Below are 144,179 nucleotides of genomic sequence, written 5' to 3' on the forward strand. Positions count from 1 at the left end.
CATGACAAAAGAATAACACAGAACCAAGCTAAAGCTCAGGCCCCACAGCCAGTTTTACCGGCGCCGCCTGATAACAGATAAGAACAGAGATACATTAGGATAATCGGGGGGTCATGTAAAAAAGGTCACGTAACTCTGGGCCACGGCACAGATGATGCTGTCCGAAGAAACAGAAAAAAAAAAACTCATAGACTTAAGCACAAACTCAGACAAAGACACACCTGTCACTGCTTGGTGCATTTCAGGCCATTTTTATCCATGTAGCCACCAAAGCTCAGTGGTTCTAGAAGGTTACTCCACCTCCCGGGTATTTACCCAGATGAGAAGAGTTTGCATCATCTAATTGATTACTGAAAGCATCTGGCGATTGATAGAAGAAAGAAAAAACTCGAAGCTGCAGAACCAGTAAACTGGTAGTTACATTTCTATTATTACTCTGAACAGCTACATACAGTCACATTAATGCTAACTGCACATAAAAATGAGCTTAACTAACTGTGAACACAAGGTAATGAAGCCGTTCCACATGACCGCGACTTAATGATGCGTGACCACACAGGTTTGTGCCGAAAGCTATAAAAGTTTTAAGAAGCCTGATGTCTCGTCACTGCAAAGCGCCTCTGAATCGGCCTGCTTGCCTTCCAGCTGCTGCGTTACTCACAGCGAGCTGATGGTAAAAGTCACAACATTAAACTGTGCAGTTTATGTTTCTACTGCTCTGTTCAGGCCACAAAGTCTCTAAAATTTAACACTTATTACATAAAAATAAATAGATGTTTTTACTGGGAATGACTCCAAATGGAGGAACAGATAAGTCTTGTTTTATTGTGCTGTTTATTCACCTCTCTATCCGTCCAACACGTCCCCGTCTCCATGCACTTCTGATGCCGTGCACAAGCTGAGGGACATGGTGGTGAATGTCTTCCATAATTACTCATGTAGTTTTCCTGGCTGTGTGGATCCGGTTTTGTTTCAGTGAACCCAGACACACACTGCTTTCTCTGAAGGAGCTGACATTTTAAAAGTTTTTTTTTTTACCAGAAACTTGTTCTTTAACAGGAAACCTGAAACACACAGAGGACACATTACCTCTCAGCACATGGAAGAAAGTAGATTTAACATCATTTGTCTTTGAGATAGTTTGTTTAAAGTGGAAAGAGACTTGATGAACGCTGAGCCTGCTAGCCCAGAACTTTCCTTCAGGCTGCTTGCTAACATTAGCGACCCCAACGCTACCTGAGGACTTTCCTTTGGGCTTCTTGCTAACGTTAGCGACCGCAATGCTACCTGAGGACTTTCCTTTGGGCTGCTTGCTAACATTAGCGACCCCAATGCTACCTGAGCACTTTCCTTCAGGCTTCTTGCAAACGTTAGCGACCCCAATGCTACCTGAGGACTTTCCTTTGGGCTTCTTGCTAACATTAGCGACCCCAACGTTACCTGAGGACTTTCCTGTGGGCTTCTTGCTAACATTAGCGACCCCAACGTTACCTGAGGCCTTTCCTTTGGGCTTCTTGCTAACATTAGCGACCCCAACATTACCTGAGGCCTTTCCTTTGGGCTTCTTGCTAACGTTAGCAACCCCAACGCTACCTGAGCACTTTCCTTCAGGCTTTTTGCAAACGTTAGCGACCCCATTGCTACCTGAGGACTTTCCTTTGGGCTGCTTGCTAACGTTAGCGACCCCAACGTTACCTGAGGACTTTCCTTTGGGCTTCTTGCTAACGTTAGCGACCCATTGCTACCTGAGGACTTTCCTTTGGGCTTCTTGCTAACGTTAGCGACCCCAATGCTACCTGAGGACTTTCCTTTGAGCTTCTTGCTAACGTTAGCGACCCCAACGTTACCTGAGGACTTTCCTGTGGGCTTCTTGCTAACGGTAGCGACCCCAACGTTACCTGAGGCCTTTCCTTTGGGCTGCTTGCTAACGTTAGCGACCCCAACGTTACCTGAGGACTTTCCCCTTTGGGCTTCTTGCTAACATTAGCAACCCAACACTACCTGAGGACTTTCCTTTGGGCTTCTTGCTAACGTTAGCGACCCAACGCTACCTGAGGACTTTCCTTTGGGCTTCTTGCTAACGTTAGCGACCCAACGCTACCTGAGGACTTTCCTTTAGGCAGCTTGCTAACGTTAGCGACCCGACGCTACCTGAGGACTTTCCTTTAGGCTGCTTGCTAATGTTAGTGACCCCAACGCTACCTGAGGACTTTCCTTTGGGCTTCTTGCTAACGTTAGCGACCCAACGCGACCTGAGTCATTACCGACACCACCGCTACTAGCACCGATCTTTTCTTCTGCCGTTTTCCCTTCAGATGATGTGAGATTTACATTTTAACCAGCAGCATGTGAATGGATTGTGTTTCTGGTGAGAACTGTGGCAGCAGCAGAGCTGAGAGAGAGAGGGACAGAGCGATAAATCTGTAGCAACAATATGAGCCTTCACCGCACATTTTCTAACACCACTGCAGTGGAACGCAGGAATTTCCTGCGATATAAAAGCCAGGTTTGCGGGAACAGATGTGTGATTCCCACAGCGGGTTTCAGGCCATGAAGGATGATGTGGTGACAACAAACCGAGCCTTTCATGTTAGAAACAAGAGCCTAATTAAAATGAAAGTGTATGTGGGATCAATAGATGTAACGATGAGCCACTTGGTGGCATGTAGAGGGGCGGAGCATGACTCAGCAGAGAGGTTGTGGTTCAGCTAACCTTCCAGTGTATCTTCTGCTCAGACGGATCTGAAGAAACTCATCCTTGGCCTGAATAAGGAGCAAAAGGAGGTCCAAAAGCTGGAGAAGCTTCAACTGAAGAATCCAGCAGACCGGCAGATCATCGTATCCTTTACTGTGAACCATGACTGTCTGCTTAACTGGCCACCAGTACGCTGATCTGTGGGACCAAAGTTAATGACACAGATAATATAATTACCTGTATGGAATCAGAAATGGGTGTTTCCAGTGTTTAAAAGTTAAAAATTCAAATGCAAGCCTGTTTTCCTGACCAGACTTTCAGTCTCAGGTAAAGTACTGTTTCAGGGACATCTTTCGCGGTAATCCAACAGCTACTGAAGTAAAACATGCTGCAGCTTGGACTGTTGTTTGACAGGCGGAGCTATTGGCTCAGAAAGCCTCCACCAATGCCCAACACAGCATCCGACAGCTAGAACAGATCACCATAGAGTTCCAGAGACAGAAACTGGAGGATGTCAAGGTCAGTATCGTACCTGGACTTTTATGCACACTAGTGCACAGATACACTAACTTACTTTACACTACATTAACTTATTTCTTTTTTTGCAGAGAATCTTCACAGACTTTATCACCGTGGAGATGCTCTTCCATGCTAAAGCGCTGGAGGTTTATTCACACACATATCACAGCCTGGAGGAGGTGGATACTCAGGCAGATCTAAAGGTAGGTTGTATCTACAAGCCCCTAAACAGTTGGTTCTCTGTGTGAAATCTAAGTAATAACAGAATCTCATAGAAACTGATTGTACTCCCAGTTGGACATAAACATCATATCAGATAATAGAACTGAGACATTTTATCATTTGATGGACAATATGAGCGGATTGGGACTCTGATGCAGCAACACGTCTGTAAGAAGTTCTTCCAGGATGATGTTTATCGTTAGCATACCTGGAGTTTTAGGAGAGGAATGTTGTCCATCACCCCCCCCCCCCCCCCTTACTGTTCCTAGTTTTGGAACAAACCAAATAATTTCAGGTATTTAAGACGTCCTTATTTAATGCCATGTTGGACATCTTGGCTACTTCTCCCATAACCTCCACTTTACGGTCATTACAAACAGCTAATTTAACGTCTGGAGACACTTTGAAATAATTCTAAATGAAAGACGTGGACGAGTCCGCTTCCAAGCGGGCGCGGTTTGATGATGCTATCAAGTCTGCACCGGTAGGCGTCTAACTTCATGTTAGAGGTTGACTCAGACATGCAGAAGCTGCAGGAGGTTGTGCCAAACAAACAAAAATATCTGGGCACCTTTACTTGACATATTTTGACATTTAGAGTGAGAGGAAACATAGCAGAAAAGGTCCATATGAGCACATTGTGTAAAAGTCATTAAAAAGTAAAAGCCCATACTGATAAAATTAGCTGATAATATCAGACGTTATATGACGTAAATATAGCTCAATTTCAACATCTAATATGTTGTTCAGATGAAATATGGGTCCATCAGAATTTACTTACATTTTGCATGTGTTGTGGAAAAAAGTCTGTGAAGGACGAGGAGTCTGGTTCTGAAGTGAAAAAGATTAGAAAGTTTAATGAACAGAAAATAAGAACAGAACAGAATAATACAAATTGCAATTTGGAGAGACAGCCCAGAGGTCTGACGGGGTGGAAGTCTGAAATGCTCTCAAGAGTTCTACACAAAACAACTTTTTAAGCCCTCGCTTACAGTACGTCAATTTCATGTGATAAATCTGTTATTCTAAACAAGAAATGTCTGCTGTTGCTTACAAAGTTCGGTCAGACTGACCCCTAAGTTATAATCTCCCTGATGGCACCATGGTATCCGACTCCTTAGCTGTAAAACTCGTTAAAGGTGGAGTATGTAAGATTTTCAATATTTTCTAAATTAATTAACTAATGAAATAACTACAATCATAATTGGATAGTTTTTTTTTTTTTTTTTTTAACATGTAGGTTCCAGTCTGTCCATATTTGATGTGTTATTAAATTACAAGTTTAATTAATGACAAATGACAAAAAGCACTTTTTTTTACTGGTAGGCAAACATCTAAGAAGGGTCTTTGTCTGTGTAACTCAGCTTAAGTTCTTAAGTTCATCATGACCTTTTCAGACAGCCCGCAAAGCCATAATCAGACATTAATATATGCTAAGAACTATGAAATATATGAAAATCTAAGTTAGAACATAAAATTTCCACAAGACATGGAAAACGTAATTTGTTCGTAATCTTTGCCAAATTTTTGTTTCCGGTTACGAGAACCAGGGAGGTTTAAGGATGTTTTCTAAAGAAAAGTCAGAGAATCTGTGTTTTTAGGCCCTGTATGTTCATCGTGGTGTGATGCGACCTAGTCTCCATGTTTCTTCCAGGTGTTCACTGCTCGAGTTACGATGTCTTCATCCGATGCTGTGGATGTGGACAGCCCTCTCAGCAGCCGCTCCTCTCCTCTCAGAAACCATTTCTCCAGCTCTCAGCTGGCCTCCTCAAAGAGCCAAAGCCTCAGTACAGTCCAGACCTCTCCCGCAGGTCAAAGCCACCGACAGCAACAGTTTAATGACGTCGCTAAGAGGGTGAGTTCGCTGAGATGATGTGCTTCGAATGACGATGCTAGCGCAGGAAAGCCTGAACTCTGCTCTGGTCCGTTACAAACTGCTGTCATTAGTTTAACTCAGCTTCATTTGCAGTTTCACAGCACATTAAAAAGTCAGAGAGACGTGAAGGAAGAGCTGAAACAGCAAGGAGACGATGAAGATGAAGAAGTGGATGATGATGAAGAAGAGGAGGAGGAGGAGTCTGAATTAGAGATGGAAAAGAGTGGACACACCAGCCGGCAGTCTTATGCCACTAAAAATGCCCTGATGCACAGATAGCATGAAGTCAGACTAGTCTGATCTAGTTCATCTGCGTCTATCTAGATCAGACTACACACAGACAGACATGGATGACTGGAGTATCACATTATAAGGAATAAATAAACAATGAACATTTAAATGTATGTCTAGTGTCTGCTTTTTTATTTTTTTTAATTCTGGGGTGTCCAGTTCCAGTCCTCGAGGACCAGAATCCTGCAGGTTTTCCATGTATCCCAACGGGCCCAACCCAAAGGAATCAGTCACTGTGCAGAACTTCATAGGCTGTTGGATCTGATTAATGTTGGCTACATGTGTTGGAAAAGGGTTTGTGCTGCCCTCATTATGTCAGGTATATGTCTTGGCAGACAGATAAACACCTCCCAGACGTCAAGTCTCTGAAGACACTCGCTCCTTGTCCACAGGTTTAATGATGTTTCAAGGAAGGGTGAAAGTGAAACAACTCTGTGCTAACACACAAATGTCAATTAACTTGCAGTAAGCAGTTAAGACTTTTTGTTTTTATTGTCATAGCAAGTTAAGTTATATACACTCACTTTAACTTCAGGTGTCCATTTAGACTCATATCCACACAGCATACAACTTCCTGTTACTGTCAACTGCAGTTCTTAAAGGGACCATGTGAAAATACAGGAAAGGAACTTAAATAGAATGAAAATGTTATGTAAACTACCGTAACAAGACAGGGAGACGTCTAAAACCTGCAGGACATTGGCCCTCGAGGACCAACCTTGGACAGCCCTGTTGTAACTCATCAATCCAATGAGATTAATACAGTAAAGTAACATTACTATGAATAAAATCAATAACTTCATTTGTTTATTCTTTGTTTTAGTCAGTGAAGTTAAAACTACAGGTCAGGAAGGCCTTTTTTTTATATTGTGATAACATTGTGAAGGATTAAGAGGCACTGCAGAACGTGGTGCATAAAGTGGAACTTATCAGCAACGTCACGTGGCATCCTGGAGGAAAAAGTTATTAAATGTGGTCTCTCAGCTGCTGGGCAGCCATCAGACCAGTCAGAATCAGAGTTTCCAAAGTTGGAAAGTTACGTTGTGCGTCTATAACACTGTAAAATGTAGATTTTTGTTTACCAAAATTAGTAACTTGTAAAGTTAACCCTTAACTTAGATTCACCTGGTGAACCTTCTTATTCCTGGTCCATATCTCATAAATTACTAACTATATTCCAAGTGTTGACCTTAATTTGTATCATGCAAAATTCCCGTTATGAAGTTAAAGTGAGGTTTAAACTCCTCGCAAAACCTGAAAATATGGCAAACTTTCTTTTGTTGTTAATAGCTGCCTTTATAGACCTGTAATGTTCTGATCTGTGTTTGCACCTTACACAGATAAAATCAGACTACTCCACTTGGATTACTTTGGTTTATTCTGAACATGACCTTATTCGGGTTAAAGTGATCAGAAAAGCTTGTTGGTACAACAGTATCTTTGTTCGCTGTTAACACGGAGTTATTAGCAGAATATTGCTAGCTTGGCAGCCACAGCCAGTGTCTGCTGCTGACAGTTACAGCTGGAAGTTGGGCTGATTTGTGGATTCATTGACTGGTCTCCTCGTCATTTATTTAAAGGCATCATCACCCGGGGATTGCACTTTTTCAGGCTAAAACGTGTGTATGGGCGTTGACATCCCTGGAAGCCTTTGAAGACGGTTGAGTTTTTCCATGTGGGCGCTCATTTTGCAGCAAAACTTTCCACAAGGCTGAAGTCTCAAAAATGCTTTTTTTTATTTGCCCCCGGGATTTTGTCATCTGGGGAGCTAATTGCATAAATCCACCCCTGTTGTAGGCCTAAACACACCTGCTGGGCCTGCCTCAGTCACTGTTATCAACAAGCTGTGAGAAGATGTGGAAACTGCGGTCCCATGTCCACTGCTTGGTTGTCTGTTGCCAAAACCAACACTGGGATGTTTTTGCTCTCCTTTCTCCCTTCATCAGCAGACCAAACTAGTAGGGACAGATGGATTCCGTTGTTTTTTGCCGATAATGCCGCTGCATCTCTGCCAGCTGCTGGTGCCAAACATTTAGCAAACATTTGGGGAAAAAGCAGGTGAAGCCGGAAGCATGAACCCTGCTGCGGCTTTAAGCGGATCACCATCAATGCAGTCGGTAAGTTTCGCTGCTGATAGAAAGTTATTTTTTGCAGTGACTGAGACGTTACCTAACCAGATTTAGATCATACTAATGCTAATGCTAACTGGACAAGCCTAAAGGTTCAACCTCCTGCTGTGTTTTCTTATATCTAGGGCAGGGCAGACAGAGCGCGGGCCCCAGGGCCCCAAGCCCCCGCCGGCAGAGGGTCCAGCCCACACCAATGGAGAGCCAGGATCCTCAGACAGCCGCGCTCCTGGGGCACAAGACCCCCCCAAACACACACACACACACACAACAGTTGGTCTTTTTAACATGGGAGTCTATGGGGATTTCCTCTGTTTTGCAGCCCCTAGTGGATGAAGGGGGAACTGCAGTTTTATACACTTCGATGTGGCTTCACTTTTAACCGCCGAAGGCTCCGTCCATCTTTCATACACGGTCTATGGGATAAACAAGTTCCCACATCTTTATAACAGGTTAAACAGTTATAATGGCTGACAAAAGGGGGACAGAGGGCACAGAAATGTGTGGGGGGCATGTCCTACGTGCATCCTATATACATTACAATCATACACACAAGTGTAAATGCTTAACAGAGTTAACCCAGCAAATAATTTGCATCTGATTGTCTCATGGCAGGTCATAACAACACATCACTACAGCAGAAACGGTGTTTGACGTATAATGTTACTATTTAAATGGGATTGATATGCTTGTCTTTACTTATATTTATATTAAGGCAAAAATAGTGTCATTAATTATTCACTAACATAGGAGTGTCCCCAAGTTATTTCATGTGATTTTTTTTACATACAACCATATTTAATAATTTCACAGTTTATTTAATGTCTGTGGAGCTTTCAGAAAGAATGGACCCCGTTAGGAGGACCCTGATAGTTACAGGTCCCCATCGTGCATCATAACAAGTATGTGTGTGCACATTGTGTGTGATTTGTTGTGTGGAGAAAAGATGCAAAGTGTGAGCAAATGAAGGAGGTGGAGGTATAACCAGTGGAAATGTCCTTCAGTTTCAACAGGTGAAACAATTCTGGGATTACTTAATATTGTTTCTTCCTCAGCGTTACATAATGGTGAGTAATATTTTCTACATTTATAGCTTTTTATAGCAGTATAAAAAGTCTTTTCTGTCTTTATTCAAAAGATCTGTCATAATAGAAAAACTAAATGCCTGAGTTTTATATTGAAAACAGTATAGTTTTTGAAATACCTGTATGGAGATTAACAAGGTCCCATGTTTTATAACCCTCAATTAGTCTGTATTAAAAACATCTCTTTCTTAAACATCCTGGAAAATATCTACACTCCAGTTCACACAGTTTTTTTTTTTTTTTGTTTTGTTTTTTCAACTTTAGATTTTTTCCAACTGATTGAAATATTTGGGAATTATCCATTCATTCATTCATTCATTGTCCGAACCACTTAGTCCAATTATGGGTCGCGGGGAAGCTGGAGCCTATCCCAGCAGTCTTTGGGCGAGATATTGGTGAATTAATGAGAATTAAATTCTGATAGTCGGACATTAAAAGGCATACTTTATTGAATTTACCCATGAGTGTTTTTCAAGTGTGTATTATGCAATTCACATGCTTCTCTCTGTACAAACATGGTGAAAGTCAATGCAAACAGCATGCAAATAGTGTGTCTGCCCACTTCTCTGCCTTTACTCTCTACTAAAGGCAAAACTGCTACTAAAACTGCCTTGATTACCTAAATACTTAAAGCATTCAATGTTTCCTATAAAATTAATATTACAGGGATTGAGTTTTAGAAGTGGAAAGAGTGTTGAATATGTCTAAGATTACGATCATGCAAGGGCTGCACTCCCTCTTTTATTGCCAGAAGGCTTTTCATTATCTTTTCTTTCGCTTCAGACATCACTGAAGTAAGTAGTTTCACTTAATACTGAAAAAAGCCTCCAACGGTGTAGAGTAACGTACTAATTTTATGTTTTAGGTCATTTTGACTTTGATTCCCCTTTCATTTCTTGGGTTATATGCCTTCATTCAAATCCATCTGCATCGGTACATAGCCCTTCCCCCTCAAACGTGGGACCCTCCATGTTGCCCTCAGGTGAACTTCTCAACCAGGCAAAGTGAAGAAAGTAGCTTGGATGCAAAGAAAATTCCCCAGACACCAACTTTATGAATAATAAAAAGATTTATGATAAAAAGTCAGGCATCAAAAACAGATCGGCAAAAATCTTTGAGGCCTCTTAAGTCAATCCCATGAACCCTCGACCACAGCCCCCGTATATAGAACATAGACAAAGACTAAGTTCACATCTGGACCAATCACAAGGCTTACATGTAAGAAACACATGGAGCCTAGAGGTCAATGACCCTTAACAGAAAACAGACCAGTAGTGCTGAAGTCAGTGGATACACCCACATTTAGTAAGCCTACCTATGGAGTGCTGATGATCAGACACTGCAGCATCCTCTCTCCCTTGTTTTTTAACATTGCTTCTGAACTGCTGGCTATTTGGCTGATAGGTCACAAAAAGCCTGAAGGCATTTCATGGTTCAGTTCACTTTACAAGCTATTCCTTTATGCTGATGATCTTTTTCTGTATATTATAAACTTTTTCACTTCAACCAATATCAGTAACTTTAGACCCATTTGATCATTTGTCAGGACAGAAACTAAATATTCAAAAGACTGGACTATTTTTACAAACAAATTACCAGAAAATTACCACATTCTAAAATAACTTTTAAGATAGCAGAGGAGGGCTTTCATTATCTGGGGGGTATATGTTTGGGTCTCTTCTTGTTCCTTAGAGACTTCAGCTGTCGTCATGTGATACTGATTATATGGAATCAACTTGCTGGCCAAATAAAAAGATTGGGACTATTTTCATGCATTAGAGGACTAAACCTCTGAAAATGTGTGTTGCAGAAAGGCAGCCATACTCTCGTGGTCTCTCATGATGCTGTGCTCTATTCCCTGCAGACTGTCTGTGGAGGAACCTCCATGGTAACAGTGAACTGGCTCTGGGTATAGAAGGTAAACAATATCCTCCTTCACACTTGTTAGTGGTGTGGGCATCTCTGAGGAAGAGACCACGCATCATTACCAAATAAAAATATTATTCTGATGTATTAAATACATAACATTGTGCCTGTTATGTTTCCAGCATACCAGGCACACTGTGAGAGCACTTCAGCATTCAGCAGAGTTCTCTTCAGGCTTCAGCATTTTATGGGTATCAAAGCTGAAAGCATGAAGGCACACATGTTACTATCTCTTTGTCATGAATTTTAGCGTCAAATTATATCCACAGTTGCTCAGTACTCACTCAGATACTTAACTGATTAAAAGACATTAAAGCAGGATCGGTGATGGCAATGGAGCATAGACGGTAAAACCACAATTATTATTATTAAAGGTTTGATTAATCTGGTCTCAAATGATACTGTTATTCGCCTTCATATTGATGCTATTGATATTTGGATCAATCTGCCCAGCCACACCTAAAAACATTATTTTATTTAACCCCATATAAATGAAGGATTCCTATGTTTTACAACCTGCACCTCTACTACCACGCTACTGTAATTGACTATATGGCAGGAAGTAGATAGTTTCAGTCTGCAGCATCAGTGTTGTCCAGTGCTAACTACCTCCGCCAAGGAGGTTTTGTTTTTATCTGTGTTTATCTGTTTGTTTGTTTGTTTGTGTTCAAGATCACTCAAAAAGTTATTGATGGATTTTCAGTAAAGTTTCAGGAGTTGTTGGAAATGTGAAAAAAAAACTGGTTCGGATCTCCATTTGGATACAGAAACTTTTTAAAGACCTTGGCAAAGGCTTCCGAGTGCTTTTTACTTACATTTATAATCGTGTACTTTCCATCAAAGTAAGCATGAAGAATATATTGGGTTTGTCAAACTATTTATCATCCAAATTCTTTTAACCAAACAATGATTCCATAAATCCATCGCTATTTCCTAAAGAAAGCTTTTATATGTGTTTGGAATTTTTCATGGGTAAAAGAATGAAACTGTTAGTGGTATTAGTACAAAATAAGATTACTGTAGATTTGTTTATGGTTTTGGCTGATATGTTTTTAATTTTGCAAACAAATTTGGGTGTTCACTGAATTAGGATTAGTCTTGATACTGATAATTGATGTTTGTCATAATTCATGCAAACGCTTCTCGTACATCCTTATAACTGCCCAGAAGGTGGGAAAGTTTGGATGTCCATGAAAATCTCCATAGAGAGTCGTCTTTATATGAAAGAGTAGAACAATGAGCATTGTTGCATATTTAACTGTTACAGTCGAAGAAGAGAAAAGTCACTTAAATAGGAAATATGTTTTCATTAGTATACCGTGAAGAAACCCAAGCAACCAGCCCGGATTTGTGCTGTTGGCTGTGCAAACTGGAAGCCCCTGTCCTGCCAGCAGTTTTGCAGCTCATTTCATCTATGGTTGGTCATCTGATGACTCCAAAGACATGGACTATTGCCCAACTGCAGACATGAGTGGAAAGATGAGAGACATTGGCCTGAGTGTGAGGATGGGTATTAGATGGAAAACCCAATCCGGCTTCTGCCAACGGCATGCTGTAGCCATACTTTACAGATATAATGATGAAAATGTGTTTGATGTCATCATCCTCAGATAGCAAGGCAGGGTCATTTAGAAATAGGACAGCAATTATCCAATTTATTCCTGTCACCTACCTTGTACGAGGAGGTCACCTTGGTTGACTTCCGCACAGAGGGAAATTCACCAGAGCAAATAGAAAGATTTAAAATATAGGTAAGTGGGTCAGCAATGAGTGGGGCTGCAAGTTTGATGAAAAATGGCTTTAAAATATCCTCCGCTGTCAGACAGCTATAGATAATTTAGAGTAACTGAGGAAGTACGTCTTGCTGGGGGACCAGACTGAAAAAAAAACACAAAGGAGCCCAACAGTCTGTGGGGTTAATTGATAATACCGCTGTAGACCTGAGTTGCTAATTCAACAGAAGGTGCACATCAACAAAATGTGTACTGAATTCGTGATAATTTTACCGGAGACATGACAAGTATTTACATTCAAATGATTTGGCAGAACACTGGAAACTACATTTGAACAGACTTACAGGCTTACAAAGTTTAATTGGTTCAGAAAAAAAAAAACTGGTGATGAAGCAGAGTACCCAGTTTTAGCTTTCCTCACAGCTCATTCAGCCGTTACCCTGGCAACGGGTTCGCGCAAATGTTTGATTCCCAAAAGCTAACACAGTTCCCATGTGAGGCTTTTTTTCAATCCTAAACGGTGGTTTACTGCGGCCCCTTCAAAATCCCGGGAGCAAGTTGACACAGTTGACATGAGGCCTCGGTTGGTGTAAACACGTAACTTTTATCTTACTGAATCCACATATCAAAACAATGCGACACTTCTGTTTCATCATGTCAACCAGACGAGCTTGAGCTTATCCACTAAAATACATAAATTACAAAAAGTGTTTATGGTTTGGAATTTTTAGAAAAAAAAGGCTTGTTTTCTAAATTAAATGTTGTAGCCTCAGAGAGGCCTTTTATGGTTTTATATGACAATATTATGTTTGTATATGCGATATATCATAAAGTATGATGATACTATATATAAATGTATCACATAATCAACCTCTCACAAAACTCTACTGACTTCTTTTGTAAGTGTGATGGATCTTCACAACCTGTGGAACGATGACCCAGAAGAGATCCTCCTGGATCTTGGCTTTGGCTGTGATGAACCTGACCTCTCTGGACGCATTCCAACTAGATTTCTCAATTTTCAATCTTACGCAAGAGGAATAACAATCCAGGTGTTTCTGGAGGCCCAGAAGGATCGTCTGAATCTGGAAAACCCAGATGTCAGCAGTAAGTTGATGTTAAAGCACTGTGATCTGTTGGACGACATTTCTGTGCCCTCGTCATCATCTTCCTTCTCGTGTAGTGTACTCTGACATTGATCAGGAACATCTGACTGCCTGTTTAGTTCATGTAGGAGAATAAATGTCAGGTTACTCTGAAACAAAATGAATGATTTAACTCTGGAATTGTTTGTAAAAGGAAACTGACCAGATACAGAAGCAGAGAGCTAATTCTGAGGCCAAACCAGAGTCCCTCAACCCCAGCTGAACCTACTAATTCTATCCAAAAACATTATAAAAAGATCGGTGACAAAGAGGAGCCTTGGCATATTCCAACACCTACCAGTAATGGATCTGATTTACTGCTAAAAATGTGAACCAAGTTATGACGTTGGTTGTAAAAGGACAAGATGATTCTTACCAGAGGGTCCATCACAACATAATCCGGAAGCACTCTCCACAGGGACACTCCAGTATCCTGCTAAATGTGCAAAACTGGTCCACTAATGCCCAACCAGGAGGAAAACCACGCTGCTTCTCTTGAATTCAAGGTATAACTATCAAAAGAACCACCTCATCCACCAAAGTCACCCTCTATGGCCTTACCAAACAGCCAAAGCTCTGTTGCATGTGTCCAACTTGTACTTGCCAGCTGCTTCTGAGTCCCACAGGCATCATGCCTCATCGCCAGTGTCTTCCCAGCAGGTTTGGGGTTTTTTTTAAACGCAACCACTTTACAGCAACATCTCCAGTCACCTGCATCAACAGTACATGGCCCATTTAGACTCGGCATTCCCAGTTTTCCTGGAGATGCAGTCAAATTTCTGCCTGTGATGGGTGTAGCAGCTCATTTGACAAGGACCTCGGTTTCCAGCAGACCCTCACAAATTTAGGCCTTCAACCGCCCAACCATTAGAACCAGCTCCATCCATCTCTTTATCTGGGTCTCCCAGGCATGCAGCCAGAAAGCCGACGACATAATTACAAAGTCGACTGTCGAAGCACAGCCCAGGATGACCTGGTGCCAGGTGCATATTCTTGTGCTTGAACATGGCATCATTATGGACAATCATTACAAGCAAAGAAGTCCAATAACAACACAACAATTCCACATCCCTAAAGGCAGCTCCTGAAGCCCAGGATCAAACCTCCAAGGCCCCGCCTTCAACAACCATCCAGGTCACACTGACCTCTATGGCCTCTCCTGCAGGGCAGAGTAGACTCCAAAGTTGTTGCTCCTTGTAGGTCTTTCTCACCCAATCTTGCATGTTCCCTGATTGAGGACCTATTTCTTTACGGTGATCCTACTGAGGACAAACTTCAGACAAAGGACCTCCTAGGACCACTGGGACCTGCAAACCCCTCCACCCTGATAAGGTCGCAGTTCAAGCAGTGACTTCAGTAAACTATGCTAAAATGCCTGAGTATATAAAATATCACTGCCAACTGATGAATTAATATTTTTTTCTTTACAATTAGTAGCTACCAAGCAGCAGTAATAATACAACACTAAAGTATGCAGAGTCAGTAATATTCTCCCTGAGGGATCAGTATTTATTATATTTGAATTGAAGTTATGTTGTGCATGATAGATATTACAGCTATGAGATAAAGTTATAGTCTCATCTCTGAAAATAGCCTGTTGTTGATCTCAGACGTTCTCCTGTTTTCTCAGATCGTTTTAGGCAGCTTGAGGTTCTCCAGCTGGTAACTAAGGGCTTTTCCAGTTTTATGGGGTCTTCCTCCTCCCTTCTTAAAGGAAAAGACCTGCCTTTGGACGTCCAGGAAAGGAGGAGCCGCATAAGTGCGTTGTTTAGACAAGCATCAAAGAAGACACTTCACAACCTTAAAAACCAACATGTGAGTATAACTGCTGCAAACTATTTGCAGTGGGTTTCAACTAATCCCTGAAACTGCTAAGAGGGAAAAGGTTCCTCTTAAAAATAATTCAAGCTTGGCCTCCGGAGAGTTTATGTGAACTCAGAGGTCATGTAGTGCAGGGATCCCCAACCCTGGTCCTCAAGAACTGCAGGTTTTCCAGGTGCTCCTGCTGGAACACACCTGACTCAGACTCAGACAAGCTCTGCACACATCTGCTGAATACACACTGATTTAAACCAGGTGTGGTGCAGAGGGGACACTTGGAAAACCTGCGGGACAATGGTCCTCCAGGACCAGGGTTGGGGATCCCTGGTGTAATGGATGACCATCACATCCCAGTCAAGCAAGCACCAAACGACAGACTGGTTGCTGGCCTTCAAACTACGCTTCCCAGAGACTTCATATCAGTGTCAGGCACAGCTGCTTAAAGTTACCTGTTACCCACACCACGAGAAGCGGTGACCAGAGACCGTGTCCCCCAAACGATGTAGACTTTCCCAGCAATGAACTGGGGCTGGTGTGAATGGTATCTTTGAAAGCTGTTGTTAGTTTTATAACCTAACCATCTGCATTTATCTCTAGTTTCCGAGATTTATCCCTGATCACTGTATTTAGTAACTGATGTGTTCGTGTGACAGTCCCAAAACCATTGATTCATTGTCTTATGTCACACACTTACATACGTCTGCACACACACACCTAAAGAGTCCTGCAGAGGAGAGGTAGAACCCAGTACATACAATACATGTTTAGTATGTATGTATCTTTATCATTCTTTATCATAACATTGTTTTAAAGTGTGTAAAAAGTCATGATTGCTGCTGTTGTTATTCCTCTTTTTTGTATTTTATATCTGTTTTTTCTTGAACTGTTTGTTTCCTACTGGCCTTTTAGTGGTTCCTAAAGTCAGAACTAAGACATACGGTGAGACCTCTTTCCATTGTTATGGTCCTGGACTGTGGAACAGCCTGCCAGAGAGCCTCAGGGCCGCGGAGACTGTTGATGTTTCTAAGAAGAGGCTCAAGACACACCTTTTTAGCTTAGCATTTAACTGAATTTTATTTTACTTTATTTACTTATCTTAATTTACTTCATTTATTAATTTATTTATTTTTAAAATATTTTATTAGATTTCTTATTTTTAATACATTATTGTGAAGTCCTTCTATGTATATATGTATATTTTCTTTTATTGTTGCTCTTATTTCTTACTGCTTCTTAAGGTTATTCATCTTCTGGTTTTAACTCCAGTGTTTTCCTTATGGGGATCCTGCACGCTGGGGGCCCTGCCTGTTTGGTCTGGGGGCTGTTGTCATGGCGACCGCTGCTGTTTGGGTGGCGCGGGGTCCACCACTGCAGCTTCACGGCTGCGGGGTGGCCCCGTTGCTGCCTGGGAGTTGTGCGGTTGCTGTGGCAGCGGCCCCTATGAGCATGCGGGGGACTGGCTCCTGGTGTGGATGGATCCCGAGGTATTGTTTCCTCAAATCAGCACCAAGTCAGAATTTTTTATCACTTACTTAATGTTTTTAGTTGTTTTATTAACCAGAATTCAGTTAAAGAGACAGTATTCAGGGAATGATGTTTTTCGGGGAATGTGGGTGGGTTCTTTGCTCTGTGTCCTTGTGTGTGTGTGTGAGTGTGTGGAAAGAGCTTGTGTCTATTATTTTTAAATGCCTTTTTATCTACTGTTTGTTTTAATCCTTATGACTTGATTTTATCCTGTAAAGCACTTTGTGTTGCCTGTGGCATGAAAGTGCTCAAGAAATAAAGTTTGATTTGATTTGATTTGATACTGTGGTACCTCACCGCCTGACCATATATTCCACTCAGATCTTCCTCCTGTCCTCACCTTACGGTCCCCACCCACCTCGTAACCATCCAGCCACAGTGAAACGCTGTACCAACAGGATCTCTAAATTCACCTTTACCATCTGACTCAGCTTTATTTCTGTCACTATGCACTAGTGCACTGACTTTATGTCCGACTCTTATTTGTCCAGAATGACACCTGGATCTAAAGTCACTCAATACGAACCCAAAGCCGTTTAATAAATGTACATCTATCATCTACATAACTTGTACCATCCATATACTATTTCATTATTTCTGGGCGTTTGCATTGGACTGCATTACTGTATGAAATAGATCAAGTTAATAACCAATCAGTCTCTACTGTGTTCACAGCTTTTACAAGTTATTAACATGATACCATGTCACGTATCATTCTAGACCCAAAGGATTGAAGGATATGGTGTTATTGGAGGTTCCACTGGAGAAACAGAAGATCCAGGTTGGTCTTAAAACAAATTGTTTCATTTTTCATCATTAAAATATATATTTTATTTTAATTCTGCTAATTGGCAGCAATGTAACAACAGCTTTACAGCTGATACCGGGTTCATGGTGTGTTTTCAGCCTCATCTGTTGTTTCTTCCAGTTTCTCTTCTTTTTCTTGGTTTGTTCCTCTCACTGATGTTTACTCTCATGTCCGCTATCCTGCTCGACACCGCGCCTCTGGTTTTCTGTGGTACTTCTGGATCTGCACGGTCCCTGAAAACGTACCAAATTATGCGTGTAAAAGATGTAGGAGACAAACGAACGTGTCCATCCATCTGTCTTCTGGGTCAGGCATAGATGGGTCTATAGGGAGGACCAGGGCATTGACATATGACATGAACAGAGACAGACGTCAACTCTGGGAGCTTAAATGAGTTATTAACAAGTAAATCTCATCTGGTCAACCATTTTCTGAATTTAGTTAACATAAACATGCAAAGCAGGTTTATTTGTTGGGCACATGACAATTCAAAGCACTTTACATTAAAACACTGAAAGAATTACAGCAGGATGTAGGAAGCAAAAATAAAAGTAGATAAAATGCATGAACGAGCTGCACGGTGGCATAGTGGTTAGCACTGTGGCCTCACAGCAGGAAGGTCGCTGGTTTGATCCTTGGCTGGGGCAAGGTTTGGTCAGTGGTCTTTCTGTGTGGAGTTTGCATGTTCTCTCCGTGTATGTGTGGGTTCTCTCCGGGTACTTCCTCCCACTGTCCAACAACATCATGTTAGGCTAAGTAGTTACTCTAAATTGCCCCTAGTGAGTGGTTGTGTGACCCTGTGATGGACTGGCGAGCTGTCCAGGGTGTACCCTGCCTTTAGCCCAAAGACTGCTGGGATAGGCTCCAGCTTCCCCGCAACTCTTCATTGGACCAAGCAGTTAGGATAATGAATGAATGAAAATACATAAAATAAAAGTTCCAGCGTGAGGAGTGAAATTGCTTTGATAAAAGACATGTAAAGAGTTTTAATTTTGATTTAAAGCAGCAGAGTTTCAGCAGACCTGCAGGTTTCTGGGAGTTTGTCCCTCATCTGCAGAAAAGCTGAACTCTGCCTCCATGTTTGGTTCTGACTCAGAACAGAAAGTAGACCTAAGGGATCTGTTGGTTCATAACAAACCAGAAAATCCTGAACTTATTCAACACGCTCTTCCTCTGTTTTTTCTGTCTTGTGTGTTTCAGCAGCGCAGAGTTTGACACCGAATGAGAGCTACCAGTCGGGTAGCGGTGGTTCTCTAGAGGAGCCCTTTACCACCACCATCCCTCAGCTGGCTCGCCCAGGGCCAGACCATGTCAAGGTCTCCTCTCTTTACGCTCGTTAGCGTCTCTTACAACTCACACAATTAAATAGATGTTGAACTGTGATTCTCACAAAGGACCAGGTTTACATGCAGGTCCATATTAACGTTGAGAATTAGCAGAGAAATCTGTGCTGGAAAGGTCGGATAAAGTCCTCTACTGTTCGAGACAGAACATGGACGGTGGTCTCACACTATCTGCTTCATAAATCTGGTCCAGAACAAGCCGAGTGGTTAAACTGGTTGCATGTTAAAGGTTTTATCGTGTTGTAGTTTGACTGTCTGTGTTGTCTGCTTGCAGGTTGTCTCCGGCTTGTCGGTATGGACCACTGACAACCAGAGCAGTGGGAATCCAGGAACCTCTCCGTCGACTCTGTTCCGATCCCTCTCTCTTACCTCCTCTGTTGTGGAACATCTCCCATCTTCATCCAGTTCCTCACCAGAATCCTCTCCGTCTTATACTTTAAAGTCTGACCTACAAACTTTAAACAACAAGACACCAACCATTCGGATTCAGCCTCCACCCATTTCCCCATCTGAACCCGAGTCTCACGTCCAGTTTACGGCTCTGCCATCGGTTGTCTCAGACAACAAACCTGCCTGGTGGATCTCAGAGGAGTTCCAGAAAGCCCAGGCTGTTTCTCATGACTCTGAAGACAGAACCGGCTTGACGTTTTCTCTCTTCTCTTTGCCGGACTCGTCTCCGTCACCAAACTTCCACCAGTGTCAGCTTGACTTGACTGGGACATCGTGGAGCAAACAGTGTGCTGAGACCTTCATCTCTGCCTCTGCTTGGTTGTCATCTCCGTGTCTGTCGTCTCCATATTTACATCCCTCTTCTCACGGCTGTCTTTGTCCGCCCTCTTTGGTCCCCCAGACACTGATCAAGTCTCTGTCAGACAGTCCTGGAGACGGTCAGGAGGATGTCTGTTCCCTTCCTCCGGACGGCCTCTCGGATGATTCCTGTCAGCTGAACGTCAACAATCCCTTTGCTCCATCCTCAGTCTTTCCAGACGTCTCTACGTTAGAGGACGGGAACCCCACGATGATCTCCGCTGCCTCTACACCTCCTGCTCATCCAGAAAGCCTGAAACGTCCAGCGGATGGACGTCTTTCAGATCTGACAGACCACCTCCAACAGGCTGGGAGACCTTTGCCCCAACAGGAAATAATATCTTGTGATAATTCAGGCTCTCCTCCAGCGTCCTCTGTCGATAATATTCATTTAAAAATGGCTCCCATGTCGCTGAACGAGGATGGCACTTTGCAGAAGAGCTGGAATAAACATGAGGGACAAGCTGATGTTCAGACTTCTACACATGCAGACATAAGAGCAGCTGCTCAGACCAGTAGTTTGCTTGATGAGCATTCAGTTAAAACAAAGCAGAGAGAGTTCAGAGGAAACTCTGACATGGAAGTGAACAGCACACAGATCGATTCGCTCCTCAGCTCCTCAGTTTCACAGTTTCATGGCAGGAGGACAGGAGAAGCCAGCCCTGGGACGCCGGAGGGCCTAGTTGTGGTGTTAGAAACGTCAGTGGACGACTCAGACGGTGAACACGGAGATGTGGACGCCTTTCGTCAGCAGCTGGATACCGACGAACAGGTCTACTGGGCAGAACCGGTTCGTGTAAGCTCCATGTCCCAAGAGTTGAGCAGCCCTGAAGGTTCAGACGGATTTCAGTTTCCTTGTATTCCTGCTTCAGATTCCCTCCCCTCCCCAGCCGAAGCTCTGACTTCTCCCAGATCCTCCTCAGCAGCCTCCGCCCCTGATCAGACCACTGGAGAAAGAACTCCTCCCTTCCCATCACCTAACCCCAAACAACCCATTCCTTCTGTCTCCGTCTCCATGTCTTCAGTTCTGTCCTCCCATATCGTCAGTAGGAAGGACGTCCCCTATCGGACTAAGTCACATCTTAATAATCTCCAGAGAAATCTCCATCTGGACACTTCCACGCCGCTCCGCGCCGTCCAGTCGTGGGCAGACCTTCGGATGCAGCACATAAATCTCACCAAGAAGTCGTTGCATCGTTCTGTTCAGACTATCCCCAGCAGCTGGACACGTTCAGGGTCCTTCCTCGTACCCCCACCAGGCCCTCTGTGGTCTCAGCAGCGCTGGTCTCACGAGTACATCTCCAGGACCGGCGGGAACAGCGAGACAGTGTCAGGACTCTGGACTGATGTCCAGGAGGATGCGGACACAAATGACAATGCAGACCAGGACAGGCTGTGGGAAGCGAACCAGACGGTGAACATGGCCTGCTGCTGCCACTGTGGACATCAGTGTCCACAGAAGTCCCACAGCAGGCAGCGCTCAGGACACGTTCCTGTGAGTAACTTCATTTCACTGTTTCTACCACGAAACATTCATCCAGCTTTATTTGTATAGCGCCGCTTCACGACAACGTTGTCTCCGGACACTTTACATACACATCATTTCAAGCCAATTCATACATATCCTATAATAGAAACCAACTGATTGCATCGAGTCATGACTTGGATCCAATCCCCCATCCTGAGCTGCACGTGGCGACAGTGGGAAGGAAAAAACTCCCTTTTAACAGGAAGAAAACCTCCGGCAGAACCCGGCTCAGGGAGGGCAGCCATCTGCCTCGACTGGTTGGGGTGGAGACGACAGGAAAGACAGATCAACATGTACAACTGCACTTATTCAGGAAGACCTGCGGAAAAAAGGAGGAATAAGTTAAAGACGGCAATATTGGCATATATTTATACATTAATACATTAGAGAGACATCCCCATTGCTACATAAGTAATGGATGGCATCTGGACTTAGCTCCAACCCCCCATCCTGCACGCGGCGACAGCGACTTCCTTCATGCCGAAAACATCTGGAAGCTTTTGTAAATACTGGTCATGTTTATTTATACAGAACATGTAAAAACAAAACCAAGATGGTCTGTAAACAACTTCTAGGTCAGGGGTGCTGAAAGTCAGTCCTCGAGGGCCGCTGTCCTGCAGGTTTTCAGTGTATTCCTGTTCCAACACACCTGGCTCCCAATAAATTGATCCAACAGCCTATGAAGTTCTGCACACTGACTAATTAGTTTGAGTCTTGTGCTAAGGAACAGGGATACACGGAAAAGCTGCAGGATTGTGGCCCTGACTAGAGCTGGACACCCCTGATCTAGGTGATGATATAATGAGATGATTGATACTGCCGATGTTTTCAGATACAGCAGTGCCAGATGTGTAATGCCGGGCGGACACTGTGCAATTTTAAGGGGATTTCACCACGATTTTGCTGTCGCAGACCACGCTGCATCATCGTGGAAACATCGTAGCATCGGGATGTCCAGTCGGGAGGCGTACAGTGTGAGAACACTCACGAGGAAGGATAAATTGCTGCTACGTTCTAACGATGATGCTGCGACGTCGCGATCGAACTTCTGGCATGTCAGAAATGTTCGACGTCGCTCGTACAGTGTGAGCGGTGTTACGTCACGATTCTACGTTCGCACCTGCGCAGAAGACACCGGTGGAGCTTTAAACAACGGTGGGCAACCCCAACTTCAGACGTGTGCGGTGGACACAGCTGCTAGAAGAGAGATTAGTAGAGCTACGGAGAGAACACGAGGTTTTCTTTTTTTATTTTGTCTCAGCGCACACAACTGCAACAACTTGCTGCCTGCTCGCCATCTTGTTGTCAGGCACGCTGTGGTTGTCATAGGAACTAGGAACCTTTGTTTTACGTTGTTCACACTCGAGCACGTCGTGCCGTCACACGCCGACTGACTCCGACAACTAGTCGTGGTTGTCAATAATGGTGGCTGACAGCAGTTGTTCAGTATGAGTACACATGTCGTCGGGTCAGATAGAGTACGAGGGACAAACCGGTCATGCAGTGGGAGCATTTCCCCGACAGTCAGATTTCTAGAATCACACAGTGTCCACTTAGCATAAGGCCTGTTCCATCCTCCACGAGAAGCAAGAGCTGAGTTCTTGTTCTCGAGGCTGCAAGAACAAGAAAAAACGTCTTGTTCGGCAGGTCCATACATACTCCATGAGAAGCAGGTCTGCAGCGGGGAGGGATCACTGCGGGGGGGGGGCGATGTCTGCTTTATGTGCAATGAACCCGGTTTTTACCTCCGCCGAGGAGGCTGTTTCCCCGGCGTCTTTTTGCTTAAGATAACTTAAAAGGTTACGGAGGGATTTTATAAATATTTCAAGAGTTGTTGCAAATGTAAAAATGAAGAAATGATTAAATTCTGGTGGTGATGCGGATCACCGTTTGGATCCAGGAATGTTTTAAAAGGATTCTTTAACATTGTGCTTGGTGGAGGTTTCCGCTCTCCCGAGTTTCTAGTTTCATATTTAACGAGCAGCTACGTCCATGGCAGGGCGGGTCGTGCACGCGGCGGGGTCCGAGTGTTTTAATGCCACATGTAAAAATGTTGGTACTTTCTCACCACCTCGATCAGCTGTTTTATCAAAACAATCCGTTTTGCCAGCAACAGCAAACACACGGAAGCAGCAACTCCACTTCCTGCTTTCTCTGTGTTAACCACGCCCACCTCACATGTCCGACCAATCACACGATACTTCTCGCAGCCCCGCAAGAAAAAAGTTCTGCAGCCCGGTGTGTCAAGAACTGTCCTCAAACACGTCCACGAGAACAAAATGACATCATTCTCTTCTCGGAGCCTCGAGAACAAGAAAAAAGGTCTCGCTTCTCGTGGAGTATGTAACAGGTTTTAGGCGTGAGGTCTGAACTGCGGTTAGCTGCACAGGTTAAGTTTTTCTCCTCTGACACTGCTGAAGCAGAACAAACAGCGGGTCCATGTGGGACACGCAGCTGAGTGGAAAAAACATGAGGAACGCAGCAAAAATATCTGTAAAAACCCCCTAACCTGGAAATAATTGATGAAAAGGACGAGAAGGAGCAGCTTGTGTTTATTTATTCGTATTTGTGGTGTTGCTGTTGTCATGGTTATAAGGCGTGTTTGTTTTCCACAGTACTCTCTGGACGAACTGGAGGAGATGATGTTGTGTCTGCAGCAGTTTTGTTTGGTCTTCAGTGACATTGAGGAGCGGTCCTGTGAAGAGCAGGCAGCAGTTTACGGCATCCTCTCCGCTACTGAAAGGTATCGCAGCTCATCATGCACAACTCTCATCAGAAACTCACAACATTCGCTCTGATCCACGGACCTCCACCTTACACTGACCTGTTTAACATCATGTCTGGATAAAGAAGCTATTAAACACATGGAGGTTATCTAATCTCCTCTGATACGGTCGATATAACAGATGAGTTTCATCACGCATGTTCGTAAGAATCCAACAAGGTCAGGAAGCCTGGTGTCTGTGTAAATCCCCACAAAGAGTCGTCTTTAGCAGGAAAATGAGAACAATGACAGGGATATGTTCTGTGTTTGACAGCTCCAGTCAAACAGGGACGTTTTCAGTGCTTTCCTCTGAAGAAACAGATGATTTGCGAAAATACTCAGTAGTTATTACCTGTTGGATGAAGTGGGACCAAATAAGAAGAGATTTGTTCAATATTTAACGATTAACGATGAGAAAATTCACCAGGACTCCTGAAACTTATCCGCCTGAGGGAGCGGGTTAGGACCCAGCGGAGAGGAAAAGCCTGTTTTTGCTTTGTGTGTGTGAAACATGGTGTGTTTGTTCAATGCCTCGGGGTTAGAGGAGCTATTTGCTTCGTTATCACTGGGAACGCTGGGATGAACCTGCTAAACCATGAACACAGGAGTTACTGGGTAACAAACTGGAAAGAAAACAAAGCATTTATGATCCTCTAACATCAGTTCCTGCAGTTTTTGGTATTTATACAATCAAAATGAAAAGAGTCAAACTTTTCTCATTTTGAACACATTTAAGCATCATCTGACTTTTGGATGCGAGTTATTTTGGTTTCATTTTATGTTTTCTCTGGAATCAAAGATGAAGTTTTGTTCATGTTTGTTGGAGCAGATAAATAGAATATTTCTGGAAGCCCTGGCGTTGCGTGTGAAGCTTCCTGCTGCCCTCAGCCTTCATCAGCGCGACACTTAAATGGTTTAATTCCCACTCATGTTTGCTTTTTATTGGGTGTGATGGTAATTTAATTTGTGTTTAATCTGACAGAATGGCGACGAATGAATCTGCTTGGAGCACATTCTCATTTTACAAAATATGCAATAAACTTTGTTTAAACGTGTCATTTATACACGTTTCCATGTCAGCAAGTAAACATAGAGTTATGCTAGTTTGCATGTCCCTTTTCCCAGCTGTTAACTCCTGTTGTCATGGAACCAGTTCATATGCACTGGGGAAAGGAGGTCTTCCAACATCTGCATCTGCTGTGTGTGTGTGTGTGTGTGTGTGTGTGTGTAGGGAGGATGTTGAGACTTTAAAGAAGCTGCGAAGTGCAGTGAAGCTGGAGGCGGGAGAGCTGGAGATGCAGCTGAGAGAGCTGGTCCATCACGACGATGAAAGCCTGAAGACGGTAAGTCCTCCGCCATCGACACTGTGTCCCGACTGAATCTGGATCCTCATCATGGCGGAGCGGCACTCCACCTCGCTGGCGTGGCCTCAGTCAGCCGCTCGATCTGGTGGAGACGAGGCAGCCGTCTCTGCCAGCTGAGCACACGCTTAGCACACATTTAGCACATGTTTAGCACATGTTTAGCGCACGTTTAGCACACACTTAGCACATGTTTAGCACATGCTTAGCACACATTTAGCACATGTTTAGCACATGTTCAGCCCAAATTTAGCACATGCTTAGCACATGTTTAGCACACATTTAGCACATGCTTAGCACACTGTTAGCGCATGTTTAGCCTATGTTTAGCACACGTTTAGCACATATTTAGCAAAGGTTTAGCACATGTTTAGCGCATGTCTAACAAACCTTAGCACACATTTAGCACACAATTAGCACACGTTTAGCACACATTTAGCATACGCTTAGCACACGCTTAGCACACTTTTAGCACATATTTAGCACATGTTTACTACATGTTGTGTGATTACTGCACGCTGTGGGTTGAGGAGCTGCGTGTTTGTTTAGAAAATCATTTGCAGAAAATATTCTGCATATGACGTGAAGAAGTGCGCTAACGGACAGCAACAACAGAGGAAAGCCAAGTTCAGACTGGCTCAGTGAGGAGCAGGGAGGTGGAGTTGAGCTTGTAACTGGTTAAACTGGACAGAGAAGCTGGATAAAACATTCTGCTGCTGCTTTACTTTACCCAACGCTGTAATCACATCTCTGATAATCATGTTTCCGACAGAAGATGCACACCCTGCTGGATGAGCAGCATCTACTTCGTTCTCAAGTTTTACTGCCATGGACTGTCCCCACATCAAGTCTGTTCCCCAACGGGACAGTTTCCAGTTCAAACCGCCTGCTGCAGGATGGGCATGTTTCCACCGGGATTATGCACAGCAGGACTTCAGCCACACAGGCACCTCCTGCATCTATGTCAGAGGGTCAGGGTCCTTCTTCCCCTGCAACAGACAAGCTGGACTTCCTCAGCCTCCTGCAGAGAGTAGGAAAATCCTGCATTCATTAATGCTAAATACATGAGTACAGGAGTTACCACAGGCTGAGGCCAAAGCACAACCATACCCATTTCATTATTTAGTAGAAAACAACCTGGAGATCTGTGTAAATCACTAATAAAAACACAAAGAAGGACTGCAGGATTCTGTGAATTACTATTCCTGACAGAGGCTGAAAACCACGTGGAGGACGTGATGACGCAGATGTGCTGTACGAGACAGGTACGGTTGCATAAGACAGACAGCTGGAGGACTGAATAAGCAGTTTAACAGAACTGGTTTTACAAAGAGCATCGGAAAGAGTCCGAAGCCGTTTTAAAGTCCGAAACTTTCCTGTTTTCAGGCGCGTTGACTGTGTGGCTGCCCAAGTCTGGCAGCTTTTCTCCCCCAAAGACGGCAAGCCACTTTGGAGAAAAGCATCTGCTAAATGACTGATCGATAGAATAGAATAGAATAGAATAGTGTGAAGTGGCTTCTCAGCTTCATGATGCTGCAGGACAACAGCCGTCGCAGAAAGTGCACCATATGCATCACTGTGGCATCAAAACGAGTCAGAAACAGCTTTAAGGTTGGAAACGTATTTATTGTATATTTAAAATTAAATATTTTCTCCTTTTAAATGAGACCAAAGTCCAAAATACAGACGCTGTGGTTTATAAACGTCATGCAAAAGGAACTTAAACTTTCCCACGTGTTGGTGAGAGATGTGGCCGTGTTATCCACACGGTAGGGGTGGATGTGACAGGAAGATGGTCTCCACTACACCCTGATTTAATGTCTGCAGACTCCACCGCATCCCAGCATGAGGTACGTTTACTCTCAGATTAACCAGCATCTACATATGGACTGGTGATGTATGAGGGTGGGGGTCTGTGCACGCTGTTAGTAGGTTGGTCTAGAGTCAGAAGACCGTGTGCACATACATGAGTTACTCTGACAGATAAACTCCTATGTTTCAGCTTAAAGTTACATTTAAATCTGCTAAAGTTAAAGGTTTTTTTTGGAGTAAACTGGTCGACAATCTTCTCTTTGGTTATATCTGTATTCAAGACGAGGTGTTTGTTTCTGCAGCGTCTGACAAACCGACTGACCAGCTCTCTGTACTGATACTCCCACAGCTGCAGAGTAATCAGAGTATTTCAGCAGATGACAGGACTTAGACTTGTACAGGAAGTCTGAGGGGACCAGTGTGAAGAGAAGTGGTGAGAGGACAATTCCTTGTGGTGCTCCAGTTCTGCTGACACACAACCTTTCAGTCTGTTTGTTAGCTAGCCATAAATCCAGGTGTGTGTGGAGGTTCCACCTGGAAGTTATGGATCTTCTCACATAACAGAACACGATGAGAAATGAACAGGATGCTCAAAGTGCTTCCTGATTGGTCCAGATGAAGCAGGTGCATGATGATGTCATCCCGATAAGCAAACAGGATCCAGAGCCGGGAGCAAAGACGTTCACAGAATCACTGTTTTTGCATCCACATAATTCCACCTCCTCCTGGCAGCTCTGAGTCATGGTGAAGAAAAGCAGTAAAAACAGCCCCAAACTGGGAGTGCTGGGACTGCTGGGACATTTTCTGTTGTAGTGTTTCAGCTACACGCATCGAGGACGGCGTCTGAATGGCAACTCCCAGCCCAACCACAGGCACTGGTTCTGAGGACATTCTCTAAGAGGGCTAGAGTGGAAGAAGCCAGAGGACAAAGCCAAAGAGGACAAAGTCTGGGAGGACAAACCAGAGAGGAACGGGACTGTGCCTGAGGCCTTAGGACAGGTGAAGACATTAACTGCAGCTGTAAGACATGATTTGTCCCTGTAAAGTTGACATTGATGAGTCTTCAGTTCGTTCCTCGTCCAGAACTTGTACGCTCTGGATTTGCTCGTGTAACTTACAGTAAAACAAGCTGACAGCTCACAACTCATCTTTTATTTGTCCTTTCAAAGTTCATGACAAAGTTCTCAGGCTACTTATATTTACACTGGAATCAACACATGATTATCGTTTTATTCATTCAATAAATACACATAAAAATCATCAAGATAACTTCATTCATTCTTCTATTCAGTAGAAATAAAAGTGCATTAAATACGTTTTAACATTCAAACCAAACATCAGGATGAACTTTAGGTTCTTTTAGCAGATTTTCTAACTCATCGTCATGTTGTTGGGTTGTCGTCTCACAGAACAGCTGAATGTGGTGGATTTAGAAATCTGTAACCAGTTCTGTGTTTGTGCAAAGCTGGTGGTGTTTCAGCTGCTCCAGGTGAGTCTGAACCCTGACGGTACGGTGGGCTGCTGGGCCTGGAAGACGATGTAGACGAGGTGGGACGAGGCTGTGAATGGGGCGATGTTGGTTTCCTGCAGGACAGACAGGAGAACCCAGCAGGACAGCGTGTTAGTAACATCCATTATTGTTGAAAGACAGATGGGATAACACACTGGTATGTTAACTAGGTAGTCTGGTTGTTTAGTCAGTCAGCACGACACCGTCTCCATGCTGAAATAAGGAGGTTTTCTGACTGTCCGGCATTAGCTTTGGTTTCCCCTGAGGTAGTTTCATTAAATCAAAGTTGATATTGGCTTATTTTAGCGGTTACAGATACCAGACAGCTGTCCCATCTGTCTCAACTGTCTGAGTCTGAAGGACGGAGGATTAGTTGGGTCAGGTTTAAAGTTTAGGCAGATTTTCAAGACAAAATGACAGCACTATAAAAACAACAAAAAAAAAGACAATACCCAGACACTAATCAACACTAAAAACTACATTGTGGTGACATGCTAACTTAATCTCCTCCAGCTGGGGGAGGAACTCGCTGCCCCCCTGCAGACTAACGAACATCACCGCTTCCTTCAGTAGCATCAAACACCACTGAGTTTACAGCAATACAGCCGTACACGTCTTTTTTTGCCAATGTTTATTCCAGATTGAAAGTCAGGAGTGTTGTATTTGCATGTGTGTGTGTGCTGTTTCATTCACTGTTAAAATGGTGGATGTACTGCGGGTTTCAGCATTTGTGTGTCCCATTTATTTTTTATTCACGCTCGACGCAGAAGACAGAAACGCAGCAGGACGCAGAGTTTTGTCCGTCTGTTTGGTCGGTTATGAGCGTAATTTAGTCAGTTTTCTTCGTCACTTCATGCAGAAAACAGAGCAATACCAGCGGAAACCACGGGGGGCAGCGTTGGGTTGTACAGCTGACGGACAACCGGAGAAAGGAACAAACCAAAGAAGAAGAAGAGGAAGAATATTAAGCACCAGCAGAATATGCAGAAGTTGAAAATAGAAAAAACTTCACGGCTTTATTCTTCTTGTGTTTTCTGATGGTTGGAAACAGTTTTATAGCGGTGCAGAACTGCAACCAACTGATGTCTAAATGTGGAGGTGAACTCTGGGCTCAGCACTGCCCACTAGTGGATGAACTGACGTAATCACTATGGTAACATAAAAGACGGGTGGAAGCATGAGGACAAGGATGACGACGTCCCTTTTTTACGGATGTAAAGGAGCAGAAATGGGTCTTTGGGCTGTCTTCACCAGGATGCACCAGACTTGGTCGTATTGGGTAATCAGTTCAGTTGGGGGCGGGTCTTTCTTCCAGACTGAGTATGTGTTCAAGCTGCACTTCATGAACTAATCCGATTTTTTTAAATGACATGTTTTACTCTTCGCCAGATGAGTCACTGCATCAAGAATTATTGAAGACTAGACAACCAGTGAAGAAGAAAACTGGTTTATCTATTGGTTAATGCTGAACAGCTTTGGTTTCTAGTAAGTAACAGTTAAACATGGAGCTGCATCAGATCCTAGTCATTATGCTTCAATCAGATTTCTACCTGAACTGAACCTGAGTTCTTTCATGTCTGACCGTGAGATATTTTCTCCTTTCAAAGCCGCTTATTGCCCCACATTCATGTATAATTTGATCTGCATTAGAATTTGTTTCTGCATAAAGAAAACCCCAAATGAAACGACTTTCCCAGCAAACTGGAATTCGAAAAAGGCTGGTGTGAACATGTCCTAAGAAAGCCGCCAAATAAGGTTTTGCATTTGAAAGCAGGTCTCTTCAGCGGTTGCAGGGAGTAACATTTAGCTATAAACACAGAAGCTTCAGTGAAATTCTACAAAGTTTTATTCCTTATGACCTACTAGTTGTTGGTTCATTGGTTGTAAAACCCGTCAGACATGTAATGACTTGAGATACTTACCAATCCGCAATAAGGTCCAACAGGTGGGGAGGAAGTGTCTGGGCCGTCATACAACTTCAGGAAGTTGTTCTGACAATCTCCTGGGTCGTCAATACTGATCTGGGCAAAAGTGACGGTCACCACCCGACCTCTGGGTGCTTTGATGCTCCATTCACAATGACTCATGTTGGGATAGCTTCCTGGGTAGTTGGGGCTTGCTAGTGAGCCATGGCCACCGAACAGAGTCCCACCACAACCTGAGGAACACAGCGAGAAGCATCCAGTCGTCTCAGTAAACAGCAGCACAGACATGAGAGCATCCTTACTTTCCATCTTGATGTCACATGTTTTGTTTGAAGGAAATTGCTGGAGACAAGTTTGAGTTTGAATAAAACTGGATGATTGATGGAAACTTGGTTTAAAACTACATTATAGAAGCAGTTTCATTCTCACCATGAAGAGAAGACGTCCAGGTGGCATCGAAACCATCGCGGGCCTGGGAAAAGTCACTCTTGAAGCGTATGTACAGCTGGTTGGATTGCGGGAAGATGGGGTTGGGAAGAACACCGCCACAGAAGCGACCAATCAGAGGAGAGTCTGCTGTACTTCCATTTCGGATCTAAGTAACAACACACACTGTTAGTGTTTAGTAATGCCACGACAGATCACACACAGATCAGAGCAAGCACATACATACTGTAGAATAATAATAAGAATAGATCTATACTGGATAAATAAAAGCTTCAGTGAACCCCTGAAATTACTTCTAATTTTCTTAAAAATATTCATGAATTTATTTTCTAAACCACTAATTCCAGTTTAGGGATGGGGGAAGCTGGAGACTTTCCAGCAGTTATCTGCATACTTTGGTTTTAAGGACATGGTTCGGTCCTTTTTCGGTACTTTAAAGAAACAAATGTAAAACATAAAACTGTTTGACTTTGGTGTAAGCAGGAACATGCTGAATGACATTAAATTAAAAACAAAACCATAAAAGTAAACTGCTTCCAGTAAGTTCTTCAATGAAAGATTCTTAAATAAATAAATATATAATATAGAGATATATCTGCTCTATTTTAATGGACAGTATACGCATTTACATATTATAAAGGAAAGAGGGATGTTTGAATAAAATACAAATAATTCATTCTAAGTTGTAATATATGATTAGTTGCAGGACTATGACAGCTTTTGTTGATAAAACATGGCATGAATTGGACATTTTCAGGTAAAGTCTGTATTAAAGTAAAAACTCATCAACTAGCTTTGCAGTATTTGTATAAAGACTAAACTTATCAGAACATTTCACATATAAGGAAGTTCTTTTTTACTGTTCCTTAAACTAGAAACACACTAACCTCTGCTAGAAAAAAAGGCTTCATGCCCTCCCCAGTGATTTCCTTCTTCGAATACAATTCTTCCAGAACCTTCTTTTCATACGTCCAGGGGGCGTGGCTATAGAGGGACCGACTCTTCAACATAGACTGCTTTTATGTGATGCACTTGTCTTTGAACATTTACATACTTCATTGGGAAGCTGAAGTGCCACCAAAAAGGAGATTTTAATGACGGAAGAGAGTCTTCAAGTTCTGGTTTTTCCTTTATTCTGTTGCTAGCCATTGTGTCCACTAGCGGTAACATTCGCTAGCCATAACGTCCGCTAGTCATACCGTCCGCTAGCAGACGGTATGACTAGCGGATGTAATGTCTGCTGGTCATACGGTCCACTAGCCATAACTCAGTGTCATTGTTTACAGAGGATGTATGTGCAAGGCAGTTTCTCTTCCATGTGGGAATTTGGCATACCTCCAGTCCGAAAAATTTGAATACAAAAATACATAATGTATTGTAGTTTCTGAATAGCTGTCCATAAACTATAGTCAGTGTTTTACTCTTGTTGTTGTCATAACCAGTAATTAAAGAGGATATAGGTAAATAAGGAAGTTAGTGTTTGTTGGATTATTTTTTTTTAATAATCTCAGCAGTACGTATTATACAACCTTTATCTTTCTAACCAGGCAGACTGTGTGAGGATGGTGCACTAGACCCACGTTTACCTGTATTGTTCAGCTCCATCTTATCAGTTTTACCTGGCTGAAAAGGAAACTAATCCGGCTTTCCATCTATGTTTAATACAACATTAACTAGTTTTATTAAAGGAGAGAAAAAAATCCACAAAACATGAAGCTTAATTTTTGTGCAAGTTACTGATGAATCTATCCTGTTACTATGTTTTTCCTGCTTACCTCCAGATAGTCAAAGTTACAGCTGCTGTGGCTCTCCAGGTCAAACTGGTTAAAGAAGAAGGAGATGTAGCTGTTCTGTGGAGCCTTCAGGATGATAGTGCAGTCCATGTTGTGTGGGTAGATATCAGGCCAACCTGGACTCTTCAGGTAGCCATACTCCTGTTCATAAGTTCGGCTACAGCCTGGAGAACACCAAGACCTTTGTTATGTTGCTGATCAGAGACCAGGTGTAACAACTTTCACCATTCTGACATTTTACAGCTTACTATGCAATTTTTAAAGGGATGAGAAGGGGACACGATTTGTTGAGGGAGACTATAATAATCTGCACTTTATGGCTAGAAGTATAGCACAGAGACTTACTGGTGACCTGAAAGCTCAAACTGAGTCCATTTCCTGTCATGAAGACATCAGATTTGAAGTGCAGAAGCATTGTTCTGCCATAGCTATAAAAGTCTGGTGGATGACCGTCTGATGCGCAGAACTTATATGACTGCCCGTAGTCTCCCTGAAAACACAAGAAGCTTGTTGTAACAATCAGCTGTTCAACAAACTGGTGTAGAAGTCTGGTTTGGACTGAGGCCAAAGCTGTCCCAATTTCACTAAATTTCGTGTTTCAGGGAAGCATAGGTCACTCAAAGGTTCAGATCTGAAACTCTTAAAGGTTTTGTTCTGATACTGGCAGACAAGGGAAAACCAGAAACATGATGATTGAGACATAAAAGTGGAACATGAGACATTCCCCAACTGTGCTTTGGTATGGTTTACTGTTCCTGAGCCACATATAAATGGTTCTTCTGCCGTGTTAAATCATTCAGTAAAACTTAAGCCTCCCATCTTTAAAATGTGTAATTTTGCACAATTTGCACCAGTTTACTAAGACAGGGTGCTGCATGACCAAACCAAAGCACCTGGAGCACCCAGTATTTTGATCCTTTGTACAAAACCTCATCATTTTGGTCCAGCAGATATGTGAACTCACCAATGGCCAGTCCTTCATCTCCAGGTAGTTTGTGGAGCAACTCTGGTTGGGCTGTAGTACAAAGGTCTGGACTGAAATGTAGATAGTTTCCTGGGGAGGAGCATCCAGGATCCAGCGACAGTTGGTGTACGGAGGATAGACACTGGGGAAGGAGGGTGAAGTCAGGGTCTGTATGGCTGTTGTGGCGTTGACGGTCCCACCGCAAACCACTGAGGAAGAACAGACACAGTTATGATTTATAAATGTACAAGTATAACACAGAGGGCAGTTTTCTGGAACTTTGGGCCTTCAACCTCTAGACATAAGTACAGTCCTGTGTTTCAAATTATATCCTCACACCTTCTCTATAAAGTGTATTTCTGAGAGATGAAACTCACTTGGCAATGATCTGTAGGTGGCGTTGAAGCCAGATCTCTGAACTGAGCTATCAGTGACGAACTGCACCGTCAGGAAGTTTCCACTCGACACAAAGTACCCCGGGGTGGACACCCCACAAAATGTTCCAGTCAAGGGGAAGTTCATGTTGTCACCATCATAGATCTGACAGGAAATACACATATTTCATACATTAACAGAAAACCACAAAGATACAATTTTTACACTTCCTGTTGATGTTTTATAGTTATGACCCCACAGAGAGTATACCAACATGTTTGATCTTTTTGTATAAAATAAGCAGAATGTGTACATTTTCATTCATATTTAAGTGACTTCACCTTGACATAATCATAGCGGCAGGTGGAGGAACTCTCAAGGTCAAAAGAGCTGAAGGTCAGATTTATCACTTTGTTCACTGGCATCTCTATGGTCCATACACAGTTCATGCTGGGCTCATAGCGTCCATCCAGGTTTGGATCTGGTGACCCAAACATGCCCATAGGTGTGGACAGGTAGCCACCACATCCCTGTGCTGGACCTGCAGGCAGTTCAGAGAAAAATAACTCTTCTTCAATCAGAAATCTGAGTCAAGTGTTGTTGTACCAGAGATACAGAATACAGGCTTGTATCGTCCATAAAAAACAAAGCATGTGTGAACAGAGTAAAACATCAAAGCAGGTTCTTCATTCTAATCCGAGACCATACTTGACTTACCCAGTGTTTGATGGTAAGTAGCCCTCCAGCCAATCCCGTTCACAGAGGAATCTGTCCTGAATACGATGAATAACTGGTTGGTGGTGGAGCGCAGGTGTGGTGGTAGCACTGTACCACAGAACTTCCCCAGTAAGGGTGCCAAGGTGTCTGGTCCATCATAAACAGCAACATAGTCAAAGACACATGAAGAGGATGCCTCCAGATGGAAGGTGTTGAACCTGTGCACAGAAAGAAGGTCCTTACCTCTGTGTTACTGGGTGATACTGACAGAGTCAGTTACACAGTTTTAAATTACTGGAGGGGAGCTGATTACAACATAAATCTGGTTCAGGAACAGGGCCACACTTCATCCACTCCTTAAATTAATTTATGCCTGGTTGACCCACTCAGAACTAATCTTCTCTGCACGCTCCTTGGTCTAAGCACCCAACGAGGTTTCTCCAATCCAAGCCAGATATTAGGGCGTCTCTCTTCCCAGACTCATGATCATTCACCAAGCCACAGGCTTTCCTGACCTCCCTTCCAGAGCAGCCCTCTACAACACTGTGGCAGCACAGTTGGATTGGTAGCCTCCAGTTTGAGGTAGGCATCAAACCATCAGATACTAGACCAGCGTGGTCTGAAGCAAAACCGCCTTCCCTTCAACTACTCTGATCAAAATGTAGGATGTTTCAGCCCATCACATGTTTACTTCCCACATCCTCATCTCAGCCATCTTCCTCTAAGACCATTACCAGGAACATTATGGCGTCACCTTCTCTGGACCCTCGGTCACCACCAATAACTCCCCTTAACCTGTCTCTTCCTTCCTATCGCCTTTCATCCAATCCCTCTACCCACCCATTATTCTACTGACTAAACCCATTCAGCCTTCCCTCCATCCATCCAATGACTACACCCACTTATTCCAGTTCAGGGTTGTGGGGGGACTGGAATCCATCCCACCTGGAATCTGGGATAAGACAGAGTGGGGTGTATATCTATCACAATACACATTCTTAAACTCTTCTTTCTCCATTTAATACTACTACAACTTCCCCGCAAGCCCCCCAAATCTATCTTCCATTTGTGCTAACCATTACATCTTAACCTCAGTAGTTCCACCATCCAGCCACCTTCACTACTACAATGCTGCATCACTTTTCTTCCATCTCTTCTGCCTTACATCAACAGATTCTATCTGATTATTAATCAGTTTGTCACAATTACTTTAGTCACTTATCAGTTTCAAACAACAAAAGACTAGGCAAGACTAGTGGTCCAATTCCATGGATAGTACAGTTTGTTTGGAGTCGGTTTGTGAACACTCATTTGGTTTGTATCAAAGAAGTAAAAACTGGTCTGCTTGAAAACTGGGGACTCCTGGTTTTGTTCTCTCTCAGTGTGTAATCTAATGGGGAATTTAAAGAAGAAAACGAGGATGTGATGTAGATCAACATGGGGATCTCTGGTTGCTTCTCCTGCTGGATACATTCTGGTGGAAACTGGATCACGCAAACATAAAACCAGACACTGGACTGCAAAAGTTTATCGTTACTTCAGTGTTTACTTGTGTTAAACAAGATGTTTTCTGTTCTGGCTAATCAATGAGACTGATTTTTTTCTTCTTTTTTCTTGATCAGCGGTTGTTTCAGAGAATATCACCCCTAGTGGGCAGTTGTTGAATGACATTGTCCAGGTGGTTTGAGTAAAAGCGAATCAAAGCAAAGGTAAGCTGGGAATATTTTTTCATCAACCTGACAGCAGGTCCCGGGTTAAACCAAGAAATAAAACCAAGAGACTTACTGGCCAATCTTAGACTCTCAACTCTTTCACACCCATTACTTGTAATCTCTGCATGGATTCTTCTTGTCCAGATACCATCCCAACAGCCATTAGCAAGAGATTTCTGTTCTTACATGTGGAATATACTATACATTTAACTCGTCCAACAAGTGAAGTAATACAGGTAGACTTACTTGAGATCAATCACTTTGTTTGCCTGGACCATAATATGGTAGGTACAGTTGATGTTGTGGTGGTAATTGGTCATGGAAAGTCCTGGACTGCTTACTGTTCCTGAAGTACTGTTGAAGAAACCTCCACATGCTGTACATACACATACACACACATAAACACACATACATATTGTATAAATATGTGCTTTGTACAGCATTATGGCTCCATTATAAATCTAACAGATATATTGTATAGTTTCTAAATACAATGTTTTTATTCACTGTCTGAACAAATATGAAATGAGGTTTTTTTTAAAGCCTGAAAAAACAAATGTCAATTAGCTAATAACTGTAATCTAATTTAACTTAGATTGCAAAAAAGATAGCTTTATCCTTCAGTCTTTGTTGTTCCCCTTTCGGCTTGTCCCTTTCAAGAGGTTGCCACAGCAAATCAGTGCTCGGGTGAATTGGCACATGTCGCATACGCCAGATGCCCTTCCTGATGCAACTCTCTGCATTTATCTGGGCTTGGAACTGGCCCTCAGAAAACCATCCTCCTCTGGGCTGCAGCAGCAGCATAGGGGAGCAGGACTCAAACTGCCAACCATCAGGTCACAAGACAAGCAGCTCTACCACCTGAGCCCCAGCCACCCCCTGCTATGCACATTTCAGTCTAATTTATTTTAATATGCAAGTCCAGGAGGGTAAGAAATAATCAATCATTTTTCACAAATCCCTTCATTCATCTTGAATTGATCCTCTCGGATCAGCCTCTGCCAGAAACAAGCCAACAGAGAAAGCTCCGCCCTAAGCCCTGCCTGCGGCTGCGTCTGATTGGTCAACTGCTAGGAGTAATTATACTGAGCAGTGAAGGTGGGCGTGGCCTTCTTCTAGCAAACGTGCACAACCTAGAGAAGATGACCAATCACTGAGTTCCTCCCCCGGGATGTCACTAGAATTTCTAAGTAGAAAAAACTCTCTGAAACCAATTGCTTCCATTGCCATGGAAACCAAACGTAGAGAGTGCTGGAAAACTCAAACATGCATTAAGGTGATAAATGCTTGATGAGAATTCAACACTATAACACTGTGGAAAGCTCAGAAAACTAGAAATAACATCATAAAGACACTTTAACCAAGTGCATGTTTAAGGGGTCGGTAGAAGATTCAGATGAAGAGGACTCACTAGCACTCATGACATGCCTCTAAATTCATTCCTTCATTACTTACGGATGGCTCTGTATTCCGCCATGAAGCCACGGTGTGTGATGACAGAGTCTGAGTAGAAATTAAGTAACATGGGGCCGAAGGTGAAAAAGGGCCCAGGGATGTTGGTACCGCATACAGTGGCAATAGGAGATCCACCCGTAGCCAGGTTGTAGATCTTCAGACCATCATAACTACAGGTGGAGTGTGCTGAGAAAGAAGTTTTTCTTTAAACAAATCATTCATTACAGAAAAGGAGAGACATCTTCTGTTGTTATTCTTTATCGACACTGCTGATACAAGATTTACCTTCTATTTGGAAGACACTAAAGGTGAGGATGATCACAGTCTGCAGTCCAGCATCTATAGTGTAGTTACAGTTGGAGCGGTCGGGGTAGTTATCTGGATAGTTTGGAGAAACCACACGACCAGTAGGCGCTGTGAAGTTGGCCCCACACCCTGGTGAACAGAGGAGAAACGGTATTGGTGGGACTCTGGCACGGCTAGAGGAGGTGTGGATGGTCAAACACGACAAGAATCCCCTCTGAGGTATGTAGGTTGTGTTTGAGAGACTTGTAGGAACTTGAATCAGTGAAAATTCAGCTGACTGATGCCTTTTTAGTGAAAATGACACCTTGTTGGCACAACAAAAACCATTCATGTCTAGCTTTGAACATCAGGAACCAGACATTTCAATCTATTAACTTACAGATTATTGGTGTCAGTGATTTGGAGGTCAATCATTCTGATTCTTACTTGTAGTGAAGGACAGGGAGAAACCCTTGCCAGTAGTTTCAGTAGACTGGAATCGACTTGTAATGATGTTATATGGAGCGATGACCGGTCCCGGGGCTACTGAACCACAGCCGGTTGCCAGTAGATCATCAGTATTCTGAGCCTGACCCGCCCACACCTGCAGACATTACCAGTGCACACTGACTTGCAAACTGTTGCTACCTGGACAATAGATTTAACATGACAAAAACCATTTCACGTGTTCACAAACTCAAGTCCTTCACCAGAAGCCTGGGAGCTTGATGGTTTGCCACAGTTTCCCATCTGGGAGTGGAGCCACTTTCCCAGTTTGGAGGCCTCGACCCCAGTGCTGTGATTCTGTCACATCATTCACCTCTTCTTCTCAACTTCCCCCTTCAGCTCTTGGTGTGTTTCCAAATTTCTTATCTTCCATCTTCTGTCTTTCAGGATTTCTATGTCTGTCACCTCCTCTGTGGTTTGTCAACCATCACAGGTTGGTTCACCATCCCCAGTTTGTCATCATCTGAGGGATCCTGAAGAGCTGCAGAATCTCAGCTCTTATCACTCACCTTCACCTTTGATGGTGTCTCCTATCTTCATCCTGGAACTTCCAGCCTGAACTCAGTACAGATGTTCCTGAACATTGTTCCAGCTTGTGGTGTGTCCATGACCTTGCCATGTCCTGGACTGTCTCAGAAATCTCTTTGGGATATCTCAAATCCAGACTCCATTGCTGCCATGCTCAGTTCTTGTTCCTGTCCAGCCGTGACCAGAGTCTTGGTACAGTCTCCACTAGACACAGAGTTGTCTTCTTCAGTCTGTCAGTAAAACACCAAGTAGGGTTTATACCTCCTTGATGGTTCCTTCTCTTCCTCCTCCTGTCTGGCCTGGTCTTGATATTAGTTCCATTGTTCCATGTCCTCATCTGGTCAGTCTGTTATTCCAGCTGGTGTCTGATGACTGTCAGATCATTTATGTTGACGATTAGTCTTTATTCTTCCCGATATGCTGGCTCTTCAGGATTTGTTATACTCCATGCAGCTATTGGGTTTTAACTGACATCCTTTTGGTCACCTCATGGTTATCATTAGCCTGTAGTATCCCAGGACGTTTGTCTTCTGGTAGTTCATCCCTTTCAGATGGGATCATAGTGCCTTTCTTTGATACCATTCAGCTGCATTTATCCAGCGTGAAAGATATTCTGATGTCATGATAAGTTGCATCGGTTAATCCATGTCTTGCTCAGTTCTTACATACAGTTTGGGCTTGTACATGTAGAGGAGGTGGCTATTGGTTGCATCACTACTGATACCGATATAGCTAAGCTTCTTGAAAACAGACTAAATTACGAGCATAACCAATGCAGAAGACAGATCAAACTGTCTGTCCAACTGTGTGTCTTCTGCGTCCAGTATAAATGGGCCTTAATGCAGTTATGTGTCTACATTAAGAGAACTCTTTGATTCTTTCTTTCTTCACCAGTTATTATCTGGTGAAGTTCCCAGTTGTGTAGATGAGCCAGTTTACCTTTACATAGCTGTTTTGGCAGGTCCCAGGAATCTCAAACTCATTGTTGAAGCTCATCTCCAAGTGGTTTCCTTCATGGGCAATAATCCTCCAGGAACACTCCACATTAGCTGGAAAGTTCTGTGGATAGTTTGGTGACTTGATTGTACCTGCATCAGCATGGATCACCCCTCCACAGCCTGGTGGAACATGTTCATGTGTGAATGATGAGTAAACATAGAAAAACTTCTTTAAAAGACCATCATTTTTTATTTGTTAACCCACCTGAAGAATCAGTAGTCCAGGAGGCTAAAAATCCACCTTTAGACACAACATGGTCTGCCAGGAAAACTACAGTAAGTTTATTTGTGCCAGACTGGATGGTTCCTGGGGAGCTGGTGCCACAGTACTGGCCAATAACAGGAGAACCAGGGGAACCTCCATTAAAGATTGTGACAGAATCCCAGCCACATGTGGAGTGGGACTCTACATTGAAGTAGCTGAAGGTCAACTGTAAAGACACAAACCATTAATATTTCATCGATGGACCACAGAAATCTCAGCCTCAGCACCTACAGACATGTTGTAAGTCAGAAGTTTTCATCTTTTCAGAGAAGTCTGAAAAGTTTTTATTTTTCATCATTTCACAAAATTCAGTCTCGCACCTGCTCTATTTTTTTCTATTTCTGTTTTAGAGCTTTCCGAATGGCTTCCACCATTTGGTGAATCTGTATTAATTCTCATAGGTTCTCTTCAAAGCAGATTTGGTAATGACCAAGGATGGATGAAGTAATTATCAATAGTTACTTCAATATCTGTAAGTCAAAATATTAGATTTGACAATTTGCGGTACTGCAGAGGTATGTCAACTAAGACAGCCCACCCGGCATCCAGAGTGGGCAGATCTAATCCACCCCCAGGGCCACAAGGAGCTTTCCAACCAGCTCCAGTGATAAAAGAGCCCACTCCTGAGTCCCTCTTCATTGGAATTGAAGATGTTTTCGAAGTATTCCTTCCATCGACCCACAATGTCTAGAGTTGAGTAGCTCCCCATTCCCACTGTACGCAGTGTTGACAGAGCTTTCATTCCCCCTTCTGAACTGCAAAATGGTGGACTAGAATCTCCTCAAAGCTATCTGGAAGTTGTTGTCCATGGCCTGTCCAAACTCCTCCCATGCCTGAGTTTTTGGTGATCAACGAAGCCTCATTCCACTTGACCTGCCGATACCCATTAGCTGCTTCGAGAGTCCCAGAGGGGCACGCATGACTTCTTCAGCTTGACAGCACTGCTGGTGTTCATCAACGAGTTCTGGGATTACCACCACAACAGACACCAACTTTTTTATGGCCGCAGCTCCGGCTGGCTGTTTAAACAATAGAGGCACAGAACATAGTCCACTTGGACTTAATGTTTCCCGCCTCACTCGGGACATGGTTGAGGTTCTGCCAGATGTGGGAGATGTAGCTCTCTCTGACAAGGACCCCGTCAGATGTTCAGCAGATCCTCACAACACGCTTGGACCTGCCAGGCCTTACCAGCATCCTTCCCCACCATCTGAGCCAACTGAACATCAGGGGGTGATCAGTAGACAGCACTGCCCCTTTAGTCACCCGAGTGTGCAAGACATGCAACCACAAATCTGATGATATGACTACAAAGTTGATCATTGAGTTGTGGCTTAGAATGTCTTGGTACCAAGTGTACATATGGAAACTCTTATGTCCAAACCTAGTGTTCTTTATGGAAAATCTGTGATGAGCATGAAGTTAAATCACAAAACTCCACTCAGATTCAGATAAGGGGGACTGTTCCTTCCAGTCACATCCCTCCAGATCAGTGCCTATGTGAGCACTGAGGTTCCCCAGTCGAACAAAGGATGGATAAAGTGCTCACCAACAGTCTGTTAAAGGACTACAAAAAAAAGGTTGGGTGCCACTATCTGCTGTTTGGTGCATAAACAAAAAGGCTACCCTCATATCTACTGGGGTGGACCCCTATGTACAGGCATCAAGTTGGGGAACTGTGAGTACGTCCATGCCTGCTTGGCATCTCTCACTGGGAGAAATTCCAGTAGGAACTCTAACCTTTCTTGAGGATACTGTTTGCAGAGTCCAAGCAATGTGACAGGATGAGTCCAATTATATCTAGGGGAACCTCACACATGAACTCAGGCTCCTTTCCTGCCAGCGTCCCATGCCTCTTGAGCTAGTTTCTGCAATCAAGGATCGGATCATCAGAGTCCCTTCATTTGGCCACTGCCCAGCTCACACAGCACTTGAGCCCTATGGCCCCTCCCATAGGTGGTGAGCCCACAGGAGGGAAGGCCCATGTCATCCCTTTAGGACTGATGCCAACTAGGCTTCATGGACAAAGGCCTGGCCATCAGGCACTCACCCCTGTACCCCACCTTCCGGCCTGGTTTCATAAGGGGGCCCCAGTAACCTGTGTTTAGGCCAGAGAAACCAACATCTATTGTTGCTATTCCTTATAGGGGTTATCTGAGTCATTATTTGTCTGGGCTCTCCCCTAGAAACCTGTTTGCCATGGGGGACCCACCCAGGGACATAAAGCCCCCAACAACATAGCTCCTAAGATCTTGAAGATGCATAAACCCGTCCAGCATAGTAAGGTGGCAGCCGAGGGAAATAATGGCTGTTGCCACAGAATTAGCTAAATGAGAAAAGTTTTGTTGGTAGGAATGTACTGGTGGCTCAGAGGTGTAAAAGGAGGAGTGAAATCTTCACTTGCTGGTCCTCACAAGACACGAATACATATCAAGACATGTCAGCCCTGCCTTAAAATGGGTGTTAAGGTGCTCTTATGTAGTTAAAGGAAACCCTAATCAACTAATTAAAAGTTTTTTAATGAACTATTCAATCATTTTTGGACCCCTGAAAAATACATTAAACTTATATTTATACTCGAACTAAAACCTGAATATTTTTGGGACTTGCACATCTAACAAATGTTAGCGTGAAAATATTTCAAGACCTCCCTGTCTGTTTCTATTCTGTGCAGAGTTTTTTTGTCATATGTATAAATAAATACACAAATATGCTAAATACAGCATATTTCTTGCCTATTGGATTGCATGTCAGACCAGAAAGCTGTGTTAAAGACTTACGGTGATGGTGTGTCCTACTGGAGCTTCAAGCAGCCAAGTACACCTGCTTGGGCTGGGGTAGAGGCTGGGGTAGTTAGGACTGGAAATCAGACCTCCTTCACCTGATTGCCACCCTCCACATTCTGCACAGAGAGAGTTATGTCTGTTAGAAAGGTTTTGGTAAGATTATCACATCTACGTGAGACAAGGGTTGTCCAGTGGTTTTCAGAATCATCAAAAGAACACAGAAAGAGCTTGGTCCTGCTCCACAACCAGGTGGAAAATGAAACACACAAAATTTCCACAGACTGATCTTGTCCTGGTTTACTCCCAAATAGTGATGCCTATAAATGAAGCATTTGGACGAAAACTTGCAAAAAGTTACAAGTGCTGTAACATGTTGCAGACCTTATAATTATAGAACAGCTGGAACTGTTAGTTAAAGAACTTAAAATCACTCTTCAACCTAGGGTCTCTTCAGTTTTTGCCAGGGATGTTTTTACATCTGCCAAGGAGATTATTATAGAAACTTTAAGCAAAAACTACTTGTTGTATTTGTCTGATTTCTTATTCTTCACACAAATTAACTGCTTGGCAGGTCTACACTCACCAAGTGCTTTTCTAGTCTATTTCATTTTACCCTGTTTTGAATAAAAATGCAATAAAAGTAATTTTCCAGACATTAAATAGGTTTTGGGTTTATAATATTGATGTCTGTGAACTTCCATAATTTGATTCAGTCATCCACTAAAATAAATTTCAATTAAAAAAATGTTGCTTTTGTTATGCGGTTAAAATGTGATTAATTAATTACATGACTAAATAATTACAAAGCCTGTAATAACTTAATCAGTCTTTCTAATAAAATCCCACCCTCTATTTATTACAAAAGTGGTGCATGGTAAAAAAAAAAAAAAAAAAAATCACTGAGTTAGTGTAATATTTTATTATATATTGTATTTTATGTTCTCAGGACCCACTGTGAAGTTTTTATAAATAAATTAATCACTTTATTTAAGACTGCTTTTTTCTCTTTTTTTCTTATTTAAGAGAGCTTTTTTTTCTCTCGTTTACCTTTATAGCATTCATTGATTGATGATATTATAAAGGTAATAAAGTTATTTTACCAGAAAACATGTATTTGGCCTTGAAGCCCAAATCGCCCTGCTGAGTATCAGTCTGGAAATGGACCCACAGGCTCGCGGTGGACACCACAATGGGAACTGGAGGGATGGTTTGTCCACAAAACGTGGCCAACAGCTCCCCATCTGAGTCACCTGAGGGAAAATGTAGATCATTTTAAAAACTGGACAGAGAAAACAGAAGCTGATGATAATTATCTACATATTTACTTTCATTTCCCCCAACATCTTAGCCTGACACGCCAGACTGGAGTGCTCTATTTATTCAATAAAGAGCGACTCAGTCCCTCCCCTTCACAGAGATTTCCTTCAGTCTAAAACAAACCAGCCACTCTGATTGGTTGATCTGAGGAGACTCTAAAAGCAATATTCCTAAAATTTTGACAAACTACCATTGCAATATGCAGGAGTCTCCACTGAATGATGTTTAGCATAAAAGCCACAATTCTCTTAAAATCTTGTGAGATTTAATTAAAATTGTGGCATATGCCAGGATTCCAGATTGTTTCGGGGCTTTGCACTCTCTGTGGAGGACTCTTCACATGTGCATGGAGGTTTTGGAAGACTTCACCCCTCATTTCGCTTTCTGACTCCTTCTAAAACTCCACATTTTACTGTTGTTTGCTATCAAAGATGTAAGTTATATTTTTCTCTTTAATTATTTGTTAAACAATTTCCGCCTCCTCCATCCATCCACACCATCTTTACTTGAAATAAACTGGTCATGTGACCTGCTACATCCAGTCTGGGGACATGTGAATGTGAAATGCAGGATACTTGAGAGTATAAAAACCTTTTAGCAATATTTGAGAGTTGTGGTTTTTTTGTTTTTTTTTAAATTCAGGTGCTTCCACACATATTGCGATATTTCGATTTTGCGTAGTCCTCGGGGTGATGGAAACACAGATTGCACCATGCTTGTGAAGGATTAAGAGGTTGTGGCACACTGGGTATGGTGGTTACCTCCAAATCGAAGACTGCTTCAGCCAGTCTCTCCAGAGGTCTGATTCAGAGCTCTGGAGAAACTGGTTGTGGTGGTGCTATAAAGCTACATGGTTCCTGGTTTGAACCTTGGTGGAGCTTTTCTTTTTGGAGCTTGTTCTTCGCATTCATTTGGGTATGGTCACTGAGTTCCTTGCACAGTCAGGAAACATGTATGTTTAGTTAACTGGTGATTCTAATCTGAACCTCAGTGACTACTAGTATTAGCGGTTGACTTGTAGTCTAAACCTGAACATGTGTAAAGTAGCCCAAAAGCAGCGCACCGTACCAGACTTACCTAAGCGGAACTGGAGGTAATCTAAGTCACAGGTCTGATGGTTCTCCAAGTGCAGATCTTCTATGAGCACCACAATGGAGGAGTTGACTTGACGTGGGTTCTGGATCAACCACTCGCAGTTGAGGTTGTTGCTGTAATTAGAGACTAGGTAGCCGGGGGAGGTAAAGTTCCCGCCTTCTGGGTTGTTCAGGACTCCCCCACAAACTAAATGGAGACATGAAAAAACCAAACTGAGGTGATACTAGTGTGTGTGCCTAAATCCTCTTAGCATTGGTATCCATAAATATACATCTTTCGACTTTGGGGCATTTCCAGACACAGCAAGTTTGAACCCCAACATCTGGACTTTGTTCTGTCATATCAGACCACAATTTGGAAAGTAAACCTTACCTGCAGGCTCATCAGAGGAATAAGTAGCCATGAAGCCACCATTGGACACAGAAGCATCAGTCCTGAAGACGATGGCCATGGTGTTGCCTGAAGAATGCACCTGAGTACCTGCTGGTACCGTCCCGCAGAATCTCTGCAGGTGGGGGGCATCAGCTGCCAGCCCATTCAGCACCTGAAAAAAATAAATGGTTTTTATTCATAACAATAAATAAATAATTATTCATTCCCTTCTCATTTAAACTCCTTCATCTCGTACACCAACGATGCCGACACTTTAGACTAGGAAGGCGAGTGTGTTACCCAGGAACCCAATGACTGGTGGGGGCAGGATTCTGAACCCTCCAGTCGCTGGACGACCTGCTCCACCTCCTGAGCCACTGCCATTTCTATCATTGTTGTTATTGTTCAAAACTTAGGCAATGTCCACACAAGGAATATTAAGTCATTTCATTCAGTTTCCAGATATTTCAGCATCCGTTAGTCACATAAAATTACTGTCTTTTTCCAAGCTTTATTTTTTGGAGCTGTGGGAAGCGGCAGCGGCGCAGTACTCTAACACCAAACCAATGTGAAGAATCCCCCTTATGGACTGGACTCTGGACTTTTAGTGTTTTTGTCCAACACCACTGCCTCCGCAAAGATTTTTCTGCTTTCATTCCCACCATTTACTGAGTATTTGCATGACAGATTTGAATTGTTGGCTCTACAGAGGGTGTGACTGGAACACAGCCCTCTGTATTTACATGACTCCAGGGTAACTGGGCCTAGTCCTTCTGTATCTACTGCGTATTATATTTCTTGCTCTATGTATCACATATTTCTCAACATCTGCCCAACAATTTGCAGAAAGAACTGCAAATATCTTGTAGCTGCAGATATCTTGTAGCTACCACTGTCCACAGCTGAAGAACCCACACATTAACCAGCAACCTTCCTGCTGTGAGGCCACTCTGCTGACCACGCTTGTTAAATGTGACAATATAGTATACCTCCATTCTGCCACACTTCCCCCTCAAACCCAAAACAAATGAAGAGTCAGGGTGTGCATGGAAATATCCGAGTGTATGAGTTTGTGTGTGGAAGGTAAAGGTGAACATGGAGGCCAAACCATTGTGGAAACCATCACAGAGTTTGGTTCTACAGCGTAGATAAACAACCTCTAACCTCTGGTGTAACCAGAGAAAACAGAAGGGTTAAATCTTGGTTAAATCTGAATATTTATGTATTTTAATGTGCATGAAAACATAACGTGATGAAATAGAAGAAATCTGAAAGGAACTCACATCAACGTAGTCAAAAACACAGGAGGTGCCAGAACCTTCCAGCCTCAGGTCATTGATGGTGAGCGTCACCCTGCGTCCCGGCGTCACCACCACCTCCCAGCGACACACTCGGCTGTGTGGGTACAGATTGGGATAATTGGGAGAGGAGATCGTTCCAGATGGTGCGTTCAGTTCACCTCCACAAGCTGCAGGAGACAAGAAAACAAAGACATTTTCACAAACTCCCTGCATCGCGGCAGTTAGATGATTTTTATCCTGCAAGAAATATTTCAGCTTTGAAAACCAAGGGATTGAGATTTAATTCCAGTCCTGCTGAGCATTATGGACTGCAGCAGACCAGTTCTCCTGTTCCACTATCAGGATGTGGTTCAGCGTGGTCCTGCTGGACCAGTTCTCCTGTTCCACCATCAGGATGTGGTTCAGCATGGTCCTGCTGGACCAGTTCTCCTGTTCCACCATCAGGATGTGGTTCAGCGTGGTCCTGCTGGACCAGTTCTCCTGTTCCACCATCAGGATGTGGTTCAGCGTGGTCCTGCTGGACCGGTTCTCCTGTTCCTCCATCAGGATGTGGTCCAGCGTGGTCCTGCTGGACCGGTTCTCCTGTTCCACTATCAGGATGTGGTTCAGCGTGGTCCTGCTGGACCGGTTCTCCTGTTCCTCCATCAGGATGTGGTTCAGCGTGGTCCTGCTGGACCAGTTCTCCTGTTCCACCATCAGGATGTGGTCCTGCTGGACCGGTTCTCCTGTTCCACCATCAGGATGTGGTTCAGCGTGGTCCTGCTGGACCGGTTCTCCTGTTCCACTATCAAGATGTGGTTCAGCGTGGTCCTGCTGGACCGGTTCTCCTGTTCCACCATCAGGATGTGGTTCAGCGTGGTCCTGCTGGACCGGTTTTCCTGTTCCACCATCAGGATGTGGTCCAGCGTGGTCCTGCTGGACCGGTTCTCCTGTTCCACCATCAGGATGTGGTCCAGCGTGGTCCTGCTGGACCGGTTCTCCTGTTCCTCCATCAGGATGTGGTTCAGCGTGGTCCTGCTGGACCCGTTCTCCTGTTCCTCCATCAGGATGTGGTTCAGCGTGGTCCTGCTGGACCCGTTCTCCTGTTCCACCATCAGGATGTGGTTCAGCGTGGTCCTGCTGGACCCGTTCTCCTGTTCCACTATCAAGATGTGGTTCAGCGTGGTCCTGCTGGACCAGTTCTCCTGTTCCACCATCAGGATGTGGTTCAGCGTGGTCCTGCTGGACCAGTTCTCCTGTTCCACCATCAGGATGTGGTTCAGCGTGGTCCTGCTGGACCCGTTCTCCTGTTCCACTATCAAGATGTGGTTCAGCGTGGTCCTGCTGGACCGGTTCTCCTGTTCCACCATCAGGATGTGGTTCAGCGTGGTCCTGCTGGACCGGTTTTCCTGTTCCACCATCAGGATGTGGTCCAGCGTGGTCCTGCTGGACCGGTTCTCCTGTTCCACCATCAGGATGTGGTCCAGCGTGGTCCTGCTGGACCGGTTCTCCTGTTCCACCATCAGGATGTGGTCCAGCGTGGTCCTGCTGGACCGGTTCTCCTGTTCCACCATCAGGATGTGGTCCAGCGTGGTCCTGCTGGACCGGTTCTCCTGTTCCACCATCAGGATGTGGTCCAGCGTGGTCCTGCTGGACCGGTTCTCCTGTTCCACCATCAGGATGTGGTCCAGCGTGGTCCTGCTGGACCGGTTCTCCTGTTCCACCATCAGGATGTGGTCCAGCGTGGTCCTGCTGGACCGGTTCTCCTGTTCCACCATCAGGATGTGGTCCAGCGTGGTCCTGCTGGACCGGTTCTCCTGTTCCACCATCAGGATGTGGTCCTGCTGGACCAGTTCTCCTGTTCCACCATCAGGATGTGGTCCAGCATGGTGGAAGGTCTTCCCTGAAAGAGACGTTGCCTGGATGGGAGCAGATGTTTCAGCATTGATGGAGCTTCCCAGATGTGGAAGCTGCCCACGCCATCGGCACTAATGCAACCCCATCCCATCAGAGATGCAGGCTGATAACAAGCTGGATGCTCCCTCTCCTCTTTAGTCTGCAGGACACGCCGTCCATGCTGTCCACAAACTATTCCACATCTTCATCCAGGTTTCCACTCAGAACATTTTAAATGAGCTTTGGTCCAGAGAAGACGGCGTGTTTCTGGATCCTCTTCACATATGATGGAGCTTTAACCTGCATGTGTGGATTTCAGTCTGAACTGGGTTCACACTGGTTTCTGGAAGCTTCCTGAGTCCATGCACTGGTTTCCAGTAGAGAATCATATTATAATGCAGAGGATCACCAGCATACAGCCTTGTCCCAAGAATACAGAGATTCCTTCTGGTTCTCTGGATGTTCTGATGATGTGATAAACTTCCTCGTTGGGCTCTTCAAAGTCTGAGGAACATTTTTCTGAAATCCTGTCCCTACTTTCAGACCAAGATTGTCTCAGATTGTTGAAATGTTCTTTCCATCTGTGAGATTCTGCCTCTCTAAATGCTCCTTTTCAGCCCAGTCATGTTACTGACCTGTTGCCAGTTAACCTGATTAGTTGTCAAATGCTTCCAGTTGTTTGTCATTTGTTCCAGTTACACCTCCAGCTCTTTGAAATGAAATGAAAAATACTTTATTAATCCCCAAAGGGAAATTCAATATTGTAGTATATAATTAACTAGAGGCGGTCTTGTTCCGGAGGCTGATGGCTGCTGGCAGGAATGATCTTCTGTATCTTTCAGTCTTACATCGGACCTGAAGAAGCCTCTCACTGAACACACTCAGTTGTTTCATCACTGTGTTGTGGAGAGGGTGTGAAGAATCCTCCATCATCTTCATCAGCTTGTGCAGCATTCTTCTTTGGACAATCAGCTCCAGCGGCTCCAGAGTTACTCCAAGCACAGAAGCAGCTTTCTGGATCAGTTTGTTGATTCTCTTCAAGTCTCTGGTTCTGATGCTACTACCCCAGCAGATGCTGCAAAGCTGACTGCACTCTCCACAACAGACTTATAGAAGATATGCAACATCTTGGTGCAGACGTTAAACCATCTCAGCTTCTGTAGATGTATTCAGTGTTGCATCAGATGTGTTGCTGCATCAGACTCAGATGATTAAATGTCTCTGTTTCATCTTTTGATACGTTGTTTATCTTCTACTGGGAATAAAATCTGACTGGCTGAGATTTGGAAATCATTGTTTCCTGCTTTTATGTATAATTATTGCAGAATAAACATGAAATGTGTGTGTGGAAAGAATGACAACATTGTGAAGAAAATCCGGTGAAATCTGAAACAGTCAAGCCTTCAGATCTCAGTGATGTCATCACATCTGACATGATTCACTTTTAACCAGATTAACGTTTAGAGGACATCCTGGTGTGACTGTACCTTCAACGCTGGCTTCAAAAGTCAGTCTGAACCCAGCGGCGCTTCCACTCGTGTCAGAAACAAACTTGACGTAAGCGAAACTGTCCGACGTGTCCAGAGGAGCAGGGAGGCCAGGGCCGCAGTGTCGGCCCAGCAGTCGTCCTGGACGGGGAAAAGACACGTCTCGTCTCAGTGTCCCAGAAAGACACACATCACTGCCTTTCATCGCGTTGTTCCTTACCAGACGCATTGTAATCTCTGATCTCCACGTAGTCCGCCGTGCATCCTGAGGAGCTCTGCAGGCTGAAGTTCTGGTAGCTGAGGGTCAGGTAGTGTCCAGTGGGCCCCTCCAGGTACCACTCACAGCTGGAGCCATCCGGATAGTTAGAGCCTGGGAAACCCGGACTGTGGACGGATCCGGTCTGACCGATGTAGGTTCCTCCACACGTCGCTGGGAGGACAGAAGCGTTTGACAGTAGAAGTACTACACATGTATTTATTACCAGTAAATAAACGTAACTTTGACAAGGAGGTGATTTTTATTTATTTGCTAATTTCATCGGTTTGGATCAATACTTCTGGCCGATTAGATTTTCTGATCAGACCCTTAGAGACTCATTCCCACCAGCTGTTTGCTGAGAAACTCTTCCTTTGGGGTTCTGTGTGAACAAACAAACATTCTGATGTGGATTAAAGAAGCGGACTCAGCTCGTCTACACACACAGGTCTCAGTCCGGTTCAAGTGGACCGAATATAGGAAGCAGGTTTAGGGTTGTGTCTGCAGCGCACGGCATCGTGGGTAAACAGAATCCCCAAACACGTGTGGGGTGGTAGGCGGCTCAGGACGGGAAATGTCTCACCGGGAAGATGTGGAAGAATTCTGTATACCAGACCACTAGGACCTGATCCACCTGGGCCACTAGGACCTGATCCACCTGGGCCACTAGGACCTGATCCACCTGGGTCACTAGGACCTGATCCACCTGGGCTTTTAGGACCTGATCCACCTGGGCCACTAGGACCTGATCCACCTGGGTCACTAGGACCTGATCCACCTGGGCCACTAGGACCTGATCCACCTGGGCCACTAGGACCTGATCCACCTGGGTCACTAGGACCTGATCCACCTTGGTCACTAGGACCTGATCCACCTGGGCCACTAGGACCTGATCCACCTGGGCCACTAGGACCTGATCCACCTGGGTCACTAGGACCTGATCCACCTGGGCCACTAGGACCTGATCCACCTGGGCCACTAGGACCTGATCCACCTGGGTCACTAGGACCTGATCCACCTGGGCCACTAGGACCTGATCCACCTGGGTCACTAGGACCTGATCCACCTGGGCCACTAGGATCTGATCCACCTGGGTCACTAGGACCTGATCCACCTGGGTCACTAGGACCTGATCCACCTGGGTCACTAGGACCTGATCCACCTTGGTCACTAGGACCTGATCCACCTGGGTCACTAGGACCTGATCCACCTGGGCCACTAGGATCTGATCCACCTGGGTCACTAGGACCTGATCCACCTTGGTCACTAGGACCTGATCCACCTGGGCCACTAGGACCTGATCCACCTGGGTCACTAGGACCTGATCCACCTGGGCCACTAGGACCTGATCCACCTGGGTCACTAGGACCTGATCCACCTGGGCCACTAGGACCTGATCCACCTGGGTCACTAGGACCTGATCCACCTGGGCCACTAGGACCTGATCCACCTGGGCCACTAGGACCTGATCCACCTGGGCCACTAGGACCTGATCGTCCTGGGTCACTAGGACCTGATCCACCTGGGCCACTAGGACCTGATCCACCTGGGCCACTAGGACCTGATCCACCTGGGTCACTAGGACCTGATCCACCTGGGCCACTAGGACCTGATCCACCTGGGCCACTAGGACCTGATCCACCTGGGTCACTAGGACCTGATCCACCTGGGCCACTAGGACCTGATCCACCTAGGCCACTAGGACCTGATCCACCTGGGCCACTAGGACCTGATCCACCTGGGTCACTAGGACCTGATCCACCTAGGCCACTAGGACCTGATCCACCTAGGCCACTAGGACCTGATCCACCTAGGCCACTAGGACCTGATCCACCTAGGCCACTAGGACCTGATCCACCTGGGCCACTAGGACCTGATCCACCTGGGCTTTTAGGACCTGATCCACCTGGGCCACTAGGACCTGATCCACCTGGGCCACTAGGACCTGATCCACCTGGGCTTTTAGGACCTGATCCACCTGGGCCACTAGGACCTGATCCACCTGGGTCACTAGGACCTGATCCACCTGGGCCACTAGGACCTGATCCACCTGGGCCACTACGACCTGATCCACCTGGGCCACTAGGACCTGATCCACCTGGGTCACTAGGACCTGATCCACCTGGGCCACTAGGACCTGATCCACCTGGGCCACTAGGACCTGATCCACCTGGGTCACTAGGACCTGATCCACCTGGGCCACTAGGACCTGATCCACCTGGGCTTTTAGGACCTGATCCACCTGGGCCACTAGGACCTGATCCACCTAGGCCACTAGGACCTGATCCACCTGGGCCACTAGGACCTGATCCACCTGGGCTTTTAGGACCTGATCCACCTGGGCCACTAGGACCTGATCCACCTGGGCCACTAGGACCTGATCCACCTGGGCCACTAGGACCTGATCCACCTGGGCTTTTAGGACCTGATCCACCTGGGCCACTAGGACCTGATCCACCTGGGTCACTAGGACCTGATCCACCTGGGCCACTAGGACCTGATCCACCTGGGCCACTAGGACCTGATCCACCTGGGCTTTTAGGACCTGATCCACCTGGGCCCAGGTGGATCAGGTCCACCTGGGCCACTAGGACCTGATCCACCTGGGCCACTAGGACCTGATCCACCTGGGCCACTAGGACCTGATAGGACCACGATGACCTGATTGACCCAGACCACCAGACCTAATCGACCCGGACCGCTAGGATCTGATCGACTCAGACCATGAGGATCTGATTGACCTGGAAAACTGGGATCTGATCAAACAAGACCACTAGGACCTGATCCACCCAGACCGCTAGGACCTGATTGACTCGGACCATTAGGATCAGCTCAAACCAGACCTTTAACGTTCTTTAAAAGGTCTGATTTGTTTAAGAAGTGAATCTTTAATGGAGTCTCAGTCCAGAATAATGTGGCCACCGCCTGTCGCTCGGTCGCCGCCACCGGGTCGTCGCTGCCGGGTCGTCGCCGCCGGGTCGTCGCTGCCGGGTCGTCGCTCACCAAATATCCCAGACCTCCATCTCAGACAGCCTGACCTGCAGTTTCCACTCAGATCCACAGATAGAACCGTAGTAGTTCTGCTCTGCGCATCTTCAGAGTGACTGGTAGCATGTTGGTTATCCTTACTGGTTAGCTGTCAATGCTAACTTGGTTTCTTGGCCGCCTGGTAAACCCAGCAGTCAGTCAGTTCTAGTGTGTGATTGGCTAACAGGAAACTCTTCTTCTCTCTTTGTTAATTGCAGCTCGTGACACAGTTCAGTAGCTGATCTGGGACAGACTGAAGCTGGACATTTCAGCTGAACGGAGAGCAAATGGATGCTGTTGGTGCATGAGTGGGTTGGATGAACCCTCACTGACTTCCTCGTTGGCTGATTCCAACCTCTGACTTTTGAAATCAGACTCCAGGCTGTGTGGTTAACGTTGTCTGCTCACCTATGGAGTACTTCGCCTTGAAGCCTTGGTGTGTCACACTGTGGTCAGTGCGAAACCTGAGCAGCATGGCGGGGCCTGTTGAATGCTGGGTGGACGGTCTGGTGTTGCCACAAAGCCGGGAAAGCAAGTCGGAGTTTAACGCCGAGCCATCTCGGAGCTCCAAGTAGTCATAGGAACAGCTGTGGAAGGACAAGTCCAAACAGAGACAACGTGAGAAAACTCCAGTCCTCTGGTGGAAAAATCCCCAACCTGGCAACAAACCGACCTAGATGTGGGCTCAATGTAGAAATCCTCAAAGTCGATCTGAACGGCTTCTCCGTTGGGCGCCGTGATGATCCAGATGCAGTCGATGTTCTGAGGGTAGTTTTGAGGATAGTTGGGTGAAGTGATGTAGCCGGGTGGATCGTTGTCACCGAGCTCGATGAGGCCTCCACACGCTGTAGAAACGCAGAAGGAACAACGTCATTCTTACCCATTACACCAGTACGTTTATCCAGTCAGCTCATAAAACCTTAACTAAGTTTAACTTTATGAATCTTCCTTTTAGTGGAAGTGAGTCCAGCAGGTCAGAAAAGACAGAAAACACTTCCCGTACCCTGACTCTGAGCCTGAAACGTCAGCTTGAAGCCGGTGGCCTCGTTGTTGGAGTCAGACACAAATTTAATAAACATGTGGTTGTCGGTGGTCTGGAGGAGAGCCGGGGGGGTTGTTCCACAGATACGTCCTCCGAGGAGAGGAGCTGAAGCATCGGGACCGTTTCTGACCTGTGAAAACCCAGACACCGAATTAAACCCGACAACAGAGACGCCGCCTGGAAGAAGACTTGGAGCGCATCCTGCAGTGGGCGGGTGGGGGCAGGGGGAGCGCTCATGCTCACCTCCAGGTAATCTCCTGTGCTGCACACAGTTCCAAAGCCCTGGATCTGGAAGGGACTTTCAAAGGTCGCAGACACCTTAAAACCAGGCGTGACCATGACGTGCCAGCTGCAGTCTAGGCCAGGGAGGTAGTTCTGGGGGTAGTGGGGACTGCTCACCACACCTCTGTCTACATGCAGGAGACCACCGCAGCCTGGAACAGCAGAGAACAAGACCATTACTACTTGTCAGGCCCGGTTTTAGAAAGGTTTTCAGCTTTATATGATGTTTTTAACCAGATATTAAGTATTACTACTCATACTGAATGTTATAATCGAAAAAACATATGGAGAAAGGAAAAAAAATAAGCTATTTTTTAAATATGTGCATTTGTCTTACACAATATAGAAATATCAGACACGTTACCTGGCTGTACCTGTGCCACAGGTACAGAATGAGCATTTAGGAGACAGGAAGTAGGGTTTACAGGAAGGGAATAGGGGTTTGGGTTGGGCAAAAGAAATAATCTGAACTTGGAATTTCACATGATTATTTGGATCATTTGTCTTTCTAAGAAGACCACTTGAGGGAAATATTGTCTTATAAACCTGATATAATGGTGTAAAGTTGAAGCAAAGTTGCAAAATAAGTAGAAATTTGGTCAAATTAAGTCAGATACATGTGTTTTAGGACTATTAAGTTACAATTGTCCATCTGTGTGCATATAGAGCACTTTATTATTTTATAATTCTTATTAAAATGAACATGATTTTTAGTGGAACGATCCAGACTGTGGTCGATGTCAAGCATATCCATCCTCGACCTCTCCCAGAGTCACTTGTGGTCTTTTGACCCCTGCAGTTTAAACCAGTAATAACTCAGGATCGCTGATGTGTACGAGACTGGGGACTGTATTCCTGAAACGTCCTACCATACCACATATGTCAGAATGATGTCTGGAACGCCTGTTTCATGTCCATTGTCCAACCAGGACAAAGTAGACAAGCAACTTATTGAGAAATGAAGTTTCTGGGTTAAACTCAGCCAAACTTACTCAGTTTAGCCTCATTTATGCTCCCTTTACGTTTGTAGGTACATCCGTGTCAAACAACAGCAAACAACACTGCCCACACACTACCTGGGTGTGTTTTACACAGGTATCCACACTGCTGGCACTGCATAACTTTAATATTCTGTTTGACACATTTTCATGTCACACTGATATTCATCAAGGCAATTATTTTTTTCTCTGCAGAAGATGGCAAAGCACACTTCAGTTTTTTGTCCATTTTGGTGCACCACTTCACAGCAGCGTTTCGCTTTGTGGCGCCACATCACATGCCAGAAACTGGCTGTTGTGAACGTGCACGATGTCTGATTCCTCAGTGTCCAAAAACGACATTATCAGAAGAAGAGAGGGAAAGAAAGAGAGAGAGAGAGAGAGCGTAAGAGATAAGACTCAACATCAGGCTGACTTTTACCGTCTGAACAGATCTCAGAGAAGAGATGGGATGCAAGACACGATACCGGTCTAGCCGTCGTTGGTTTGGGAGGTGGGCTTCACTGGGAAAACCTGAGTTTTGTCATGAAAAGCCAGAAGCTAGCGGGTGAGCGGCATGGTTCACATCACAAGGTAAAATGCCAGGTTGCATTGTTTCAGTCTACATATGCTCTGTTTCTGTTTTTACATTTTTACTTTTGTATGATTTTTATACAACATACTATCTAGAAGTTTCTTCTTTATTAAGTTTAATGGGACCATATCTAAGGAAATAAAAACTGCTCATCAACACCTCCGATGTTCATCAAAGAAAAGATTTTTTGTTTTCTTTTATCTGAATTTTTAAACCTTACAAAAGTCACTCTGCTAACAAATCAGTGTGATATAAAAAGGGTAAACAGAACACAGTAGTGGGGGAGTACGCTACCTTTGGAAAAGGAGGCATTAAAGCCTCGTCCATTCACAATGCTGTCTGAAGAGAAGTGGAGGTACATGGAGTCTCCTGTGGAGTGCAGAGGACCTGGAGGATCTCGACCACAGACGCTGGCCAGGACAGGTGACAGACTGGTCGCACCTGGAAACACCCAGCCACAAGAGAACAAGCAGATCAGCTAAGATATCGTCTGTGCTTCAGTAAAGACAGTCTACAATCCGACACAGCTTCACCGGGATGTTTTTGACCTGTTCATCCATATTTTTATGACAGACTTGTTCTGTCAGGGCTCACCATCTCTGATAACGATGCTGTCGTAGTAGCACGGCGGGTTGCCCTCCACGTCAAGAGACAAGAAGTTAAACTCCACGATGGAGTCTGGAGAGCGGATCAGCCAGGTGCACTCCTGGTCATGAGGGTAGTTTTCAGGCCATCCAGGAGAATACAGGAACCCAGGAGTCTCCCCTGTCATCACCACTCCACCACATGCACCTGAAACACACCCTCAAGGGTTAATACATAGAAGTGTATCGTATTCCCAGAAGCCACCAGAGAATTGCTTCACCACCTTTTTATTTATAGGCGATTAAACAATGTTGCGTAATGTGGCTGGAATTTATTATTTCATTAGTCCTTATTTAATAATATTTCATTCATTCACCAGTTTCTAAGAAACCATTTACAAAGCTGAACATGTCATGTGTGGAGCAGTAGTTTCATTTTCTGTTTCTATCACAGCTTTCCAGCTACTAAAACCTCATTCATTCATTCGTCCATCCATTCATTCTAACAGCCCACATAAAGTTGAGGTATAATTTATGTTGCTGTTCTTCCAAATGGCCACTGGAGGGTGCTATATGATAGTGAGTTCTGTGAGACTGTTAGCAGCATGAATACATGAGTGTTTGATGGATCATTTCTCCTCCTTTATAAAAACCACTTAGTGTCGTATTTTACATGGATGGAAAGCCTGATTATCCGCCTTAACAACCAGGTCAAGCTGGTATGGATGATGCCTCTGTGTAATGAACAACATAGCTAAATGTTTGGGTAGCACTCCCCAAATTCCCCATGTCTCTGACCTGGTGGTATAGTGGGAGGGGGTCCAGAGTCCTGCACAGCAGTCCATTGTACCAGGAAGCCTCGTCCTCCCACCACTGAGTCTGACTGGAACTGTAAGGTGACTGTGCTTCCTGAACTCCTTACAGGAGGAGGTAGGTCCAAACCACAGTATGTACCAATAGGGTAATGATTAACATCTGGGCCATCAAACACCTGCAGAGAAATGGATTTAAGCACCAAGGTACAGCACACTTACTTTAAATACTGTTTATTTCTAAATGTGCACCTTGTAGTAGACATTTGATCTAATCCAACTTTTTTTATAGAGCACTTTTAAAACAATTACCAAAGTGCTTTTCACCATCCCAGGCTCAACAACCAATACAGACATCATAATAAAGAGTAAATCAAAGACACCATTGTAAAGCGATTTATGGCACCGGGCTCCTCTCTGCGCTCTTTACCCTCCATGTAGAAACATCTGACATTGTTGTTCATTTCTGTTTCTCCTCTTCTTATTCAGCAGCAGCTTCTTTCCCTCTTTCCTGTCCTCTCCACCTTAACTAGTCCAGAAAGATAGACCTCCTTCGTGGTTATGGTCCTGATGAAGGTTTTCATTCCTGGTTCTGGTCCTGATGGTGGTTTTCCTTCCTGTTTCTGATCCTGATGGAGGTTTTTGTTCCTGATTCTGGTCCTGATGGTGGTTTTCCTTCCTGTTTCTGGTCCTGATGGAGATTTTCATTCCTGGTTCTGATCCTGATGGTGGTTTTCCTTCCTGTTTCTGATCCTGATGGAGGTTTTTGTTACTGATTCTGGTCCTGATGGAGGTTTTCCTTCCTGTTTCTGATCCTGATGGAGGTTTTTGTTCCTGGTTCTGGTCCTGATGGAGATTTTCATTCCTGGTTCTGGTCCTGATGGTGGTTTTCCTTCCTGTTTCTGATCCTGATGGAGGTTTTTGTTCCTGATTCTGGTCCTGATGGAGGTTTTCCTTCCTGTTTCTGATCCTGATGGAGGTTTTTGTTCCTGGTTCTGGTCCTGATGGTGGTTTTCCTTCCTGTTTCTGGTCCTGATGGAGATTTTCATTCCTGGTTCTGGTCCTGATGAAGGTTTTCCTTCCTGTTTCTAGTCCTGATGGAGATTTTCATTCCTGGTTCTGGTCCTGATGAAGGTTTTCCTTCCTGTTTCTAGTCCTGATGGAGGTTTTTGTTCCTGGTTTTGATCCTGATGGAGGTTTTTGTTCCTGGTTTTGATCCTGATGGAGGTTTTCCTTCCTGTTTCTGGTCCTGATGAAGGTTTTTGTTCCTGGTTTTGATCCTGATGGAGGTTTTTGTTCCTGGTTTTGATCCTGATGGAGGTTTTCCTTCCTGTTTCTGGTCCTGATGAAGGTTTTCGTTCCTGGTTTTGTTCCTGATGGAGGTTTTCCTTACCGGTTCTGGCCCTGATGGAAGTTTTTCTCCACTGCCTCCTGGTGCAGCTCAGGATGAAGGATTAAATCAAAGAGAAGATTTGATGCAATCGGCTGGTTTCTTTAGTTCGGTTAGTATTCATACGAACACAGTTATCATAAACAGAAATAAAGTGAATCATCAGATTGAACTGGACTGTATTTGTAAACGTGCCTTCAGATGACTTTGTTGTAAATTTCCGCTGTACAAATGTACAAACAAAATAAATTTAAATTGATTTTATTACGAACAGTACATTATCTTACTTTCAGATGGTCATAGTAGCAGTCATACAGGTCCTCTATGTCCATGTCCACAAATCGGATTTGGATGAAGCTGTCTCCGTCCACAGTTATGGTCCAGCGGTAGTGGGCATTGTTTGGATAAGTCCTGGGATATAGTGGGGATGCAATCTCACCAGACTCCCCAACCACGTCAATGCCATACACTGATTAACAGGACAGATGTTCAGTTCAGTCACATGTTCACACATGATGCTCAACTCAACAGACTTATGAAAACATGTAAACACCACTTAGTAAGAAAAGTAATAATATGCAACCAGTAGTATATACCTGAAGAAGCTGTTGGTTCATAAACAACATTAGTTTAATTAAAGTGCCATAAATAAACCAAAGACAGAAACTTACAATGAGAGAATGTGGCTCTGAATCCGGCTCCACTGACTGAAGCGTCGGAGACAAACTTAACCCAGAGGATGTGACCAGTCACAGAGGTGTAGTTGGAGGGAAGTGAGCTTCCACAGAAGCGACCAACCAGGGAACCGGTGGAGTTCCCTTCTCTGATTTCCACATAGTCATTTACACAACCTGAGTCTCCTTGAAGGTGAAACATGCTGAAGAAAACAGAAAAAAAAACATCTCAAACAAAAATAAATCCCACAAAGTTTGGCCAGAAATGAAGGAATGCATAGAAAATATGAACCATTTTATTTTAATGTCTGGAGAGGGAATGTGTGCCAGGAGAAAATAGAAATCCGAGATAACAACCTTAATTCTGATCAATGGACTCATAAATTACAGCTCTTCTATTTCTAGATCCTGTAAGATATAATCTTCAGTGTTACATAGACATTATAACCAAACAGATGTACTAACCAAGTTCCCTCATGTAAAAGTCTGGCTGTAAATGTGAACTGTGGAATATCTTTGTCTGCATTTCTATATTGTGGCTTGAAACAGGACAGGATTTCCACATCTGACCTCACAGATACCGCCGATTAGTTTTAGATGCCAGACTTTTTGTGATGCGCCTTTTTATTATTTGATGTCTAGTGTCTCTTTTTACTTCCAAACCATCATCCCACATCACTGCCTCAAGCAAGAAACATTAGCCTGCTAACCTGTAGGCTAGCAAAAAGTTATAAAGAATTATTTGAAACAAACATGATCCCATACCCTCCTTAAAGGCAAAAATATTGCACAAGAACAACTCAATTCATAAGTCTGCTTTTGTAACAAGGCAGAGGTTTGTATGGGGTGTTAGCTAACGCTAGCTAACATTAGCTAACACTGTTCTGAAACTTCAACACTAAAGATGCATCTAGAAACCAAACATCATGAGAAAACATGGGATTTTTACCAAAGGAAAAGATTAAAAAAAAAAAAAAAAAAAAAAAAAAAAAAAAAACCATCATGTCTGGCAACTCCTAAAATAAGTTTATTCACATCTAAATGAAATATAAATTTTATTTAGGCTACAGTTTAGTTTGAATATTTCATCATTGTATAGACATTTTATAAGCCCCATTTTTACTCATCAAATTTTCATCTTTGTCCATCAGTTTTTTTTAAATCCCTTCTTTATTGCTGTAGTAAAATGTCATATTCAGTAGATTTTTGTTCATAAAACTAACTGGGGCTATTAAGGTGTTCTTGTAGGAGATTGATTTTGTTCCATGAAGAATCAGCCCCCTGGCTAACACATGATAAATACTTTTTTTTATCATGTGAATTAATTTTTTTTTTATTTTTTATTATTATGTCATAAACTCTTTGCCAATCTTTTAATGTGTCAAACTGCCAGTGAATTCCGTTTAGTTATAGAATACAGATTAAAATGAATGTTGGAATATTTGAGTAGACCGCAGACTTTGTACTAGAAAAGTTGGGGTCTGGTGTCAAAACAGGTTCAGAAGCCCTGACCCATGAGGCACCAAGTCCCTGTCCCAGAGGCTGCTAAACACTAGTTGGGCCACTACTCCTATAAGGACGACATGTAGCCTACAGGCTTCTCCGTACTGAGTTGTGTTGATGCAGGAAAAGACTGGATGATGCTTCATCTTGAAACATTTCGAGTCTAGAAACTCATGCTGGATACAACACTCAAACAAGTGGAACCCTCTTCTAGAAAATGGCCCTACATGAACCTTAAATGTTTTACTACAGATGTGTTTACTAACATGAAGGAGAGCTGGACACGGTTTCCTGGTGAGCTTGTGATGGTCCAGACACATTCCATGTTAGGTGGGTAGGCGTCCGGGTAGTTGGGACTGTTGAATGCACCATTCTCCATCAACAGATCTCCTCCACAACCTGATCATAGACGGGGGAGAAGAAGATCCTGTCAGTACCAAGCTGTCTGAACCACATCAGACTGATCTGTCAGTGGGGGGGTGGCGTACTGGAGGTGGAGGCGGTGTAGGTTGCTCTGAACCCTTTTTTAGACACAGAGTGGTCGGAGGTGAAGTTGACCACCAAAGAGTTGCTGAATGACGTAACCGGATGAGGCAATTCTGTTCCACAGTAGCGCCCTAACAAAACATTAGGCCATATATTTATTTGGTTTTTTCAAGATCTATTTGTTTTCCCAGTTTATTTACCCAGCTTAACCTGTGCTCATACAACCACACAGCACTATACAAACCTATAGATGGCGCCTGGTAGTTGTCTCCATCCAGGATCTCCACGGCGTCATGTGAACAGTTACTGTTGATCATCTCCAGGTCAAAGTCAGTGAATGACAGAGTCACATGGTTGACTAGTCAGAAAACACAAGTCAGGTGTTTTTAGGTGAATCTGTTAATGCGTAACATGAAACATAAAGGTTAAGGCTCAGCTTACATGGTTCTTGTGCTTTGATGATCCAGCTGCAGTCCTGGTTTGGTGGGTATGGTTTTGGGTACCGTGGTGATGCAATGGCTCCACCAATATTGTCTGTTATGATGGTTGCACCACAAGCTGTTGAAACCAGATGACTTGTTTAGAAAAGTCTGAACATCCAGGCTGAGCTGGAGAACACACCTCCTGTGCTAAATGATTCATATGATCCACTTTACATTCAATAAACTCTTTTCTACACATTTTTGTTCCTGACTTCATTGTTAATACGTGTGTAACTAGACCAGATCTGGTTTTAAAGAAGTGTTGACTGAAACCAGCAGACCAACCCTCTGAGAAGCGAGCGCTGAAGCCCCGGTGGTTGCGACTGGAGTCAGACCTGAAGCGAACATAGATGGTGTTCTGGGTGGAGGTGATGGGGGGTGTACTGGTACCGCACACTTGAGCGAGCAGAGGAGATGACATGGTTGGACCATCGTGGATCTACAGATGGAGAGACACTTTTAGCTCATTTTCAAAGCAGTGAAATAAGAATTAAAGGTTGGTGGACCGAAATGAAATGAATTCTTTGTGCCAATGGGACAACCATCGTATCACTAAACTCTGGTTACTAAAAGCTAGTTAGTTTATCTTTTTGCTCAGTTGTCAGACCTCCTCTGGATGTTTGTGAACACAGAAGGGATGAAAAATCATCAAACAAATAAAGACTGGTGCTATTTTTCCCATTTACACAAGTATTCAACCTCTGGACCCCCAGAAAGATGTTTCTGATTGTAGGGACAGTTTGAACAATCTGATGCAGGAGTTAATAAAAACAGTGCTGCATTATTCTAACATACAACATTAAACTTCTACAGACAGATTTTGATTTTAATGAGTCACCAGATAAAATGATGTTTTCTAATTAAACATACAAGTCAAGATGTACAACTTTCCAATTGGACCAAATTAAAGTGAATGCACTACAAAGTCACACAATAAGTCCTGCTGGGTTTTTTTTAAACCTTCTGCTGTGACATCTTAAGGTCCATTTATGCTGAACAAGCCCAGAAGAACCCAACGTCGGTCCTCGAAGACCGCTGTCCTGCAGGCTTTTCCATGTATCCCTGCTCCAACACACCTGTCTTCCATTAAATGGATGCAACAGTCAATGACGTTCTGCACAATGACTGATTAGTTTGAGTCAGGTGTGTTTGAGCTGAGACACATGGAAAACCTGCAGGATTGTGGTCCTCCAGGACCAAAGCTGCACAAGACAGATACACAGGTGGATGTGGATGGGAGCAGTGTTGAGCTGTATAGCTAACAGACTACCAGCAGAAGAAACAAACCAGAGAAGAAGAGGAGGAACAAGAAGAAGAAGACGCAGAAAAAGCCAAATAAAAATCACCCAATAAGACTCAGAAGCTGAGAAGAGCAAAAACCTTGTTGTTGTTTTTTTTATCTGCTTCTTCTGGTGTTTTTGGACTGTTGTAAACAACTATACAATGGTGCATTACCACTACCAAGCAGTGTCAAAACGCAGAAGTGAACTCTGAACTCAGCACTGCCCCCTAGTGGATAATATGACTAAGCCATGGCAACATAAAGGATGCATGGAAGTATGAGGGCTGCATCTTATGACAAAGTTTGGAACAAACGTCCCCATTTACGTAAGTAAGAGAGCAGGAATGGGCTTTTACAGGAAACCAACAGTGCTTTCAGAGTTCTACTAGTTCTGGATGATGAAGTCTTGAGTTGTCCTGCAATCCTGTTGGAACAACTTCCATCTTGCAGGTCTGTGGTCAGCGTTCTCAACCACACAGTTCTGGCTTCTGACACATCCACCTGTAGGATGCTTTATGGACTAGAGTGTGGATTCTTATGAACACTAAGCTGAACTGAATCATTCACTGCACTTTACACAGCACCACACTAATGTTTAAAAGGTGCAGAAGCAGTAACAGAAACAGGATACAGCAAACTTTAATTTAAATTATAATAAAGGTTTTAAATTCTTCTGTAAACTTCAAATGTAACATAGTCTGTGTCAGACTATCATTTCTACTGTATTACTAGTTTTATAGACAGCATTTATATATTTCTCTCACCGCGACGTAATCCCACAGACAGCTGCCGTGGTATTCTATGTCCAGGTCGGTGAAGTTGAGGAAGACGCGGTGGTTAGCGTCCACGCTAATAATCCAGGAGCAGTCCACATTGTTAGGATAGCTGTTGGGATACAGAGGAGAATGGATCTCCCCTGATGGAGCTGTGACTGGACCTCCACAGCCTGAAGAAAAGTGACAGGTTACCTAAAGCTACACTGTAAAACTACTGGGAAAAGATTTTGTAAAATTACCACATAATTCTGTTATAAAAAATGCTATTTATACATTTAATTTTACATTTAATCTTTTGTTTCATTTAGTCTCTTTTTTAGAGTTTTATGAAAGATGTTTAGCCTGTGTTAAAACAGCTACACTGTAAAAATGACTGGGCATAATATCATAAGATTTCAGCATAATTCTGAGTTTCAGGACAATGTTTCAAGTGTTTCATACTTTATGGCATTTTATTGTATTGTTTGATTATACCGTATAGTTGTGTTGTACGGACATCGTTAATAATCAGTAAAAAAACAAACTCCTCATCAAGCAGATGCATGCTCTCAGTGCCTCCTCACCTCCTTGGACTTCCGTCCAGTTGGCGTTGAACCCTCGACCACTAACGTAGGCGTCAGACTTGAAGCGAACTGTGAGGATGTTTCCAGTGCTGGAGACCTGCATCGGGCTTGTTGTGGTGGTGCAGAGTTTGGCCAGCCGGGGGGCGGATAGGTCTGGGCCTCCATACACCTGAAAAGAAGTAAAAGATTCAGCTTAAAAAAACTTAAATATGTGTAATGTGTGTCCATGTGCACATTGTGTCGAAATGTATTTACTTTCTGGTGCTAGGACCAGTGTGGGATACCAAGCCACAAATTTGTCACTAACCAGGTAATTATTCGGTTTTCTAACCTTAACCAGCTGTTTTATTTCCTGGCTTAACCAAAAGAATAAAAACATTTTTATGCATTTAAAGAAGCACAAAATATGTTTATTTCTTACTTCCAGCACATCATAGTTGCAGTCTTGGTGGAACTCCACATCAAACTCGTGGATGGTGAGAGTAATACTGCTGCCAGCTGACGTGGTGATGTACCAGATACACTCTGTGTTTTCAGGGTACCTGCTGGGGTAGCCTGGGCTGTTCAAGGAACCAGTGGGACCAGTGAGTTCCCCCCCACAACCTGAACCAGACACACACAGTCGTTATATAAACACCCTGTTCACAACTATAATTCTTAAACCGGATCATAGATACTATAAATCAGAGAGGCATTTAGATCTGTAAACAGTCTCTGAGGTCTCTCATGAAAAAGACAGGATTATAACGTCGTTCATCATTTTATCACCTCCACCATGGAGGTCATGTCATTGCCTGTGTTTATCCATCTGTTTTTCAGCCACTTTACACAGAGACTGTTGGGCACCCCTTTCTGAGAATGGGTAAATAACATGGATTTCATCAACCTTTGGGAATGATCTGGAAGGAACTGTGCACACAGGAATCCTGTTGGTACTGACCACAAACTTCAGTTATTTTACCAAAACATATCCAAGTATTAAAGTCTCCTAATATACTCTAATAATATAACAATAATCTTAATATAATAATAACAATTTAAATTTCCAAGTATTTTAAGGAGTACCCCTACAAAGGGTCATTCACAATAGTCCACATGAGTTACCTGGTTGGCAGGATAAACCTGGGTTACCTGGCCCATCGGGATCTCCTAGGTCACCTGAGTTACCTTTGCTACCTGGATCACCTTGATCACCCAGGTTACTGGGTTAGCATGGTAACCTGAGTCACCAGGTTAGCAGGGTAATCTGGCTCACCTGGGGTACTTAGCCCATCTGGATCTCCTAGGTCACCTGGGTTACCTTCGTTACCTGGATTGCCAGGGTCATCTGGTTAGCAGGGTAACCTGGGTAAACTAGGTTACCTGTATCACCTGGTTTGCAGGGTAACCTGGATGCTCAGGTGATGAAGCTGCTGAAGCTGCTGAAGTTTAGACACATGACCACTTGCATTTCCTTGTGTGGCCCCCAAGGAAATACCATACTAGGACCACACCTGGCTCCCAAGATATTCACCGTTATCTACAACCAACATCTGAATCACATGTGGCCCACAGGAGACATGCCATTATCCAAGGCAGGCCATCTATGTCCATTACTGCCCTACTCAACACCTACTGGTACGTAATTACCAAAAGTAGTCTGGATTTGGCCTAAATATGCCTGCTGTCTGGGTCTTAGATAGTTTATACTGGCATGATAACAATGTTTAAGTTTCTTACCGTTCTGGTACCACATCATCTGAAATCCAGTCCTGGTTAGAGAGTAGTCTGATCTGAACACCACGGTGAGGGCGGAGTTCGTGGTGGTGTTGGCTGGGGGCGGAGTGGAGCCACAGAATGTACCAATCAGAGGAGATTGCTCATTTGGCCCATCATAGAGCTGAAAGGATCCCATTCCAGAGAAGTTTTTATCAGTAGAAAGAACAACAAGTGGAAACAGAAACAGTAAAAAATACACCTGAGACATGCAGAGAGTTTAGTTACTGGAAGAAATGACAAACATCCCAACAGAAGCTGTTTATCTAAATCAACTAATGATTAGTCCTGCAGTTTTATAGAGAAGGTGATAATTATCCTTAAACAGGAACTTTCTCTGCTGCTCTAAAAAATTTAATATGAAGTTCTCCAAAATGTGATGATTTTTTTTTAACCAAAACCACAAATAGAACAAATTTCATAATAAGACAATAATGTGTATTACATCGCATCATGCGCTGTCATATCGTGGCATGTTGTATCATATTGTGTTGTACCGTGTTGTATCATGTGGTGTCATGCTGTATTATATCTTGTTATGTTGTATCGTATCATGATGTATTCTATCATATCAGGTATCATATGGTGCAGTAGCTCATGGTGCCATTTTGTATTGCATTGTGTCATGTCATATTGAATAATAATGTATAGTATCGTATCATGTTATATTGCATCGTGTTGTATCATTTTGTGTCGTATTGTATCGTATCATATCGTATCGTCCCGTGTTGTAAAGTATTGTATGATGACGTATCTCGGTGTGTGGTATTGTATCTTGTCTTGTAGTGTCGTATTTTATCGTATCATATTACATTGTGCTGTGCGCTATCATGACGTCACATCACATTGTGTATTATGAGAACTGGAAATCAGCCTTGGCTAGATTATTATATGTTTCCATGTATACATTTATCAGTATGCATTGTCACTTTATAAATACATAAATATAGCTGTTTATCATATTTGTTAAATAATATACATAGTATGCATTGAATTGTATACACACTGTTGCATCCTTTTTCATATTAGGTATATATCATCGCTTATCAATCTCATCTCTATTGTATCACATCTTATCATAATCATCAAGCATAAATGTGAGGATGATCTTTGCAACATCAAACCATTATTAAATTAATAAGCTTTGGTTCTTTTCTCTGTAGATATCATTGACTTTCACGTGTCTTCTCACATTGACGTAGTCATGGTAACAGACGCTTGAAGTGCCCTCTAACTGGAAGGAGGTGAAGGTGTAGTTGACGGTGTTTCCACTGGTTGCATGGATGGTCCAGCTGCACATGGAGTTGTCTGGGTAGTTGTTCGGGAAGTTCAATGACTCAATCACGCCACGGTGTCGGCCTGAGATGATTATGTCATGACATTCTGAAAACAGACACAAACAAACCTGAGAAAACCATAAGGTTCCAGGACAAAGCTGAAGAAAAACGTCTCGAATCGGATTCATTCTGAGGGAGAAGTTCAAAAGAAGCTCAAAAGAACTGGGCGACTCCTGGACTCTTATCCAGGCAGAGAAACCAAGTAGATCAGGGGTGTCCAAAGTCAGTCGTCGAGGGCCGCTGTCCTGCAAACTTTCTATTTCTGCTTCAACACACCAAACTGTAATGGATCTAACAGCCTATCAAGGTCAACACTTGAGTCAGCTGTGTTGGACCAGAGATGTATGGAAACCTGCAGGACCGGAGCTGCGCTGTAGTAGATTATTATGGTAGCTAACACGCCGAGGGAGGGAGGTGTGGTTAAAGGGTGGAAACGTAGAACGGGGAAGTATTAACACTGCAGACAGACCGGCCGTGTGGCGTTCCGGGCATTTTCCTGGTGGGTCGGCGTGTGTTTTGGGCAACAGCTTATTTATTGCTCCTATTAAATCTACTAAATCCCTTTTCATTTCTCAGTGACGTCACATTGTTGTGGTCTCTGTGCTTCAATAACTGATTAACTCAAACAGAACAGACGTTTCCTTCTGGCATGATGATTGCAGCCCAATGCAGGGTTTAGTGCTTGGAAGGCGTTGCAGAAACATGTTGGCAGTGAAAGTGCCGGGTTTAATGATGCTTTTCAACAAACATACTTAAAAGCAGCTTTTTAAAAAAAGAGGAGAAACATGTCTTTTAGTTTTGATGCTTTTAGTTTACTGTGAAAGTAGGAGAAGGTGTGAGAATGTTTTCCTACTGGAAGTGTATGATGCGATGAAGCCGCCGGCGTTGACGCTGCCGTCTGTCCGCAGCTTGACGTACAGCTGATTGCTGGAGGAGTTGATGGTGCTGGGTAGCTGACTGCCACACAACTTGGCCAGCTCCGGAGCATTGCTGTTGTTCCCATCGTATACCTGAAAGCACACACACACACACACACACACACACACACACACACACACACACACACACACACACACATCAGGTCAGGACAATGACTGAAGCTCCAACGCAAACTGGACCGAAGTTGTCTTAACTTCCATTGACCCACTGATTACGTCTCCTTCTCGTTAATCAGTGAGTGAATTTGTCAAAGCTGCAGCTCAGACAGGAGGAGATGCTGAAGAAGGAGGAGAAGAAGGTCTCTTCTCCACCTGTCTCTCCTCCTCCTCCTCCTCCTCTACGAGGAGAGGAAAGAGGAGGAGAGGCAGAGGAACAACACAATGCTTTTGATTTACGATCTACTCTCTCAGACCAGCGGCTCGTCGCTGTAGAGCTATAAATATTAAGAACATTGTGCCTCTTATGCCTTCATGACTCAGTGAAAGATACCGATACATGATCAATATTCAACTCTCCATGACAACCAGTGGCTTTGTTTGTCTTTTTCTCTGACAACTGTGTCCATCTTCATCCTGACCATGCCCAACATCCTCTCCTATCCCTGCATGTGCTGTACTTACTGCCACGTAGTCATACGTGCAGGAGGTGCTGGACTCCAGGTGGAAGTCTGAGAAAGAGAGCTGGACTTGGCTGCCGTAACTGGTCATAATGGTCCAGTAGCACTCAGCATTAGGATGATACGGCAGGGGGTAGTTAGGGGAGGAAAACGCTCCAACTGCTGTCGTTAATGTTCCTCCACAGCCTTGATGACAAGAATGAAAGTATTTATGAAGAATACTTTGATGTATTTGTGCTTAGCTATGCTGATGAGGCACAACACACACCAGTACCACACATACACACACACACACACACACACACACACACACACACACACACACCATCCAGAAAGTGATCAACAACACTCACCAGTCTGTGTTCCATCCCAGTGGGCAACGAATCCAGGATACGAGACGGAAGAATCGGAGCGGAATCTGACCCATAAACGGTTGCTATGGGACACCAAAATCGGAGGCCCCTGATTGGAGCAGAACTTCCCAATCAAGGGCGACGTCTCGTAGCCGCCATCTCTACACAAGTCAGTGAAAGTTGGAAAAGATAGTTATCTCCCATGGATCCCTCTCAGCTTCGTCCCTGATCATGTCGGCGACAGGCTAGCTGCCGCCGGCTCGGCTCTTGCAGCTAGCTTCTCGTATCATGTTCGTTAGCAACGTTAGCTCTTGTAACACGGAAACGTCCTTCATTTTTACATCACATTAACTGTTTATTTCATCCGTCTTTGACATGAAGAGGAAACTTTTTGTTTGGGGAACTTTTAACAGTGGGAGGTTCAATTCCCATCCTGACACGATAAAATAAATAAAGTAACAACTTGTAAGGTTTTAATTCTGCGCCTGTGAAACTGACCATGACATTGTAAATATGGCGGGAATCTGGAAGGAAAATCTCCATCAGCTGGGAGTTTGGAGGTTTGTAAAGCAGGATTTTAATAAACTATGCAGGTCTATAGCAGAAAAACAACATCTGTCTGACATGAACAGGAGTGCTGAAAAGGTTTGGAAAGAATGAAGTTTGCTCACACGAACTTTGATGAGAAACAGTTAAAAGCAAAAGAAGTCACTCGGCTAGCTTCCTGCCAGCCAGCATGGCGGCGTACAGACAGCCGATGCAACGCCACTGGGAACGGTCTATACGCAGCTGTTTGATGTAAAGCTACTGGTTGTGTCGGCACCTCGTCCACATGAGAGCTCTCACATCATCTCTTTCTTCCAAAGACAGACAAGCGTTTCCTTTACCTGATCTCCACAAAGTCAAAGTTGCAGGAAGGAGGTGAGCCCTCGAGATTAAAGCTGCTGAAGTTCAGCATGATCTGCATGTTGAGCTGCACGGTGATCTTAAAGACGCAGTCTCTGCTGTTGGGGTAGTTGGCAGGGTGGTTGGGGGAGGTGAAGGAGCCCGTAGGGGAAGTAAAGGACGCCCCACAGTCTGATGAGGAGAAAAGGTTTAAAAGTCAAAGTTAAAAACTAAAGTCTCATTCTGTCCAAAACACACTTTTTTTTCCAAAAAGCATCTAATTTTATTTGGATTTGACTTTTTTATTTCACTAAACTAAACGGATATGATCCATACAGTCATCCTGAACTGGACTGGCTGGACCAGGATGAAATGGGTTGAATGGGACGTCGTTCTCTCAGGGAATCTTCTTGTAAAAGTTAATGTATATTGTTACGTTATCACCAGCAGCCTGTTGCTACCTGTGGAGGCATCGAAGGAGACGTAGCTGGCAGAGAAGCCTTCGGTGGAGAGACTGGAGTCGGCCACAAACAGCAGAGTCAGCTGGTTGTCTGAGCTGGTGATGGATGGAGGCACGGACCGGCCACAGTACCTGCACATCCAAAACAGACTTCTTTACAGCTGGGTCACAAAGCTTTTATCTCCTCGTTGCTGTCTCTGTTTCTGTCCACTTCACCATCCCAGAGACAGTCCAGTCCAGTCGGGACTCCAGAGACGGGCTGGACAGCAGAGCTGGTCAGCTCCAAGCTGCATCACCTTACTGAACATTAACTGGCTAAATACCAGCAAAGACCAAGGTTTGGAACTGATAAGTCATTCATGTGTGTGTGGGTGTGTGTGTGTTGTACCGGCCAATCAGTTGTCCAGTCTGCACCGTCCCATTGTCATAGACTTCCAGGTAATCATAGTTACAGTTAGCGTGATACTCCAGGTTGAATGAGGAGAAGGAGAGGCGTATCAGGTTGCCAGGGGCAACGTTGATGTACCAGGTGCAGTTTGCACCATGGGGGTAGTTGGTGGGGTGGCCGGGGCTGGTAATGGTGCCTGAAGGACTGGTCAGGGTGTCTCCACAGCCTGGCACAGGAAACAAATGCTTAAAAAATACAGTCTCTGAGGAGTAATGGAGGTTAAAATCAGCCGTTCTGTGAATATTTGATTGATCCAGATAGAGACCAGTTTAATCAGCATTAAAGTGAAAGGACACAGCAGACCTTCTGAGAACACACCGAGAAGGAGAAGGCAAAGGGGAAAAGAATGGAGCCCTGAGAAATCCAGCCAGCAAAGGAGCAGAAGAAGACTCTGCTGCTCCAATATTCCCATTAATATCCAATATCCAATGCAACTGGACACTAAGGAGGCCTTCCCAGGAAGACAGTCCGGGGGACTCGGTCCGAATCAGCAAATTTCCGAGAGATTTCACTCCTTCATCTGGTTTGGTTTGTGTTCAGACTGCGTTTAACTGAAGCGACCAAACAGTCTTGACGACGTCACATTGTTCAAACAGCTGCTACTACGGGGCAATACTGCCAGGTAAAGATTACACATGGAATACCATACCAGGGGGTCGAAGGGTTTATCTCTCTCCTTCTGATTTTTGTAGACATGACAAGTGTTTTGATTGGTGGCCTTTCTGTGTGAAGTTCATCCCGTGATTGGGTTCTCTCCGGGTTCTCCAGCTTCCTCCCACCCACAGGACATGCCTGTTCGGTTTATTTATAGTTTATTGGTCCCTTTTCGCCCTGCGATGGACTGGCGAGCTGTCCAGGGTGTACCCTGCCTTTCGCCCAAAGACAGCTGGGATAGGCTCCAGCTTCCCCACCACCCTTCATGGGACTCAGCGGTTAGGATAATGACTGAATGAATGAATGGTCCCTCATCACATGTAAAAAACTTTGGAAAAAACCGTCTGTAGAATAGAATAATTAAATCTGTCTATATTTTGCTGAATAACGTACAAATGGTTAAACCCCAGAGGTCGACTGACCGAAGCTAAAATCTTCCTCATGTCCTGTTCAACAAATCCAGAATTGTTCAAACATCCTCATCTGTGAAGATAAGTCTCCTACTGCAGACTGCTCTTTAGAAAGTTTGTATTCCACACAGTTTCTCTTCTCTGCCATCATCATGAAGTATATACTCATTCCACCAGAAAAACATCTTCTCTTACTCCAACAAAGTGAAGCTCAAATGTTGGACCCGTCTCAAACAGGGCCGAAGAGAACGACATCACATAAAAACTACAATCAGACGTATTTTCTACGGCTTTTTCTGCCTCCAGCAGACGTGTGATTGTCTCACCCTCCAAGGCAGAGTCGTAGATGGCTTCAAAGCCATGGTTGCTGATAGAGGAGTCCGTCCGGAATTGGATGTACATGGATCTCTGCGTGGACTGCAGGGTCGAAGGGATTTCACTACCACAAAACTTCCCCAGCAAAGGAGAGCTGGACGTGGACCCGTCCCGGACCTCGACGAGAAAACACACACCACTTCACATGACACAACAGATAAGTAGATAAAACAAGCCTTTCTAGGCCAGAACATTATGGAAAGCTCAGGTCATTACATCTACTGTTGGCAGAATAACTCCTGGTTTAGATAAACCATCCGACAAACTGATGTTCATTTACCTCCACAAAGTCAAAGCTGCAGGAGCCTCCCTCAATGTCAAAAGACATGAAGTTCAGGGTGACCACGTAGCCGGGCTGCTGGTTGATGACCCACTCACAGACCTTGTTGTGAGGATAGGAATTAGGATGGTAGGGAGACTGTATTGTCCCAGAACCGGTGAAAGTACCGCCACAAGCTAGGAAGGAGGAGGACGTGGCGGTTTATGATGAATCTGGATCAAATCTGATTATTCACAATGAACTTTTTACCAAAAATAAATATCCTGGCTGAGAAGTTTCATCTGGAAAACATTTCATTTAGCTCTACTCAGGTTTTACTTTTCATCCAGCAGCTTCATGACTGCACATCCCAGTAAACTCAGTTATCTCAGCACTTTTCATTCATATCAGCGTCTCTGACTGACAGCGTTTTAGATGTGCATGGATGCACAAGCAGATGATGCTGAATATTCAGATTGTTTTTATTTACTGTTGACAATAAACAGAGGCATCTAAGCTGCATAGAGGCTTTAGGTATTAAACCAGTACACAGTTCAGTAACAGGCAAACCTGACGTTGTGTGTGAACTCACCAACAGTGTAAACGGCCCTGAAACCAGCTCGACTCACTGAACTGTCAGACTTGAAGCGAATCCACATGAAGTTGGAGGAAGACTGAATGGGAGCTGGCAGAGTACTCCCACAGTACCTCCCAATCAGAGGATCGTCCTCCATGTTCCCATCACGGACCTGAGAGGAACGGAGGCAGAACAAACTTATTCATCCAACATGAAGGTTCGGCTTTGGACCCTGATGGACATCCAGCTGTTGAACAGATCTGATGCTTTTATGTCTGATGGGAAGTCCTAGCATGATGAAGAACACCTGAACCAGACTCCTACCAAAAATCTAGACCTTGATACAGGAAAACAGTCGGTTGCCATAGAATCAACGCTACAAAATAGCCAAAAGTGGTCCATCAATGAGCAAAAACAATACAGAATCATGGCTCTGCAGGGTTAGGCTTCTAGGTACCAAGAACCGCTCCAGGAACCAGTCCAGAAACTGGTCCCAAGCAGTAGATAGTTCCTGGTACAAGGGACCAGTCCAGAAACTGGTCCGAAGCAGTAGATAGTTCCATTTAATGGCAACTGGACTCTTTCCTGGATCATGTAGAAGGATCTATGACATCACATGGATCCACTTTCTAAGGTTTGAAGACCTGAACTTGGATCTGGGGAAATACTTGAACCCCATCTCGGATTTCCTTGATCATCATCGGTTGTTCTGGTCCAGTCGGCCGATTCTGGAGGTGGACCTGAGCGAGGCTGGAAAAGTCACGTGATTTAATGAAGCAGTTAGCAGGAACCTAACCCTTTAAAACCAGGGGTCCCCCAAAGCAGACCACCAAACTGGACCAAAATGTCCATTTCAGAGACGTCTGCTGAACTAAGATTTCTGCTTCGGAGCTGCAGCTGCATCATCCAGAGGTATTCAGTCAGGAAACCTCAAGCTTCTTCTTTGTGCTCTGTGCCGTCGTCATTTCTTCTTCACCAGCAACACGAATGCTGAAATGCACACACCTCAACAGGTCTTCCTGTACTGGGACGCCAGAAGTCTTCTCACCAATTACCACATCATTTCATCTGCTTTGATTTATTCCAAGATGATCATTTTAAACCTGTAATTTGGACTAAATTTGCAATAAACGAATCTTTTGGGTTGTTCCCCTTCCAGAAACGGTCTTCTGCATAAATCATCTTATCAAGCTCATCCAATCAAAAGGACATTTTATAACAAAGCAGTTTAATCCAGACCCACCAGGATGCATCCCCATGTCCTACCTCCACGTAGTCAAAGGAGCAGCCGCTGTGACTCTCCAGATCCATGTGGGTGAAGTTGAGGGAGACCTTCTCGCCTGCTGGTAACCTGATCACATAGATGCACTGGCGGTTGTGGGCGTAGTTATTTGGCCAGTTGGGGGAAATTATGATGCCCTCGCTGTCTGTGAACGTACCACCACAACCAGGGTCACCTGAAAAAAACATGTAACGTTAGAAGTCATCGGTCATCTGCATTTGTTTCATGTAATACTTTCCATGTGTTTATCATCACCCTGCTGGTGCACAGATACTATTTTTTAATGAGCAGGAGGGATTAGTCCCTGGGAAAGACCACCTGGGGTCCGGCTCCTCGGCATCGTCAGCCACTTACTCGGTGATGTTGTGTATGTGATGTGGAAGCCTCGGTCAGAAACACTGAAGTCAGAGTGGAAGTGGATCCACGCATTCGGCCCAGTGGTCTGCAGAGGTGGTGGCGATGCAGTACTGCAGTACTTTCCCAGAACCGGGTCTTCAGGTAGAAGACCGTCTCTGATCTGCAGACACACAAGACCGTTAAAAACCACCTGAAGGCCCAAGCCACCAAGCCAGGATCAGATCCTGCAGACAGAAACTAGTCCCCACCTCCAGGAAGTCATAGTTGCAGTTTGGATGAGTTTCCAGACTGAGGGTCCCAAATGCAAAGGTAATGAGAAGGCCAGGTGCCACCGTCACCATCCAATAGCAGTCCCGGTTAGGGGGGTAGTTACCGGGATAACCTGGTGAGTTAATGCTGCCGTAGGGGGCAGTCAGCTCACCTCCACACACTGACATACACAAGACAATTAAAGGGAAATGGACCTTAATCAAACTGAGGAAGATTTCAGGTTTTTAACTAATCTGGGTTAGTATGTAACACGCCCCCCCCACCTGGATCCTGAGACTGCCAGACCACCGTGAAGCCTCCGCCATTGATGGAATGGTCCGAGCGAAACCAGAAGTATAGCGAGTTGTGTGAGCTGTGGAGTTCTGGGGGGTTATTTTCTCCACAGTATTTTCCAATCATGAAAGCCGAGGCGCTGTCCCCGTCGTGGACCTGAAGGAAGTCGAAGTTGCAGTTGGCGCTGTTTTCCAGATGAAAGAAAGGAAAGGTGATGCTCAGGACCTGCAGGGGTCAACAAAGCAGATGCTGCGTTACAAATATAATCACATCAGTAGTGATGCATGTTAACAGGGTCCATCTGGAGAAGAGATAGACCCCTCCTGGACCAGAACCAGGGGGACTGACCTTTTCTGGATCAGTGCGAATCACCCACGCACAGCTGACCTGGTGGTCGTACTCATCATGACCCGGGGTGTTGGGGTAGCTGAAAGAACCGGCGGGGCCAGTCAGGGTGCCTCCACACTCTGCAACACACATTCAGACATTTAACTCTTCACTAGCTCTCTGGAGAAGACACACACATCTGCCTCCTCCCCTACAGGTGTGTGACATGTTAAACAACAGACAAAACCAGTAAAGTGTCTGAATCTTCACCCTTAGATGTCAGATTAGTTTAATACCATCTTCTGAGTCGCATTTCATCATTTTATGATGAAAACTTTCCTGCAATTTGCTGATTCTGCAATCTGATGTTTGTCTTCTGGTGGACGCTGTTGGTACTACGATCATTCTAACATTCACGAAGGTACATAAAGGCATACAAAACCATTGTTTCAAGTCTTTGTGGGTTTTTAACTGTTAGTTAAAGAGACAAATAAAGAGTTTGGATTCAGTATTTAAAATTTCCTGGGTAAGAGGGTTAAGGAAGTAAACCTTTAGTTGTAAAAAGCTGCTTTCCAGAAGGATCTTCTGGGTCTCCGTGTCCTAAACAGCGCTCATGTAAGACTGCATGACGATACAGCAAACCAATGAAATGATGAACAACAGTAAAATAAATAATTTATTAATAAAAGCAACTCAATACATGAGTGGAATTTGTAATAGCAATGAGATCTGGTTTAAATGGGACTGATCGGGACATTTTTGTCCCAAATCACTTTAGAAGGTAAAAGATTTTTCATTTGATGCTAAACTAAAAATAAAAATGAACTATCCATCCATCCATCCATCTTCTGCCGCTTATCCGGAGTCGGGTCACGGGGGCAGCAGCCTAAGCAGGGAAGCCCAGACTTCCCTCTCCCCAGCCACATTTGCCAACTCTGCGGGGGGGGTCCCGAGGCATTCCCAGGCCAGCCGAGAGATATAATCCCTCCAGCGTGTCCTGGGTCTTCCCCGGGGTCTCCTCCCAGAGGGACGTGCCTGGAACACCTCACCAGGGAGGCGTCCAGGAGGCATCCTGACCAGATGCCCGAGCCACCTCAACTGGTTCCTCTCGATGCGGAGGAGCAGCTGCTCTACTCTGTTCTCCTCCCGGATGACCGAGCTCCTCACCCTATCTCTAAGGGAGAGCCCGGCCACCCTGCGGAGGAAACCCATTTCAGCCGCCTGTATACGAGATCTCATTCTTTCGGTCACGACCCACAGCTCATGACCATAGGTGAGGGTAGGAACGTAGATCGACTGGTAAATCGAGAGCTTCGCCTTCTGGCTCAGCTCCTTCTTCACCACGACAGACCGGCGCAGAGTCCGCATTACTGCAGACGCCGCACCGATCCGTCTGTTGATCTCACGCTCCATCCTTCCCTCACTCGTGAACAAGACCCCGAGATATTTAAACTCCTCCACTTGAGGCAGGACCTCACTCCCGACCCGGACAGGGCAATCCACCCTATTCCGGCTTAGGACCATGGTCTCAGATTTGGAGGTGCTGATTCTCATCCCAGCCGCTTCACACTCGGCCGCGAATCGCTCAAGCGAGAGCTGGAGATCACGACCAGATGAAGCCAACAGGACCACGTCATCCGCAAAAAGCAGGGACCTAATCCTGAGGCCAGCAAGTCGGATCCCCTCAACACCTCGGCTGCGCCTAGAAATTCTGTCCATATAAGCCATGAACAGAATCGGTGATAAAGGGCAGCCTTGGCGTGAGTCCAACCCTCACCGGAAACGAATCCGACTTACTACCGGCAATGCGGACCAAGCTCTGACACCTGTCGTACAGGGACCGGACAGCCCTTACAAGGGGGTCCGGTACCCCATACTCCCGGAGTACCCCCCACAGGAGCCCCCGGGGGACACGGTCGAATGCCTTCTCCAGGTCCACAAAACACATGTAGACTGGTTGGGCAAACTCCCATGCCCCCTCCAGGACCCCAAAGAGGGTATAGAGCTGGTCCACTGTTCCGCGACCAGGACGAAAACCACACTGCTCCTCCTCAATCCGGGATTCAACTATCCGGCGGACCCTCCTCTCCAGGACCCCTGAATAGACCTTACCAGGGAGGCTGAGGAGTGTGATTCCCCTGTAATTGGAACACACCCTCCGGTCCCCCTTCTTAAAAAAGGGGACCACCACCCCAGTCTGCCAATCCAGCGGTACTGCCCCTGATGTCCACGCAATGCTGCAGAGGCGTGTCAGCCAGGACAGCCCCACAGCATCCAGAGCCTTAAGGAACTCCGGGCGGATCTCATCCACCCCCGGGGCCTTGCCGCCAAGGAGCTTTTTGACCACCTCAGCGACTTCAGCCGGAGAGGTAGGAGAGTCCACCCCTGAGTCCGCCAGCTCTGCTTCCTCATCGGAAGACGTGTTGGTAGGATTGAGGAGGTCTTCGAAGTATTCCTTCCACCGACCCACAACGTCCTGAGTTGAGGTCAGCAGCTCCCCATCTCCACTGTACACAGTATTGATGGAGCACTGCTTCCCCCCCCTGAGCCGCCGGATGGTGGACCAGAATCTCCTCGAAGCCGTCCGGAAGTCTTTCTCCATGGCCTCGCCGAATTCCTCCCATGCCCGAGTTTTTGCCTTGGCAACAGCCGAAGCCGCATGCCGCTTAGCCTGCCGGTACCCATCAGCTGCCTCCAGAGTCCCACAGGCCAAGAAGGCCCGATAGGATTCCTTCTTCAGCTTGACGGCATCCCTCACTGCTGGTGTCCACCAACGAGTCCTGGGATTACCGCCACGACAGGCACCAACGACCTTACAGCCACAGCTCCGGCCGGCCGCCTCAGCAATAGAGGCACGGAACACAGCCCATTCGGACTCAATGTCCCCCCCCTCACTCGGGACATGGTTGAAGCTCTGCTGAAGGTGGGAGTTGAAGCTCGCTCTGACGGGGGACTCAGCCAGGCGTTCCCAGCAGACCCTCACAACACATTTGGGTCTGCCAGATCTGACCGGCCTCCTCCTCCACCACCTGAGCCAACTCACCACCAGGTGGTGATCAATTGACAGCTCCGCCCCCCTCTTCACCCGAGTGTCCAAGGCATGTGGCCGTAGGTCCGACGATACGACTACAAAATCGATCATCGAACTGCAGCCCAGGGAATCCTGATGCCAGGTGTACATATGGACACTCTTATGTTGGAACATGGTGTTCGTTATGGACAATCCATGACGAGCACAGAAGTCCAATAACAAAACATCATTTGGGTTCAGAGGAGGGGGACCATGCCTCCCAATCACTCCCCTCCAGGTCTCACTGTCATTGCCCACGTGAGCATTGAAGTCCCCCAGCAGAACAATGGAGTCCCCAGAAGGAGCCCCCTCCAGCACTCCCTCCAAGGACTCCAGAAAGGGTGGGTACTCTGAACTGCTGTTCGGTGCATAAGCACAGACAACAGTCAGGACCCGTCCCCCCACCCGGAGGCGGAGGGAAACTACCCTTTCATCCACCGGGGTAAACCCCAACGTGCAGGCACCAAGCTGGGGGCTGATGAGAATGCCCACACCTGCTCGGCGCCTCCCACCATGAGCAACTCCAGAGTGGAAGAAAGTCCAGCCCCTTTCGAGGGTACTGGTTCCAGAGCCCAAGCCATGCGTCGAGGTGAGTCCAACTATATCTAGTTGGAACCGCTCAACCTCGCGCACAAGCTCAGGCTCCTTCCCCACCAGAGAGGTGACATTCCACGTCCCTAGAGCCAGCTTCTGCAGCCGGGGATCGGACCGCCAGGGTCCCCGCCCCACCCCCCTGAACTAAATTCAGTATTTTTCTAAATGTTTGACTCATCCAACACTGGTTAAACAGCAACTCCCCCAGCCATTCAACATGTCCTGAATGGGAAACATCTCACTTTATTTAGTTTTTTTATTGGAATATTTCCATCCAGTACTCAAACTGATTTTTAAGGGCTTAAAAATCCTGATAATCAGTTAATATTCAATTGTTTTCATGGGGAAGTTAAAAGTTGATCAAAAGATTTAACCCAATACAGCAGAAAAAATTGAATCATGTTTTATGCTTAAATATTAAATCTGGTACTAAAGAGAAACTAAAAGTCTGGCTGATGTTTCCAAGACTGAAGTAATAATAATAATAGTAGTAGTAGTACTAGTCGTATAATAACTTCTTATTGCTCTGTGCTAAGTCAGATGTATTATAAGTTATTAGTAAGCATTTGTAATTTATTATTTGAAGATCCTTTTATTATTTTCAGTCCTGAATTCTACAAATTGAGCATGTCTGAAAACATAAAATACAACTAATACTCTCCATATTTCCTCACGCCTTCCATCCTCTCTGCTGTATGAAGTCCTTGAAGCTTGCCCCCGCCCTCCCCACATCTTGCTCCAGGTTACCTTGCTGCTGGGTCTGGCAGAAGGGGCCGGTCCACTGGGACGTGCAGTTGCACGTGAAGCCGTTAATGCCGTCAATGCAGGTTCCTCCATTTTGACAAGGGTTGCTGGAGCATTCATTGATATTCTGGTCACAGTTGGGTCCCTGCCAGCCTGAGTTACAGGTGCAGATGTAGCCAGGAGGCGAGGAGGTACTCTGGTGGGAAAACAATCACATGACACATCCAGGAACGTGTTGTCACAGACCATCACACCTGGCTGATAACAGCTGCATCCCTGACATCATGGACGTGTCAGATGGGTCCTGATGACAGCTGGAAGCTGTTTGTGATGTCACACAGCAGATTATTAAACCTCAGATCATTCACATCTGGTTAAGTAGGTTTCTACTTCAGACTTTATTCGTTAACCTGGTGTTATTCTACATCATCAAAACTTTGGTAAATGAATAGAAAAGAGTCCTGAGTCTTTCTTGAAGAGACAAACTTCATGGCAATAAGACAGTATATAAGATACAAACTGAAAGTGTGAAAGGGTAGATTTCCCCTTGAGATAAGCATGAAACAGGGTTTATCAGCAGCTACTCTTATAGACGTATCATGTTTTCCATTATTTTTCATTGGTAGAAAGTACCTGGGAACATGTCTAGCATCTAAAAATGAAGGGAGGGAATGTTTGTCTTTGCTGAGGCTTAAATGTCTAAAAACATCCAGCTGAGAGCTGCAATGCTATGAGTAACACGCTCCTACCACACACTGTCCGTTGACACAGGGGTTGTTGGTCTGACAGATGTTGCTGGACTGGGTGCAGCCAGTTGGACCGTACCCATTACCAACGTACCCTGGTGGGCAGGTACACACTGGCAAACTGGAACCTGGTGGAGAATTAATATGTTAACTTTTTACACCTACTTCTTGGACTGAACTCAGAAAATGTAAAGTTTCTTTTTCCAGAGACTGATCCAATTTTTCTTTCTGGAATCTGATGCGTTTGCGTTTACCTGGAGTAGAGGAGCAGGTGGCTAACGGGTAACAGCCTCCATTGTTGGAGGAGCAGATATCACTCTGTGTGCACGTTTTTCCATCTCCTTCATAACCTGCACAGATACAAGAAATGTGTGTTACATGAGGCTGGTTACGGTTTAAAGTCTGTTGTTCTGTCCCCAAAAACACTCAATGTATACTTCCACAGCGTCTAGGTAGGGCCAGAGTCTTGATACGGTAGGGCCAGAGTCTGGATACGGTAGGGTCAGAGTCTGGATATGGTAGGCACAGAGTCTGGATACGGTAGGGCCAGAGTCTGGATACGGTAGGGCCAGAGTCTGGATACGGTAGGCACAGAGTCTGGATACGGTAGGGCCAGAGTCTAGATACAGTAGGGCCAGAGTCTGGATATGGTAGGGCCAGAGTCTGGATACGGTAGGACCAGAGTCTGGATACAGTAGGGCCAGAGTCTAGATACAGTAGGGCCAGAGTCTGGATACGGTAGGGCCAGAGTCTGGATACGGTAGGGCCAGAGTCTTGATACGGTAGGGCCAGAGTCTGGATACGGTAGGGCCAGAGTCTGGATATGGTAGGCACAGAGTCTGGATACGGTATGGCCAGAGTCTGGATACGGTAGGGCCAGAGTCTGGATACGGTAGGGCCAGAGTCTGGATATGGTAGGCACAGAGTCTGGATACGGTAGGGCCAGAGTCTGGATACGGTAGGGCCAGAGTCTGAATACGGTAGGGCCAGAGTCTAGATACGGTAGGGCCAGAGTCTGAATACGGTAGGGCCAGAGTCTGGATACGGTAGGCACAGAGTCTGGATACGGTAGGGCCAGAGTCTAGATACAGTAGGGCCAGAGTCTGGATACGGTAGGGTCAGAGTCTGGATACGGTAGGCACAGAGTCTGGATACGGTAGGGTCAGAGTCTGGATACGGTAGGGCCAGAGTCTGGATACGGTAGGCACAGAGTCTGGAAACGGTAGGGCCAGAGTCTGGATACGGTAGGGCCAGAGTCTGAATACGGTAGGGCCAGAGTCTGGATACGGTAGGGCCAGAGTCTGGATACGGTAGGGCCAGAGTCTGAATACGGTAGGGCCAGAGTCTAGATACCGTAGGGCGAGAGTCTGGATACGGTAGGGCCAGAGTCTGAATACGGTAGGGCCAGTGTCTGAATACGGTAGGGCCAGAGTCTAGATACGGTAGGGCCAGAGTCTGAATACGGTAGAGCCAGAGTCTGAATACGGTAGGGCCAGAGTCTGGATACAGTAGGGCCAGAGTCTGCGTACCGTAGGGCCAGAGTCTGAATACGTTAGGGCCAGAGTGTGGATACGGTAGGACCAGAGTCTGGATACGGTAGGACCAGAGTCTGGATACAGTAGGGCCAGAGTCTGCGTACCGTAGGGCCAGAGTCTGAATACGATAGGGCCAGAGTCTGGATACGGTAGGGCCAGAGTCTGAATACGGTAGGGCCAGAGTCTGCGTACCGTAGGGCCAGAGTTTGCGTACCGTAGGGCCAGAGTCTGAATACGTTAGGGCCAGAGTGTGGATACGGTAGGGCCAGAGTCTGGATACGGTAGGACCAGAGTCTGGATACGGTAGGACCAGAGTCTGGATACAGTAGGGCCAGAGTCTGCGTACCGTAGGGCCAGAGTCTGGATACGGTAGGGCCAGAGTCTGCATACCGTAGGGCCAGAGTCTGAATACGATAGGGCCAGAGTCTGGATACGGTAGGGCCAGAGTCTGAATACGGTAGGGCCAGAGTCTGCGTACCGTAGGGCCAGAGTCTGCGTACCGTAGGGCCAGAGTCTGAATACAATAGGGCCAGAGTCTGGATACGGTAGGCACAGAGTCTGGATACGGTAGGACCAGAGTCTGGATACAGTAGGGCCAGAGTCTGCATACCGTAGGGCCAGAGTCTGCGTACCGTAGGGCCAGAGTCTGCATACCGTAGGGCCAGAGTCTGAATACGGTAGGGCCAGAGTCTGGATACGGTAGGGCCAGAGTCTGAATACGGTAGGGCCAGAGTCTGCGTACCGTAGGGCCAGAGTCTGAATACAATAGGGCCAGAGTCTGGATACGGTAGGGCCAGAGTCTGGATACGGTAGGGCCAGAGTCTGAATACAGTAGGGCCAGAGTCTGGATACGGTAGGCACAGAGTCTGGATACGGTAGGGCCAGAGTCTGCGTACCGTAGGGCCAGAGTCTGCATACCGTAGGGCCAGAGTCTGAATACAATAGGGCCAGAGTCTGAATACGGTAGGGCCAGAGTCTGCGTACCGTAGGGCCAGAGTCTGAATACAATAGGGCCAGAGTCTGGATACGGTAGGGCCAGAGTCTGGATACGGTAGGGCCAGAGTCTGAATACAGTAGGGCCAGAGTCTGGATACGGTAGGCACAGAGTCTGGATACGGTAGGGCCAGAGTCTGCGTACCGTAGGGCCAGAGTCTGCGTACCGTAGGGCCAGAGTCTGAATACGTTAGGGCCAGAGTCTGGATACGGTAGGCACAGAGTCTGGATACGGTAGGGCCAGAGTCTGGATACGGTAGGACCAGAGTCTGGATACAGTAGGGCCAGAGTCTGAATACGGTAGGGCCAGAGTCTGCGTACCGTAGGGCCAGAGTCTGCATACCGTAGGGCCAGAGTCTGAATACGGTAGGGCCAGAGTCTGAATACGGTAGGGCCAGAGTCTGCGTACCGTAGGGCCAGAGTCTGAATACAATAGGGCCAGAGTCTGCGTACCGTAGGGCCAGAGTCTGAATACAATAGGGCCAGAGTCTGGATACGGTAGGGCCAGAGTCTGGATACGGTAGGGCCAGAGTCTGAATACAGTAGGGCCAGAGTCTGGATACGGTAGGCACAGAGTCTGGATACGGTAGGGCCAGAGTCTGCGTACCGTAGGGCCAGAGTCTGCGTACCGTAGGGCCAGAGTCTGAATACAATAGGGCCAGAGTCTGGATACGGTAGGGCCAGAGTCTGGATACGGTAGGACCAGAGTCTGGATACGGTAGGGCCAGAGTCTGGATACGGTAGGGCCAGAGTCTGAATACGGTAGGGCCAGAGTCTGGATACGGTAGGGCCAGAGTCTGAATACAATAGGGCCAGAGTCTGGATACGGTAGGGCCAGAGTCTGAATACAGTAGGGCCAGAGTCTGGATACGGTAGGCACAGAGTCTGGATACGGTAGGGCCAGAGTCTGGATACGGTAGGGCCAGAGTCTGAATACGGTAGGGCCAGAGTCTGCGTACCGTAGGGCCAGAGTCTGGATTTGGTAGGACCAGAGTCTGGATACCGTAGGACCAGAGTCTGCATACCGTAGGGCCTGGATATGGTAGGACTGGCATAACTGATGCTTGTGAAATGTGAACCCACCCTTGAGAATGAGGTTGCAACGTTGTGTTGTAGTTTTTTTCTGATCTGAAGGTTGCGGTAAGACTGGTTTCAGCTGGTGTTAACTGGTAAACTCCAGTTTACTTCAGTTCCACCAGGTATTTCCTTTTTTTAAAATAAAATGGCGACCGACATGATGCCGTGTCTTCAGAAACTTGTTGAAGAAAACAAATCAATATATATGAGTGCTGTTTTTAAAATGGTGTTCATCACACAGATTTAGTGAGAAGATCTTAAAAATCTAGAAACACAAACTGACCAATCACAAAGATTTCTTCTGCGATGCCCTGATGTGTTGCAGGTGTGCATGTCTGAAAGAGGTGCATGTCAGCCTCCAATGACCCACTCAGGTCCTAAGGTGGTGACCTTATGCAGACGCTGCTGGAATATAAAACTACTTTAAACCTAGAAGCATACCTGGCGGACAGGATCCACAGTGGAAGGAACCCATGGTATTTAGGCATTGAACCAGTGGAGCAGTGGAACAGCCGCCGTTATTCGTCAAGCATTCGTCCACGTCCTGACAGCTGTAGCCGTTGCCTTGCCAACCTGAGACATATTCAGAACACTTCAGAACACACAGGATCACTCCAAGCCCTCTGACTCTCTTAGCAGAAGACTATTCTGGTTTTCTGTGAATCTGAAACAATCTGGTGAATGAACAGAGAAGCCACGGCGTTACCAGCAGGACAGGCTCCACAGTAGAAGGAACCCTGGGTGTTGTGGCAGGAAACAGGAGGGTTGGTCGAGCAAGGCTTGGTGGGGAGGTTACACTCGTCAACATCAGCCACGCATGCCGGGTTCCCAGCTGGAGACTCCCAGCCACTTTCACAGATGCACTGGTACTTGGGCTGGATGTTGGAGTAAACACATATCAGGACGAAATCCTGTAAAAGTCTGTAAGTGTTGGAGCGTTGTCCAGGTAAGTTACCTGTCCAGGTGTCACCCGATCTGCATCGATGCATAAGCCGTGGACACACAGGTCCTGTCCAGGATTCCTACAGTCATCATAACGAACCGTGCAGAGGGTCCCGGACCACTCTGGAGAACAGGTACAGCTGCAGGTGGAGACATCGGTACGGATGTTACTACAAGTCATTCTCATCACACTGCAGGACATGTGTCGCGAGGTAGTCCGTACAGCTGTGGGTTCAGCCAGTGAGATGCTGACTGAAAAATACTGTTCAAGGTGGAGAAGATTCACCTGATGTGGCAGAAAGTCAAGCATCTTCTGTGAAGATGGATCATAACTAGAGATGTGTGAAATCAGCGCAGGAAGAAAGCAAACGTAGGAGTGAAGCCTGGGAAAGACTCACCTGAAGGATCCGGGGTTGTTGACGCAGGTTGCTCCATTCTGACAACTCTGAGAGGTCCCTGCGTAAATCTGACACTCGTTTACATCTGTGGCGCAGTTTGGACCCTAATGAAGACCAGAAGTACGTTTAAACCAACATGAATGAGATGAAAACATATTTACTTCTTGTATGGTTTAACTATGAGCAGATCCAGCCGTGTGGCCTGTTACTGGCTCGCTGGTGGCTGAAACCCTCCTCAACTGGTTCTGCTGGGTTCTGTTTCATCAAAGTCCATCATCCTGGAGACTGGCCCTGCTAAGCAGGAGACCATCCTGTGGGGGGTCCTGACACCAGACCTCATGTTTAGTAGCAGACCGCTGGTCGTGGTCAAGATGGCAAGAACGGCTTCATGCCTGAGGTTTAACTGTGATGGCGTAGCAAGCCGGGACGGTGACAGCGACGTTCGGAACTGTCTGGTTCACACACCTTCCTCAGAGGCAGGGGGGCGTTTACCAGGATGGGGCCAGAAGGCAAGAACGGGATGTGTTGCCACTTCTGAACTTCATAGAATAAAACCAGATGGTTCAGACCTCACTGCAGCTTTTATTCTACTGAAATTCTTTTACTTGACTTTGCAGATGAGTGGAAGGAAACTCCTGTCTGATCCATCAGCTGATCAGCCTGATCCATCAGCTGATCAGTCTGATCCATCAGCTGATCAGTCTGATCCATCAGCTGATCAGTCTGATCAGCCTGATCCATCAGCTGATCAGTCTGATCAGTCTGATCCATCAGCTGATCAGCCTGATCCATCAGCTGATCAGTCTGATCCATCAGCTGATCAGTCTGATCCATCAGCTGATCAGTCTGATCAGTCTGATCCATCAGCTGATCAGCCTGATCCATCAGCTGATCAGCCTGATCCATCAGCTGATCAGTCTGATCAGTCTGATCCATCAGCTGATCAGCCTGATCCATCAGCTGATCAGCCTGATCCATCAGCTGATCAGTCTGATTGATCAGCTGAGCTTAGAGGATGTTACATCCCCTCCTGCGGCGTCTGCAGCTCGGTAAGAAAGTAAAGTAACAAGTGGTGATGTTTCTTTTAAAATTCAGTAACTACTAAAGTAATCTGATTACAGTTTACAGAGGTAATGTGTAAGTAATTACTTCTTTAGAGTAACAAACCCAACGCTGCAGAAAACACAGAAGTGAAACAAACAGAACTTTCTTCTTCTGCCTCTTTCTGTCCTGACGTTCAGAGACTTTTAACACCACAAGAAAATAAAAACTTTGATCATAAAGTAACAGATTTCCCACAGAGAAGGACAGAAATAAAGAACCGGATCAGATTGGATTTTATATGAATGAAAATATAAATAAGTAAAAATGAAGTACTGGAAACAAAGTTTTAATCCTAATTAAATTAATTGTTATTTTAAATTTCTTTCAGACTGTTTCAAGCTGTTTTAATGGTCTTTGATGCTTTTTTTTTTTTATCACTTCTACTGTTTTTATTCTAGTTTTTCTCCACTTCCACTGTGCAGCACTTTGCTTGTTTCATTTAAATTGTTCTAGAAATAAAATGGTTTAGTAGAAACTGGGTCAGATAGTCTCCTGCTCACAATGAGACCGTTCCCCAGAAGCCTTTCCCAGTATGATCCACTGGAACACGCCCAGTCTCTGCGTGTTTCATTGAGCAGATGTCTTGAGGAGCCACGACCAGTTCTAACTGGTGACTTCGTATGATATTCCAATCAGGTAGTTCCCAGTCCTACCAGGAGCATCACTGGTCAGACACCTGCCCAGTTCTGCAGGATGCTGATTGGTCCAAACCTCAAAACACCTGAGATGAAGCTGGGACAGATGGTTTCCGTAGCGTCATGAGCTGGTGAGGATCAGACGGCCTCATAAGGTTTGTAGAGTTCTAGACGAACCAGACTGGGTGCTTTCTGAGCATGTGAGCTGGTCTGAACCGGCCTGGTTCTACAGGGACAACGTGGACTCACACTCCAGTTGTTGGGACAGAGGCAGTGGTAGGAGTTCAGCAGGTTCAGACACGTTCCTCCGTTCTGGCATGGATTACTGCTGCAGGAAACCTTCTGGACCATCTGGAGGAGGAAAGAAAGGAAGCGTGATTTATTGGTTCCAGTCCTGGTTCTGGACCAGAACAGCAAGTCTGAAACAGCAAGCATGTCCACCGTCTCACCTGTTCCAGAGAATTCACCTGAGTCTCCAACGCTGACACCTGCGATGGAAAAAAGGTTTTATTCACATTTAGGATTCATTTCTGATGGAAATGTAAAGTTTAATTAATAACTGTTTTTATATTAACATAATATCAAGGTTATATTAATTAATATTAAAATAACTGACATAACACAGTGATGAAACAACAAAGTGTGTTCAGTGAGAGGCTTCTTCAGGTCCGATGTAAGACTGAAAGATACAGAAGATCATTCCTGCCAGCAGCCATCAGCCTCCGGAACAAGACCTCCTCTAGTTATTATTATTATTATTATTATATACTGCAATATTGCCCTTTGGAGATTAATGAAGTATTTTTTATTTAATTTCATTTCATTTCATTCATTTCATACATTAGAATAAAAATAAAACAAAATAAATCAAGAGATGATAAAAGATATGTGAGGAAAAATTATATGAATTAAATAAACTTACATTTTGCAACATGTTTTAGTCTTAATAATATTTCATTTAAACCCTTATTAATTCATTCTGAACTTTAAAGTAAAATATTGACCATTTCATGCGCAAATTATTTTTTTAAAAAAACAGATTTTGTTCAAATGAAAACCAAAGCTCAGGTCTGTGTTGCATTAATTCTACTATTTTACATCTTAAGATGTGTGAAATGATGCATTTCTATTTATTAATAACATTTCTATCTACATAAAACAGTATTACATAAAATGTAAATGTATGATATAAAATTATATTTAAAATAATAATAATGTTCCTAAATCATTATGATAAATATTCTATAAGATATAATTTTTTTCTTGTTTACTGAGGCAACAATGATGTTTATCTATTAAATATTTTATTTATTTATTTGTTGGAAGTCTCCCTACATAATGTGTAAACCTGGCCTCCTCATTCAGCAGGAAACCGCTTTAACGTGTTTACATGTGACGTTTCTGACGGAGCGACGAGCACCAAAGGAAACATCCTGAACATTTAAATAAAACGGAGGATTAACGTCATGATGACGACTTCCATCTTATTACCACCATTACATCGCTCCTCCTTCCGCTAAAACCCCCCAGTTAGGAGGATCTGATCCAGATCCTGATCCAGATCCCAATCCTGATCCGGATGCTGATTCAGATCCTGATCCTGATCCTGATCCTGATCCAGATCCAGATCCTGATCCTGATCCAGATCCAGATCCAGATCCAGATCCTGATCCAGATCCAGATCCAGATCCTGATCCTGATCCAGATCCCGATCCTGATCCGGATGCTGATCCGGATGCTGATTCAGATCCTGATCCTGATCCTGATCCAGATCCAGATCCAGATCCTGATCCTGATCCTGATCCTGATCCAGATCCCGATCCTGATCCGGATGCTGATCCGGATGCTGATTCAGATCCTGATCCTGATCCTGATCCAGATCCTGATAGAGATCCTGATCCTGATCCTGATCCTGATCCTGATCCTGATCCAAAAAATAATCCTAATCCCAGTTGGGACACAGATCTAGATCCAGATCTACATTCAATTCAATTCAATTCAACTTTATTTATATAGCGTCAAATCACGGCAATGCCATCTCAAGACGCTTTACAGACAGAGGGGAAAACATAATGAAGGCCAATTCATAACAGCCTATATAAGGAAACCAACAGATTGAGTTGAGTCCAACTCAATCTCCCATCCTGAGCAAGCACACTGGCGACAGTGGGAAGGAAAAAACTCCCTTTTAACAGGAAGGAAACCTGCGGCAGAACCCGGCTCAGGACAGGCAGCCATCTGCCTCTGCTGTGTGGGGGGAAGAGGACAGAAAGACAACAGACAACAGGAACTGCGACTCCCGGCCAGGGAGACCTGCTGAGACAGGAGACATACATGTTCTGTATTTCAGACATCCTGGCAGTCTGGAAGGATCCCCGTTCCTGCTCGGACTGAAACTGGTCTCACCTTGGTGTCCAGCTGGTTTAACTTGTTGGTAACGTCAGCAGGAACTCCGCCTCCATGAGTCTTGATGTCATCGATTTCTTCTTTGTTGGTTTTGACCTGAAATCAGACATGTTGGATAAAAACTGAAGAAATACTGCAGAGGGACTCGGGCTTCATGGTGATCTCAGTCCTGAGACCCTCAGGAACCCTGACCAGTAAGAATCCAGTTTCTCCTGGAGGACAAGAACCACAAACAGTTCTCCAGAGCAGATCTGGTCCTCCCCAGCCCAGAAGACCAGTCTTGGACTCTGCCCTGGACCTTCAGTCTGGATCCAGGTCCGGCCCAGCGTCAAACATTCTGAATATCTTTATTATTTTACTAAAAAAACACAAACCGGAAGCAGAAAACTTTGTTTTTCTCTGGTATTTTCTAAACAAACCAAACATTCAGAGTCTGGTCTTTCTGAACTGGACTGGACTTCTGGACTTCTGGACTTCTGAGACCCCAAGTCTTCAATCAAACTTTATTTAAATCCAACCTTTCCCACGATGCTTCAGCAGGTAACAGAAGAGATCAAGTTGTTGTAAATTTATCATAAATCACTTCAAAACTTTATTTTGTTTCTTTTATTTAAATTATTTATTTCACTGATTTATTAATTTATTATTTATGGATTATCTCTTTAACTATTTATTCTTTCTAGTTTATTTTATATTTGATTGTATTTTATTTTGTTCTTTTTTCTATTCTTATGTACTTTATCTAGTTTAAAATAAATGTAAATAAAATCAGGCTTTATGGGGTTGAAAAAAACGTAGAAATGATGAACATGAATATAAAAAAACAAACTATTTAACCAGTGTGAAGAAGAGGAGGTGATAGTTTTTGGTGGACTCCTGCAGCACTAACCTGGAGGTAAAAATTGGGAAGAAAAAATTTTTTGGCCAATATTCAATATTTTACAACCCATTTGACCAGTAACAGACACTAGTAGCCCCAGTTCAGTTTGTACGAGTTATAGCCAGTCTGTTAACTAACTCTACCACTTTCCCAGATGTTATTTCTGGTGCAGCTTGTTTCCGCGCTTCATGAGGCCGTTTAATGAAAGTTTCAGGTAAAAACAGCAGATCTGAGTGGACCAGTGTGAAATGGGAGAAGCGCTGGGGTCAGCGATCTGGTCTTTGGTCCTGCTACTTCTGCTTCCTCACGGCTTAATCATTCACCAGCTCATGTGAGAGGCATCAGTCTGCGCTGCTGTAAAAGCCCATAAAACGTTATAATCAGAGAGAAACGAGCTTTACTGCACGTTTAGATCATTAGAATAATGAGTTGTTGTTGGTGAGATGCCGAGAAAGCAGGATGGAAATAAAAAAACCAGCAGCAACAGGAGGAAACATGTCAGATCTGCATCCAGGTAGATAAACCTTCTTCTGGTCCTGCAGCGGTGGAGAACGTGTGCTGAAGCCTCCTCTGTCTCGGATTTAACTGGGACCTACCTGGTCTAGCAGCTTGGTGAGGTCTTCATCCCCGACTTTAACTCGGCCGGATCCGGAGGGCTGGAAGCGGATGTCTTTACTGTCCCCGGGCGTGAAGACAAGGTGACCGTTATCCGACAGGATCCGAGGCCTACCAGGTTAAAAACACAACATTTAGTAAGTGGTCCGGTCATTACACACATCCATAACCTTCCAAACTCATTGATCAACCCCCTGATGGATATTCAGAGCAGAACTCACTGTGTCTGCTGTCTGCTGTCCTTCAGTTCTCCCTGCAGGACCACCAGGAGGAAGACCAGGATGAAGAAGAGCCATGAGAGCGGTGGTGTCCCAGCCATAGAGCACCGATGTCTTCATGAACACTGACTGACGTTAATGGCACAGCCTGACTCTAATACCAGCAGCTGAGACTTTGACCTGCCAGTATGACCATTTTAATTCACTGAACTGGTTTATTTATTATGGTTTACTGTGGTTTAAAGCTGGTTTATTGTTGAGTCAGAGCACCCCTCACATGACTGTGGAAGATGAGTAACCTGCTTCATATGACCAGCAGAGGATCATAACTGAATAGAAGGTCTGTTAGCATCAGGTGGATCAGCTGGAATCAGAAACACTTACAGGTCTAAAATGCGATCAATTCATCCGATCAGACTGGAAACTCCACTTTTCTCCTCCCTTCTCCACTTGATAGTTTAGAGTACTGATCATGGATTACACACACATTAACATATGATGTGTTTTTAGTCAGATAACTTTATTTGATCATTTGTGCAGGTTTGACATAATAATAATAACAATAATAATAACTAGAAATGCAATGTGAGAGGTCAGACCTCCAGCAAGGCAGCTCATTAAGTGGTTTCCAGCTGATGTTCTGGTTCTACATCCATCTTAAATGGATCCGCTATCAGATTCCAGATCCATTGATAATGAATCCACAGTGTCTCGGCTACATTGTGGTTTGTTACATATTTATTCTCTAGCAGTGATAAAAAGTTGTTCCTGGTCTGGATGGTAGTATCTAGAACATTCTTCCTGTTATTGATGGTAGTATCTAGAACATTCTTCCTGTTATTGATGGTAGTATCTAGAACATTGTTCCTGTTATTGATGGTAGTATCTAGAACATTGTTCCTGTTATTGATGGTAGTATCTAGAACATTCTTCCTGTTATTGATGGTAGTATCTAGAACATTCTTCCTGTTATTGATGGTAGTATCTAGAACATTCTTCCTGTTATTGATGGTAGTATCTAGAACATTCTTCCTGTTATTGATGGTAGTATCTAGAACATTCTTCCTGTTATTGATGGTAGTATCTAGAACATTCTTCCTGTTATTGATGGTAGTATCTAGAACATTCTTCCTGTTATTGATGGTAGTATCTAGAACATTCTTCCTGTTATTGATGGTAGTATCTAGAACATTCTTCCTGTTATTGATGGTAGTATCTAGAACATTGTTGCCTATTATTATCAGAACATTGTTCTAGATACTACATGACCCCCGTGCTGCGATCTCTTCACTGGCTGCCTGTCTCTTCTGGAATAGTTATTAAGTTTTACTTTTGGCTTTTAATGTTTAAATGGTCTGGCACCTCTGTACCTTTCTGAGCTTCTGCAGCACCATTGTCCCATTAAAGCTCTTTGATCAGAAGACCAGATGGTTCTAGTAGTCCCGAGGACTCAACTTTTCTGCAGTAGCCCTTAAACTCTGGAACAGTAGTGGTTTTAAATCTCTTTTGAAAACTAATCTTTTTATGTTGGCTTTTAACCCTGGAGAGCAGGAGCACTCGGTCTTTTCTGTCTTATTTTGTCTTTTAACTAATATGTTGTCTTTATTTTAGTGCTTTTAATGTTGATTTATTTCATTTTACCTGTACAGCACTTTGGTTACTTTGAGGTATGTGAAAGTGCTCTACAAATAAAGTTTGATGGATTGATTATGGACGGTAGTATCTAGAACATTGTTCCTGTTCTGGATGGTAGTATCTAGAATGTTGCCAGGATCCACATCTATCTTCGATATCTTGGAAAACCTTTTGGGAACTTCTCCTGGATTTTCCCACCATGTATTGTGGAGTTTGATGCAGATATACTGAACATGGTCTGATCTCACAATGAGGAAGATTCCTTCCCAACATTCCTGATCCAGATGCTGATCCGGATCAGTACCAACATTTACTAGAGTCTAAGTTAGACCCAGACCAGTTCTCAGGAACACATCATGAAGATTCTTCCTCTGGTTTTTGTGTAAAGTTACAACATTTTATCATTTCATTAATATATGAATTGATTGTCAATCTGATGGCAGCAACATAAATACGTTGTCACGGTAACGAGGAACACAAAGTTCGGGATATTCTGCTTCCTGTACGATGTCAGAATGAAGCCACTGAAACCTTTCCAGGCAAACTTTCTGTAAATGTCTGAATGGACGTGTACAACTGTTCAGCCTTCAGTGTTTGAGCTGTGAGTTAGTCACAGTCCTTTGTTTTAAGCAAGAAATCAAAGCAAAATAAAACTTCACGAGACGGTGGGATCCTATTGGTGTTAATAAACTATTCAGAATATTGGAAACATTGAAAATTATTTCTATTTTTCCTCTTAACGTGGACAGGATCTCTAATTTTCCACTGATGTGTCAAAATAACTTCTGTCACGGTAAAACCCTGAACCTACAAGTCATTCAGTTCAAGATGGAGAAAACTGCAAAGAAATGACATCAGATCTGTTTACTGCACTCGTACTTTCTGCCACTCTGCACCCGTTACACAACTCTGGTCATAGATCACATATCACATGGTACATCCCTCGATTCTCGCAACTCTGCATCTTACCAGACATGTCCTCCTCACAAGGTGTCGCCCAGAAGACAAACTGGGAAGCAGGAAACCATTTAAACTTCGCTCTCTAAGAAGCTGTTTCCAGATCAGATCTCTCTCTAAATGTCTGCCTCAATCACAAATAACACAAAGACTTTCAACTAGATTTGTTCCACATTTATAATCACATTCATACAAAGTCCTGCTGATCCCAGTCCACAGCCAACTCTCTGGTTTTTTAGTTAATATTGTTGGTAAAATATTCAGTTGTTTCATTATGAGAAAGTGTTGGGCTTTAACAAGCTAAACTGGAGATAAGTAAGGCTGCTCTGAGCTCCGGCTTTTGATTGGTTCTGGTTTAACAAGCCATCCATGAAGCTTAAGTTTCTCTTTTCTGTTAATTCCTGCTGTGGAGCCCATGTTTCAGTGTATTTACTCATCAGGAGTACCTTTATTTTTTGTATATCCTTTTTTCTCTTTCCTGTAACGCTGAAAAGATTTAGTAAAGAACATAGAAACAAGCCCTGGACTTTCAGTGGTTTTTAGAAGCAACGATAAGCTCGGTCTTTACAGCTAGAAGAGGACCTTTATGGTCAGTGCCACTTTCATATTTAGTTTGTTTGGTCTGTTTAGCTTGTTTGCCTTTTTCCTCAGTTTTCTTTTCTCCTCATTCTTTCCTTTTTCTACAACTGATGTCATCAGTATCCTCATCATTCCCACAACACACACAGAAAGTGTGTAAAAGATGTAATAAAGACGCTCTGGCCTGTGCCTCAAGCAGGAGAGACTGAAAGATGTTCAGATTCAGGAAAGCCTCTACCCGAGATGTATGGCAGATAGTCTGCAGGAAGGGAAACTTCAGGCTGAAACTGTGCGTGTTACGATAACACAACACACACCAGAACCTTCTGTCATCCACACACAGAGGAGGGAGGGTGTTGTGGGTCAGTTCATGTGATGTACATGTTGCCATGTCCGTATGGGTCGGCATGATGGACAAACCACACATCAGGAAACTGCAATCTGTGCAGGAAACAAGCATACCACTGCCAGACAAGCTGAACAGACCATGACTCCTCTTCCTCATGCTGGTGTTGTAGAACAGGGAGGATGTTTCCACTACATGACCTCAGATTGCCCATCACACCATGTAATACGTTCCAGAGGTTAGAATGAGACGAGGTAACCGGACGGCATTTACAGGTTTTGTATCTAATCTGTCGGAGCTGAAGGCATCTGATGAGGCTCTGGGATGTGAGAGAAATAAACCACTAAATGTGAGTCTGGTTCTCCTGGAGATGTGAATCGCTCTTTTCATTTTTACAGCTGTTATTTGGGTTTCATACACATAAAGGATTTCCAACATGAAGCGCAACTTCTGTCCCTTTTATGCCGAATATTTAACTGTTTCTGAGATATTTGCATCTGTTTGTGCTTAAAACTACTGAAAACCTATTTTATACACCCTGAAACTGGTCTACTGCCCCCTGGTGGACACCAGGAGCCAGAACACTCACTGACATACCACATGGTATTAAATAGTAAATATTCAACATTTTATTTAAGGAAAAAGATATATAATAATCATGTTTCTCTTCATTTTTTTTGGTTTAGGCATTAAAGGGTTGATATATATGCCAAGTAATATTATTTATAATATTATATTATTATGTATAATATTGTCTAGTACTTTTATCTAATCATGTCTGAGGTTGTGGAAAGTTAATAAAAAGGATGTTTTTTTGTTTTATTGTCCAGTTTAATGTCCATGTTTTTGTTCGTTATAATTAAAAAAGGAAACATTGAAAAGCAGGAGGAAGCTAATTTTATCTAACAGATCCAGTTCTGGTTCGGAGATGGTCCTCTTCATGCTCAGACCAGGACCAGACACAGTTACATGACTTGTTCTTCATGTTGTCTGCTGGTAGATGACGTCTGAGGTGAGTAATTACTGTCACGGCTGCACGGTGGCATAGTGGTTAGCGCCACCGTGCTGGCTGGGTCAAGGTTTGGTCTGTGGTCTTTCTGTGTGGAGTTTGCATGTTCCCCCCCGTAATTGGGTTCTCTCCAGGTACTCCGGCTTCCTCCCACCGTCCAAAGACATGCATGGTTAACTGGTTACTCTAAATTGCCCGTAGGATTGAGTGTGAGTGGTTGTTCGTCTCTCTGTGTGGCCCTGCGATGGACTGGCAAGCTGTCCAGGGTGTACCCTGCCTTTCGCCCAAAGCAAGCTGGGATAGGCTCCAGCTCCCCGCGACCTTGAATTGGATTAAGCAGTTTGGAAAATGAATGAATAACCGTCACACCAGTCCTACATCCATCAGTGGAACATCAACTTTTACATCCTGTAAATTCCACCTGAAAGCTGCGTATCCTGAACGTTGTGTGAGGCCTAACCCAGTGACTTCTCCCAGTGCGCTGTGGTTCCAGTTGAATGAACTTTCATACCCGGTCTGATGGAAAACTTAACCTGGAAGCCATGGACACAACCTGGAGAGGATAGAACAGCAGCCCCTCCTACTGGTCTACTTTCAATCATCCCAGTATGTTTCTGTTCCAGCCCTCCAACATTTCGGTTACTTCTATTTTTGGACTTCTTTATGAATAAGATCAAGAACATAAAAGCTCAAATCCCTCCACCTTCCTTGTGTAATCCAGCCCATGTTCAACCTCCATCTCAGAGTATGGCCTCTTTTAATTATGTGCCATATGAAGACATCTCAGCGTTGGTGGCTACAATGAAACCCTCCAGCTCTGTGGATGTACTACCTCATAAGCTTTTTCTCATTGCCTTTGACACAATTGAGCCTTGGGTGACCAAAATCTTTAACTTGTCACTCTCCTCCGGCATATTTCAGAGTTCATTTAAGCACGCCATTGTGGAACTAGACTCAAGAAAGCTAACTTGGACAAGTCCGATCTTAGGAACTTCCGGCCGATTTCCAAACTGCCCTTCCTTGCTAAAATGTTGGAAAAGGTGGCAGCAAAGCAACTGACTTCATTTTTAGAGCCACACAACATGTATGACACCTTTCAGTCAGGGTTTTGTAAATATCACTCGACAGAAACAGTATAACTGAAAGTGTCTAGTGACATCATGATGTCTGTTGATTCAGGAAGATGTACAGTATTGGTTCTGCTGGATCTGTCTTTGGCCTTTGACACTGTCGACCACCACATCTTAATTGAAAGGCTGCAGAACCTGATTGGGATGTCTGGCACAGTTTTACAGTGGTTTATCTCATTCCTAGTGGGTAGAAGCTTTAGTGTCTCTGCCAACCACATACTCTCTAAGCCCAGTAGATTGTTGTGTGGGGTGCCTCAGGGCTCCGTGTTGGGACCACTTCTGTTGTACATCCTTCCTCTTGGTCAGATTGTCCAGCAGTGTATGGATGTTTTCTATCACTTATTTGCTGATGACCGCCAACTGTACTGTTCATTTAAAGCTTCTGAAACTCACCAATTAAGCTCCTTACTTAACTGTCTTTCAAAAGTAAAACAGTGTTTAAGAAGACAGAGACACTTCTCATTGCTCCAGACAGTGAAATCGCCACCATAGAGCAACATCTAGGCAACCTGAGCTCTTCAGCCAAGCCTAAGCTGAGAAACCTAGGGGTAATATTCAGTGAGGCCATGTCATTAGAGTATCATTCAAGACAGTTGGTTAAAAATAGCTTTTTTCAACTACGTAATATTACAAAGCTGAGACTCATGTCTAAGCGAGAGCTCAAAATGATTATACACGCATTTGTGTCCTCACAATTATACTACTGCAACAGCTTATTTACATGCCTTAACGCGAAAGCACTGGCTTGTCTTCAGTGCAAAACTCAGCAGTGAGGCTTTTGACTTGAACTAGCATGAGAGCCCACATCACACCTGTATTAAACTCTCTTCACTGGCTTCCTGTTGAATATTGTATTCGTTTTAATATCCTGGTACTTACTTTCCGAGCCCTACATGGACAGGGTCCTAGTTACACTGAGGACTAAGTTAAGCCCTACAGTCCGGCTCGAAGTCTAAGGTTGACCGGGAAACACCTATTGATGGTCCCAAGAACCCGTTTTAAAACCCGGGGAGACCGTTCTTTTAAAGCTGTCGGTTTTTTTTATGTTTTAATGTTGTGAAGCACTTTGTGACCTTGTGTCTATGAAAAGCGCTATATAAATAAACTTTACCTTATCTTATCGCTCTTTAGATCAGAACTTCTCATAAAGGCCTGTGTGGTACTGGTTCTGCTTCAGTCCAACAGCCTCCACCTTGTTGTACGATAAACACCAAACAAACATACGGACTTGTGTCCGTACTTATCTTGCTTGATCTTAGTGCTGCATTTGATACAGTCGATCATAACATTCTGTTACAAAGACTAGAACAGGTGATTGGAATTACAGGTACAGCTTTAAGCTGGTTTAAATCATATTTATCTGATAGACTTCAGTTTGTTCATGTAAATGACAAGTCCTCCTCACAAACTACAGTAAATCATGGAGTTCCTCAAGGTCCTGTACTTGGACCAATACTCTTCACGCTATATATGCTCCCTTTAGGCAAAATTATTAGACAGCATGGAATAAACTTTCATTGTTATGCAGATGATACTCAGATATACTTATCCTTTAAACCAGATGAAACAAATCAGCCCAATAGGCTACAAAACTGTCTCATAGACATAAAGACTTGGATGTCTAGAAATTTCCTCCTCTTAAACTCAGATAAGACTGAAGTAATTCTCGTTGGATCTGAAAAACTCAGAGCTAAATTTTCCGGTTTTCTAATGAACCTGGATGTCATTACTTTAGCTTCCAGTGCTACAGTGAGAAACCTTGGAGTAATATTTGACCCTGACCTGTCCTTTGGCCCACATATTAAGCAGGTTACTAAAACAGCCTTCTTTCATTTACGTAATATAGCCAAAATTAGGGACATTCTGTCTCGGAGTGATGCAGAAAAACTGGTTCACGCTTTTGTTACTTCGAGACTAGATTACTGTAACTCTCTATTACTGGGCTGTCCTAAATATGCCCTGAAAAGCCTTCAGCTGATCCAGAATTCTGTAGCCAGAGTCCTGACCAGAACCAGCAGGAAAGATCATATTTCTCCAGTTTTAGCCTCTCTTCATTGGCTGCCTGTTGAATCTAGAATAGAATTTAAAATCCTTCTCCTTACATATAAAGCCCTCCACAACCAGGCACCACTATATATCAAAGACCTCATAGTTCCTTATATACCAAGCAGAGTACTTCGTTCGCAGACTGCAGGCTTACTTGTGGTTCCTAGAGTCTCAAAGAGCCGAGCAGGAGGCAGAGCCTTTGGTTATCAGGCCCCTCTCTTATGGAATAAGCTCCCAGTTAGTGTTAGGGAAGCAGACACCCTCCCCACCTTTAAGACTAGGCTGAAGACTTATCTTTTTGATAAGTCCTATAGCTAGGGATGGTTAACATCCCTTAGTTATGCTGCTATAGGTTTAGACTGCTGAGGGACATTTCCTGATACACTGAGCTTCTTTCTTTTTCTCTTTATCTCTTTCTTTTACCCCCCCCCCCCCCCCCCCCCCCCATAACAGTGTTGCATCATTAACATGCATGTCTCCTGTCTCAGCAGGTCTCCCTGGCCGGGAGTAGCAGTTCCTGTTGTCTGTTGTCTTTCTGTCCTCTTCCCCCCACACAGCAGAGGCAGATGGCTGCCTGTCCTTGAGCCGGGTTCTGCCGGAGGTTTCCTTCCTGTTAAAAGGGAGTTTTTTCCTTCCCACTGTTGCCAGTGTGCTTGCTCAGGATGGGAGATTGAGTTAGACTCAACTCAATCTGTTGGTTTCCTTATATAGGCTGTTATGAATTGGCCTTCGTTATGTTTTCCCCTCTGTCTGTAAACCGTCTTGAGATGGCATTGCCGTGATTTGACGCTATATAAATAAAGTTGAATTGGATTGAACTGAAACGTGTTCATGTTTGTTCTCAGTGAAGGATGAAGACCTCGTCTGAACCAGAATGTCTGACTGCAGGCGTGTAACCATGATGACAGACAGAAAAGTAGAAAAACTTCATCTTTATGCTCACACTTACAAAATAATAAGAAATAGAAACTTATTTTCAGGGTTTTGTCTCTCATTCATCCAGAAATGTTCTGAAGACGTCATAAAGCCTTCCAGAGGACAGAGACCACCCCCCCACCCCCACTGCAGTCCGATGATGTCCTCCTGGAGGATGGAGTCAGGAGACCTGGGTGGGGTCAGGAGACCTGGGTGGGGTCAGGACACCTGGGTGGGGTCAGGACACCTGGGTGGAGTCAGGACACCTGGGTGGAGTCAGGACACCTGGGTGGGGTTAGGAGACCTGGGTGGAGTCAGGACATCTGGGTGGCGTTAGGAGACCTGGGTGGGGTCAGGACACCTGGGTGGGGTCAGGACACCTGGGTGGGGTTAGGAGACCTGGGTGGAGTCAGGAGACCTGGCTGGGGTCAGGACACCTGGGTGGGGTCAGGACACCTGGGTGGGGTCAGGACACCTGGGTGGGGTTAGGAGACCTGGGTGGCGTCAGGAGACCTGGGTGGGGTCAGGACACCTGGGTGGGGTCAGGACACCTGGGTGGGGTCAGGACACCTGGGTGGGGTCAGGAGACCTGGGTGGCGTCAGGAGACCTGGGTGGCGTCAGGAGACCTGGGTGGTGTCAGGAGACCTGGGTGGGGTTAGGAGACCTGGGTGGAGTCAGGAGACCTGGGTGGGGTTAGGAGACCTGGGTGGCGTCAGGAGACCTGGGTGGGGTTAGGAGACCTGGGTGGAATCAGGACATCTGGGTGGCGTCAGGACATCTGGGTAGTGTCAGGACAGCAGCAGCTGAAGAAGTTTGGACACCACCACCACATTGAGACTATTTCCTAAAACTCTGTACTTCTGGATGGTAGAAATGTGTTGTGGAAACGCTGAAAAGACAGAAAAGGAGATGAGAAGTTAAAGACTGAGGAACGGAATAATCCATCAGGATCAATAACTGGTAAAGACCGAGGAATGAGACAATCAATCCATGAATAGAGAGATGGATGGAAGATATGGTGATGATTGGATGTATAACGGATGGATAATGATAATGATTGAGGGAAAGTGTTCTTGGAGAAATTGAACATGTAGTTTTAGTCCTAAAGCTAGATCTAGGAGACGTAGCTAGATCTCAGTGATGTAGCTAGATCTAAAACAGTAAAATATTATATTTTTGTAGGAAAGGAAGACTTCTGTGTAGACAGACATGTGGACTGGAAGTGTGAAGATAAACTGGTTGGACATAGACATGTGGACTGGAGGTGTGAAGGTAAACTGGTTGGACACAGACATGTGGACTGGAGGTGTGAAGGTAAACTGGTTGGACACAGACATGTGGACTGGAGGTGTGAAGGTAAACTGGTTGGACTTACAGAAACTGTGAGGGAAGCCCATGAGGTTTGCTACTTCTCTGGGAGTAAAATAACGGAGCTTTAGTTTCAACAGCCGCTGGAGTTTTTCCTCTTCTGATAACTGGTCCAGACCCAAAAACACACCATCCATCTGGTAAACACAAATAGAAAACAGGTTCAGCCACCTGGATCCTGCTTTCCTCCACATTCAATTCAATTCAATTCAACTTTATTTATATAGCGTCAAATCACGGCAATGCCATCTCAAGACGGTTTACAGACAGAGGGGAAAACATAATGAAGGCCAATTCATAACAGCCTATATAAGGAAACCAACAGATTGAGTTGAGTCTAACTCAATCTCCCATCCTGAGCAAGCACACTGGCGACAGTGGGAAGGAAAAAACTCCCTTTTAACAGGAAGGAAACCTCCGGCAGAACCCGGCTCAGGACAGGCAGCCATCTGCCTCTGCTGTGTGGGGGGAAGAGGACAGAAAGACAACAGACAACAGGAACTGCGACTCCCGGCCAGGGAGACCTGCTGAGACAGGAGACATACATGTTAATGATGCAACACTGTTATTGGGGGGGGGGGGGGGGGGGGGGGTAAAAGAAAGAGATAAAGAGAAAAAGAAAGAAGCTCAGTGTATCAGGAAATGTCCCTCAGCAGTCTAAACCTATAGCAGCATAACTAAGGGATGTTAACCATCCCTAGCTATAGGACTTATCAAAAAGATAAGTCTTCAGCCTAGTCTTAAAGGTGGGGAGGGTGTCTGCTTCCCTAACACTAACTGGGAGCTTATTCCATAAGAGAGGGGCCTGATAACCAAAGGCTCTGCCTCCTGCTCGGCTCTTTGAGACTCTAGGAACCACAAGTAAGCCTGCAGTCTGTGAATGAAGTACTCTGCTTGGTATATAAGGAACAATGAGGTCTTTGATATATAGTGGTGCCTGGTTGTGGAGGGCTTTATATGTAAGGAGAAGGATTTTAAATTCTATTCTAGATTCAACAGGCAGCCAATGAAGAGAGGCTAAAACTGGAGAAATATGATCTCTCATGCTAGTTCTGGTCAGGACTCTGGCTGCAGAATTCTGGATCAGCTGAAGGCTTTTCAGGGCATATTTAGGACAGCCCAGTAATAGAGAGTTACAGTAATCTAGTCTCGAAGTAACAAAAGCGTGAACCAGTTTTTCTGCATCACTCTGAGACAGAATGTCCCTAATTTTGGCTATATTACGTAAATGAAAGAAGGCTGTTTTAGTAACCTGCTTGATATGTGGGCCAAAGGACAGGTCAGGGTCAAATATTACTCCAAGGTTTCTCACTGTAGCACTGGAAGCTAAAGTAATGCCATCCAGGTTCATTACAAAACTGGAAAATTTAGCTCTGAGTTTTTCAGATCCAACGAGAATTACTTCAGTCTTATCTGAGTTTAAGAGGAGGAAATTTCTAGACATCCAAGTCTTTATGTCTATGAGACAGTTTTGTAGCCTATTGGGCTGATTTGTTTCATCTGGTTTAAAGGATAAGTATAGTTGAGTATCATCTGCATAACAATGAAAGTTTATTCCATGCTGTCTAATAATTTTGCCTAAAGGGAGCATATATAGCGTGAAGAGTATTGGTCCAAGTACAGAACCTTGAGGAACTCCATGACTTACTGTAGTTTGGGAGGAGGACTTGTCATTTACATGAACAAACTGAAGTCTATCAGATAAATATGATTTAAACCATCTTAACGCTGTACCTGTAATTCCAACCACCTGTTCTAGTCTTTGTAACAGAATGTTATGACCGACTGTATCAAATGCAGCACTAAGATCAAGCAAGATAAGTACGGACACAAGTCCTTTGTCTGAGGCCATAAGAAGGTCATTAGTAACTTTCACCAATGCTGTCTCAGTGCTATGATGAGCTCTAAATCCTGACTGAAACTCCTCGCATAAATTATTTCTGCTCAGGTGGGCATGTAGCTGAGCTGAAACTATTTTCTCCAGAATTTTGGACATAAACGGGAGGTTAGATATAGGTCTATAATTTGCTATCACCTCTGGATCCAGAGATTGCTTTTTAAGTAAAGGCTTGATTACAGCAGTTTTAAATGATTGTGGTACATATCCTGTCACTAAAGACATATTGATAAGATTTAGTAGTGATGTATTAATTAAAGGGAAAATGTCCTTAAAGAGGCTCGTTGGGAGAGGGTCTAAGATACAGGTGGATGGTTTAGATGAAGCTATTATTTTAGTTAATTCAGAGGGTTGGACAGGACAGAAACTATTTAGACACAAGTCAGATCCTGGTTCTAAGGATGCTTCGGAGACCACAACAGGCTCAACATTATAGGTAGAAGGAAGAGTATTGTGAATTTGATCTCTAATAGTGTCAATTTTATTCCTGAAAAAATACATGAAATCATCACAGCTAAGTGAGAAAGGAATACATGGCTCCACAGCTCTCCGGCTCCTAGTAAGCCTGGCTACAGTGCTGAAAAGAAACCGAGGGTTGTTTTTGTTTTCCTCTATCAATGATGAATAATAAGCTGTTCTTGCCGTACGTAAGGCTTTTTTGTATACGATTAAACTTTCTTTCCAGGTTAAGCGAGACTCCTCTAGTCCTGATGAACGCCATCTGTTTTCCAAACGCCTTGATGCCTGTTTTAGAGCTCGAAGCTGGGAATTAAACCAGGGAGCCTTCATAATCTTACCTAATTTCTTCTTCTTTAGGGGAGCAACATTATCCAAGGTTGTACGCATTGAAGCTGTTATAGTATCAGCATGTTGATCAATCTGAGCAGGAGTAAGGCTTAAAGGGGGACTCTCAGTCATGCTAACACATGGTAGATGTGAAAAAATTGATTCAACTGATTGTTTAAATTTTGTAATATTATTGTCTGATAAACATCTACTATAGTAGAATTTATTTTTGGTCAGTGAGTAATCAAATAAAGTGAATTCAAAGGTTAACAAGAAGTGATCGGACAAGACAGGGTTTTGAGGAAATACTTTGAGCTTATCAGTCTCAATACCAGATGTTAGAACCAGATCAAGAGTGTGACCATGAGAGTGAGTGGCTCCATTGACATTTTGTGAAAACATCACCACACTGTCCTCCAACCCTTCATTCCAGAAGCCCTAATGAAGGATTATTGATGATCTGACACGCTTTACTAACTGGGTGATCAGAATGAGCCATTTATAGACATACAGCCTTTGGTCGGCATAATGACTCATTTATTTGCGTCAGCTGTGTTGGAGCAGGGATGCATGGAAAACCTGCAGGACTGTGGCCCTCGAGGACTGGAGCTGGGAATCCCCATCCTTCCCCAATAAACATGATTCAGATGAATTAACTTTTTCATCAGGTTTGTTGCAACATGTTAAAGAGGCGTTCCCTTCATCCAGGTGTTAAAGTACCTAAACCATGCAGGGCAGAGGCTCCTGAGGACCCGGGTGGAGAAACACTGGACTTTATACAGTACAAACGTAGCAGAGGAAACAAGAAGAAACACTTCCTGATCCTCAGATGCCTCCGAAGCTCCGGCCAGAAGGCAGGACTCTCACAGTTTAATCATGCCTGGAGCATAGATGGCTAGATGGGTGAAAAGCCGGTTATTTTATGTGATTTTACTCAGCTGTGGTACTCTACTTTTATTTCTAAAACCCTTTAAAACAACCACAGCTGAAACAAAGGAGAGGGTCTTGGCTGCAGACTGGAGAATAAGGCCACCAACATTTTGACTGGTGGACATTTCTAACCCTAACCCGAACGCCCATTGCCTGTCTAACCACGCCCATTTGGCATCCAACTCCGCCCAATATCCAGCCCCGCCCCATTCCCCAGGCTGCAGCCGGGGGTTATTGAAACAAAGTGCTGTGCATAAGTAGATAAAACATACCAAGAAAAAAAAAAACAATTAACAAGGGAACATATAATTAAGTAATTATTAATGCTTTTAAACTTGTTTAAAAAGAATGAATAACCTTTAAAAACATAAACAGTATAAGTTAGAGTGGAACAACAAGGACAACAAGTTTAGTGTTAAATAGTCTGTCTGGGTCTGGTCTGGTAGCACCCACCTGAGTCTCCATGCAGCCCTGGAGCACGGAACCAGTTCCCTCTACATACCTCCCGTAGCTGTGGATACAACACAGGATGTCAGGAGCAGGTTTAATCAGACAAATGCTGCGACAGCTTTATTTTCAGTCCATCGTGTTTACATTGCCATGGCGACAGGAAACATGTCAGAATATTCAGATAGAAAACATTCAGCGTCAGTAAACACGTTCGGGAGGAAAACAATCCATTTCCATTACGGCTGGGTGATTAATCAGATTTTAATCTCAGTACGATCTGGGTTTCCAACGATGATAAAAATAAAAGGGTGTGATTATTTTCCTCTCTGCAGTTTCCTCTCCTGCTGTCTTCAGCTGCTAATCGAGCGTCTCTGGCGTTGCAGCGCTGTGCTGTAAACTCCTCCCACAGCCGCTTTGCTTTCATTCAGACACTGTTGCCAACTTGGAGACTTTCTCGCTAAATCTGCCGACTTTTTTGTTAAAAGCAACTAGCGACAAATCTAGCAGCTTTTACTGGAGTTATTAGAGACTTTTCTGGTGTTTTTGGCGACTGACTTGAAGGCACATATTGTTCTGCAGTTACTGTAAGGAAGGAGCAGCGGGAGCCTCTCCCGTCCTAAAGCACTCCCAGGCGGCCAGTCTCAGTCGGCTCCGGCTGCAGGTCAATGTAGAATAACTGCAGTAGGTTGTGGAAGTTCACCTAAACATACTTTATACCATTGTCAGTGACAACTGGCTGCATTATTTTCCTATACATAGTTCGGCCAGTTAAACACTGTAATATCCCTCCGTTACAGGGCGTTACCATAGCAACGCGTTAACCAGCTGGCTCAGATCAGCCGTCTTTTAACAGGTGAATGAGAGAAACACGCTGCAGCCTGACAGCGGTTGTTTGGTATAAAACGTACATCCAGGCCAACATAAAATAGTTCCTATATAAGCGGTAAAAGCAGATTAAACAACTCAGAACCGTCCATCAGACGGTTATAATGCACGACACGGAGTCTAGAACACCACGACGCGCAGCGTTGTTTATAAATACTGGATAGTTGTGTTAAATAATCGAGATCTCAGTTTCAGTCAAAATAATAGTGATTATAACTTTTGTCATAATTGAGCAGCCCTAGTTTCCATGGATACGTCTCAGAAAATATGATGAATCTTCCACCTCACTGGTGGAGTTCCTGAACTGACCCTTTGGTGAAGCAGACGGACCTCCTGCAGTCTGGCTGAACGATGTCCAGGACTGCAGCGTAGCGGAGCAGAGTTTTAGGGCCGAGGAGATACGGCTCCATGTTTCCATCCTTCTGCGGCTCCAGGAAGTCCCGGATCGGCCTGACTGAAGGGTTGTTGTTCTGCACCAGCTTCCTCTCAACTTCTGTTACCGTCTCACGCTTGTACAGGAAGTGGCCGCCGTGCACTTCCTCCCCAGTCTGACCAGAACTCGTGCAGGTAGGACTCAGGACTGAGGCCTGCTGGGGGGTGGCGCCCTCCGCTGGGGGAGGGAAGGTGTCCAAAATCTAAGACAAGAAACTCTGTCAGAGGCTTTACAAACGTACATAAGTCCAGATTTATCCTCTTCTTCTGGTGTTTTTCATGTAAAAGTCTGAAACCAGATGTACTGGTTATACTGGTATGATCTGAGCTAAGCAATGCAATCTAATCTAACGGTGCTGAACATCTCCTCTGCCGAACTCCTGGTTACAGTTTTCATGTTTGGCATCGGTCACACGGAGACAGAACCTGAACTGGGGCCCAGTTTATATATCTCCGTATCTGGAAGGTGTGTGTGTCATTCTAATCTTACACACACACCTGCTCCTGGCCTGCTGTTAACGTTGCTATGACAACAGGGCCTGCTTGTTAACGTTGCCATGACAACAGGGCCTGCTTGTTAACGTTGCTATGACAACAGGGCCTGCTTGTTAACGTTGCTAAGGCGACAGAGTTTCTGTACCTGCTGGAATCAGAGCTCATGAATGAATGGAAGCTGAAAGAACTTACACAACCAAGCAATTTGCAATCAAAACTTTGCACCAAAAAGCTTCTGGAACTGTCAACACCAGAAAGCTCTTCCCAACACAGATGGGTCTTTTTTTTAAATCATTCTACAAACTTCTATGTAAATTGTAGAACTACTTGAGAACCACTCGCCATAAGCAGAAGAGAGAGAAACTTCTCTGTGTTGGTGTATAAATTGTGTATTTACGGGGAAAATTCACTTGTCTGAGAAAAGTTCAGAAGAATATTTTGTGCCAGATTTAGAGTGGAGGGATTTTAGGGGATTATTCTTAGAATATAACCTGCAATTGTGTCAAACCCCTAAAAGCTAAGAAGTTTTATCTTCATGACCCATGTCAACGGGATTATGGCAGTTTTAGAGGTGAGCTGGGTTTTCCAGCCATCGGACAAATCCCATCATTTCAACCCACTGAGGCTCCAATCTGGCCCTCGAGATGAATTATGAAAATAAGAAAATAACACAAAAGACATTTACTTTCATATCTGAATAAAAGTAACTGTAATCTCTGAGGTTTCATGTTTTCTGTGTAAATAAAACATTTCCAAGTCAGGAAGACGTGTTAGACATCGTTTCTAGTGGTCAGAATAACTACACACATGTGCAAATGTACATGTATGTACATTTACCATCACTTTTAGATGTAGAGACCAGCTGGAGACCAGGCTGGGCTGAAAGTGGAACCTGGACTATGATGAGTTTGAACTAAAAGGTTTTATGGGATTATTTAGGTTTTTGTTTATGGACCAGACCAGACCAGAAAAGACAAGAATAAAATAAAATAAAATAAAATAAATGACAAGACAAAGAAAAGACTAAAGGAAAATAAAATGAAAGACAAGAATAGAAAAGAAAAGATAAAATCTACAGGCTGAAACTGGAGTCATTCATGATTTTTGTCCACAAACCAGTGAATTTATCTGGACGTCTGAGTCTCCTGTGGGACTCCGAGCCAACAGGAAGTACCGCAGTCTGGAGTTTGGAATTCCGACCTAAACGATAAACGTGACAGCGATACAAGCTGAACATCTACAGTCAGATGTGATCAATAAAAGAAGTAAAACAGGAAGTGTCTTACAGAAGTGGGTGAGACCATGACCTCCCAGAAAGCGTATCTACAGTCCGTCAGAGTCTTCACCAAACGCTGCCTGCAGGGAAGGAGGGACCAGAAATAACTCCACATTTCACACCCTGCTGTTTGTTCTGCAACTCGCCGACTTAAAGCCTCAAAGACCTTTTCTGTTTAGTTTCTTCTTCTGCAACGTGGAGCAAAATGTTCCACTGAAATGATCCAACTATGACCTGATCTACCTGCAGACATACGAACACAGCAGCTGTGTTGCGTTCGTTGTTTATTGATGTTTATCTAAAACACCACCTGGTTTTATAACTCAGTTATTCACACCGGCTTGTACAGACAGAACTGATTCTGTACAGACAGACTCATCATCATCATTACCTGGCAGAAGACGTCTCGAAACCTTTGACGTTCTCCAGCAGGATAAAACGAGGAGGTTTGTGCAGTCTGGTCACATGATGCAGTGGGGAGGAAAAGATGACAGGATGAATCCAGCTCTCACACTCAGATGTGTTTACAGGAAAACCCTCCCTCCTCACATGACCATCAGGTTTTATCTGGGCTGACTGGAAGCAGGAAGCTGTGTTTGGATGTTTACCTGGGTAAAATGTCCAGGATGTAGAGGAAGCTCTTCGTTCTGCTATCGGAGACGTCGCCCTGAAGCCCGATCCTGTACGCAACCAAACATGGAGAATAATAAGCAATGCCTACAGCCTCTCTGTCCGCTAGACCGGTGGGATTGGAACCCCCGACCTTCCAAAGACTGAAGTGGGAAGTGTCCCACCTCAGCCTCTACTGGTCCAGTAAAACCAGGAAAACACAGATCTGGAGAATCCGCGGGAGTTTTCATCATTCTCTAAATGTGTCTGAAAGCGTTTTATCTCCAGAACGAACCAGTAAAAGCTGAACGATGCCGCTGCTCCCCCTGCTGCTGTGAACTGGTACAGAAACCACATTCAAGCTCGTTCCATCCTCCACGAGAAGCCAGAACTTTCTTTCTGTTCTCGAGGCTCCGGGAAGAAAATGACGTCATTTTGTTCTCGCGGACGCGTTTGAAGACAGTTCTCGACACATCGGGCTGCAGAACTTTTTTCTTGCGGGGCTCCGAGAAGTATCGTGTGATTGGTCGGACATTTGAGGTGGGCGTGGTTAACACGGAGAAAGCAGGAAGCGGAGTTGCTGCTTCCGCGTTTTTACTGCTGCAGGTAAAACGGATTGTTTTGGTAAAACAGCTGATGGAGGTGGTGAGAAAGTATCAACATTTTTACATGTGGTATTAAAACACTTGGACCCAGCAGCGTGCTCGACCCGCCCCGCCGCGGGAACGACCCGCCCCGCCGCGGACGAAGCTGCTCGTTAAAATTGAAACTAGAAACTCAGGGAGCAGAAACCACCGCCAAGCACAATGTTAAAGAATCCTTTAAAACATTCCTGGATCCAAACGGCGATCCTGATCACCACCAGAATTTAATCCCTTCTTCATTTTCACATTTCCAACAACTCTTGATATTTTTATAAAAATACGTCTGTAACCTTTTAAGTTATCTTGAGCACAAAGACGGCGGGAAAAACATGACCTCCTTGGTGGAGGTAATAACCGGGTTCATTGCACATAAAGCAGACATCGCCCCCCCGCATTGATCCCTCCCCGCTGCAGACCTGCTTCTCCTGGAGGATGGATGGACCTGATGAAAAAGAAGTTTTTTCTTGTTCTTGCAGCCCTGTCGTGGAGGATGGAACAAGTTTAACACCCGTTGGCCGTCTAACTATGCCCATTTGACATCCAACCCCGCCCCGTTCACCAGGCGGCAGCCGGGGGTTATTGCAAACTTCCCCAAAGCGTTCGCTCTGCTCCCCACGCCTCTCTGGTCCCGCCCACTCACACAGCAAATGGAACCATATCGAACCCACCTGGTGAACGGCTGGCAGGGCGGGCTCATCGTTATCATGTCAAACGATAACTTATTGAAGTCGTCGAGCGTTATCCCCTAAAAGAAACCAAACAAACACAGGCTTCATTCCTGGTCCAGATCACCTGGATCACGGACATGTTGATGTTGGACAGACAACAGATATAAAACCACTAAAACCTCTTTCAGAAATATTTCTAGTGGGAAACCAGTTTACAGACACTGACAGACCATCTGCCACCAACCTCGATGGTCTTGTTCCAGAGGGGGGTCTCTGGGAAATTGTGCTTGTAGATTTGGTTAGCGGTGGTGTTGATGTCGATAGCAGCCACTACCTCGGCAGGTACGCCACACTCTGGAGGAGAGGAGACCAGTTAGGGGCAGGTAAAGGTGTCAGAATGAACTGGTTCCAATACGGGGCATAATGTAGGGGTATGAAAACTGGACCAGCAGGTGGTTCCCACACTTCACGGATCATTAACTACGGATTAATTAACTACAATTAACTACGGATGACATTCAGCAGACTGGTTCTGCACGAGCTGCAGAGCAGCCGACTGAGACCAGAACCTCCACCATGTTTGCTTCCACATGTCTGGACTTAAGTGGTTTTATCTGTAAATGTTCCCGTGTGGTTGCGATGAACTGGAACCTGTCCAGGTGTGACTGCTTCTCACCTGGAAACTGCTGGGAGAGACTCCAGTTTCCCACAATGGATGGTCTTAAACACGAAATGTTTCTGCGTGACGCAACTTTCATTTCGGACTTTTAAATCCACCTAACTGGACAAACACTGATGTATTTCATGTTTACGTCGGAATAATCTGAATTTTGCATGACGTCGGAATAATCCGAACTTTGCATGACGTCGGAATAACCCGAGCTTTGCATGACGTCGGAATAACCCGAGCTTTGCATGACGTCGGAATAACCCGAGCTTTGCATGACGTCGGAATAACCCGAGCTTTGCATGACGTCGGAATAACCCGAACTTTACATGACGTCGGAATAACCCAAACTTTACATGATGTCGGAATAACCCGAACTTTACATGATGTCGGAATAACCCGAACTTTACATGATGTCGGAATAATCCGAACTTTGCATGACATCGGAATAACCCGAGCTTTGCATGACGTCGGAATAACCCGAGCTTTGCATGACGTCGGAATAACCCGAACTTTACATGACGTTGGAATAACCCGAACTTTACATGACGTCACGATAACCCGAACTTTACATGATGTCGGAATAACCCAAACTTTACGTGACGTCGGAATAACCCAAACTTTACGTGACGTCGGAATAACCCAAACTTTACATGGCGTCGGAATAACCCGAGCTTTGCATGACGTCGGAATAACCCGAGCTTTGCATGACGTCGGAATAACCCGAGCTTTGCATGACGTCGGAATAACCCGAGCTTTGCATGACGTCGGAATAACCCGAGCTTTGCATGACGTCGGAATAACCCGAGCTTTGCATGACGTCGGAATAACCCGAACTTTACATGACGTCGGAATAACCCGAACTTTACATGACGTCACGATAACCCGAACTTTACATGATGTCGGAATAACCCAAACTTTACATGACGTCGGAATAACCCAAACTTTACATGGCGTCGGAATAACCCAAACTTTACATGGCGTCGGAATAACCCGAACTTTACATGACGTCGGAATAACCCAAACTTTACATGACGTCGGAATAACCCAAACTTTACATGGCGTCGGAATAACCCAAACTTTACATGGCGTCGGAATAACCCGAACTTTACATGACGTCGGAAGAACCCGAACTTTACATGACGTCGGAAGAACCCGAACTTTACATGACGTCACAATAACCCGAACTTTACATGACATCAGACTTCAGCCGGTGATGAGGTCATGGATGTGTGAACATCTGGAGGAATGAAATGTAAACAATCATCACTTTAATGATGCTTTTCTCTTATTTCCACTGAGGAAAGAAGTTTATTACAGCAGCAGGTTTCAGACGGCCAGCTACCTGTCCAGAACCAGTTCACACCACATGTCTGGACCGAACCGGTCCATAAATGGAACTTCTGTATGAGCGGAACCAGTCTACATGTCTGGACCGGACCGGTTCCTAAATGGTGGTTCTGTATGAGCGGAACCAGTCTACATGTCTGGACCGGACCGGTTCCTTAATGGTGGTTCTGTATGAGCGGAACCAGTCTACATGTCTGGACCGAACCTGTTCTGTATGAGTGGAACCAGTCTACCAAACATTCCATCTTTGGTTAGTTTCTGGGTTGACATATACAATGCTGCGGAAACAAAATCCGATTCCGGGTCGGTATCAGTCCAGACTTACCTTTTAAAGCATAATGCATCCCTCCGATACCGCTGTATAACTCCAGAATCCGAACAGGATCCATCACAGAAGCGAACCTGTTTCCGCCTCTGCTTCTTCTTCTACTGTCTCTTCGTGTAGTTGTAGTTCTTCTTCTTCTACTGCCTCCTGTCCGCCCCGCCACGCTTTCAGACCGTCCAGGAGTCGATCACAGTTCCTTACCGCCATCTAGCGGTTGAAATAATATCACAAAAACTCGGAAACAACCAATATATTTTACTTTTTTTTTCATTTTGTATGAGTGCTGTTGAATATGTCCATATTGCTCAAACATGTGATATAGATAGATAACATAGATGGATGGATACATACATAGACATGGAGATAGAAGGATAGACAAACGGACAGCACACAGTTTAAACTATTAAGAGATTCAAGAGCTGGATAAATATATCAGGCTGTTTGGGTTCATTTATATGGAGACATTTGAAACAAAGCAAATACAAACAAACAGAAAACAAAACACGGAGGAGTTACTACAACTCCAGAGCTGAAGTATCACAAAGTAAACAAAATACCTTCTACAGAACTGTACAAAATTATTTATTTATTTATTCATTTATTTATTTAATTATTATTTTTTTTGTTTTGTTTTGTTTTATTATCAGGCGGATGAATCAGAAACTACTGAGGCTGTGTTTCAGGTCAGAGAAACCTGCTGCTCCGCAGGTTAAATGAAGAAATGATGAAGAAATAAAAGTAAAACATGGAGGAATATGATGAGGAGGTGTCGCTGCACGCGCTGATTCCATTCCTGACTCCTTCCCGGCCGCGCGCAGCAAAAGGAAATGTCCTTAAATGGAATGAGGTCTGCGAGTCGGACCTACGGTTGGTTTGGTCCAGACCAGAGTGCTCTAATGAGTGGTGAAACCATAGACATCAGATATACAGAGACGCCTCACTGAGCGCTGGAGAGGGAACCAGCGTCGCCGCCATATTGGATGGGTCTCCGCCATATTGAATGGGTCTCCGCTTTCGAGTCTTGCTGCAGAATCAACATAATTTCCCCACAAAACTGTTTTCTGTGGAACAACGCGTATATATTAAACACAAACAAAACACTTTTCTACATAACTGGTTTATAAATGATGTTAACACAGTGAATAATCTACTCAATGCAAATGATAAATTTTACTCGAGTGAAGTGTTTATGGAAAAATATGATATTGATGCTTCACAAAGAGAGTTTTACATGGTAAAACTATATATACATATATATATATATATATATATATATATAGAGAGAGAGAGAGAGAGAGAGAGAGAGAGAGAGAGAGAGAGAGAGAGAGAGAGAGAGTTTTAGCATTTCCAGGACTTGTTGGAAATGGATCACCGTTTGGATGCAGGAACACTCCCCGTGTGTTTTTCTGTGTAACTTCTGAATTGCACAGTTTTGATACTTAATTTTCAGACCTCGTTAAACTTTCTATATTGATAAACTAATAAATGTAACTAAAAGAAAGAGTCAAGCGTAATCAAGAGAAAGCAGCAACTATTCCTGTATTCTGTTGCAATAACTGCCGAAATACTGAAAGCAGATCGTGTTTCATGAGGTTGAATAATAATTCATTTGACCAGATAAAAATAGATAGATAAATCCAAATGCATCAATAAACAATCAAACATGTTCGCATCAAATTCATTTAAACATTTATTTATATTGTAGCTAAACATGTTAGTAACAAATTAATTTATACATTTATTTATATTGTAGCTACCTTATGTCTTAGTTAAATAGTATATGAAAATATTTTAGCATGTAGTTTTTAAGGTTTTACAGTGATGTGTATCATAACAATATCTCTGCCTTTTGTAACGAACCAAACTGTGAGAAAAATCAGGTAAAAATGTGTGAAGTTATTGTTGTGGTTGGGCCTACACCTTACAGATAAACGTACTAGAGGCGCATGGAGACCCATCCAAGATGGCGCCGCGATGAGACGTCAGCTCGGGGTCTATGTATATGATGTCTATGTATATAATATGTCTATGTGTATTATGTCTATGGCGACACTCCCATAGACTTATATAGAGAGCCTGGAATGCGGAAGTCACGTGGTTCACGGTCCACCATTGACCGCAGTTTCTTTTCGGTGTTTTTGATGCATTTTCTCTGGTAAGTGAATGAAATTACTGCATTTCTAGGCATTGTGAAGCAATAACTGAATTTTATGTGACGAATTAAGTAAACTGGGTTGTTTTCTGTAGCGTGGAATAGTTAATTATTTATGCAACTAGTTAGTATCACACTGGTTAGTTAATATGAGCAATAATGAAATCAAACCATCAGTAAACCTGTTTATCCTAAATATTTAGCCCCTATTTGCAATTTTCAATGTTGAGAATTTTGTTGCACACGTTTTGTTTGCTGTACAAGATTGATATGGTTCAGTATGGTCATATAACCTCATTGACTCAGAAACTGTATAAAGATGTGAATATTATTATTTTATGTAATTATGAATATGATATAATGTGAATATAATATTATTTAATATTTTAGTTAATGAATGAATTGTAAAAGCATGTTAACGACACAGCATCAGTAGAATAACAAGATGTCCAGACAAACAGAGCAGGATGTTTACCAAACCAGATGTTTGAAGACATCAACTATAAAAATGGTATTTACTGCAAGATTTATAGACTTTTATAGTTAATATATTGATTTAGTTTAATCGTGCAGTCAACTTGAGATGGAAATATTTCACAAGCACCTGTTGTGTCGTGAGAAGACGACACAGGCTGGATGAAAGCAGGAAACTGGTCTTCGCTGTCTTCCAGAACCATGTCCAAGTCTCTGAAGAAGATCGTGGAGGAGAGTCGGGACAAGAACCTCCTGGAGGTGGACCTGTGCGACAGGAGCATCTCCAACATGCTGGACATCCCGGGACTCTGTAAGACCAGGTTCTGGTTCTGTTTGGGGGGGTTTACAGCAGGTTTTCAGCGATCCGGTCTGCAGAACCTTGAAGATGATCCGTGTTTGTAACGACTCCATGTTCAGCCAGACGTTTCAGATGATTTCCGGACTCTCCTCCAGTTTATCAGTCAGTGAGGATAAACTAACTAAAGAAGAAATAAAATAAAATCCAGACTCTTGTAAAGCTGCGCTGTAGTTCGGCTGCAGTGATGGGAAGTTCAGTCCTGTTCAGAGATCTGGTTCTTTTGACTCGTTCACTTAGAAGAGTCGACTCTTTCAGCTGCCAGATAACTCAGTTCAATTCAACTTTATTTATATAGCGTCAAATCACGGCAACGCCATCTCAAGACGCTTTACAGACAGAAATAAAACATAATGAAGCCAGTTGATAATAGCCTCTATAAGGAAACCAACAGATTGAGTTGGAGGATCCAACTCTTAGCGCTGCGTTTGATCCAGTCGATCTTAACGTTCTGCTACAGAGACGAGAACAGCTGGTTGGAATTACAGGTTCCAAACTAAACAAATAACTTTATTTAGCTTACATTTTAGTCTAATGTAGCAATTATGACTGGTTTGATTCCTGGTAACAATTTTTAAACCAGTTGTGATTTATTTTTGTTAATTTCCTTCTTAGAAAATAATTATTTTTATTATTTTTAACTTTTAAATGAACACCTGAACACAGAATTACAGCGAGCAAATCATTAGTAAAATAAAAAATCAAGTAAAATAAAGCAAAAAACTCAAATCTGACACTTTAAATCTACCTTTTTATACCTTTTTCTCCACTGACAAACTGGTTTAAAGCCAGTTTAAACTTCCAGTAGTAATGGCTGCTCTAGTTTAAAATGTGTTGTTGAGATAAGATAAGATGCGATAATCCGTTATTATTCCCTACAGGAGACATTTAGTGTCCCAGCAGCCGGTAAAAATAGAAACACACATTGTTTACTATCTGAAATACATCAGTGAGTTCTGTAAGGAACGAATGTTTATGGTGAAAATAGAATAAAGTGACTTCAGTACAGAGTTATGACACGTTGTTGTTGGCTTTGTGTTTATGTCGTTTCAGTCACACTCTCCCACATCACCCAGTTGGTCCTCAGCCACAACAAGCTGGCCGGTAAGTCGCTTCCCGTGTGTCGTCCTGCGGGGAAAGAGTGTGTTACAGCTGGAGCTGTGAGTCAGGAGGCGACGCCTCAGAGGTTCAGAGATGGATTTTCTAGCTTCCAACCAGTTGTCTTCCCTGAAGATGTGGAGACGTCGTCCTGAGAGGACCGTCTCTGGTTAGAGACGTCTCTAACCAGAGACGGTCCTCTCAGGACGACGTCTCCTGAACGGAGTCCTGCCGGAGCAGCTGGCTGTGTTTATAAACATCTGTGTCTCCTCGGAGCGGTCCAGTTTCTGTCTGACGGCGTCGTCAACGGCGACGGTGTGTGTGTGTGTGTTTCTGTCTGACGGCGTCGTCAACGGCGACGGTGTGTGTGTGTGTGTGTTTCTGTCTGACGGCGTCGTCAACGGCGACGGTGTGTGTGTGTGTGTTTCTGTCTGACGGCGTCGTCAACGGCGACGGTGTGTGTGTGTGTGTTTCTGTCTGACGGCGTCGTCATCGGCGACGGTGTGTGTGTGTGTTTCTGTCTGACGGCGTCGTCAACGGCGACGGTGTGTGTGTGTGTTTCTGTCTGACGGCGTCGTCAACGGCGACAGTGTGTGTTTCTGTCTGACGGCGTCGTCAACGGCGACGGTGTGTGTTTCTGTCTGACGGCGTCGTCGTCGGTGACGGTGTGTGTTTCTGTGTGACGGCGTCGTCAACGGCGACGGTGTGTGTTTCTGTCTGACGGCGTCGTCGTCGGCGACGGTGTGTGTGTGAAGATGGTTTTACCCTGGTGTGATCAGACCAGTTTGATCAGGAAACTGGGATCACCTGGAGCTGCAGCGGCTTCACTGGGAAAGATTTTCTCTCCCAGTTCTTGTCTGACGTGGATGAACCGCGGAGATATAACGAAAGGTGTGTGTGTGTGTGTGTAAATGCAGTTTTGGCTGATTTAAACGTCTGAACACACAACTATTAGATTTATGAGGTTTAATGAAAGAAGTGTGTGTGTAAAATATTGATGTTTTTGCTTTTTCATGATGTGTGTGTGTGTGTGTGTGTGTATCATGTTTTTTGTCATTTCTAGGTATGTGTGTGCATTTGGACTTACATTCACAAATACTTAAAGTTACACACAAATTAGTTGTTGGATTGCAAATCATGTGTTTTAAACACACACACACACACACACACACACACACACACGAGTCTATTTCTCTGCGTGTGTTTAGAACGGTGTTTTTGGACCTTTTTCAAGCCAAGGTACACTTTTTTCACTCACAAAATCACAGGGCACACACACCAACAATGTTTGTGTTGTAAAGCCGATGTAAATAATCTGAAGTCCGTCTTATCAAAGTGAATAGAAATCAGAGAAACAAAGAGAAACAGTTTTAGGAGCTTTCACAGGCCTGTTTGGACGGACGCAGAGCGGCTTTTCAGACTAATTGGATCATTTCTCAGAGCACACCTGACGATCTCTCGCAGCACACTCGCGCACCACGGCACAGCGGTGGAAAACACGGCTTCAGGGTATTGAAGCCGTGTTTTCCCCCCCCGACGTCCTGCGTGTGTCTTCCAGCCGTTCCCGCCAACATCTCGGAGCTGAAGAACCTGGAGGTCCTGAACATGTTCAACAACCAGATCGAGGAGCTTCCCACTCAGATCAGCAGCCTGCAGAAGCTGAAGCACCTCAACCTGGGGTACGTCGTGATGATGATGATGATGATGATGATGAAGGGGGGGGGGGAGGAAAGAGAGCAGCTTTCTGATCTTTGGGTAGAATCTACTCCAGAGGAAACGTGTTGACGACGGTTTGCTGGTGAAACGCGTTCGGAGCCGTCCAGCTGCTGCTGGAGGAGGAATATGTTGTCAGAGCGCTACAGTCTCAGCTCTGTTGGGGGATCTGCATCGGCCTAAGGGAGACTAGAAAGGTTCTGCAGGTCGGGGATCCTCCAGACCTCCAGTCCTGCAGACGGTCCATGTTGCCCTGCTGCAACACGCCTGACTCACATCAGTGGCAGCAGACTGGTGCAGAACTCAGCGGAGATGCTTGTTAATAGTCAGGTGTGTCGCAGCAGGGAAACATCTAACAGTTCTGGTGTAGGGGGGGTCACTGCTGCAGGTCCAAGTCAGACATGATCCCAAGCTTACCTGAAATATTATCAGGAAGTAAAGTGTGTGTGTGTGTGTGTGTGTGTGTGTGTGTGTGTGTGTGTGTGTGTGTGTGTGTGTGTGTGTGTGTGTGTGTGTGTGTGTGTGTGTGTGTGTGTGTGTGTGTGGGTTTCAGTATGAACCGGCTCAACACCTTGCCCAGAGGATTCGGGTCTCTGCCGGCTCTGGAGGTCCTGGACCTGACCTACAACAACCTGAACCAGAGCTCCCTGCCGGGAAACTTCTTCTACCTGAGTTAGTACACACACACACACACACACACACACACACACACACACACACACACACAAAACACTCCCCCATCAATCCAGGATTCTCCTCATGTAGTTTTACAGGTTTAACTTGCATGTCAGACTCTCTGATTCTACGTAATCTGGGATGTGTGAAGTCTGGAAAACTAAATCTAAAGAACCCCAGACTGGATGTTCACTGTTAAAGGCTGATGATGTTCTTATCTTCATGTTTAATGTTGCTGAACGCCGTCATCTGTCCACCGCCAGCCGCGACACACTGACAGGTGTTTATGTTGCAGCCACTCTGCGCGCTCTGTACCTGAGTGACAACGACTTTGAGGTCCTTCCTGCTGACATAGGGAAGCTGACCAAGCTACAAATAGTAAGTTAAACAACACAGAAACGAACGATGCCTCACTTAGACCACAGGTGTCAAACTCCGGTCCTCAGGCCAGTGTCCTGCAGGTTTTAGTTGTCTCCCTGCTCCAACACACCTGGCTGAAATGAATGAACAGCTGGACAGGAAGCTGTTGGATCCATTAGATCTGAATCAGGTGAGTTCCAGCAGGAAAACCTGCAGGACGCCAGTCCTCCAGGACCTCTGAGTTAGACGCCGGCTGATGTGAAAATAAAATGTATGTAAGACATCCGGTCGCATTCATCCCGACTGGTTTCCTGTATGATGTTAACTGGTGAGGATGAAAGGAGGTAACCATGGCAACCAGGTAGCTCAGAGTAAAAACCATCATACAATCCTGATCCGGACTTTGTCCCCGTGTCTCCTGTCCAGCTGAGTCTCAGAGATAATGACCTGACCCTGCTGCCCAAGGAGATCGGGGATTTGGCTCAGCTGAAGGAACTTCACATCCAGGGCAACAGACTGACGGTGTTACCTCCTGAACTCGGTACTCACCCCCACACACGTCCACACTGATCTGCAGAGTCCACAGTGGATGTTTGTCCAGAGGAAAGACTCGGCTGAGTCCCGTCCTGGAGCGGACATGACAGCTGTTGGGAAGAATCGCTGGTCCAGTCCAGTTTCTGTCTCCGCAGGTAATCTGGATCTGACCGGTCCGAAGCAGGTGTTCAAAGCGGAGAACAACCCCTGGGTCACTCCCATTGCAGACCAGTTCCAGGTTGGCGTCTCCCATGTCTTCGAATATGTTCGTTCAGAGACGTATAAGTAGTAAGTGCCAATCTTGTATCTCTTCATTTTTATGTATCTCTTTAGGTTTATGAACCTTTATTTTCTGGCTTATCGGTGGTCAAACTGGTGTACCCTCAGACATCGTCCAGAACTAAACAGAGGAGGTGTAACCATGGTTACTGTTGTAGTTCATAAGGACATAGATGTATCATATTGACGGGTTTGGTTCTATATGGTTAAGTTTTTAGTCTCCTTAAAACCAGATGGCATGTATTAGTCTGCAACTTGGGCCCGTCGGGCCTCCGGCCGGGCCTCGTTGGGGTTTATGCTCTTATAAAGTGGATCATTTGATTCAAGCTGCCTGTTGCTGTTGGGGCTTGGTTTTACTGTGTTGAACCAGTGTGATGTTGATTGGACCTGTTGTAGAAAAATAAGCTAATTGCAGCTAATCTCCCAGTTAATACCATGGTTCCACTGGGTGGGAGATTCTTCTCAACTCTCCATTCATCAGAGGTGATGATAATAACAGAGTGGTGGGAATGTGGGTTTTCTGGTCCTGTTTAGACACTTTTTATAAAGACTGTGGCACTGACGAACGTTTTGTCATCTTGAACAGAGGTTCTCAGGCGGACGTCTGACATCTGACATGTTTGTGTTGTTCAGCTCATTAATGTCCAGCAACTAAAATACAATTAAATTCAGACCATTTAAGATGATTTCTGTAAACCGCTCCCGTTAGTTCGTTGCTCCCATCCTTAACCCTGAGTTACGTTTCTATAAATGTCACGCCTCACGTCACGCCTCACGTCACGTCTCCACGTCACGTCTCCACGTCACCTCTACACGTCGCCTCTCCACGTCGCCTCTCCACGTCGCCTCTCCACGTCGCCTCTCCACGTCGCCTCTCCACGTCGCCTCTCCACGTCGCCTCTACACGTCGCCGCTACCCGTCGCGTCTCCACGTCGCGTCTACACGTCGCCTCTCCACGTCGCCTCTCCACGTCGCCTCTACACGTCGCCTCTACACGTCGCCTCTCCACGTCGCCTCTCCACGTCGCCTCTCCACGTCGCCTCTCCACGTCGCCTCTACACGTCGCCTCTCCACGTCACGTCTCCACGTCGCCTCTCCACGTCGCCTCTCCACGTCGCCTCTCCACGTCGCCTCTCCACGTCGCCTCTCCACGTCACCTCTCCACGTCGCCTCTCCACGTCGCCTCTCCACGTCGCCTCTCCACGTCGCCTCTACACGTCGCCGCTACCCGTCGCGTCTCCACGTCGCGTCTACACGTCGCCTCTCCACGTCGCCTCTCCACGTCGCCTCTACACGTCGCCTCTACACGTCGCCTCTCCACGTCGCCTCTCCACGTCGCCTCTCCACGTCGCCTCTCCACGTCGCCTCTACACGTCGCCTCTCCACGTCACGTCTCCACGTCGCCTCTCCACGTCACGTCTCCACGTCGCCTCTCCACGTCGCCTCTCCACGTCGCCTCTCCACGTCGCCTCTCCACGTCGCCTCTACACGTCGCCTCTCCACGTCGCCTCTCCACGTCGCGTCTACACGTCGCCTCTCCACGTCGCCTCTCCACGTCGCCTCTACACGTCGCCTCTACACGTCGCCTCTCCACGTCGCCTCTCCACGTCGCCTCTCCACGTCGCCTCTCCACGTCGCCTCTACACGTCGCCTCTCCACGTCACGTCTCCACGTCGCCTCTCCACGTCGCCTCTCCACGTCGCCTCTCCACGTCGCCTCTCCACGTCGCCTCTCCACGTCGCCTCTCCACGTCGCCTCTCCACGTCGCCTCTCCACGTCGCCTCTCCACGTCGCCTCTCCACGTCGCGTCTCCACGTCGCGTCTCCACGTCGCGTCTCCACGTCGCGTCTCCACGTCGCGTCTCCACGTCGCCTCTCCACGTCGCCTCTCCACGTCGCCTCTCCACGTCGCGTCTCCACGTCGCCTCTACACGTCGCCTCTCCACGTCGCCTCTACACGTCGCCTCTCCACGTCGCCTCTCCACGTCGCGTCTCCACGTCGCGTCTCCACGTCGCGTCTCCACGTCGCGTCTCCACGTCGCCTCTACACGTCGCCTCTCCACGTCGCGTCTCCACGTCGCCTCTACACGTCGCCTCTACACGTCGCCTCTACACGTCGCCTCTCCACGTCGCCTCTCCACGTCGCCTCTCCACGTCGCCTCTCCACGTCACGTCTACACGTCGCCTCTCCACGTCACGTCTCCACGTCGCCTCTCCACGTCGCCTCTCCACGTCGCCTCTCCACGTCGCCTCTCCACGTCGCCTCTACACGTCGCCTCTCCACGTCGCCTCTCCACGTCGCGTCTACACGTCGCCTCTCCACGTCGCCTCTCCACGTCGCCTCTCCACGTCGCCTCTACACGTCGCCTCTCCACGTCGCCTCTCCACGTCGCCTCTCCACGTCGCCTCTCCACGTCGCCTCTACACGTCGCCTCTCCACGTCACGTCTCCACGTCGCCTCTCCACGTCGCCTCTCCACGTCGCCTCTCCACGTCGCCTCTCCACGTCGCCTCTCCACGTCGCCTCTCCACGTCGCCTCTCCACGTCGCCTCTCCACGTCGCCTCTCCACGTCGCCTCTCCACGTCGCCTCTCCACGTCACGTCTCCACGTCGCCTCTCCACGTCGCGTCTCCACGTCGCGTCTCCACGTCGCGTCTCCACGTCGCGTCTCCACGTCGCGTCTCCACGTCGCCTCTCCACGTCGCCTCTCCACGTCGCCTCTCCACGTCGCCTCTCCACGTCGCGTCTCCACGTCGCCTCTACACGTCGCCTCTCCACGTCGCCTCTCCACGTCGCGTCTCCACGTCGCGTCTCCACGTCGCGTCTCCACGTCGCGTCTCCACGTCGCCTCTACACGTCGCCTCTCCACGTCGCGTCTCCACGTCGCCTCTACACGTCGCCTCTACACGTCGCCTCTACACGTCGCCTCTACACGTCGCCTCTACACGTCGCCGCTACACGTCGCCTCTACACGTCGCCTCTACACGTCGCCTCTACACGTCGCCTCTCCACGTCGCCTCTACACGTCGCCTCTACACGTCGCCTCTACACGTCGCCGCTACACGTCGCCTCTACACGTCACCGCTACACGTCGCCTCTCCACGTCGCCTCTCCACGTCGCCTCTACACGTCGCCTCTACACGTCGCCTCTACACGTCACCGCTACACGTCACCGCTACACGTCACCGCTACACGTCGCCTCTACACGTCGCCTCTACACGTCACGTCTCCACGTCACGTCTCCACGTCACCCCTACACGTCACCCCTACACGTCACCTCTACACGTCGCCTCTACACGTCACCCCTACACGTCGCCTCTACACGTCGCCTCTACACGTCGCCTCTACACGTCACCTCTATACGTCACCTCTACACGCCTCCTCTACACGTCACCTCTACACGTCGCCTCTACACGTCACCTCTACACGCCTCCTCTCCACGTCACCTCTACACGTCACCTCTACACGCCGCCTCTCCACGTCACGTCTCCACGTCACGTCTCCACGTCGCCTCTCCACGTCGCCTCTCCACGTCGCCTCTCCACGTCGCCTCTCCACGTCGCGTCTCCACGTCGCCTCTACACGTCGCCTCTACACGTCGCCTCTCCACGTCGCGTCTCCACGTCGCCTCTACACGTCGCCTCTACACGTCGCCTCTACACGTCACCTCTACACGTCACCTCTACACGTCGCCTCTACACGTCGCCTCTACACGTCGCCGCTACACGTCGCCTCTACACGTCGCCTCTACACGTCGCCTCTACACGTCGCCTCTCCACGTCGCCTCTACACGTCGCCTCTACACGTCGCCTCTACACGTCACCGCTACACGTCGCCTCTCCACGTCACCGCTACACGTCGCCTCTCCACGTCGCCTCTCCACGTCGCCTCTCCACGTCGCCTCTACACGTCGCCTCTACACGTCGCCTCTACACGTCGCCTCTACACGTCGCCGCTACACGTCACCGCTACACGTCACCGCTACACGTCGCCTCTACACGTCGCCTCTACACGTCGCCTCTACACGTCACGTCTCCACGTCACGTCTCCACGTCACCCCTACACGTCACCTCTACACGTCGCCTCTACACGTCACGTCTCCACGTCACGTCTCCACGTCACCCCTACACGTCGCCTCTACACGTCGCCTCTACACGTCACGTCTCCACGTCACGTCTCCACGTCACCCCTACACGTCACCTCTACACGTCGCCTCTACACGTCACCCCTACACGTCGCCTCTACACGTCGCCTCTACACGTCGCCTCTACACGTCGCCTCTACACGTCGCCTCTACACGTCGCCTCTACACGTCACGTCTCCACGTCACGTCTCCACGTCACCTCTCCACGTCACCTCTCCACGTCACCCCTACACGTCACCTCTACACGTCGCCTCTACACGTCACCCCTACACGTCACCTCTACACGTCGCCTCTACACGTCACCCCTACACGTCGCCTCTACACGTCGCCTCTACACGTCGCCTCTACACGTCGCCTCTACACGTCGCCTCTACACGTCGCCTCTACACGTCACGTCTCCACGTCACGTCTCCACGTCACCCCTACACGTCACCTCTACACGTCACGTCTCCACGTCGCCTCTCCACGTCGCCTCTCCACGTCACCTCTACACGTCGCCTCTCCACGTCGCCTCTCCACGTCACCTCTACACGTTGCGTCTCCACGTCACCCCTACACGTCACGTCTCCACGTCGCCTCTCCACGTCACGTCTCCACGTCACCTCTCCACGTCACCTCTCCACGTCACCTCTACACGTCACGTCTCCACGTCACGTCTCCACGTCACCCCTACACGTCACGTCTCCACGTCACCCCTACACGTCGCCTCTACACGTCGCCTCTACACGTCGCCTCTACACGTCACGTCTCCACGTCACGTCTCCACGTCACCTCTCCACGTCGCCTCTCCACGTCACCCCTACACGTCGCCTCTACACGTCGCCTCTACACGTCGCCTCTACACGTCGCCTCTACACGTCACGTCTCCACGTCGCGTCTCCACGTCGCCTCTCCACGTCGCCTCTCCACGTCGCGTCTCCACGTCGCGTCTCCACGTCGCCTCTCCACGTCGCCTCTCCACGTCGCCTCTACACGCCACCTCTACACGCCACCTCTACACGTCACCTCTACACGTCACCTCTACACGTCACCTCTACACGCCTCCTCTACACGTCACCTCTACACGTCACCTCTACACGTCGCCTCTACACGTCGCCTCTACACGTCACCTCTACACGTCACCTCTACACGCCTCCTCTCCACGTCACCTCTACACGTCACGTCTACACGTCACCTCTACACGTCACCTCTACACGTCACCTCTACACGTCACCTCTACACGCCACCTCTACACGCCGCCTCTACACGTCACGTCTACACGTCACGTCTCCACGTCACGTCTCCACGTCACGTCTCCACGTCACGTCTCCACGTCGCCTCTCCACGTCGCCTCTCCACGTCGCCTCTCCACGTCGCCTCTACACGTCGCCTCTACACGTCGCCTCTACACGTCGCCTCTACACGTCACGTCTCCACGTCACGTCTCCACGTCGCCTCTCCACGTCGCCTCTACACGTCGCCTCTACACGTCACCTCTCCACGTCGCCTCTCCACGTCGCCTCTACACGTCGCCTCTACACGTCGCCTCTACACGTCGCCTCTACACGTCGCCTCTACACGTCGCCTCTCCACGTCGCCTCTCCACGTCGCCTCTACACGTCGCCTCTACACGTCACGTCTCCACGTCGCCTCTACACGTCGCCTCTACACGTCGCCTCTACACGCCTCCTCTACACGTCACCTCTACACGCCGCCTCTACACGTCGCCTCTACACGTCGCCTCTACACGTCACCTCTACACGCCTCCTCTACACGCCACCTCTACACGCCTCCTCTACACGTCACCTCTACACGCCACCTCTACACGCCACCTCTACACGCCTCCTCTACACGTCACCTCTACACGCCTCCTCTACACGTCACCTCTACACGTCACGTCTCCACGTCACCTCTACACGTCGCCTCTACACGTCACCTCTCCACGTCGCCTCTCCACGTCGCCTCTACACGTCGCCTCTACACGTCGCCTCTACACGTCGCCTCTACACGTCGCCTCTACACGTCGCCTCTACACGTCGCCTCTACACGTCACCTCTACACGCCTCCTCTACACGCCACCTCTACACGCCTCCTCTACACGTCACCTCTACACGCCACCTCTACACGTCGCCTCTACACGTCGCCTCTACACGCCGCCTCTACACGCCGCCTCTACACGCCGCCTCTACACGCCTCCTCTACACGTCGCCTCTACACGTCGCCTCTACACGTCACCTCTACACGTCACCTCTACACGCCACCTCTACACGCCACCTCTACACGCCACCTCTACACGCCACCTCTACACGTCACCTCTACACGTCACCTCTATACGTCACCTCTACACGTCACCTCTATACGTCACCTCTACACGCCTCCTCTACACGTCACCTCTACACGTCGCCTCTACACGTCACCTCTACACGCCTCCTCTCCACGTCACCTCTACACGTCACCTCTACACGTCACCTCTACACGTCACGTCTACACGTCACCTCTACACGTCACCTCTATACGTCACCTCTACACGCCTCCTCTACACGTCGCCTCTACACGTCGCCTCTACACGTCACCTCTACACGCCTCCTCTCCACGTCACCTCTACACGTCGCCTCTCCACGTCGCCTCTCCACGTCGCCTCTACACGTCACCGCTACACGTCGCCTCTACACGTCGCCGCTACACGTCGCCTCTCCACGTCGCCTCTCCACGTCGCCTCTACACGTCGCCTCTACACGTCGCCTCTACACGTCGCCTCTACACGTCGCCGCTACACGTCACCGCTACACGTCACCGCTACACGTCGCCTCTACACGTCGCCTCTACACGTCGCCTCTACACGTCGCCTCTACACGTCGCCTCTACACGTCGCCTCTACACGTCGCCTCTACACGTCGCCGCTACACGTCACCGCTACACGTCACCGCTACACGTCGCCTCTACACGTCACCTCTACACGTCGCCTCTACACGTCACCCCTACACGTCGCCTCTACACGTCGCCTCTACACGTCGCCTCTACACGTCGCCTCTACACGTCACGTCTCCACGTCACGTCTCCACGTCACCCCTACACGTCACCTCTCCACGTCACCTCTCCACGTCACCTCTACACGTCACGTCTCCACGTCACGTCTCCACGTCACCCCTACACGTCACGTCTCCACGTCGCCTCTCCACGTCGCCTCTCCACGTCACCTCTACACGTCGCCTCTCCACGTCGCCTCTCCACGTCACCTCTACACGTCGCGTCTCCACGTCACCCCTACACGTCACGTCTCCACGTCGCCTCTCCACGTCACGTCTCCACGTCACCTCTCCACGTCACCTCTCCACGTCACGTCTCCACGTCACGTCTCCACGTCACCCCTACACGTCACGTCTCCACGTCACCCCTACACGTCGCCTCTACACGTCGCCTCTACACGTCGCCTCTACACGTCACGTCTCCACGTCACGTCTCCACGTCACCTCTCCACGTCGCCTCTCCACGTCACCTCTACACGTCGCCTCTACACGTCGCCTCTACACGTCGCCTCTACACGTCACGTCTCCACGTCGCGTCTCCACGTCGCCTCTCCACGTCGCCTCTCCACGTCGCGTCTCCACGTCGCGTCTCCACGTCGCCTCTCCACGTCGCCTCTACACGTCACCTCTACACGCCACCTCTACACGTCACCCCTACACGTCACGTCTCCACGTCACCTCTCCACGTCGCCTCTCCACGTCACCTCTACACGTCGCCTCTACACGTCGCCTCTACACGTCGCCTCTACACGTCACCTCTCCACGTCGCGTCTCCACGTCGCGTCTCCACGTCGCCTCTCCACGTCGCCTCTCCACGTCGCCTCTCCACGTCGCGTCTCCACGTCGCCTCTACACGTCGCCTCTCCACGTCGCGTCTCCACGTCGCCTCTACACGTCGCCTCTACACGTCGCCTCTCCACGTCGCCTCTCCACGTCGCCTCTCCACGTCGCCTCTCCACGTCGCCTCTCCACGTCGCCTCTACACGTCGCCTCTACACGTCGCCTCTACACGTCACCTCTACACGTCGCCTCTACACGTCGCCTCTACACGTCACCTCTACACGTCGCCTCTACACGTCGCCTCTACACGTCACCGCTACACGTCACCTCTACACGTCGCCTCTACACGTCGCCTCTACACGTCGCCTCTCCACGTCGCCTCTCCACGTCGCCTCTCCACGTCACCGCTACACGTCGCCTCTACACGTCACCGCTACACGTCGCCTCTCCACGTCGCCTCTCCACGTCGCCTCTCCACGTCGCCTCTCCACGTCGCCTCTCCACGTCGCCTCTCCACGTCGCCTCTACACGTCACCGCTACACGTCACCGCTACACGTCGCCTCTACACGTCGCCTCTACACGTCGCCTCTACACGTCGCCTCTACACGTCACGTCTCCACGTCACGTCTCCACGTCACGTCTCCACGTCACCCCTACACGTCACCCCTACACGTCGCCTCTACACGTCGCCTCTACACGTCGCCTCTACACGTCGCCTCTACACGTCGCCTCTACACGTCACGTCTCCACGTCACGTCTCCACGTCACCCCTACACGTCACCTCTCCACGTCACCTCTCCACGTCACCTCTACACGTCACGTCTCCACGTCACGTCTCCACGTCACCCCTACACGTCACGTCTCCACGTCACCTCTCCACGTCGCCTCTCCACGTCGCCTCTACACGTCGCCTCTACACGTCGCCTCTCCACGTCACGTCTCCACGTCACGTCTCCACGTCACCCCTACACGTCACCTCTCCACGTCGCCTCTCCACGTCACGTCTCCACGTCACGTCTCCACGTCACCCCTACACGTCACCTCTACACGTCGCCTCTACACGTCGCCTCTACACGTCACGTCTCCACGTCACCCCTACACGTCACGTCTCCACGTCACCTCTCCACGTCGCCTCTCCACGTCACCTCTACACGTCGCCTCTACACGTCGCCTCTACACGTCACGTCTCCACGTCACGTCTCCACGTCGCCTCTCCACGTCGCGTCTCCACGTCGCGTCTCCACGTCGCGTCTCCACGTCGCGTCTCCACGTCGCGTCTCCACGTCGCCTCTCCACGTCGCCTCTACACGTCGCCTCTCCACGTCGCCTCTCCACGTCGCGTCTCCACGTCGCGTCTCCACGTCGCCTCTCCACGTCGCCTCTACACGTCGCCTCTACACGTCGCCTCTACACGTCGCCTCTACACGTCGCCTCTACACGTCGCCGCTACACGTCGCCTCTCCACGTCGCCTCTCCACGTCGCCTCTACACGTCGCCCCTACACGTCGCCTCTACACGTCGCCTCTACACGTCGCCGCTACACGTCGCCTCTACACGTCGCCGCTACACGTCACCGCTACACGTCGCCTCTACACGTCACCCCTACACGTCGCCTCTACACGTCGCCTCTACACGTCGCCGCTACACGTCGCCTCTACACGTCGCCTCTCCACGTCGCCTCTACACGTCACCGCTACACGTCGCCTCTACACGTCGCCGCTACACGTCGCCTCTACACGTCGCCTCTACACGTCGCCTCTACACGTCACGTCTCCACGTCACCTCTCCACGTCGCCTCTCCACGTCGCCTCTACACGTCACCTCTACACGTCACCTCTACACGTCACCTCTACACGTCACCGCTACACGTCACCGCTACACGTCACCTCTACACGTCACGTCTCCACGTCACGTCTCCACGTCGCCTCTACACGTCACCTCTCCACGTCGCCTCTCCACGTCGCGTCTCCACGTCGCCTCTACACGTCGCCTCTACACGTCGCCTCTACACGTCACCTCTACACGTCGCCTCTACACGTCGCCTCTACACGTCACCTCTACACGTCGCCTCTACACGTCGCCTCTACACGTCACGTCTCCACGTCACCTCTCCACGTCGCCTCTCCACGTCGCCTCTACACGTCACCTCTACACGTCACCTCTACACGTCACGTCTACACGTCACCTCTCCACGTCGCCTCTCCACGTCGCCTCTCCACGTCGCCTCTACACGTCACCTCTACACGTCACGTCTACACGTCACCTCTACACGTCGCCTCTACACGTCGCCTCTACACGTCGCCTCTACACGTCGCCTCTACACGTCACCTCTACACGCCTCCTCTACACGTCACCTCTACACGCCGCCTCTACACGTCGCCTCTACACGTCGCCTCTACACGTCGCCTCTACACGTCACCTCTACACGCCTCCTCTACACGCCACCTCTACACGCCTCCTCTACACGTCACCTCTACACGCCACCTCTACACGTCGCCTCTACACGCCACCTCTACACGCCTCCTCTACACGTCACCTCTACACGCCACCTCTACACGTCGCCTCTACACGTCGCCTCTACACGTCGCCTCTACACGTCGCCTCTACACGTCACCTCTACACGCCACCTCTACACGCCACCTCTACACGTCACCTCTATACGTCACCTCTACACGCCTCCTCTACACGTCACCTCTACACGTCACCTCTACACGCCACCTCTACACGTCACGTCTACACGTCACCTCTACACGCCACCTCTACACGTCGCCTCTACACGTCACCTCTACACGTCACGTCTACACGCCTCCTCTACACGTCACCTCTACACGTCGCCTCTACACGTCACCTCTACACGCCTCCTCTCCACGTCACCTCTACACGTCACGTCTACACGTCACCTCTACACGTCACCTCTACACGTCACGTCTACACGCCACCTCTACACGTCGCCTCTACACGTCACCTCTACACGTCACGTCTACACGTCACCTCTACACGTCGCCTCTACACGTCACCTCTACACGCCTCCTCTCCACGTCACCTCTACACGTCACGTCTACACGTCACCTCTACACGTCACGTCTACACGTCACCTCTCCACGTCGCCTCTCCACGTCGCCTCTCCACGTCGCCTCTACACGTCACCTCTACACGTCACGTCTACACGTCACCTCTACACGTCGCCTCTACACGTCGCCTCTACACGTCGCCTCTACACGTCGCCTCTACACGTCACCTCTACACGCCTCCTCTACACGCCACCTCTACACGCCTCCTCTACACGTCACCTCTACACGCCACCTCTACACGTCGCCTCTACACGCCACCTCTACACGCCTCCTCTACACGTCACCTCTACACGCCACCTCTACACGTCGCCTCTACACGTCGCCTCTACACGTCGCCTCTACACGTCACCTCTACACGCCACCTCTACACGCCACCTCTACACGTCACCTCTATACGTCACCTCTACACGCCTCCTCTACACGTCACCTCTACACGTCACCTCTACACGCCACCTCTACACGTCACGTCTACACGTCACCTCTACACGCCACCTCTACACGTCGCCTCTACACGTCACCTCTACACGTCACGTCTACACGCCTCCTCTACACGTCACCTCTACACGTCGCCTCTACACGTCACCTCTACACGCCTCCTCTCCACGTCACCTCTACACGTCACCTCTACACGTCACCTCTACACGTCACCTCTACACGTCACGTCTACACGCCACCTCTACACGTCGCCTCTACACGTCACCTCTACACGTCACGTCTACACGTCACCTCTACACGTCACCTCTACACGTCGCCTCTACACGCCTCCTCTACACGCCACCTCTACACGCCTCCTCTACACGCCACCTCTACACGTCGCCTCTACACGTCACCTCTACACGTCACGTCTCCACGTCACCTCTACACGCCTCCTCTACACGTCACCTCTATACGTCGCTGCTACACGCCTCCTCTACACGTCACCTCTATACGTCGCTGCTACACGCCTCCTCTACACGTCACGTCTACACGTCGCTGCTACACGCCACCGCTATATGTTGCCACTACGTGTGACCATGTCAGATTCTGAAACTGAACCTGTTCTCCTTCATTGGAAGCGATGTCCTGCGTGGTTGCTGTGATCCTGTGACACAGGTGAGAGTTATTCTTTGTTTACAAGTCATGTTAACGTCGGGGAAACGCGCATCTTCCCTTCGACCAATCAGACCTTTCAGAAACACACAGAGCATCTGAAGGAAGTGGTACCCAGAGGAGAACGTTGTGAAATACCTCCCACCGATCTGGACTCATGATGTCCTGACTCTGAGGATTTACCTGAGTTTCTTTAGATCTGTTCCCTGGATGTGGGACGTCCTGGAGACCGGATCAGTGTGGATGAGGGTTAAAAAGCAGCACGTGATGACCGAATCGTTGCGTGTTTCTGGAGATGGCTTGTATATTTATATGCTCGAGCACATGTATGTAAGTCTAAAGGCTTCTGTCCGGTGTAGTGCTCTGTGAAGCAGAAGGCTGCTATTAATTCTTAGTTCCCAAGCAGCAGGAGATGCTGTAAATCCTCTGTGTGAAGGCTTCAAACTGCTCTGAGGCATGCTCTGGAACTGATCCCTCCACTGTGAGACAAAAAGACCCGTCTGCTGCATTTATATCTGCATCCTTCCACATGTATGTAGCACAGCAGCACAAGTACATCTGAACTCTTTAAAAGTAGAGAAAAATAATCATTTTTATTTTCAGTTTGCTGCAAACATTTAACGAAGCCTTCTAGTTAAACCGTTAATGCACACAATGATGCTCAGAATAACAAGTAAAACCCTCTGAGTGTGTTTTTGACGCGTCTTCAGGAGTGTGGATGCAGGGACGATGCGTGTCTGCAGGCTGCAACATGCCAAGAACCAGGACGGCATGTTGCCTGTTTGATTCTTGCAGCACCAGTTCAGCTTTGCACAGAGAGATAAAACTCTGCACACACTCACCTCCACTCATGAAGGTTGGTTATCAGAACCGGGTCGTGGTTCAGACGTCCACAACCGCCTGGTTTTACAGATTCAACAAGGTGTTGGACTCAGAGATTTTGCACGTCTATGATGAGAATCTCACATTCAAAGTCACGTAATCTAATTTCTTCTTCATCCTGATGCTCAGTTTGAACTTCGGCAAGTCGTCTTCACCACGTCTCGGTGACGAGATGCTTGGCGAGAGAAGCAAAGTGCGGTGCAGCAGAGCGAACCAGCGCTGCATCACACCACATGTGGTCAGAAACTTGTGTTTTTAGGAGTGACTCCACACCGATCTGCTTATATTTATATATAATAAAAGGGATGATGATGAGCTGTTGAACCATTTCAGGGTTGTACATGATTTGCCAAAATCTTCTTAAAGGTGTTAATGAGATGTACATGACTGTGTGTGGGTATGTATAGCAGAAAGACACGCCGAGCAGCAGCCTGTCAGGCAGAATGGTGTTAATTTAGTCTCAGCTTCATTTACACCTGACTAAATGTGCTTCACTTTCAGACTGTGTCAACACACACACCTGTCTACACCCGTGTCTTTACCTCACAAAAAGCCTTCATTCAACCTTGAACGAGGTTGTAGGAGCAGTCTGGCAGGGAAGCGATGCACATCTGTACATGTCCGTGAATGGGACGTAAATAAATCGGACCCAATACCAGTCAGAACTTTGTGGTATAGAAACCTGTCCACATGAATATTTTCCATAGTTTTTGTTTTTCAGGACTCACTTCGAGTTTCTAAGCGTCTTCCAGTTTGCTAAAGGCCTGCTGAAGGCTCGAGTGGCAGAATGGGCAGATTTAGCACAGAGCTGCACCGATGGGCATTAAAATTTCTTCTCAATGCTTTGGTGTTGATAGAAAGCGCGAATATGTCGGGACGCAGTGTGGAAACTTCTTTGTCAGGGATAAAAATACAGAGCATTCATTTCCCAGCATCACTCATCGCTCTCTATGGGCCAGTTGGTCCTGAAACCAGTTACAGGGCTGAAAACCAATTTTCTTTTCATTAAACAAGCATGTGGAACGACTCATTCTGTGGTCGTAGAGAAGACGTTTCTGGTTCTTGACTGTCGTCAAGCAGAGAAAAGATGTAAGGAGAAGCAGAAACGACTAAAACTAGGTTCAGATCTGTCCGGTACTTTATTAAAAACTGTGAGGATGGTGAGGAACCATCGTCTTCCAGGAAGACATGCGCTGAGAAAACATCCTGAATGATGGTGATCACTGTAACGTTTGGTGGAACCAGATGGAAGAAAAACAGCAGGAGAACTCAGGACTGTGTTTAATGGTGAAAGTAAGAACATTTCCACATGATGAATATAACAGCTGTGTAGTCAGAAAAAACACGGATTACTGGAGAAAAAGGCTCCAGTTTGCTAGGGAAGCATAGAGACTGGTCATGTGGTCTGATGACTCCAGACTGACCCTGTTCCAGAGTGATGGAGCATCGGGGTAAGAAGAGAAGCAGATGAACCAGTGTAGGAGCAGGCTATTATCTGGGGTTGCTGCAGGTGGCCAAGTCTAGGCTTAGATCTAGGTTCAGGTCTATGTTCAGCAATATTATGTGTCCAATGTGGTCAGCTGACTACCCAAACATACTGAGTGAACAGGTTGTTCCATCTTCCCTGATGGCACGGCCATATTCCAAGACAAAAACATCATGATTCAGACTGTAAAGAGCATTTCAGGGAACATGAGAGATTGTTTTCAGACATGGACGGGCCACCACAGAGTCTATATCTGAACCCCATTGATAATCTTTAGGATGGGCTGGTGGCCTGATTCTCTCATTATCAATACTACAGATTGGAGAAAAATTAATGCAACTCTGGATGGAAATCTTGAGATATTTCAGAAACGAGGAGATGATTCCACAAGGTGTGTTTCCATTATATGAAGAATTGTGCAAAAACTGAATATCATAATGAAAAGCCACTAATGGAAATGTATACATTTAAAAAAAAAAAAAGTCTCATATATCGCTAAAAAGTTTTTACGCTCATGAGGTGTTTTTTTTTTTTTTTTTACGTTTCGATATAGAACCATATTGCAAAAGTGTAATGGAAACCCTGTTTTTGAATTCACGTGTCCTCGGAGGTGACAAAGTGGGTCGTGACCAGTAAATTTTTGGCAAAGATGGCTGGAACAAACAACAAATTGCAGAGTTTTAGAGAAGAAAAGAAAATGAGGGAAAAAGCTGAAGCAAATTCTCTGCAGCAAGTACAAGACACCAAAATAATGCTACACTGCTACTTTGCATAAGACGCAATTCTTGTAAAATCTTGCGAGAGTAACAACATTTTAAGAGACTTGATGCTAATATGTTAAACACTGTTCAATGGAAACACCCGTAAATTGCAGTTGTTGAAACAAAGCGACAACCTACGGCGGTTAAAAGTGAAGCCTATACGGAAGTGCATAAAACTGCAGTTCCCCCTTCATCCACTAGGGGCTGCAAAACAGAGCAAATCCCCATAGATTCAAATTCCCATGTTAAAAAGACCAACTTCACAGCAGAAATAAACATGTTTACAGCAGAAATAAACATGTTTACAGCAGAAATAAACATGTTTACAGCAGGAATAAACATGTTTACAGCAGAAATAAACATTTACAGTCTGGTACAAAAATTCATTTTAGGTTTATAGGTCAGGTTTACCTTCATGACAACTGTGGGGGGAGTGAAATTTTTTCTAACTCGCCCGTTTAAAAGTAATTTAATCTCGAAGTTTGGCATATTTAGGGGCGTGTCCTTTTGATTGACAGGTACCCGATCTCATGCCAGAAGAACGTAGAACAACCGTGATTTTTAGCCGGTTAACAACGTGACTTAGCTTTAGCCCGCTTACCTCCGTTAGCTGGTTAGCTCCTGTTATCGCCGGGTTAGCTCGGTTAACTCTTAGCTACAGGAAGCTCAAAGTTTGCTAGATGTCAATCATCCACCATGACGCTCACAGCCCCCCTCTCAACTCCACCTCTTTGCCCATATATGTATTTTCCAGGCGAGACGACGCGCATGCCTCTGCCAAGATGACGATGGTAGGAACCGCCCACCAAGTTTCAATTCAGCTCTTCAGAAACCTACGGGTGGCGTCACGGAGGCTCTTTCTATCTTTTTTATATATACAGTCTATGGTTGAAACAAATATTGCTTTTATTTTGAAAAAAAATGTAATGGAAACACAGCGCTGCTGGCATTGGAGGTAAAAGGAGGTACTGTGAGGTCTTGGTGTGGGTTTGTTTTAGATGAGCTGTGTATTTAAAGTGCTGAAACACCAATCGAGGATGGGTTGATTGATTGATGCCCAAAGATATTCCGAGAAATCTTTAGCTTAAAGTTAAAGCTAAACATCAAGTTCTGCCTTTCGTCCAGAATAGAAACAGTCTGCTTGGATAGATAAGGCCCAGTTTGTAGCCCTGTGTCCAACATTTGGGCACGTTTTTACGCGCTCACCTTCATCTTTGACTTTCTTTCATTATGACAAGCAGATGAGGCGAACTGGACTTTGTAATGATGCCACGTTATAAATGAGCACATAAACCACAATGCTGCAAACAATCGATGCAGTGAATAATGAACAGCATATATTGGGGAATTGGCAAGTGGCACAAAAACACATTCAATCAGTAAATGAGACATATTTCAAACATCAGCAAATGCTGATCCTTGGTTGATTGATTTTAACATCCATAACTGCCTTCCTACGACATCTGTTGTAGGACAGTGGTGTTCAGCTGCCTCAACATTTACATGTTTTCTGCAACATTAACTGTTCTAGATATATTTTTGGGCCATGAACTGATAAACCTCCAGACCATGGCTTCTCTATATCATTGGACTGAAGCACATAAGCTGGACTTTCTGACTCTCAGGTCCCCAAAGATCTGAGCTCCTGGCTGTATCTGAGAGCTGAATCTCAGCTCAGCCTCCGGTACCGTTTCAGTCGCCACCGAGATCTCCTGACTGAAAAGAACAGGACTTTCTGGGGCTGCTGTAGCTTGGGAAGAAAAGCGGTTATCAACCAAATGGAAGGTTGGGGATTGACTTTCTCAGAACAACAGAAAGAACTGAGTACAATCGTGATATTTTTCCCTGACTGGATAATTTGGCTCTCCTTTTGACACATCTCAGATTTTTGCTGGAGAGCTGTGGGTTGCCATGTTTTGGGACTGGTTTACCCCAATATACCGGCTACTTGTTTTGGTGACTCTTGTTTGGTTTTAATCAGATACAAGTCTGAAAAAACAAAACAGGTTGGTAATTTATAGATCGATCGGGGACCCGGTTCTATTGGAGGAGCTGTATTTTTTTTTAGACCGAGTTTGCATTCACGCTGCATTTCTCAAACCAATCAGACTTTTTAAACATTGTGTTCCACTTTCTGCCAGCGGAGGCGCTGCAACAACAAGACAAGACAACCAATGAAGAAGAAAAGTTTCCCATCTCTTGCAGTGGTCCTGGAGGTGTACCAGTGTTTCCCCGGTTCAACACCGCTGACTGGTCTTCCTGATCTGGTTTTCACCAGAATACCAGTATGAGCAGCAGGAAAGTCGGCCAGATATTGTGTACAATCTTTAGCACCTCATCATTTGATTTGGTTGTGATTCAGGGTGCTACAATTCAGGATTTTCACGCATCTTTTTCCATATTGTGTTTTTTTTCTCACTCTGTGGCTACCTTTTATACTTTTTCTACTTCATCCTAAATGTGTTAGCAGTAGTTTGGAACAAGGTCCTCTAGCCTGGGCTGGAAACAGAGCTGCTGTCATGTCCTTAGTATCACTATCAGGTTTTATTTTAGCTTTGAACAACCTGCATGAGTAAGTCTTGTCCAGGTCTCGTCTGTTCTCATGTCCAAAGAAATCCAAACGTTTCCAGATGTTAGCTTTCAAACTCGGTATTACGGTGTGTTCAGACCAAACACGTTTTGAGCGTCAAAAACACTCAAAACGCTGAACGCTCGACGCTGGTCACTAAACTGCCACTTTTGTGTCCGACGCCGCTTGTCTGAAGCAAGCGGAAAACGCGGCGGAAAAGAGAGGAGGAAGAGGCGGAACTTTTCTTCCGGTCAGTCTGAATGATGGCGGTGCAGTAGAGAGATGGCATGGTTTTATTTAATAAATAAAGCTAGAGGACGTTGTCGTAGGGCAGTGATAGTCACTGTTAATGCAACAAGAGCCGCACTCAGCAGAGAGCCGCCGCCCCCAAACAAAGCGTTGCTAGGCAACGTATCCTGCTACGTTGCCAAATCAGTAACATTCAGCTTTTTAGCAAGGAATGGTTATCCTACATATTACTCGGAGTAATGGCATCTCAGCCCCGGGTCTGGGTTCACCACAGGAATCCTCCAGGAGCTGCGAGCTGATCGCTCTGATTGGTTGACGCCCCGCGTCAAGCGGCAAAAGTTCAGCTCTGCCCATCTCTGGCTTTTGACGCGTCAAGCTTAAAAAACTTCTTAAATTTTCGGCGCGTTTCGTACAGAACGCCGACACCCAAAACGCTCAAAACGCGACGCGAGAAAGCTCGACGCCCCTTGCTTGCCTTTACAAGGAAACCTGCCGCTCTTGACGCTCAAAACGCGTTTGGTCTGAACACACCGTTAGTAGCTGCAAAGCTAGCCGCTAGCTTCCTGCTTTATCTGTTGTTTACTGTCTGTTCCTTTGAACTTTGCGCCCCCTAGAGACACAGTCTGGTGGTACCTGTTTTTTCGCCCTTTACCCTGAATCCTAATATACCTCTGATCTTATCTGTTGAAAGGCGGCGCCAGACAAAGCTGGCTGCGCGGCCTCAGTCTGCCCAGTTCTGTGATCTGTGTAACTGTTTTGTGTTTGTCAAAACTTGGACGGGTTGTACTGGAACCTTGAATTTCCACTCAGGGATGAATAAAGCATTCTTGATCTTGATCTTTGACTGATTGTCAGCTCTACAACTCGACACTGCCCCCTTTGATTTCTGGTGGTACTGCTGTTTTCTGCTTCACGTGACGGCTAGCTAAGCTCCTTCAAAACAGACCAAATTACTTGCGTAACTGATGCAAGACACGGACAAAACTGTCGGTCGGTCTTCGTGTCTTTGTCGAGCGTAAATAGACCTAAAAGTAAAACAAGGTGGAGACTGGGAGGCAGTTCAGCTGCAGTCCTGTATGCTTTGGACTGGTCTGATAATTGACATTGTTTACTGTAATCACGGTGCATGTGAGAAACCTGCTGCAGTGTTAAAAGTGTGATATAGAAGCACCCCGTTTACCATTTAGATGCTTCAGAGTTCTGGTGGGTCAGCAGGAAGCGCTGCTAACTAATGAGAAGGACAAAGAGCTTCGGGTAAAGCCTGTTTGTCATGAATCTTTATCAGGACCTTTTCACTGCTATTTTCTCCCCCCGTCCATCCTTCCCTCCTCCTCCTCCTCTTCCCTTACTCGCTAACGTTCCTGTGGCTGTAAAGAGGCCGTTAAACGGCAGCAGTGAAGATGAAATGGCCACAAAAGGAAGACCCACATCAGATCAATGGCCTTTGGCCTCCAAGCACATTCATCACACACACACACACACAGTTTTTAACTTTTTAAAACACAGACTCACTCAGTGGTAATGGCAAGCACATAGCAGCATCCCCTCTTTCTGCTCATGCACACTCACATGCACACAAACAGAGCTGTGATTAATTAAGCCGTGTGGAATAGCAGAGCTCCATAAAGACATCATCAGGAATCTGAATCCATTCCTCGTTCTTCTTCTGCTTTTAATTGGCTCTAACAGCTCATCACTGGAGCTGCACATGAGCACACACTCTCATAATAAATGGGAAATAGTTGTGTTGTTCTATAGCCAACTCTCTGAGCTCTCCGCTGCTTGTTGGAAGAAGTTAATGAAACCTCAGGTCACTGGTTGGTGGGTGTTTGGAGTGTTTTGCTGCCAGATATCACATGTCCACCTGGGTCCTAACATCTTCAGCACACAAACGGGGAAAAATCCAGTAGTTTCCCGGCCAAAGCGGGATACTTGACAGCTTTGGCAGAGGGCAGAAACAAAGAATGTCGGCGGTAACGAGGAACGTTGCATTGCCTGCTGGATGTCGGACACTGGCAACCAGAAACTTTGTGATGTTTCCTACAGATCGGTGTGGGTGGGGGGTGAGTCTGTGGGAGTGTAGGGGACAGTAGGGATCCCAGCAGCGATCGTGTGGGCTCTGGGACTTTCTCAGCAGAACGATGAGCAGTCCGTCAGATCCCCATCTGGTTTTTGGAACGTGTGATGGCTGCGGAGTTGTTCTACGGAGGAAGGTTGTTACCTGGTTCAGGTGGTCTGCTGGACCAGCGACCACCAGGAGGGGAAGGATGGTTGTGAAGTAAAACGCATGAAATAACGGTGAACGTTACACCAGCACATGCTACACATGCTAATGATGGAAATTAATGTGAAAAATCATCGTCGTTGCCTCGATGACACCCATAGTGATCGCTTTCCTCCTCCTCCCTTTCACTTCCCTGCAGATCCTTTTTTCGCTCCACTCATCCATCACTGCTGGGAACGACCCACAATTATGCAAACAGCAGCTTGTTATGACAGCACCAAGTATGTCGTATCGGCTGCTTATCGACCAAATGAATAATCACTTTCCTTTAAAGGAGCCTGCACGATCAGTGGAAATGATCTGGATATCCTCCAGCAGCTCCACTCCAATATCTGCCTCCGAGTCCCGCCTTCACCTCATTTAGATGGAACACCACAGCAGGGGCGAACCGAGTGGACGGTCACTCAGGAAACCTACATTTACAACCCTGTCAGATGTCTTGTTTATTTGAAATCAACTTTTTTACAATAATTCATTTATAATCTACAGTAATATGTCAGTGTGGGTGTATTTTTTAGGCTTTAAATGGTTTTTAATGGGAGTAATGTAGTACAGTAGACCTGGATTCAGCCTTCACTCTGAGGACTCTGTAGCCTTACGATGTCTTAGTGGGAAACTTACCGATGAAAATCTGGCAGGAAAAAGTCTGTAAATGAGAGTTTGATGGATTATTTCTTTTTTGTAGCAAAGCTTCTTGCTAATACAACTCAGTTGAGCTTTATTTGCATCGCGTCACTTCACACCCGTGACACCTCGGGGCTTTACAGACACACGATCCCAGATCAGCCAATCACACGCTGTTGGAAAGTCTGTTTCCGTTTCAAATGGAGGCATCTGGAAAGCATCTGTGGGATGAGACCAGGACTTCAGGCATGTCCTCTATCCTCTTGAGGTGGTCTCTGATGAACCTCCTCTGTGGGGACTAGTGTTGAAGAAGAGAATCCAGACTGGGGAGATGGAGGATCGCCGCTGGTTAAGGCCACATCAGCTTTTTGTTCCGAATCCGAGTCCGTTTGCTTGGAAAGTCCACTTCGTTTGGGGCAATGTGAACGCAACAAATGAATTCTGATTTAGATCAAAGAAGCGGACTCAAGTGAACCAAATACAGGAAGTGGACTACAAAAGAGTCCCTTCCTGCATGTGGCGTAGCGTTGCATTGTTGGTAAATCCATAGCGATGGTGTTAAGGGTCCTCTGCCTCGTCTGGTGTTCATACTGCGTCCATTGTTGCAGTGGATTTCTGCAGGATACTTGCATAAGACACAATAAAAACCCAAAACAGCCATAGTTTGGTCTCCATGTTTAACTGGCAGGTCGAGGAAATGGAGTTTCCTTCTCCACGTGGCTTTTGTTTTCTCTGGAGCTAAATACCAGTGCAGCGCCACCTCTGGTGGGAATGGGGAGATATTATTGTAATGGTATGGAGCGTGGGACCAAAGTGCAGCGTGAAGGTG

The 144,179-nt window shown here is 45.9% G+C and overlaps 4 protein-coding genes across 12 annotated transcripts in view; 2 read left to right on the top strand and 2 right to left on the bottom strand.

Moving 5' to 3' along the window:
- The first annotated feature begins 22,818 nt into the window (after positions 1-22,818).
- Positions 22,819-26,681, top strand: itprid1 (ITPR interacting domain containing 1). Of its 4 annotated transcripts, none has more exons than XM_079259918.1 (4): positions 22,819-22,895; positions 24,065-24,192; positions 25,445-25,556; positions 26,347-26,681. In XM_079259918.1, the coding sequence occupies exons 1-4, from the start codon at positions 22,872-22,874 to the stop codon at positions 26,626-26,628; spliced, it is 546 nt and encodes a 181-aa protein (XP_079116044.1). In that variant the 5' UTR covers positions 22,819-22,871; the 3' UTR covers positions 26,629-26,681. The 4 variants fall into 4 exon arrangements, with proteins under 4 accessions (XP_079116044.1, XP_079116043.1, XP_079116045.1 ...); XM_079259917.1 differs by having other exon boundaries at positions 22,842-22,927; XM_079259919.1 differs by lacking the exon at positions 22,819-22,895 and adding an exon at positions 22,981-23,122.
- Positions 26,682-28,862: 2,181 nt separating this feature from the next.
- cubn (cubilin (intrinsic factor-cobalamin receptor)) lies at positions 28,863-93,466 on the bottom strand (the record flags this gene model as incomplete). Its single annotated transcript, XM_079260186.1, has 67 exons — positions 28,863-28,970; positions 30,819-31,054; positions 31,251-31,416; positions 33,044-33,225; positions 33,407-33,551; positions 34,026-34,234; positions 34,403-34,565; positions 34,742-34,941; positions 35,118-35,335; positions 37,076-37,205; positions 38,285-38,470; positions 38,570-38,719; positions 39,017-39,173; positions 40,544-40,722; positions 40,808-41,033; positions 43,648-43,769; positions 44,754-44,903; positions 46,048-46,251; positions 46,438-46,609; positions 47,721-47,905; positions 51,101-51,241; positions 51,321-51,530; positions 54,792-54,970; positions 55,057-55,228; positions 55,387-55,555; positions 55,669-55,859; positions 57,574-57,720; positions 57,874-58,071; positions 58,662-58,854; positions 60,353-60,534; positions 60,737-60,942; positions 62,509-62,641; positions 62,731-62,859; positions 62,973-63,086; positions 63,170-63,286; positions 63,496-63,649; positions 65,257-65,438; positions 65,832-66,000; positions 66,253-66,434; positions 67,551-67,710; positions 68,779-68,969; positions 69,777-69,933; positions 70,483-70,664; positions 70,832-70,992; positions 71,719-71,908; positions 72,178-72,308; positions 72,565-72,790; positions 74,015-74,180; positions 74,344-74,519; positions 74,915-75,071; positions 76,166-76,356; positions 76,536-76,698; positions 76,787-76,968; positions 77,072-77,306; positions 77,430-77,548; positions 81,820-82,012; positions 82,566-82,690; positions 82,817-82,912; positions 86,609-86,740; positions 86,874-87,042; positions 87,123-87,249; positions 87,508-87,611; positions 89,496-89,597; positions 89,696-89,734; positions 91,653-91,748; positions 93,129-93,258; positions 93,369-93,466. 67 exons carry the CDS (start codon positions 93,464-93,466, stop codon positions 28,863-28,865), a joined length of 10,854 nt encoding a protein of 3,617 aa, XP_079116312.1.
- An 8,589-nt stretch (positions 93,467-102,055) lies between these two features.
- On the bottom strand, positions 102,056-114,852 carry trdmt1 (tRNA aspartic acid methyltransferase 1). Its single transcript, XM_079260125.1, has 11 exons — positions 114,766-114,852; positions 112,668-112,777; positions 112,424-112,500; positions 111,111-111,182; positions 110,894-110,959; positions 110,513-110,582; positions 110,343-110,426; positions 108,609-108,934; positions 107,418-107,475; positions 103,359-103,488; positions 102,056-102,872 (listed from the first exon to the last, which is right to left on the bottom strand). The coding sequence occupies exons 1-11, from the start codon at positions 114,827-114,829 to the stop codon at positions 102,772-102,774; spliced, it is 1,158 nt and encodes a 385-aa protein (XP_079116251.1). The 5' UTR covers positions 114,830-114,852; the 3' UTR covers positions 102,056-102,771.
- Positions 114,853-116,850: 1,998 nt separating this feature from the next.
- The window catches only part of rsu1 (Ras suppressor protein 1), a 33,373-nt gene continuing 6,044 nt past the window's right edge, over positions 116,851-144,179 (top strand). For 4 of the 6 annotated variants that reach the window (XR_013771737.1, XR_013771738.1, XR_013771739.1 and 1 more), the window contains exons 1-8: positions 116,851-116,920; positions 117,589-117,701; positions 118,800-118,850; positions 120,403-120,523; positions 121,111-121,229; positions 121,528-121,610; positions 122,019-122,133; positions 122,282-122,414. Coding sequence is in view for 3 of the 6 variants with exons in the window: in XM_079259369.1 (XP_079115495.1) it covers positions 117,593-117,701; positions 118,800-118,850; positions 120,403-120,523; positions 121,111-121,229; positions 121,528-121,610; positions 122,019-122,133; positions 122,282-122,414 (731 nt within the window). In the remaining 3 variants the exon portion in view is untranslated. Of the gene's footprint in view, positions 116,921-117,588; positions 117,702-118,799; positions 118,851-119,613; positions 119,736-120,402; positions 120,524-121,110; positions 121,230-121,527; positions 121,611-122,018; positions 122,134-122,281; positions 122,415-144,179 lie in introns of those variants that run through there. The other 2 variants (XM_079259370.1, XM_079259371.1) reach the window with 2 other exon arrangements.

The sequence above is a fragment of the Telmatherina bonti genome (assembly GCF_933228915.1).
Source record: "Telmatherina bonti genome assembly, chromosome: 20".
Classification (NCBI taxonomy): domain Eukaryota; kingdom Metazoa; phylum Chordata; class Actinopteri; order Atheriniformes; family Telmatherinidae; genus Telmatherina; species Telmatherina bonti.

Bases quoted from the DNA above. Each gene is read 5' to 3' on its own strand.
- itprid1 (XM_079259916.1), top strand. From the start codon at position 23,972: ATGAAAAGGACGAGAAGGAGCAGCTTGTGTTTATTTATTCGTATTTGT. The intron at 24,193-25,444 runs GTATCGCAGCTC...GTGTGTGTGTAG, and splicing joins ATCCTCTCCGCTACTGAAAG to GGAGGATGTTGAGACTTTAA. The intron at 25,557-26,346 runs GTAAGTCCTCCG...TGTTTCCGACAG, and splicing joins ACGATGAAAGCCTGAAGACG to AAGATGCACACCCTGCTGGA.
- trdmt1 (XM_079260125.1), bottom strand. From the start codon at position 114,829: ATGGATCCTGTTCGGATTCTGGAGTTATACAGCGGTATCGGAGGGATG. The intron at 112,501-112,667 runs GTTGGTGGCAGA...GGTTTCTTTTAG, and splicing joins TCTGGAACAAGACCATCGAG to GGGATAACGCTCGACGACTT. The intron at 110,427-110,512 runs GTAAGACACTTC...TTTATCGTTTAG, and splicing joins TCATGGTCTCACCCACTTCT to GTCGGAATTCCAAACTCCAG.